The sequence below is a fragment of the Equus przewalskii genome, chromosome 7, assembly GCF_037783145.1.
Source record: "Equus przewalskii isolate Varuska chromosome 7, EquPr2, whole genome shotgun sequence".
Classification (NCBI taxonomy): Eukaryota; Metazoa; Chordata; class Mammalia; order Perissodactyla; family Equidae; genus Equus; species Equus przewalskii.
Genome location: NC_091837.1, coordinates 10,806,493 through 10,927,129, shown reverse-complemented (window position 1 = coordinate 10,927,129; position 120,637 = coordinate 10,806,493). Strand labels below are relative to the sequence as shown.

Here is a 120,637-nt window from a genome sequence, read left to right as displayed (position 1 = left end):
CAGTGACATGTAGTGTCACTGTGCCTGACACAAAGTATGTACTTAGGAAAGAAATTAGTGAGGTTTTAATACAGGAGAAGGCCAGGAAAAGAGTCTAAGAGACTAAACGGTCCACTAGGGAGCAGAGTGAGAGAAACAGATGAGATAAACCGTTTTGAGTCTGGGCCTGAAAATGTATGCGCCTCTGTTTATAGCCCAAAGCCAAAAATAGAAGTAAGCTTGGCTTCTTGGTAGCTATGTCTGTAGCTTCACAGCAGAGCTTATGGAGCTGAAGTTACTTTGATCATGAGGGACGGATGGGTTTGCTTCACCAAATGGACCCCACGATGTGGCTCCTGGAGAAGAGAAGTCGTGGACTGTTGCGGCATCATTAAGATGCAGGCTCTGAACAAGTGATCAGAGCGCACATCCTCAAGAATGGAAGGAATGGAAATCACGTACCACGTGACAGGATGCCCTGAGAAGGTCACAGCATCACTCTTGTGATAATCCTACCAAAGATGCATAGCCTGAATGGAATCAGGAGGATACGTAAGACAAAGAATGTCCCAAATAAAGGGACATTCTCCAAAAATCTGGCCTGTAATCTTCAAAAGTGCCAGCATCGTGAAAGTCAAGGAAAGACCCTAGAAATGTTCCCGGACTGAAGGAAACTAAAGAGACATGATAACTAAATGCAACACATCATTCCGAACTGGATCTTTTTGCTATAAAGGAAGTTATTGGGACAAAGGGCAAAATTTAAATGGGGTGCGAGGTTTCCGCGGTGGTGATGTGTCCATGTTAATTTTCTGATTTTGATGGTCGTCCTGTGGTTACATTGGAGAATGTCTTTGTTGGAAATACTAAAGTCTTGGGGGTGATGGAACATCCAGTAAGCAACTTAATCTCAAATGATTAAGAGAAAAACATGCCTTCTCTATGAACTTAGATGAAGGTTCTGGAGTAAAACTTCAAGGACCCAAATCTCCACTTTGCTGCTTCCTGGATGTGGGCCCTGAGGCAGGTTGCTTCACTTCTCTGCACCTCAGTTTTCCCATCTGTAAAATGGGAATAATGGCGATACTGCTCGAAAAGGGTTGTTTTCAGGACCAAAAACAAGGGGGCTAATTAATGCATGTCAAGTTCCTGGCATAGTAAGAGCTTCATAAATGGTTGTGGCTATTTTTGCTTAAAAGACCCAATCTCAGGCCTCTGCCTGGGAGGCCTCTCAGCCTCAAAGATCAGTGGTTTTTCAGGATTTCTGGGCTCTAATATCCAGCCTCAGGAAAAGCAAGGAGAGAGGTGGCTTAGATTCAGGATCTCACACCCATCCTGGTTTCCTGTCACTGCCCAGAAAAACCCTTGCTTTGGGACTTGGGGACAGCCAGGTCCGTGTCTCGATTCCCAATGAGGTGCTCAGACATGGAGCCTTCCCAGAAAGGGTTGCCAGGCAACAAGGCTCCTCCGCAGGAGCCTGGCAGAGCCCTCAGACACGCATCAGTCCATCCTTCTCTTTTCACAGAGGAGATGACGTGCCCACAGCCACACACTGAGTTTAAAGACAGAGCCAGGCCTGGAACCCAGGAGTCAGACTTCCAGATCAGAGCTTTCTCTGCTATACCACGCGTGGGGCACCCACACCATTTCTGTCTACTTATTTGAGCTAATACTTACAGAGTGATTTCCATCTGTTCAGGGTCTCAAAGACAAACCATGCATCATCTCAGATTCCTCAACCTTCCAAGGTTGTTTCTATGACCCCCCGAGTCCACACTCCTCACCACTCGTTTATCGGCCTATGCCATACAGCACTGTTTCCACATTGCCTTCAAAAGATCTGGAGGAAAAATCCTTGCTCAGTTATAACTTTAAATAGGTTGGTACCATAGAAACAACCCATAAGTGGCATTTCAGAGCTGAGATATTTAAAGTCTAGCACAAGTACCTTTTCTAGGACAGTGACATTATCGAGTTGCACAGGGCTTATTCTTATTTTGAATTCTGTCACAAAAATATATCCTGAACTTGGCAGAATTGAAAATCCAGATCAGCTGAGATTAGCAAATCTGGTTTCCCTTTAAATGTTTCTTACAGATGGCTTCTACCCTACTTATCTTTTAAGAATTTGCGAACACTGAGGTCCTGCAGGCCTGGGGCATTATCTGTAAAGCATGCATCCTCAGAAACACGCATGTGAGATAAGTCACCACAGCCTTCATCATTCATTCATTCGATCACCCATTAACAAATATTTAATGAGTTCCTATGTATTATGTCTATTGCAGTGTAACTCAGCAGCTTGAAATGACAGCGCACACAATCTCACGCCATTTCTTTGGGTAGGAATTCAAGAGTGGCTTAGCTGGCTGCTTCTGACTTGGGGTCTCTCTTGGGGTTGCAGCCAAGATGCTGGCTGGCACTATCTTCATCTGCAGGCTTGACCGGGGCCGGATGATCCATTTCCAGGGTGTTTCGCTCACACGGCTGGTAGCCTGGTGCTGGTTGTTCATTGACAGGAGGCCTCAGTTCCTTGCCAGGTGAACCTCAGCATAGGGGTGCTGAGTGTCGTCACAAGAGTGTCTGGCCTCCGAGAGTGAGTGACTCAAGAGAGAGCAAGGCTGAAACCACAAGGTCTATGATCTAATCTCAGAAGTCACACACAGTCATTTTCCGAACATCTTGCTGGTTGCCTGGTCAGCTCTATTTAAGGTGGTCAGATTTAGCAAGTAAAAATACAGGATGCCCAGTTAAATTTGAATTTCAGATAAACAAGTGAGTTTGTGGTATAATTATGTCCCATGAAATATTGTCAAATACTAAAAACTTATTCCTTGTTTTATCTGAAATTCAAGTTTAACCATCCAGCCTGTATTAACCTGGCAGCCTGTCCCTATTCAGTGTGGAAAGGGACAACATACAAAAGGGGCATGAATACCAGGAGGCGAGCATCACTGTGGGCCATCTTGGAACCTGGGTCCCACAACCACTGATATGCTAGATGTGAGATGGGGATAAATGGTGAGCAATTAAAAATAATAGTTCCCGCAATCATGCTGTTTACAGCCTCATAAGACCAACTTGAATCAAATCACCAGGCAAATAAGTGCAAAACCTTAACTCCGATAAAGTGCTTCAAAGAGAAGTAGGTGGAGCTTGGGACAGGGATGGGTGGTCATCAGAACAGCCATTCTCGTTGGTTTTATAGATTGAACTTTTATATGTGATTGTGTGTGTGTGTGAGGGGGTGGGTGGATATATGGGAGGTTCTGCCACGAAAAAAAAGGAAACAAAACCCTGAATATACACACGCAAATAAACACATGCAAAAATTGGTGAAAACTGAATAAGGTCTGTGGTGTGCGGTCCAGTTAATGCGTTGTACTAACGTCAGTTCCCGGTTCTGATGTCGTACTACAGCTGTGTGACATGGCAGCGTTGGGGGCAACTGCATGAAGGGGACATGGGCGTCTTTGGGACGGCTTTTGCAACTTCATGAGTGTATTATTTCAAAATATAAAGTTAACCAACAACCCATTTAAAACACGGGCTGTAACCATGGAAACAAGGTCAGATCAGAAGAATCCAGACTTGGGAAAGCACTGAAGTTGGAGTAGGGCCCTGTGGTCAAGAGCACGCCCTGGAGGGTGGAGCTAGGTCTTTCACCTGAAGGAATGGAATTCTCAAAGTTAAACATCCTGAAATGTGTTCCTTTAGGACAGAGAAGGAGGATGAGGGGACGAGGGGGGGCGGGGCGGCTGAGAGATGCCCTCCTGGTTCTAGGCCCAGATTTAGGGCTTCGGGGGACCTGGAGTAGCTCCATCAGTGGGAAGAACCTCCCCGGTCCCGAGGCAGAGGCTGGGGAAACCCCCCAAGAAGCCTGGGATTTTGATTACCCAGCCTTTTGCGGGGCCTGGAATCACGGAAATTTAAATAGCAAAGGAAAGGAACGTCTTTATTTTGTACCCTAATTGAAGGAAGGGAACATTTGCTGAATTCACACGTTATTCGATGATCTACAGGTGAGGCTGATAAATCAGTTTTAAGACAACTGTGGCGGATTGTATTTTCCAAAGACGGCCGCACGTGCCGTTCTGCTTTGTGACCTTGCCGCTCCACTATCCAGAGGAGGAGCCTATTTCTCCGCTTGCTTGAATGTGGGAGGGCCCTGTGACTACTCGGACAATCTGAGCAGAAGTGCCGCCGCCCCCACTGCAGGTATGTCCCTTAGCTGACTGGCAGTCCTGCTGCTCCCTGCCTCTTGCAACACTCGCCCTGGGAAGCTAGCCGTCACCTAAGAAGTCAAGTCACAGTCAATCCTGTGACTGCCAAGCCTCTAGATGTTCCAACCAGCCCAGCCCAGGCACCAGACATGAGGATGAAGAAGCCGTCACATGACCAGAGTCCCAGCCACCAGCCGTTGGAATCACTCCGTTCACTCCAGTTAACAATAAACTGTTTTAAGCCACTAAGTGTTGGGCTGGTTGGTTACACAACAGCGGGTGAGTGGACCAATGAACGAGGCCGGCTGTCCTCTGCTACCCAATGAGTGGTGACCACGAGCTTCCTGTGCTCACACTCCACCCACTGTCCAGCCCACTGCGGTCTCGAGACGAGGGACAAGAACCACCTCGAGCTGCAGGCTCATCACACACCAGGCACCACTGCCCACGCACGCATCAGCTCCTCCCAATAAACCTGTGAAGTTTTAACTTCCCCATTCTATGGAGAAAGAAACGAGGGCTCAAGACACACAGCTGGCAAGTTGGCCTGATTCCAAAAGTCTGTGCCCCAAACACTGAGTCACTGCCTTCCCGAAGCCTCACTAGCATCTTGAGGCGTAAGGCCAGGGAGTGTGGGTGGAACACCTGAACCCTTGAAGACGCAAAATTGTTCTGGGCCCAGTGGATCCCTCAGCATTCGGGGGCTGGGCCGTAAAGGGTTAGCTTGGCAGGTGGGAGAGTTCCAACGTACACCTGCCAGACAGGACTGGCCCTTGACCAGCTCCTGGGGGATGACCTCTAAATGACCTTTAAGGCTTGGAATATCCTAATAGGAGGGTCTTTGTCTACCTGGGACCCTGGGCCCCACCAGGCCAGACATTCTATGCCAACACTGTGACTTATGAGGGCCTTGGACCACGCTCTATCATTTGACCTCTAAGAAGGTCAATCATGTGGGTGCCTCATGCCTATGTGACTGATGCCCCCAAAAAATGCTGGACGCCAAGGCTCCAGTGCACTTTCCCAGCTGGCAATACTTTACACATGTTGTCACACATCGTTGCTGGGAGAATTAAGCGTGTCCCTAAGACTCCCCTGGGAGAGGACCACTGGGAGCTCACTCCTGGTCTCTCCTGGCCTCTGCCCTGTGGGCCTTCTTCCTTTGCTGATTTTAATCTGCATCCTTTTGCTGTAATAAACCGTAACCATGGGTATCACAGGTTTTCTAAGTTCTGTGACTCCTTCTAGCAAAGCACCCAACCTGAGGGTGGCCTTGGGGACCCAAGACACAGGAGTTCAGCTGTGCCTTGCATGGACCTATTCCCCGGACTTTGCTTGTCATCAGCCCACCTGACAAAATTCAATACAGGGGGGCCAGCCCGTGGCCTAGTCGTTAAGTTCAGTGCACTCCGCTTCAGTGGCCTGGGTTCGGTTCCCAGGCACAGACCAATACCACTCGTCAGCGGATGCTGTGGTGGTGTCCCACATACAAAATAGAGGAAGACTGGCACAATGTTAGCTCAGGGACAATCTTCCTCAAACAAAAAGAGGAAGATTGGTATGGGTGTTAGCCATGAGGGTGAAACTTCCTCAAGCAAAAAAAGAAGATGATTGACACAGATGTTAGCTCAGGGTGAATCTTCCTCAGCAAAAAAAAAAAAATTTCAATGTGGGGAAAAAACATCTATTCACTGTAAAGTAAGGCACAGACAAATGAGTCCCTGTTCACTTTATTCAAATAATAGTATTTTTTTCTCTTTGAAACTGGGTAGAACTGAGGAGGAGTCAAAGAAAGCCTCATATATTAAATTCTTAAATAGATTCTTTTGAATTCAAAGTAAGGGTCAATAGGAGAGGCACAGGTGGTGGGCCTTGTCCCCTAAACAAAGCCACCCAGGCAGTCCAGCAAATTAAGGAGGGTGGTAAATCCATTTCTTAAAAAAAAAGTTCTTGAGGGGTAAAAATATAAAATACCAAAGTTTCAAAAGCTGGACTCCTTCCACGCTCTTCGATCTCTCCCCTGGAGTGTCCAAGATAGAGTGTTTCAAGGCAAGTTTTCAACGATTCAGCTTTTGCAAAGATCTGCAAATACATTCCTCATTGGCAGTCCTGTTTTGGCGATTAAGAGCAAGCAATATGCTTGGAGTAGTGGTCCGATTTCCACTCGAATGCAAAGTTTCTTCTCCTCTTGGCAACAAAGCCGTTTGCAGAGATCTGAAAGGGGGAGAAAGTGGCGTGAGGCCCAGCGGAGCAGTTCTGAAATAGACCTTTTATATTTACACGTGTGACTGCAGAACGGATGGGCAGCATGCGTTCGCCTAAGCATGGGAGTTTGCTCTATGCCTCCCAGATGGCCCGAGAGAAGAGAGAATTTAAATTTAAAAACGTTTCCTCGGTTCTCACCCCCATCTCAACCTGTATCCACTTGACCTCAAAGATACACTTTCCTTATTTCTGAAGAGCAAACGGCAATGATCAGGCAATAAACGCCAATGAATGTTTGCAGGCAGCGGACGGAGCAGCATTTGTTCCAGGCAATTCTACACCAGGAATCAGCCAAAGCATCCTGTATAAGGGATCTCGTTTAAACAGTTAAGTGAAGAATTTCTCTGGTCTTTGTCAATGAGAAGGTTCGAGATGCTACTAAGGAATCAGCAGAAAGAGAACGAGGGGAAGAGAATTAGAAACACGGAGAAAGACTGTCTTCCAGGGGAGTGGCCCTCAAGGGTGGCTTTGGAAGCATTTAATTGTTTTTCCAAACTGTTTTCTTTCCCTTTTGCTCTGTTAAGGAGATGCCATCACCAACCAGCCTGGACCAGACCAGGCCTCACCACAGAGCGACGCCTGTGACCTTTGCCTTATTTTTAACGCTCAGATCTCTCCAGGAGCTTAGGCCTCATTACCGTAACCTGCAGTGTACGTGGACTCATGTTTTCCATCTGAGCCTGCACAAGCGAACACCCACCTCTCCCTTTTGAATATTCATTCCCCATCCGAAATAAAAGGCCCTGCTTCCCTTTGTTCTGGACACCAGGACTCTGGAAAGGGTTCCTCATGGCCTCCTATTTGCCACAAATATACTTTACTTTGTGAGGCAACTACTTCCGGCGGAGAGTCTGATTGAACTCTCCAGGAGGCGAATCCACTTTGTTTTCGGGAACAGCTCTTTGCTTTGGAATTAAACAGAACTCTGGGATCTTAGCACAAGTCAAGAGGGGAACCCCGCTAATGACAGGACTGAGTGTCTCCAGCCTTGCAGGTTGCTGCAAACTGGACTTCAAAGAGAAAAAGTGAAAAATATGCTGAGTATTTAAAAATAAGAAAAGGAGACTAAAAATAGAATCCAGGCTAGAAGCTCTTGTATGGTCTAAAACAAGAGGGAAATACCCACGCAAGGTGGCTGTGACCTCTGTGAATGCCCCAAGTTCCCTTGAGCCTGGGCTGAGAGGCTGGGGACAGAAGTGAGCTCCCACCCACCGGAGCCCTACCTCCAGTGCCCACGGCCACAGCGAGGGCCCAGCATCCCGCCGGGGCCAGCTGACTTCCTCGGGCGACCACCTTTGCAGGTGGACATCGGTGAATCCCCATTCTCCAGATGTGGAAAATGGAGGCCGGGAGAAGTCAAACCAGAAGTGAGTTCTTAGATCTTTGACTTTTCAAGTTCAGAACACAGTTCCCTACCCTTTAGCAAAATACGGATGGAAAAATATGCACTTGAAATCCTTTATGGAAAGCAAACTCTGGGGGAGATGGCTTTGGGGAGAATTCTGCCATCTGGTAGCTGTGTGGCCTTGGGCAAGTCAAAGGCCATCTCTGGGCTTTGCTTTTCTCCTCTGTAAAACAGGACAATCACGTCACCTGCCTACCAGGGATGCTGAGGGTTAAATGAGTAACACACAAGGAGTAAGCACTTGGCCCAATGCCGGGGGGTTATTCCTAGCCCAGAACTGCTTGTGGCTATTATTAGAACATTAACTGCTTTGGGCCAAACCTGATGCTGTTTATAGAAGCTGAATTGGCAGACAGCATTCTGTGCAGAAATGGTCCAAGAATTGCCCCATCACATTGGTCTTCCCTGCCCCCTCCCCAATGTCAGACAAAGCTTTTTCTGGTAGGTTCAGCGTTGATCCCCGCCCCCACCCCTGATCCAGAGCTAGGAGACTAAGCCTTCATTCTATAAATAGCTCCCCCAACCTGTCGCCATGGGAACCTCCCAATGGGGCTGGGTCAGCCCACCTTGGTGGACACTCGTCCCCAGGGAGGCTCTGGAAGGACAAGCTTTCTGGAAAAGTGGCTCCTGGGCTCAGAAGTGGTGGGGGGCCCCAGCGAGGTGCGCAGGCCTACCTGGAAATCACGAGCTTCCCAAGGGGGAGGAGGAGGTGCTGTTCTGGTTCACCTAGAGGAGGGCAACACACAGAGCAAGGCGTCACGGCCAGGCGGGGAGGCCAGGGTCTCGCCACCCTGAGGCTCGCCTCTCAGCACCACTCAGTCAGGCACACACTCACTCGTGACATATTCACCGCACACCTACTATGTGCCAGGTGCTGGGGATGCCCTGTTCTCAGGCAGCTTACATTCTAGCAGGAGGAGAGCCTGTTACACAAACACATATGCAAGATAATGTCCGGGCAATACAATGGGCTGATATGAGTAGTGGTAGTGGGGCTACCTCAGACAGGGTGGCTAGGAAAGGCCACTACCAGGGATGACATTTAAGCTGTGGTATAAAGAACAATAAACATTTGATCCTTGTCCTGGGTTCCTGGCACACAGCTCCTCAAAACCTTGGAAACTCCAGAGTGATGACAAGCATCTTTTGCATGCTAATGAGAAGACTGATGGCCGGGGGGTCCCTAGAGAGCTTCAGGATGGGGGCTGGTCCCCAGAAAGACCACGACATGATTAAAGGGTTGGAAATTTCAGCCTGACGCCCCAACCTCTGGGGAGGGGACAGGGGCTGGAGATTGAGTGAATAACCAACAGTCAGTGATTTAATTAATCATGCTTGCTTAATGAAACCTCCTTAAAAATCCTGAAATGATGGCATTCACAGAGCTTCAGGGCTAGTGAACACATGGAGGTGCTGGGAGGGTGGTGCACCCAGAGGGCGTGGAAGCTCCAGGTCCCTTCCTTCATTCCTTGTCCCGTACATCTCTTCCACCCGGCTGTTCCTGAGCTGTATCCTTTACAATAAACCAGTAATCTAGGAAGTAAAGTGTTTTCCTGAGCCGTGTGAGTTGTTCTAGCAAATTATCAAACCTGAGTGGGGATGTCATGGGAACCCCCGGACATGTAGTTGTCCAGGCAGAAATGCGAGTAGCATGGGCACCCCATTGCGCCTGGCATCTGAAGTGGGGGCTGTCCTGGGGGCCTGAGCCCTGAACCTGCGGGGTCTGACGCTCTCTCTGGGAGTCAGTGTCAGAACTGAATTAAATTATTCCACACCCAGTGGGTGTCTGGAGCATCGGAGACTTGGTTGTTGGTGTTGGAAAACACCCCATAAGCAAAGCTTGAAAAGATGAAAACGAGGCCAGTCACGCAAAGCTCAGGGTGGAAAAGCATTCCTGGCAGAGGGAACAGCAAAGAGCTGGAAGGGGGAGCGTGTTTGGAGCCTAGGGAGTGAGTAGACATTTTTGCATCTGTTGCAGTTCTAACTTGTGAGCTGCTCCATTTCGCTTCCTTAATTACAGTAATCATGATTACCATTTTGGAAAGCTACATAATATTCTGTAGAATGCATGTGCCACCATGTACTTCCCTGCTGCCCTACCAATGGATGAAGTCACATGCACAGTGAAGGACGGCAGAGGAGATGAGGACAGAAAGTAGAGGTTTGACCCAATATGCAGGCAACTCTCCCGAGGGCGGGAGTATTCACGGTGATGGAGCATAGACCACCATTTCTTCATATTTTGCTCCTACCAGCACAAAAAAACAGTCCTAGGTCAGCTGGACATCTTGCATGTGCCATACGCTGCAAGGGAGTGTAAAGTGGTCCAAGTGTTTTGTAAAACAATTTTAGCCTTGTCGTTCAAGAGTCTTAAAAAGATCTGGACCTGGGGGCCGGCCCCGTGGCCGAGTAGTTAAATTCGCGCACTCTGCTTCGGCAGCCCAGGGTTTCCCTAGTTCAGATCCTAGGCATGGACACGGCACCGCTCATCAGGCCATGCTGAGGCGGCATCTCACATAGCACAACCCAGAGGCACTCACAACTATAATATACAACTATGTACCGGGGCGGGGGGTGGGGCACTTTGGGGAGAAGAAGAAGAAGAGAAAAAAAAAAAAGATCTGGACCTTTCCACTCACCAATTCCACTCCCCAAAAATGTATTTGAAGGGAATGATTCCATCAAGCCCCAAGCTCTCACCCCACAAAGAGAGGCAAGATCAGGATGATGTGCACACGACATCACTTGGGATACAGCAAAAACTGTGAAGGATCTCGGGGTGGGAGTTAAGTAACGGATGGCACATAATGCGTTCTAGAGAACACTCTGCAGCCATCCAAAATACAACAGTGAAACCCAAAAGATGGAAAACACTCAGAAAGCAAAACCAAGCAGCTCGCACGACGAAACTGCAACGAATGCAAAAATGTACCTTCAGGTGGGCAGAAAAGGACGACATGCAAAAATGAAGAGTTTCGGCTTGTGGCTAATTCCCCTCCCCCCACTTCTGTTGGTTGTTCTTGTGACATCATCTTTTTGGTTAAAACAAATAATAAATGAGTGCTGATTAAGTCTGGCAATATTTTTTCCACAGTGGCAAGAGATGGGTCTCTGATTCCCATAAAGGGAGCGTGGACCCCTCCCCAAAGAACTGAGATGGGCACGAAAGCTGTGGTCCCCAGGAAATCAGATTTCACCAATTTGATTTTAAACTGGGGACTGGCACAGGGTGGCCCACCCGTTATTTGCCAAATTAAATAAAACACACACAAACTGAAACTACTAATTTTAGCACCACCACTTCATTTAAAAGGGGATTCTTTAACACCAAAAGAAAGACACTATAATGTTGGTCAAGGGGCGGTTCTTCTTGACACGATCCATGGACTGCCTCCCACGGACATACCCGGGATGTATATGGGGATGCAGGAGCGTATGTGCGCCTACATTCATACATAGTCCCACATCACGTGACCTTTGTGTGTCTCATTTTACGGTAAACTGATGAAAATTTTGTGCTGGGTCATGTTTGGGAATTGCCACTTGAAATAAAACTGAATTTAAGGCTAGAGACAGAAAGCCTGACAAAAGTCCCCAGCACGTCCCCTCCCACTGCTGTCAAGCCAGGAGACGAGGGGATGGAGGGGGCTCAGGCAGAGCTGCTGGGACCTGGGCCCAGCTGGATCAGACTCTGAGAGAGCCTCTGGCCCAACCCCCAGCCCCGCCCAATCTTCCGATGGGGAAACTATCGGCCATATTAGAGAAGTGAAGTGTCCAAGATATGCAGCAAGCCAGTGAGTGGGACAGCCAGATATGCAGAATTCAGAATTCCCCTGGGGGTTTCTAACCTGAAAATATCCTTTCAGATTGGCTGGTGTTTTATAGTCCCCTTTCAAGACCTAGGAAAGAGAAGAAAAATATCACTATCATGGAAATGATAAAATAAAATTTATAAATATAAATAAAATAAATATATAAATATATTTATATTATATATAGTATTATATATTATATTATGTTATATATAAATTATATTACATATGTTATATTAACTATATAATATATATTATGTTGAATATATATTAAATATAAAATATATTTATATTACATATATAAATATAAAATATAAATAAAATGTAAATAAAAATAAAATTTAGTCCATCACCTCCACATCCATCCACCCTCCCAACCGCCCATCCACCCACCCATCCACTCATCCTTTCATCCACCTAGCCATCCACCCATCCATCCAGCCATCCATCCACTCATCCATCCATCCATCCAACCATCCATCCATCCATCCATCCATCCATCCAACCATCCATCCATCCATCCAACCACCCATCCATCCATCCACTCATCCATCCACCCATCCATCCATCCATCCAACCATCCATCCATCCATCCAACCACCCATCCATCCATCCACTCATCCATCCACCCATCCATCCACCCGTCCACCCATCCATCCACCCATCTGTCCACCCACCCACCCATCCACCCATCTAGCCATCCAGCCATCCATCCGTCTACCCAGCCACCCATCCACCCATCCAGCCATCCAGCCATCCATCCATCCATCCAGCCATCAACAAACATTTCTTGAGCTCCTCTTGTTCCAGGCACTGTTCTAAGCTCCAGGGCCACAGCATTAACCAGACAATTAAAATTCCTGTTTTCCTGGGGCTTCCATTCTAGAGAGGGAGACAGACAATCCACAGGTAGTAATAAACACAAATAAACTAGAACATGTCAAACCACAGGAAGCGCTACAAAGAACGAAAACAAAGGAATGTGACTGGGACAGACCAGGGGAATTCTCTTGATGGGTGGTCAAAAAGGGCCTCTTGGAACAGGTAACTTTTGAGCTGAGACCTCACCAACAAGGAAAACCAGCCAGGCTAAGCTCTGAAGGAGAAGCATTCTAGGCAGAAGACACAGTTAGGGCAAAGGCCCTGAGGTGGGAACCAGAAAATTCCAGGCCTTTCCACACTCTCTCGACAGATAAGTCACCTATAGACCAGCACTGTCCAAGAGAAGAAAATGTGAACCGACTAAGTAATTTTGAGTTTTTTAGTAGCTACATTTTAAAAAAAGTAATCAGGTGAAATTAATTCTCGTAATATCTTTTATTTAACCTGATATATCTAAAATATTAATACTTATGGGGCCAGCCCGGTGGCACAGTGGTTAAATGTGCACGTTCCACTTCGGTGGCCCAGGGTTCCCCGGTTCAGATCCAAGGTGGGGACATGGCACCCCTTGGCATGCCATGCTGTGGCAGGCGTCCCACATATAAAGTAGAGGGAGATGGGCATGGATGTTAGCTCAGGGCCAGTCTTCCTCAGCAAAAAGAGGAGGATTGGCAGTAGTTAGCTCAGGGCTAATCGTCCTCAAAAGAAAAAAAGAGAGAAAGGAAAAAAAATAAAATATTAATACTTCAACGTGTAATCAATATAAAAGTGATTAGTGAGAAATTCTACTGATTTTTTTTTGTACTAGGACTTCAAAACGCAGTGTTATTTTACACTCCCAGCACCTCTCAATTTGCGCTAGTCACATGTCAAAAGCCACAAAGGTTAGTAGCTCGTGGTGGTAATGGACAGCACAGGTGTGGGCAATTTCATTAGCAATGGGGTCCTTCCAGTCACTGAGTCTAGCCCACCCCAGGATCCACCATAGGAACACATAATGTCACACACACAAACACACACACACACACACACACACACACACGGCTTTCGACGAGGGGACTTACCTTTGCAGTAATAACAAAACTACTGTAAAGACTAAACAAGGGTCTGGCACTTGCCAAGACTTGATTAACTCCCAGGGAGGGAACCTCTTGGGAAGAAAACTGGACACATCTTCCATTTTAAACCAACAACAGAGCTCCACGGAGCTGCTCCTGACGATCAGGGCTGGTACGAATTTGTAACTTTTTATACAATACACAAGGTCAGGCCTTCGTCTAGGAGCTTCTGACCCACAGTCTGGGGCAAGCCAGGGGCCTCGGGTTTTAAAAACATGTCAGAGAAGCCGCTGCTGGACCCCTGGCTGGGCATGTGGGGTAGGGAGAGGACAGCCTGGTGATGCTGTGGTCCCCATTCTGCCCCCGCTGTTTCTGAGAAGTGCCTGGGGGCTGGATTTCCAGATCATCACCCGCTTCTCCTTCTTTTTAATCTAGTTAATTAATTTTTTAGTGTGAAATATATTACATAAAACACATAAGGACAGTTGAAAGAATAATTATTATTGAATAATAAAAATAAATAGTAATCAATATTTATAATAAAAATCACAATAAAAATAAACCACATCCAGGTGGTGAAGACCCACACTGTCAATGCAGTCTGGGCATCTATGTCGGATCTCTAGTATTTCCATCAATAAATGTGTGCAAAATCCACTGATGGCGGGGGCAGAGAAAGAACTAATGTAATTACACGGCAATTACAAGGGCGGCGCGAGTAAATTCTCTGTTAAAAGGCAAGCTTGCGCGTGTCAGCGAGGTGTTCAAGGCGTTTCAGCCCCAGTGGAGTCTTTCTCCTTGAGTCCTTAAGAATTACAGGAAAGAGGAATGGCTTTCTCCCTTTGTGGTTCAACAGAACTGCTTACTTTCCAGAATCAGCACGCCTTCAGAAATGCCGAGCTTAGCTTAAATTCAGCCTCTGAGTCTCAATGATGGAAGGAAGGGCCAGGAGGGCTGTTCTGCAGGCCTGGGTCCCATTTCCAGATATTTTCACTAACTTCGTGCCTCTGAGGAAGTCAGAACACAGCCCCCAACGTAAACCCGCAGCTGTGACGGCAACGTGGAAAGAGGGAGCATGGACGCGTTACCTGTTCTTTGATCCAGGCTTAGACTACTTAGCACTTCACAAACATCCTGTCAAAGTCATTTCCCTTGACCTCCTTAACTAAGCAGAACTTAAAAAGTAATTTAAACTGCCCTCAGCTCACATTTGTCTCAGAAATCAACCTTACAGGCTGGCCCCGTGGCCTAGTGGTTAAGTGTACGTGCTCTGCTTTGGCGGCCTGGGGTTCATCGGTTCGGATCCTGGGCGCAGACCTAGTGCCACTTATCAAGCCGTGCTATAGTGGCATCCTACACAGACGAACTAGAAGGATCTACAACTATGATATACAACTATGTACTGGGGCTTTGGGAAGAAAAAAAAAAGAAATCAACCTTAAACCTAGGGGGGCAATAAGGGACCAACAGTTTATTTCTTTATGCCCAGTCTCAACAAAGACTTGAAGTGCTTTACAAAGAAAGGAAGAAACAGCCGGGGAAATAGGGAGGAAAGGGTAAATAAGAGTAGAGAAATAGGATGAAATTAGTGCACAAATGGGCCTGCTGTTAGATGCTATAGGGTGGGAGAGACAAGCTGCCAGTTGTTCTTGAGCTTCCTTGTGGCCCAGGCAAAAACGGAAATAAAAGCAGTCTTACAATTCACCATGTCCGTAAGATAGAAACAAACCAGTTGCTTAGGAAACAAGAGACTAAATGCTTTCTCAGGGAGCCGGAGCTTCCGGCCCGCCACGGCCCAAGAGCACATCTCCACATGTGCACGTGCACTCACCCGCTGCGTGTTGTTGATGACGATCGGGTCAGGGTTGCCGTAGTTGGGCGGGTTTGCGTAAGGGTCATAGCCAAGCCGAGCCAGCATGGGGGCGATGTGGGCCATGTCCCTCACCACGTCCCCAGGGATGTGGCCGGTCCACTTGGAAAGTGCTTCCAGGTTCACGGGCTTGATGACCTGGTCTGTGGATCGCTCGATCCTGGGGAGAAAAGACAGGCTGGATGGGGCACGGGCAGACCCAGACAGCATCTGGGCGGCCTCCCTGCTAAGTTGCCCTGGGGCAGCTGGAGGCTGGGGGTACCTGGCCCCGGGCCAGCTGTGCCCTCAACAACTGTGAGACTGCAGGCAAGTCACTGGCCTCCTTATACCTCCTCTGTGCAATGGGGATAAGAGCACGTAGTGCCAAGTCAGAGGAGAGTAACAGGCAGGGCACACCGAGGGTGCTTAAATTCCACCCTCTCGACATCTCTGACTTTTTAAAAATAACTTTTTATTTACGTGACTAAGATGGATATTTTGTTCTTGAGAAATAATGATAAAACACTGATGGTAAGGCCAAGAGGCCCTGTGGTCAGCATGCCCAGGCCATCAGCTCCCTCCAGGGACCCAGTTGTGGCATTTTGGAGCTCACCCTTGCAATGCTGTTTCTGTGTTCGAAATAGCAGACAGGCTAAGAGCAGACTCCGGAGCCAGACTGCCCGAGTGCCAATGCCAGTCGGACCACCCAGGCTGTGTGTCCTTGGGAAAGTTACTTCACCTCTCTGAGCCTCAGTTTCCTCCTCTTTAAATGGGAATAATGATAGTACCTACCTGCCTGGGCTGTTTGGGGAGTAAATGAGTTAATACAAGTCAATGAGTTAGTACTGGAAAAATAAGGTACCCTGGAAGGTCTCAGTAAGTGTTAGCTTTCTCTTCCTGTCCCACACACATACACAGAGAAAAGCTATGGTTTTGTTTGCAATTTGTAAAGCAGAAATGATACACTATATGTATTGGTTTGCAACTTTGTTTTCGCTCAACTCTCATTCTTTTTTTCAGTTGTGTAGCATGCCTCCATAACTTATTTTTTCATTCCCCTAAAGATGGACACTGAGGTTGTTTTCAAGGTTATGCTCTTACGATGGAACAACCATCATCCTCTATGTGCTTCCTTCTGCTCCCCTGTAACAGGCTCACCAAGCCATCGGAATCACAAAGATCTCACTAGTGACAGTTCAGGGGCCTTGCAGGATGGAAGGCTGGGAGCTCCCAGCACTGAGAGCCTATTTCTAGATGCTTCCATCCACCGACAGGTAACTTGGGGAAGAAGATCAGAGACAAACAGATGTAGCAAAAGGAAGACAATGCTTGATATGAGTCCATACAGCTAGAAATAACCAAAGTGTCCAAAAATAGGGGATGTTAAATAGAATATGACAGTCTGTGGAGGGGAATATCATGCAGCCACCCAACATGATGCTGCAACAGAGGGCTGGGGGCCACTGGCAAGCGGTCCCACGCATGAAGTGAAGTATGGTTTTATCAACATGCCCTGACAAAGGACAAGCTGGTCACATAGTTAAATCTGGGTGGTGGGATTATGGGCTGTTTTCCTGTCCCAAGGATACTGTCCCACTTTCCTACAATAAAGATGTATTCCCCTGGGCATCTGATGTCGTCATAATTGACAAAAGCCCGGCTCCAGCACCACCCGGCTGGGGCAACTGGCACGTGGGCATGTCCCTGCCATCGGGGGAGCCGCCAAAGTCCCCAGCTCTGCTCAGGACTCCAGAGTTCTTGGGGATGGAGCCTGGGGGAGATCAGCCATGAAGCAAAAGGGGAGGCGTTGCCCGGGAAAGGACCGCCCTTTCACTGGGCTCTTGGGGACGCTTGGGCCTCATCAGGACGGAGACAGGGACACAGCACACTGTGACCCTACAGCAGGGAGAGTGCACTTGCTCTTGGGAGAGGAACGGCCTCCCCAAAGGAGGAAGGCAGAGAGCAAGGGACAGAAAGAGGGAGGGACGAGGGGCCCTGGCTGTGGGGAGTTGAAGAGCACACATGCCCTGGAGTCCAACAGACCTGGTTCAAATCCTGACACATTTTGCTAGCTGTGTGGCCTTAGGCCAGTAACTTGCTCTCTCTGAGACTGAGTTTATTCATCTGTAAAATGGGGATAAGAGCAGTCACTATGTCCCCAGGTTGCTGTGGGGATTAAAGGAATAATGTTTGTTTAAGGGCTTGCCACACAGCAGGCACTCATTAAATCGTGATGATGGTGAGGACGATGGGTATTCCAAGACAAGTAATATCAACAATCAAATAACAATAATAACACCAACAGTAGCCCCTAATGTGTGTTACCCTATCTGATGCTCACAGGTATCCATAAGGCAGACAGATACCCATGGTGTAGCTCCACGTTATAGAGGAGGAAACAGAGGCACAGAGAGGTTGAATCACTTGCGTCAGGTCACACAGCTAGCAAGCGGTGGAGCTGGAATTTGAACCCAGACAGCCTGGTTCCAGAATCTGCGTCCTTAACCTTTACCCACTACAGCCTTACGACAAAGACACTCAAAGTTTGCTGATTCTCTCAGAAAAGAGAGGAGTGACTGCCCCACCTTTTGGATAAGGAAGCTGAGGTTCAGCGAGGCACAATGACTTGCCCAAGGCCGCACAGCCCGGAGAGGCAGAACCGATCTTCCCACCCAGTGCCTCTGAGTCCAGGACCGGGGGTTGGGGCGGAGCCTAGGGGGCTCCACTCACTTGGACAGGGAGACGCCACCGGGCTTGCCGATGAGGTCCTCGTGGTGCAGGACGGCGTCGCTCCAGGCGATGCCGAGGAAGTCGAGGATGAGCTTGAGGGAGCGCCGGGGGTGCAGCACCAGCTGTTCGTAGTACACGGGCAGACACTTGTCCTTGCCCACCTCCATGCACTGCGCGTACATCACCTCGATGGCCTTGTTCCACTTGGTGAGGCAGTCGCGGTAGCTGCTGAGGTCGAAGCCGGCGATGGTGACCTTGCGCGTGATCATGGAGTGCACGGAGGCGCGGCCGTCGCGCACCATCAGCAGGAACTTGGAGTTGGGGAACAGGCGCGACAGGTAGACGGAGGACTTGAGCGTGAAGGGGTCCTTGTTGCAGAGCACGCGGGCCGGCTCGCCGTGCTTGGCGATCACCTCCAGGATGAAGGCCTGCATGGCGGCGTCCAGCACCTCGTCCGTCACGCCCGCCTCGTCCAGCCGCAGCTTCTCCCGCCCCGACTTGGACCAGGCCTGGCGCATGGCCAGCACGCGCGGGATGATGCGCGTCTCCTCGCCGCAGCGCACCTCGGGGTGGGCGTCGAGCATGGCGCGCATCAGCGTGGTGCCGCTGCGGGGCACGCCGCCCACGAAGATGAGCGGCATGGCCTTGCCGTAGCGGTACTCCACGTGGTCCGCGCCCACCATCACCAGGTCCTCCTGCTCCGGCCGCATGGCCCGCCGGGGGCTCCGCGGCCCCTCCAGCACCGCGCGGCACTCCAGCACCTGCTGCCCCAGCTGGACGGCCAGCACCAGGGCCAGGGTGCAGCCGGCCGCCAGCAGCGCCCTCCGCATAGACAGGCGCATGCTGGGCCTCGGGGGACGCGCCTGTGTCAGCGACAGGTCAGCGGGAGGCCCGCGGGGCTCACATCTGGAGAGAGAGACAGGGACACACGTGGTCACGCACCATACAGACCCCAGTGGCAGCAGACGGGAGCGTGCCGACCTTCATGGCAGGGCACATGTCACGAGCAGCGCCAGGTGTCAGGCCTCAGCTGGGCCCTTCACCTATCCTAACTCATGACATCCTCCAGCAACCCCAGGGGGCCGTGCTGTCATGCCCCAAGGGGCCGATGGCCTGGGTTCCAATTCCTTGTCACCACTTCCTAGCTGTGGGACCTCGCCCAGTTCCTTAACCGCCAATGCCTCAGTTTCCTTATCTGCTAAAAGGAGGAGGAATAATTATCTTAAAATTGACTATGCAAATACAGAAACCAGGAACGCACCAGAAGTCAGACTTCAGCAGCACATGCTGTGCAAGGACTGAGCTTTCGCCTGTTTTGTTCTCGGCTGTCTCCCCGGCCCTGAGCACAGCGCTGGCATCTCCAGCTGCTCGATAAACATTTCTGGAATGTGCCCTGGTTGGATGAGCAGGGCCTGGCACAGAGTAGGGGCCCTGAAATGATTACTGTAGAGAGGAGGAAGCCGAGGCATGGAGAGGTGGGTCGCACTCGCCCAGCTGGGAAGCAGCCGGGCTGGGATCTGAGACTCAGGCGCAGGCCAGGGGCTCCGGTGAGTGCGCTCTGAAGGCCCGCGCTCTGCCCCTGCAGGACACACTCCCAGAAGAAGGCACAGAACGGCCTGCTCTGGGTTTCTTCCAGAATCCCTGTCGCTCATTCAGGCTTCATTCGGTAAGTGCTTAGGAAAGATTAAAAGGTGCCAGGCACATGCTCAGGGCTGGGGACAGGAGAGTGGAGGACAGCCAGGCCTCTGGCCTCAGAAGCTTACGTCCCAGAAGGGGAAGTGGAAGCGGATGGTACACAAGCTACGGCCAGACAGGAATAAGAGCTGGCAAAGGAACGAGCAGGACTCCACAAGGGGATCAAGCAGGAGACGAGGAGGGCAGTCAGAGGGCCTCTCGGAGGAGGTGACATCTAAGCTGAGACCTGGATCTGAGCGGGATTTGTGAAGAGGTATGGGAAGGGTGCTCCAGGCAGAGGGAACAGAGAGTGCAAAGACCCCAAGATGGGAGAGGGTGTGGGGTGTTCCAGAACCCGAGAGGGGGCTTCGGGGGCCGGAGGGGAGGGAGGGGGAGAGACAGGGTGAGGCGGGAGGGGGCAGGATGACTGAAGACATGAACTATGACCCTGGGCCCATGCTCCTCACCCCTCCCAAACGATCGGACTTCAGTGGCAATTCTTCAGGGAGGGCCCACCCCCACCCAGCTGAGCCACCCCCTCCTCCAGTCACCTCAAATGACAGATCCACCCCCTCCCCAGTTTACCCTCAAGCCCCCTCAATTTTGCAACCGGGGGCTAATACAGAAGATGCAGACTCAGACACTGGGCGGACACTCAGCCAGCCTCCGGCCACCCCGGCCCTTCTCTGCCTCGCCCCTGCTGTGCTTCTGACCCTTCGTGTCGCCTCCCACCTCTTTGCAGAATCGAAGTGAGGACCTGAAATCTCTGGGCACTCGAGGACTCAGGCAGGCCTGGGTTCGAATCCCAGCTCTGCCACTTCCTGTGTGGCTGTGTGAGCTCGGGCAACAGACTCCACTTCTCTGAGCCCACATCCGTAAAATGGGTCTAAGAATACCACCCTCAAAGGGCCACCAGGAACAGTAAAAGACCCCCGTAAGAACACCCCTGGCACACAGGGGGCATGAGAAAGAACATTAGTGGTTTCCACCGTGATCACTGGTCATTTATTTATATTCCAACATTTAATGAGTACCTACTATGTGCCGGGAATTGGGCTATGGAGCTAAGAGACACAGCCTCACCCCCCAAGGCCACTCCCACTGTGGACCCACACCTGGGAGGGGGTGATGGCTTCCAGCCAAGCGGGTGAGGGCAGGTGAGGGAGGCAGCCCGAGTGCTGAGTTCTGAACAGTGGCCAGGTGGAGTTTTGGACGGCCAGGTGGAGACAACAGAGAAGGCTGTTCCTAGCCGAGGGAACAGCCAGTGGAAAGTCACAGGCAAGAAAGAAGCTGGCAGAACGGGGAAGGGGACGGGGGGGCGCTGCAAGTGGCTTGGTGAATGGTGCCAGGTCTGGAGGAAGGGAGCGGGGTGACGATTCTGCTTAGATGTGAGGCTCAGCCCGAAACACCACGGGACCCAGTTTGCAGCTGGGCCGATCGGCCTCCCAGGCCTGGGGGCCCCAGGCTCCTGGCCGCAGCCAGTGGAAAATGCACATCAAAGGCGAGGGAAGAGGCTTAGGCCTGGGGTCAGAACTGCCGAGGGGCCCTGCCATTTCCTGGCCATGTGGCTTTGGGAGAGTCACTTCCTCAAGCTAAGCCACAGTTTCCTCAGCTGCAGAGAGGGTGGGTCCGATGACCTCAAAGCCTGCCGTGCGGGTTCTAGAAGCGCCTAACAAAGCAAAGATGAGTCTCGCCCTCGAGTCACGGGCCTCTCTGAGCACTGGAAAGTAGCCCAGAAACCTGCACCTATCGGATGTCGCTGACCACGTTGGGGGTTCCGAGGTGCCCTGAATTCAGGGTCTGGGATGAGAAAGTCTCATTCCAGGGCTACTTTCAATGGGGGAGGCAGGCTGGACAGGACCTAAAATCACTCAGAAATCCCTCCAAGGACCCCTCAGCTTCCTCAAGTACTCATTAAAACTCTCCCCTTAGACCTGCGACCAGAATGCTTCCAGGTATTATGATTTCAGGTCAATGCCCCTGGCAGACTGTCAATCACACTTTAGCTTAAATTAGGGCAGTCACCCTTTCTTCCTGACACAGCGGGGAGCAAGAGACTAGAGCTTTTGGGGGACAGATGGTGTTGCAGGATGTGGAGAAAGGGAGAAAAGGGGATAATTTTGGAAAGTTGTTTCCAGAAAGGATAGGCAAAATGTGCACGCGCTCTTGAGCTCATGTTTGGGGTCGGAAGTGATCTGGATACTAAATACCAGCAGAGAAGGCCTAGAAGAAGGGATCAGCAAAATAAGAAAAATGTTATCAACACACCAGTTTTGCTTATTGCTGACCATTTGGCTACAGCACTTTTCAACACAGCGCCTAAGTTTTGTGTTTTACCTTTATTGAGTGCTGGCTCCACTAAGTATTTTCCGTGCATCATCTAACAGGATCCTCCCCGTGACCTCTGGGAAGCCCGGCCCCCAGCGGCTCAGAGAGAAGAAGCAACTTGCCCAAGGTCGCACAGCCAGAGTGGCAGGTGTGGATGGGACCAGGCTGAGGCTGAGCTGTTCACTGTCCTCGGACAGAACCGAGCGAGAGGCCCAGCAGCTCAAAGGAAACAGCTCAAAGTGGGCAGGTCAGACATGTGCAGAAGACAGCAAAGAGCCAGAGGATGGCTTGAGAGGAGAAAGAACGGCGACGTGGCAGAGAGAGAGCCGCTGGCAACCGCCAGGCAGAGGCAGCTCACTGGGCACACGGAGCCAGGGAGCCCACTCCAGACCCAGCCCAGGGACCTGAGCCTGCCTTCCGTCCCCCCGCCCCGCTGGACCCTGACAGGGGAGGGGTCCTGGCATCCGGCAGTGAGGATGGTGGGGAAGACCCTCAGATCTGGAGTCCTAAGCCTCATGTTCCAATCCCGCCTCTGCCACTTGCCAGCTGGTGACCTGGACGAGGAACTTCCCCCGTCTGAGCTTCTGTTTTCTCCTCCCCCAAAATGGGACAATAATACCTTTTTCTCAGGAAGCTGTTACGAGGTTGAGGGCACTTGTGTGTGAAGGTGCCCCGCGGGCCGACCAAAAACGCGAGCACGGGAACGTGGGACGCAAGGGGGTCTGGATTCTGGCTGTGCCGGCATCTGCTCAGGGACGCTGGGTGAGACCTGCCGGCTCAGGGACTCCGCCGTCAGCGTCCTGTCACCAGGAGAATCACCCTCCTGACACAAGGACATGCAGCACCTGCCCGCTCCGCTCTGTGCTCCTGCAATCCAGCATCTTCTAGCCCCTGATTTCCAACAGAGGAGTGAGCCGGCCACGGGAGGGGTTCGGATGCACTCACCTCCCCCGGGCACTCTCACCCCAGGCTCCAGCCCGCGTGGCCCCTTGGCTCCCCGAGGCCGTCCACCGCTGACCCCTGCAGAGCAGAGGAGGTGCTGCTTTGGGACGGGTGCCAGAGTGGGGCCAGGCCACCTCAGAGAGGCACAGGGGACATTGGGCTCCCCAAGGGCCCCTGACAGTGATTTGAGGGGAAAGTCCTCTGGGGGGCGAGCTGCAGTGCAGGGGGAGGCCACCTCAGCCCCAGATGTCACCGCTGGGGTCTGAAAGTGCCTGGTCCTACAGGGAGTGAACTGCTCCCTTCGCAGACAGAGAGGTATGAGCTGAGAATCTGAGCTGAGCCACTGCTGCCTTAGGGAGCCCCTGGGTCTCTGCCCCCCAGGCTTCTCCCTTCCTCTCAGCCCAGGGACCTTGGATTTCAGGAAAAGTAAATATAACGATAAGCAAGAACCACCACCACTATTCCACTGATTACCGTCTGGGACTGCTGGGTACGGTTGGAAAGGCTGTGCACTGCCCAACTCCAAAGGGCACCAGGTACTTGGCATACAATAAACACGGTGCCCCCGGAGTTAGACAGCGCCCTGCCACCACCACCTAACACTGTCCAAAGGCCCACGATGTGAGTGCCTTGTGTCATTTAGGCCCCCTAAGAGAAAAGTATGATGACCCCAAGTTTACAGATGAGAAGACGACACCAAGAGGAAGAGCACGTGGCCAGGAGCTGCCGGAACCAGGCTCTCCATCGAGATCTACGTGACTTGGATGCCCAGCTCTCAGCCACTGTGTTAAAAGAGGGAGGCCACGAACATGACTGGGTCTGGCGTGAAGCCGGGCCCCGGTAATGTGGAACCAAGAGGATCCTGGTGGGGGCACTTCACCGCTGTGTCCTTACCTTCCAGGGTGGGGAGGATTTTTAGTCCCATTCTCACCTTCCCCCATTTTACAGATGGGACAATCAAGGCCCACAAGGGGAAATCACTTTGCAGACTCACACACTGGATCTGAGGCTCACTGCCCTCCTGTCCGTGCCATTCCAGGGGGGGCGGGTAAGAATGCAGCTCTGGGGTCGGATGCCTCCCTGACGACAGAGACTGCTGCTCCCTTGAGCCTCAGTTTTCCCATTCTGCAAAATGGGCTGTGGGGAGCTTGGAACGAGATAAGAGCAAGCACCCCAAAATCTAAGCTATGATTTTCTTTGTGCCCTGTTGGAAATCAACCGGGGGAAGGCTGCTCCTGCCTTGCTTTGCCCGCCCTCCCTTCCTCGTTATCGCTCCTCACTTCTATACAGTTTTTCTCTGACCCTGAAACACCGCCCGATGGACACACCTGAGCCGGGATGGGGAAGGGTACCCAGGTGTAACCACAGCAACCAGCCGGCTGCCCCGCCCCCGAGCGGCAGCACACAGGCCCGGCACTCCCGGGGCCCAGGTGGCCAACCTCGGAGTCCCGCCTCTTGGAACAAATACAAACGGTCAGGGACGCAGGGCCCTTGAAGCTCTTCTGGAGGCGAGATGGCTCTGGCCCAGCCGCCCTCCGGCGGCCCTTGAAATGCCAGAGAGCTGGAGAGGCCCGCCAGCTGGGCAGCTCCCACCCACGGCAGAGCCCGCCGTCACCGAGAGCCGTGCATGCAACGTGGGCACCAGCCACAGGGAGGTCAACTGAAATGAGGCACAGTTCAACTGAAAATTCAGCTCCTCGTTTGCACTGGCCACATCCCAAGTGCCCAGGAGCCACGTGATGGCCAGTGGCTACCGTCCTGGACACTGCAGACCTAGGAGGGGGGTCAGCAAACTGCGGCCCTCAGGCCCTATCTACCCTTTGGCCTTTTGTTGTATGGTCTTTGAGCTGAGAGGGGATTTTACGTTTTTAAGGGAGAAGAGGCCACAGCAAAAAGTGTACATGCTCTACAAAACCTGAAATATTTACTATCTGGACATTTATAGAAAAAGTTGTGCACCCCTGTTCTAGAACATTCCATCATTTGCACAAAGTCCTATTGGATGGACAAATGAGCTGCATGGGGAGGGGTCAATGAGCCCTCCTTTTCTCGTAGGAGGAACATCAGCATGTATTAAGCGCCACTGTATATTTAAGCCCAGACCAAGGGCTTTCCATGCCCTACCTCGGTTTATCCTCCCAACAGCCCAATGGCTGGGTGGGGCTGGGCGGGGGCACCCTGGTGCTCCAAGTTCCAAATGACAAAGGCCCATGTGGGTGCCAGGTGCGCAGGACTATGCCAAAAAGAAAACCACGAAATCCGCTAACCAACCAGCAAACACAAACCGCAGATAAGAAAAAAACAAAAAAGAAAGAAATTCAAAATGCCACCAGGGACGGTGTTCGGGGAGTAGGTGATAATACTTTTCTGCTAAAAACCTCCTCTTATGGTGTTGTTATATTGTCTTTCTATATAATAAAATAATAAAATGACTAGTACTTTTTGAATTATGTGCCAGGCCTAGTAGGGGCCAGATGGCTTGGGCTCAAATCCCGGTTCCACCAGTTCCTAGCTGTGTGACCTTGGCACGTGACTCAACCTCTCTGAGCCTCAGTCTCCTCATCTGTAAAACGGGGCTGATGATAATACCCTTCAGGAGGCTCACGTGAGATGTGGCCGGGGCAAACGAGGAAGGAGCCCCAGAGGAGTGTGGGGAGGTGTCAATAAGTCCGAACACAGTAGAACAGCGCTGGCACCCAGCGAGGGCGATTTACATGCTGGCTTTCATTTTCTAATTTCATCCTCCACGGAACCTTTCGCGGTGGGGATTTTTATCCTCAGTTGGTGGGTGAGAAGATCGAAGCTCTGAGTTGAAGTGATTCACAAAAGCCCCACACGGGTAAGAGGAAAAGCCAGTTTCCAAATGTCTCTTTCCCCGGCCCCAGGGGCTGCCCTGAATGAGCAGCGGAAGGATGGGGATGCAGTCCTCCCACAAAAGCTGATGGAGCGCCGACTAAGTGCGTGGCACGGATCAGGGTGCGGGGACACGGGGAGGGAGCGGACGGAGGCCCCTGCCCTCTTGGAGCTGGCATTCCAGTGGGGGATGAGGACATGCCCACGGGGGTGAGAGGGGGCTGGGGCAGGCACCGCCCACAAGGGGGCTGCCACTGCACCTACAGGGTGGCCTTGGAGGTGCCGCTGCCCGTGTGCCCCAGCTCCACCATCAGCCTTCGACCCTCCCTGTGGGAACAAGCCCCCAAACATTCCGTCGCCATGGGGACCACCTCCCCCCCTAGGCCTCCTGACCCCACCACCCCACGCTGCAACCCTCCCGTGCGGAGTTGGGGTGCAGACAGGGGAGACCACACTTCTCTCGGGTGGGGCCCCTGGGGATCAGAGACCTTCACCCACTCCGGAGGGAAGCCAGGCAAGAAGACGTGCCAGATTCTAACCCCGCGAGAGGAAGAAAATAATGAGAGAAATAACAATGCCGGGGCTCTGGACACTGCCTCAACTTAAAAGCATGCAGAACGGTTCCAGAGGGCAGAAGAGAAGGCAGGCTGGTGTGTATGCCAGGCACTGAGCTAAGGGGTGTCACACACAGCATCAAATTTTGTCCTCACCAACCCCCCATTACCCCATCTGACCCTCCTTTATGAAACCACCCATTCAGTGGGGCTCAGAGAGCTGGGGTCACCTGCTCCAGGCCACACAGCTGGTAAGCAGGGGCATCAGGAGAAAAACCCTGCTCCTAGATCCAGGATCTCTCTTTGCTGACTTGCTTGGCACTTTTTACCTAAAACCACCAAAGCAGGGCCAGCTACCCTGTTCCATCTGCCTCTCCGAGGCCCAGTTCCGCACTCTGTTAGGCACAAGCTGGGGTGGGAGGTGATGAGGCTGGAGGTCACATCCTGGCTACCCCGCTCAGTGGCTGGGCGTCCTGGGTCAATGGGGGGCGTCGTTCTCAGGACCTCAGTGTTCACATCTGAGAAATGGAAACAACAGCCGGAGCCAAGAGCGGTGAGGAACCACATAATGTCCATCAGGCCTGGCGCGGAGCCAACATGCTTTTGTGGCAGGAGAGCAGCACATCAATAAATGCGTGTGGCTGCGTTCCAATAAAGAGTATGCACGAAAGCAGGCGCCAGGCTACCTCTGTCCCACCGCCCGGGTTTGCCAGCCCCCTGGTCTAGACAACGGAAGACAATCTTGGCTGCACACGACCCCGGGGACCTGGACAAGCCCTGGAAACGCAAACGCAGCGAGCTGTGGGGGAAGCAGTGTGTGTTTTGGTTCTGGGCCCCATCTCAGGAAGGCCGGTGGGAGGACTCAGGCCGCCAGCCTTTGGTGGGTGAAAGAAAACATACAACTCGGGAAAACAAAGAGTTGATTTTTTGAAAAAAGAAGGACACGCACGCACACGGAATCATCTGGCAAATGGTCTGTCCCCAAGTAAAGACTTAACCAGAGAGACTTGTGTGCTGGCGCTTTATATGCATTTTGCCTCCAACAACAACCCTGGGCGGTGGGCACTATTATTGGCCCCATTTCACAGAGGGGGAAGCTGAGGCTCAGAGAGGTGAAGTGCTCAGCCCGAGGTCACACAGCCGACAGTGACCGACTGAGCCTGAACTGGAAGCAGGTCTATCTGAGGCCAGAACCAGAAGCCAAATGCCTACCCTGCGCAATACACAGACGGGGAAGCTCTCTGTCTGAGGTCACGCGGGTGCTCAGGGCAGTGACAGCTTGGACTCCTGGCTCCCGTCCCACAGCCTTGCCCCCAGCGCCTGGCACGGCCCCTGCTCTGTGCTTCCTGTTCAGGAACGCACAGGGCCCGTGCCTGGTAAACAACGCAAAGCAGAAAAGGCCAGGGTGACCTTGTGGGGGCCGGGGCTTCCTGCACCCACCACACACACACACACACACACACACACACACACCCTTGTCTGCATTTCTCTGCTGACGAGCAGCCAGAGGTGGGCGGAAGAGCACTGGAGTTGGAGCCCACACACCTGGCTTTGAGTCTGGGTTCTGGTGACTACCAGCAATGCAGCCCTGGAGCGGGGGGCGTCCCCTAATTTCTCTGTGCCTCAGTTTCCTCATCTGTGAAATGGGGATGCTAAGAGCAGCTGTGAGGATGACACGCACGCACGGACAGAGCGCCCTCAGCACAGAGCCTGTGACTCCATCACAGTGATTTCTTCCCTGGATAGCAAAATCACCGGAAATTGTTAATAGGCGGATCCCCGGGTCCCGCCCCCAAATACTCTGACCTGGCAGTTCTGGGATGGGGCCCAGGGAGCTGCATTTTACCACACACGCCCCCCTACTCTATGAAACGCTGCCGAGGGCCCTGAACCCAGCACTGGACGAGGAGCGATGGGGCCCGCCCAGGCCAGGCACGGGGACGGCAATGGCCACAGAGGCTGCAGGCCCAGAGTGCACCCCCGAAGCTGGACAGGCCCAGGTGCCCTCTGGGCTTGGCCACTTGTCTGCTGTGTGACCTTGAGCGGGTGACTTCTCCCTTCTGGGCCTCGCTCGCCTCATCTTCCGAATAAGCAAACAGCACCTACCGGCCTGGCTGTCGTGAGCTGGCTCAGAGCATGAGCTCAGTGACATCGGCCACGATTAGTACTATGACTTCTTAGGGGGCACAGGCCTGCCCGTAAGGAGTGGCTGAGCAACAGATACAGGAGAGGCAGACAAGCCACACAGAGGGGGACGGAACCCAGGACGGGGGCCATGCGGGTGGCTGCGGGAGCCTCTGCAGGGCTGTGTCTGGCCACCCAGTGCCAAGACCACGGACAGACACACAGACGCCACCGGAGAGCAGTGCCAGCACCATCGCTGACAGCCGTGAGGGAGAAGGGAACGGAGGAGGAAGGCGGCCGGGAAGCAGGTGCCCAGTGACCGCGGTCCAGCGCAGCAGGACTTGAGAATCCAGTCCACTCGGCTCTTCGAGCCTCTGTGTGCCATGGACCCCTTCACTGGCTGGTGAAGTCTACAGATCCCTTCTGAGAAGTGTTTTTAAATGGAATAAAATAGAGGATTAAAAGGACACCAATTATAGTAAAATCTGGCTGAGAACACAACTATGAAAAATGCCACAGTACAGTAATCTATGTGCTCCTTTATTAAAAGGATAAATAAGATCCAGGGCGGGTCCTGGGGCCACTGTCATTTGCATGTAGTGACGAGGAGAGTTAGCCACAGCAAGAAAGGTCATATAAAGACACAGTGGTTTGGGGCCGGCCTGATGGTGCAGTGGTTAAGTTCACACACTCTGCTTCGGCGGCCCGGGGTTCATCAGTTTGGATCCCGGGTGCAGACCTACACACTGCTCATCAGGCCATGCTGAGGCAGCGTCCCACATACAAAGTAGAGGAGGATTGGTACAGATGTCAGCTCAGGGGCCATCGTCCTCAAGCAAAAAAGAGGAAGACCGGCAACAGACGTTTGCACAGGGCCAATCTTCCTCAGCAAAAAAAAAGTAAGGGGGTGCCCCAAAACTCAGTCATCAAGATCAAGAACGTTTTAGTGCAATATTTTTAAATGAATGCCAAAAAACCATGAGATTTTTAAACAGGATAAAACAATGGGGCTGTGCCAAGTGGTACTGGAGCCTGAGGCAGAAGGAAAATATCAGGAATATGGTCTTGTCTTTATTTAAAATTTTGACCTTTAAGCTATGGCCGCCCTTTAGCTATCGCCCCCAACTCCTCCTCCCCCAGCCCCTGGCAACCACTCATCCACTCCCCGTCTCCATGGATTTGCCACTTCTGAATACTTCCTATAAAAGCAGTCACACAATACCCGGTCTTCAGTGGTCAGCTCCTTTCACTTAGCATAAAGTTGTCAAGATCCATCCACCGGTTTTGGGTTTTCTTAACTTGCATTAAAATGTGACTGATCCCGATGACTGAGTTTTTGGCACTCCCTTAATTTCTGCACCTGGGGCGAGTGCCTGAGCGCTGCCTGGGGCCCCTCCAGACCAAAGCTGGGTTTCTGTGAACTCCGAAATCGACAGCATGGTTATGTACGCACTGCACCCAGGAGCCAGGGAGCTCAGGGCCCCCAGAAGCCCCCCAGCCTGGACAGCAGGAGCCCCTAGGAGCCTCTCGAGGAAATCCACGCAGGGGTGGAGGCGGGCTCCCCACAAAGCCCCACTCCTTCCGGGATCATTCTCCCTCAACTCGCCTGAGAAAGTCTACTGCCACTTCCGCCTTGAAGCAAGCATTTATTGAGCTCCAGCTGTATACACCACTTGTCACCTCCCCATACACTGAGCTCAATTTGCAGCCACTTCATTCCCTTCCCTCAGACAGTCAGCGTGCACCCCCTGAGGCAGGCGACGAGTCTGGGAGACAGGCACGGGACAGGAGTCAGGGTTCGTCTCTGCTGCTCCCTGGCTGCGCAGCTCTGGGCAACACACTCAGCCTCTCTGAGCCTTGTTTTCCTCATCTGTTCAATTGGGTGCCCAGGGAGCCCTCCTAACAGGGCTGTAGAGAGGAGACAGCAACAGTCCTTGGTGAACTGTCACCTGACGTCAGCAAATGCACGCTCACTCCCAGCCGGACCCGAGCCAAGGGTGTAGTGAGCATGGCACCAGCGGATGCTCCCACGCGCCCAGGAAGAAAGGCGATGTCCCATTTCACAGATGAGGAGTCAGAGGCTCAGGGTAGTGAAGGAGCTTGTCCAGCGCCACACAGCTGGGAGGGGCAAGGCCAGGATTTAAACAGAGCTCTGACTCCAAAACGCGGGAGCCTAGAACTCAAGCTGAACTCATCTGCCTCGTAAAGTGCCAGGCTCCTCCATTCGAAGACCCCACGACGGGTCCCTATGGGTTTAAGGGAGCGGGACGCACATGAACAGCTCCTGGGGGATCCAGGACCCCCAGCCCTCCCCCGTGCTGTCCTGACAGGCACGGGGCACCTCAGCCCTGTCTTCATCCAAACCGTATGTCCCTTCCGCCTACAGTAGCGTCACCGAGTCTGTGGGGAAGGGAGGGGCCAGCCTGGAAGGGCAAAGCAGAGAGGAGTGTCCCCAGCCCAGGACAAGGGGGAGCGGGTCCCAATCCTGGCCGCACTGCCAAAGCGCCCTGCAACCAGGACATGCCTCTCCCCTCTCTGGGACTCAGTTTCCCCATCACTGACTTCCAGGGGGAGGCTGAACTCTACGTCTTTCTCCCCTGCCCCACCCCCAATTTCAGCAGCTAGAACCTTCTATGATTCAATGCCTGAACTGCGCTCTAAGATTTCACCTGCAAAAAGAGTTCCTGCTTAATATTCTGAAAAGCACAAGAGAAGTCAGTTTCCTCATCTGTAAAATGAGGACGCTGACAGCCCCCACCTCCCGGGGCTGCTGAGAGGGAGCAAGACAACACATCCGAAGGGTTCCGAGGGGCCCCTGACTCACGTGCAGCCCCAACACAGGTGGTCCAGGATCCCGCCACCGGGAAGGTGACCTTGTGTGAGGCTCTCAGCCTCTCCAAACCTCAGTGTCCCCACCTGAAGATGGAACCCACTTCACAGGCTGCTGAGAAGGCGCGACAGCTCAGGGTGGCCACAGCAGGTAGCCCGGCGCCTGGCACCCTGGAAACTCTTAAGGAACAGAAGCCACTGTATCCAGCATCCCCCAGAATCCACAGGGAGAGGCCTCGGCCGCCCACACTCTCAAGGTTTGGGGAAGCCATGCAGCTGAGCCAGTCTGGGTTTCACCCCAGAGAGTTCTGGGAAACTCCTGCGGGCAGATGCCTCTCCTGCCCAGGAGGAGGGGCTGTCCCCAGGAGAACACTCACCCTTTCTTTGGCCACGGCTGCATATCCTCCCACCACAGACCACCTAACTAGTCTTCCTCCTTGGCCAGCACCCACGTCACTTTCTGCCTCAAAGCACAAGGCATCATGGGATTACAGGAGGTGAGGCACACGGCAGGGTGGCCCAATGGTTAAGGGCATGGGCGGAGGGCTCAGAGGGGACGGGGCCACACCCGGCTTGGCCAAGGATAGACGGTGAGACCCTGGGCCGGTTAACTTCAAGGGCCTCACTTTCCTCATCTGTAAAATGGGGCTGAAGTGCCTGCCTCAGGGGGCTGCTGGGATGACGACTAAGGCGAGACCTCAGGGCAGGACCTGGCAGGACTTCAGGAAACGCCAGCTACTAATTGATCATCATCTCTAATTAGATGTTCTAATTAAATATTCATGGCATAACCACAACAGGCTTGGATACGACCATAAAAAGGATCCACTCCCTGGCAAGACATCGGGGCTGAGATGTTAGGTGATAAAAAGATTATCTGATCCCATGCTGATAAATATTGATGTTGGAAGAACACTCCAGAAAAATACATCCTACAATGCTAACTGGAGTTTCATTTATTTCTCCTTTTTTTCCCCTGAATTTTCTAACTATTCTACAGTGAGTATCTATCAAGGGTGTGATGCAAAATAAAAACGAATGGAAAAATGCAATTGGGGTGACTTCTAGGTATGCTGCAAAACTCTGAGACCCGGAGTGGGGAACACAGAGCCAGCCTTGGAGAAAGCTCGGTGTGAGCCCAGACTGGGGAGGTCGGCCAAGGTCACACGGCAAGGTCATGGAGCAGCCAGGCCTGGGCCCAGCTTTCCCGACACCCAGACCTGGGCTTCTCTGCTGTCATCACGCTTGTTCATTCTAACAAGATTAAGCAGACTGGCCTTCATCAAAGTCTGGCTCTGGAGTCAGGCTGCAGATCCTGGCAGGGCCATGGGCTATGTGACCTGGGGCAAGACACAACTTCTGTGGGCATCGGCTTCCTCATTTTTATAATGAGAATCAGCCCGGCAGCACTGCCCTATGGCTTTGTAAAGATTAAACAAGATAATGCAGGTAAGCACTCAGTACCAAGCTGAGCCAACAGTAGGTGTCTTAGGTCCTATTATTATTATTATTACTCTTGTTAGTATGCGGAAACTAGCTATGTGATGGAGAACCCTTTGGAGGACATGGAATGCCAATCCAGTAGGCACAGGAAGGAAATTGAGACTTGGGTACTAGGGAGCCATGGCAGGTGTTTGAGCAGGGGAGGAGCAGTATGACTCTGAAGCTACACAGAGCTGGAGGCCGTGCCCACCTACAGGGACTGTCTCTGCCAATCCTCCATCACAGGCTCCACATCCTGGGCAGTCCTCCCAGTGCTGCACAACTCCCACGCCCCCACCCCTGCACTTCCAGGCTTGCCTGCTTCCTGGGTGCCACCTGGGCTGGTGAAGGTCAACAAGGTGGGGGACTTGAAGCAGCCCACATGGCCTCAGTCCAGAGATGGGCCAACCAGGAGGCCCAGATGCCTGGCGGGGGCCACAGGGTGGCTGGGGAGAAATGGCCCTTACTTCATAGCCATGAAGACTGGTTTCCTCCTACTTTGCTGTGTGCCCTTGGGAAAGTCCCTCCCCGTCTCTGAGCTCCAGTTTGCCCACACACAAAGAGGGCCTGAACCGCTTCCGTCTGCTTCTGGGCTGCCAGAGGGATGCAACACCGTAAGACAACAACGGTTTCCTTTGGCTGCGCTCCCACTACGCGCCAGGCCTGGTGCCAAGGGCTCTCACTAAATCCTCGCAACTCTGGCAGTGGGTCCTCATACCATTCCTATTTTTACATTTCACTTAATGACTCAAGTCACAGGTATACTCTCCATGTCTTAAAAAAAAACAGAGAAGGCTTAAGTCTCTTAGGAGGAAAACCTGCAATCCTGTCTTCTTCTCTCTTAAGAGGTGGCGACAGTTTGAGGAGGAGCCACCCACACCCGCTTCCTATGAGGTGACAGCTAAACAGGACCCCTCTCCCGCCCTCCCAAACACCCAGCCTTCCATCTCTCCATTCTTCCTGAGCAGCCCGGGATGGCACCGGTCCCTCTGGAACTTGCTGGGTTCACTCCCCACTATGTCGTGGAGATCTTCCCACATCAGCCTATTTGGTCCGTTATTCATAAACCGGGCCTGAGCACCAACTGTGTGCCAGACCCTGTTCCAGCACAGGGCCACCTCAGCAGGGACACAGACAAAGCCCCAGCCCTCGGAGGGTGCTCCCACCTCATGGAAGACAAGACGCGTCAATATGCAAGACCCGATGGACCTCCCTGCCTCTTTTTCATCGCTCTGGAGCATCCCTGGCCGGGATGGCCCATCATGCACCTGGCCAAGACCTTCCTGCGGGACACTTATCGATGCAACGCATCCCGTCACAAAGGAGCAGGCCTCCTTGTGCCCGTGTGTGAAGGACGCCCTGGGCTTCCCAACTGCATCAGCAGGGTCTCCTGGAAGTTTGCTAGTTCCGTCCCACTGGTCCTGACTCAGAGTCTGCACTTTAACCAGACCCCACGCCTTCCCGTGCACGTTAAGACTCGAGAAGCACAGCTCCAAGTAGCTACCTAAAGCGGGGCGGCTGCTCAGGGGCTGTGCATCCTCTACGTTTCAGCAGAGACTGCCAAGAGGGCCCATGGAGGACCCTCCCGCCAGCGTGCCCATGCTCCCCTTCTGTGCCAACTTCGTACTGTCAGACGTTGCTGTTTCTGCCAAGCTGACAATTCCTCCCATTTTCCGGACACGGAGACTGAGGCTGAACAAGGTGTCGACAACCAGAACCCGGAGTCAATGACCTCTACGGCCTCCCCCAGCTCTGGCTTTGAGGATCCGGCCACATCCCGGGCCTGTTCGCACCAGCTTCCTGCCCAACCTCTCTGGCTGTCAGACAGCAGCTCCACGCAGGAAGCAGGAAGGGTCACGGCTCAGCAAGCAAAGGAAAGAGAGTTTCCGAGGGAGGGAACGGGCTCTGTGGGCGGGGCCTGTGCGAGCGCCACCTGGGGCACTGCCCTGTGCCTGTTCATGTCCAGTCATCCGGGACGAAGGACCAGGCTGGCACACAGGGCAAGCCTGTCCTTGTCATGCACAAGACGTCATAACACCAGGGCTCTGGGGTGAGGGTGAGGACGGGGCCGTGGGGGCAGGAAAGGGCCCTGGAACCCAGGAACTGGTTGGGGGCCCGGCTTTGCTGTCACCAGCTACCCATCTTAGCCTCAGTTTCTTCTCCTGAAAAGTGGGCTCATGCCCCTCCCACAGAGAGCTGCCGGAGGACTTACGTGCAGATTCGTCAACAACATAGCAGCCACCTGGAGCCCCTGCCAGGCCAGCACTGTACCACTCCACTCAACTTACTACATCCTCACAGCAAGCAGCTGGGGTCAGCCCTGTTATGTCGACAGATGGGGAAACAGGCTCAGAGAGGTGCAGCACCCTGCCCTGGATCTCACACTGAGAGACAACCAACCACAGGAGCAGCGGCCTTGGACCGGCAAAGTCAGCCTTCCTCATGTGAATTCTGCCTCTGTTGAGCTGTGTGACCCTGGGCAAGCCGCTTCACCTCTCTGAGCCTCAGCTTCCAAAGTAGTGAAATGGGGATACAACACAGAGATCGGAGATGGAAGGCCACCCTGCAAACTGGAGAGTACTGTATGTGCCCTCCCGCAGGGCTCCATGCTGTCACCCCTAAAAGACCCAGCCCAGGAAGACCTGCAATGAGACGTGGGCCCCTCGGCCCTCTCCTGCACTCTAGGTGTGACATGGGTGAGGCCATGCAACGCTGGCAGCCCCCAGAGAGGGAAGGCCACTTGCTTGAGGTCACACAGCTGATAAGCAGTGGAAAGCAGCAAAGGGTGGGATACCAAACCTGAGTGGGGTGCCGGCTGCAGCCAGGGTGGGGGTGAGGGCCCGGCCGGGGCTGGCAGGTGTCTGGAGCGGGGACCGCCAGGAACAGGCAGACGTGCTGTGGCCGAGGACTCTCCTGCTGGCTCTTAGCTGCGAGGCCTCTTTGAAGAACCAGACAGTCCCGGATGAGCCCGCCTCTCCCAAAGGCTCCTCCTCCCTGGGGCGGCTGGTCACCAGTCCCTGGACAGGCCGTGGGCACTACCTGTCTGGGGCCTCCGGGCTGCTCTCTGCCGCTGTGGCTCAGGCTCCCAGGCCATGCAGTCTCCCTACAGCCGAACTTTTCCACCTTCTGGAATGTTCTCTCACCACTGCGGCCAGAGTGGGTAGCACCACAGAAACCTGCCCACATTCCCCCCACCGCCTAAATCCTCCCATGAGCCCTCACCCTCAGCAGAACACACCGGCTCCTCCCCAGGGTTTAGAACAGCGACAGCAAGAGAAGTCCGAGCGGGGAGCCACACGGGAATTCAGTTTCCCAGGAGCCAATTCAAAAGCTCAAAAGAAAAAGGGGAAATTAAATTCAGTAATAGATTTCATTTGACCCAATATGTCCAAAACATTATCACTAATCAATACAAAAATTAACAGAAACATAATAAGAAATAAATATAAAAATTAAAATTAATGAGACTCTTTTGTTTTTTTTGAGAAAGATTAGCCCTGAGCTAACTGCTGCCAATCCTCCTCTTTTTGCTGAGGAAGACTAGCCCTGAGCTAACATCCGTGCCCATCTTCCTCTACTTTATATGTGGGACGCCTGCCACAGCATGGCTTGCCAAGCGGTGCCATGTCCGCACCCGGGATCCGAACCAGTGAGCCCCGGGCTGCCGAGAAGCGAAACGTGCAAACTTAACCACTGTGCCACCGGGTAGGCCCCTTAATGAGACACTTCACTTTCTTTAATTCTTTCCTTATACTGAGTCTCAGAGACCTGGGGCGTATCTTCCACTCTTAGCACACTGTAATTTGGACGATCAGTTTTCCGTGGCAATATCTGAACCGTATTTAGAGTTTATCAAATTTAAAGTTGAAAACGTACATTCACATCCCCCGCTGGTTGCACACATCTTCAAAAATGTTCCCAGAACGGAATTGAGTATCTCTTGAGAAATCTAAACTTCAATTATCTTAAAATAAAACACTCAGTCCCTCGGCCGCGTTCGCCAGTTTCAAGGGCTCAGCAGCCGCGTGTGGCGTGTGGCTCCCAGGCTGACGGCGTCCTTCACCGTCTGGTCCCCACGGCCCCCGCAGCTTCATTTCCAGGCCTGTCCCAGACAAGGAGCAAAACCTCTGCGCACACCCCGAGTTTCTACCCCATGAGTGCTGCCCTTCCTCGAGGGTCCCCGCTTCCCGCCAACTCCCACTCATTCCTTAAAACTCAGCTCCAGACTCCTCCATCTGCGAAGCTTTCGCTCACAGCCCGCGGCCCGGACAACATCCCCACCCCTCTGCCCATCCCCCTCAATGCACCGTCACACGGGATTGTCACCGTCCAGCTTGAGGTTTCAACCTCGCCCTGTCGATGTTCCGGTCAGATAATTGTAGGCTGTTCAGCAGCGTCCCTGGCCTCTACCCGCTAGATGCTAGCTGCACCCCCTCCCCCCGTCGTGACAACCAAAAATGTCTCTGGGCATTGCCAAGTGTCCCCTGGAGGCACAATCACCCCTGGCTGGGAGCCAGCGCCTGGCACACAGAAGGCGCCCAAGCTTGCACCTCAACAGAAGCAGCTCACCCAAGGATACTCTACCATGAGGCTTGCCTCCTCCAGGAAGCCTTCTGTGATGCCCCAGCCTGGTTAGCACTTCCCCTGGGCTCCCACAGCCCCCCACACTCACGCCGGTGCCTCCCCCTCCAAGGAACGGGGTCTTGTTCACTGTTGTACTTTCAACGCCTAGCCCAGAGATTAGTATACAGTAGGCACTTACTAGATATTTACAGAACTGACCTGAGAAACAGGGATGACTGAGGTTGAAAAGACCCACAGGATCAGTTTTGCATATTTTAGTTCAGGGCTCTTTCATCCCAGCAAAGGTACTAATGACAGTCACAGCTCCAGTTATACATCAAGCACTGGGCTAACTCTGCAGGGTTTAGAGAGGGAAACTGAGGCTCAGGCAGGCGAAGAGCTTGCCCTGTGTTCAAATCAATGATTCTGAGGCTCAAAACTCCCGGTTCCTCCTCTTACTGATCAACAGAAGCTACACATGGTAGAGTATTTGCAATACATATATCAAAGAAGATGTCCGGAATATATAAAGAGCTCTGCGAAATCAATAAGAACAGGACAGGCAACCCAAGATGAAAATGGGCAAATGTAAAGAGCGATTTCATCCAAGAGGTTATCTAAATAGTCAATAAGCATATGAAAAGGTACTCAATCTCATTGTCCATCAGGGAAATAAACGCAAATTAAAAGTACAACATGGACCATGTACATCTGAACGGCTTTAAAAAAAAAAAACACCAGTGTTAACAAGGATGTGATGCAACCAGAACCTTCATGCTCTGCTGGTGGGAGCATAACCTGGCAAATCCCTTTGGAAAACTGTTCAGCAAAACAGAGACAAAAGCTGAACAGGCACGTTCTCCATGACCGGCAAATCCACCACTAAGTACACGTCCATCAGAAATGCATCTAACTGTTCACCGAGGGGCACACATCCAAATGTTCCCAACGGTGCCGTTTGCAATAGACCCTGGCTGGGGGCCATCCCTGAAGGGGGCACAAGACACTCTGGGGCCAGGGGGCTGCTGGCACGTGTTTTTCTTGACCTGTGACACAAGCACACTCGTCTTCTGAAAACCCACCGAGGGGTCCACTCGGGACGTGGGCCGCTTTCTGTCCGTATGACAGACTTCACTAAAAACAGTCTTCAAGAATCACTTTGTAAAAGCTGAGGAAGGGTGGTGCTGGCCGGGCGTCCTCCCCACCACAAACCGGTCCCGTCTGCTGCAGAGGACACACACCATCCATTCATTCATTCCATCAACGCACGCTGGCAGGCGCCCTCCCAGCTCCAGGCTTGCTGCCGGGCACCGGAACCATAAAGGTGAGCTCAGCCGTGGCCTCCAATGACAGTGCCACCCACATCCCGGGTCCTGGCACACACACCGCCAAGCCCACACTCAATAAAGGAAGGAGCAGCCAGGCTGGGGCGCCTCTGATGGGAAGCCAAGGCGGTGACGGCTGCTGGACCTCCTCTGGCTCCGCGCCCCCTTGGCTTGAGAAACTTTTCAGGCTTTTTCCTTACGCTGGGCCAACCCCAGCCATTCTGGCACGGGTGGCAGAGGTTTCATACTCGGCCACTCGTCTCTGCCACCATCTCCCCTCCCGCCCGCCAGGCTTTCCTCTTCTCTCGCAGGCTCCTGACTCCCAGATTGTCACGTCCAGCCCAAGTCTGTCTCCTCAAGGTCAGACTGGGGCGTCAACTGTCTCCCTGTCACCTTCACTTGGGCATTGAGCTGGTACCTCAAAATTAGTATGTGTAAGGCGGATCTCCTGTTTTTGTCCCCAACTCGTTCTACCCGCTGTTGGTGGCAGCTCATTATGCTCAGGCCAGAAGCCTCAGGGGCAGCCCACAGCCCTGACCCCTCTCTCCGTCTCTCTTCCACCCCAACCCAAGCCGCAGCAAGTCTGCCAACTTCACCTCCAAAACAGCCATGCAGTGATCTCCTGGATATGACACCAAAGGCACAGGTAACAAAAGAAAAGACAGACAAACTGGACTTCATGGAAATCAAAACATCTGTGCCTCAAAAGACATTATCCAGGGAGTAAAAAGGCAACCCACAGAAAGGGAGAAAATATTTGCAAATCATCTACGTGACCAGGGGTTAATATCCAGCATATGGAGAGAACTCTGAAAACTCAACAACAACAAAACAAACAACCCATTTCAAAAATGGGCAAAGGTCAGGGCCCGCTGGATGGTGCAGCGGTTGGGTTTGCACTCTCCACTTCGGCGCCCTGGGGTTCGCAGGTTCGGATCCCACATGTGGACCTACACACCTCTCATCAAGCCATGCTGTGGTGGCGTCCCACATACAAAATAGAGGAAGATTGGCACAGATGTTAGCTCAGGGACAATCTTCCTCACCAAAAAAAAAAAAAATGGGGGGCGTCAAATAACTTGAATAGACATTTCTCTCCAAAGAAGATATATAAATGGTCAATAAGCACATGAAAAGGACATCACTAATCATCAAGGAAATGCAAATCAAAATAACAATAAGATATCGCCTCACACACGTTAGGATGGCTCCTATAAAAAAAAACCAGAAAATGGGGGGCTGGCCCCGTGGCCGAGTGGTTGGGTTCGCGTCCTCCACTGCAGGCAGCCCAGTGTTTTGTTGGTTCGAATCCTGAGTGCGGACATGGCACTGCTCATCAAACCACGCTGAGGTGGCGTCCCACATGGCACAACTAGAAGGACCCACAACGAAGAATACACAACTAGGTACCAGGGGGCTTTGGGGAGAAAAAGGAAAAAAATAAAATCTTAAAAAAAAAAAAAAAAAAACGAAAACGGCAGTGTCAGCAAGGATGCAGAGAAACTAGAAGCCTCCTACACTGCTGGTAGGAATGCAAACTGGTGCAGCCACCATGGAAAACAGTATGGAGCTTCCTCAAAAATTAAAAATAGAACTGCCGTAAGACCCAGCAATTCCATTTCCAGGTATATATCCCCAAAAGAATGGACAGCAGGGACTTGCAGAGATATGCGCACCCCCACGTGCAGTGCAGAATTATTCACGATCGCCAGAAGGTGGAAGCAACCCAAGTGTGTCCATCACAGGTGAAAGGAGAAACAAACATGGTCTGTCCACACAGTGGAATATTATTCAGCCCTTAAAAAGGAAGGAAATTCTGCAATAGGCTCCCACAGGGATGAACCTTGGGGACATTACGACAAATAAGCCAGTCACAAAATGACGAATACTGGAGGATTCCAGTTCTGTGAGGTCCCCGCGGCAGTCAAAATCACAGAGACAAACTATAACGGTGGGCGCCAGGAGGGTGGAGGAGGGAGAATGGGGAGTCGCTGGTTAATGGACCAGTTTCAGTTTTATAAGATGAAAAGAGTGCTGGAGACGCATGGTGGTGATGGTTGCCCAGCAGTGTGGATGTCCCTAACACCACCGAACTGTCCACTTAAAAATGTAGGACGGTAAGTTTTATGTTCTGTGTATTTTCACACACACGCATGCACGAAAAAGCTAGAATCTGCCCCCAGCTTCCCATCACTGGCACTTGTTGGGCGCCCACCTCTCCCCGCCCTGGTGCCAGGCCCCTCGTTTCTGGGCTGCGTAACCGGCTCCCCAGCTACACCCGTCTCCCCAGTCCATTTGCACGGAGCAGCCGGAGCGATCGGCCGAAGACGGCTCGGGTCACGGCCCTTTGCTACTCTGAACCCTCACGGCTGCCCCGTCACTCAGGAAAAGCCAGTCCCCACCCAGCCCGCAGGCCCCAGGCTCTACCTGGCCCTTACCTTCCTGTCCTCGCCCCCCCGGCCACACCTGGCTTCCTTCCAGCCCCACGGCCCCACTGTCGGTCACACACCGGAGCAGCTCCCTCCTCAGGGCCGCTGCCCCAGTGGCCCCGCTGCCCAGCTGCCCTTTCCCCCAACAGCCACTCGATCTTCCCAGGCTTGCTCGCGTCTCTCTCCTGATCACCCAGCTCACGCTGTCACCTGCCCCACCGACATGGCACTCCAGACCTCCTGACGCCACACGATTTTTCCCTTTCCCCAGTCCCTACCACCTTCAACACGGCACATGACTGACTGACTGTCCTCCGTGGTCGCTGTCTGGGGGCCTGGAACACTCTGCCCACTAGAGTGGAGCTTGGCGCACAGTAGGTGCTCCAGAAATAGTTACTGCATTCCCACTCTGGGCCCCCTTCTGGATGCCCCATGATCCCGACCCGCCCTCATCACAGCAACCACGAAATACTCGACTCCACAAGACCACCTGAACTCCCCATGTTATTTCCTGAGCTTCATTTCCTTCCAGGCTGACTCCATCTTAGGTCAATAAAAGTCAGCTAGAGAGTTTTGCAGCACCCTTGGGGAGCTCAGTAAGGAGGCTGTGGGGCTGGTGGTGTGGGGCCACCACCTGGGGAGCCTGGCTGAGATAGAAGCCAAGAGATGGAGACATGACACCCTGATATTAGGTAGGCTCCTGGATCCAGCCACGCCTGAAGCCATCCCAACCCCTCAACTTTTTGGTTATATGAGCCAATACATTCACTTTTGTGCTTAATTCCATGGGAGCTGGGTTTCTGTCTCTGATAATCAAAAGTCCCAACTAATAGGTGTCTACATACCCTCTCCCCAACCTTATCTTTGCCTGCTTGTTATTGCCTCAATTCAAGCATTGCCTTTTCTGGGAAACCTTCCCGGAACATCCAGACTAGATTCAGCACCTGCTATGTCTCACAGCCCCCTGTGCCTACTCCTCACCATTCTCCACGGCAACTGCTGTCTGCCCCTCATCTCCCACACTTGACTGTGGGGAGCTCACAGGCTGAGGGGCCCTCTAGTCTTAATTTTTCTCCTGTGTATTCCCATCCTTAACACAGAGCCTGGCACACCGACTGGCACTCATATTTTATTGTTTGAGCTCACTGATCGGTAAGTGTCCTCAGGTATCAGAGTGCTGAAAAAGTGAGTTTTGCAGAAAGATGGACCTGAGTCTGAATTCTCCAGCTATTAGCTTTGTGACCTTAGGCAAGTCACTTAACCTCTCTGGGCCTCATCTTCTTATCTGTGAAAGGGAGAGAGCAGCTAAATACACCCAGAGGCCTTAATACCACATGGGAGCAGAGTAAACGCTCAATCAACAGCAGTGCCAGCCCCCATCTTCTCCTCCAGGGCCAAAGTCCTGCCCTGCCCTTTCATTTCTGCTCCACCACCAGCGTGGGCATCTGTCAACCTGCCTGCCAAGAAGGCATTCTCCAGTTTTCTGGCATCAGTTCTTATGACGAGGCTGGGACTGACCCCATGCCCAGGACCAGAACTGAGGTCTGGCCAGGAAGAGAATACAGATGTGCATAGACGGGCAGGAGACTCCAGATAGGTGAACAGAGATCGATCCCAGGATTTGCAAGGATTATTAGAGAAATGGCTCTCTTACAGCCAAGATGGTTAAGTTAACAGGAGGTATGCCTGGAGGAGACAGTAATGGGGAGAGCATGAACAAAAGAGACAGTATGATGATACACTGGAGCACCTGGATACAGCTGTACCTGAAGGCAATATGCCTCTGGACTTTCGATTTACCTGAACCATTCATTCCTTTATTTTTCACCTTAAGTTATTCCAAATTAGGATTCTACTACTCATAGCCAGATACAGACACGTAATAGGCTTCTTCCAACTTGCATGCTTACCACTCCAGTGGTCTCCCAGGCCCCAATACAACTAAAAAAAAAAAAAAAATGTTTTGACAAAACTAAGCAAAATTGATTTCTAAAGTCTTATCTGAAGACTCAGGGTGATGACTAGAGCCAGCTAAGCACTCTCGCTTCTGTTCCAAGGGCAAGGCCTTGAGTCTCCCACCTGGAGAAGAGCCTTACAGAGAGGTCAGCAGGCTATTCCCATCTGCTGGCTCAGAAAGCCTCTGGCCTGCTTCCCCCTCCCCCGCCCCCAACTGTCCTTTATGGCTTTTGGATCATTATCCTCCACTGGTTTGGTGTGGAGGTGTTTCGAGGGTTGATGGCCAAAAGGGGGAAAAGCTTGACCAAGAACAAAGCTAGTAAGTCATAAACGCCTGCTGGGTGGAATGTTCCAGATAAGCCGGTCTAAATCTTTTTTTTTTTTTTGAGGAAGATTAGCCCCGAGCTAACTGCTGCCAATCCTCCTCTTTTTTGCTGAGGAAGACTGGCCCTCAGCTAACATCCGTGCCCATCTTCCTCTACTTTATATGTGGGACGCCTACCACAGCACGGTGTGCCAAGCGGTGCCATGTCCGCACCCGGGATCAGAACCGGCGAACCCCGGGCTGCTGAAGCGGAATGTGAGTACTTAACCACTGCACCATCGGGCCAGCCCCTAAAGCTTTGTTTGCAATTCATCTGAGCATTAAGCTGTCATCTGGGGATCTTTTGGGCACATGAGTGAGGGACGGGGGGTGGGATCTGGGTGGGGGGTGAAGAGCACAATTTGCAGCACACACCTGGGCATCTAGCTCCCAGGTCACCCACCTGCCCCGCTGCCTCCCTCTTGGGCAACGGCAGCAGCCCAGGCCGGGAGACGCCCTGGCTCGCACTCGCTCCTGAAGCAGGCAGACAAGGATGCAGGTCTAAGGCTTCAGGAGCTGCTCAGCACAAGAACACTCCAAACATCGAACAGGGACCGGCCTGGCAGCATAGTGGTTAAAGTTCATGTGCTCCACTTCGGCAGCCTGGGGTTCATGGGTTCAGATCCCGGGTGCAGACCCACACACCACTCATCAAGCCACGCTGTGGAGGTGTCCCACATACAAAATAGAGGAAGATGGGCACAGACGTTAACTCAGGGCTAATCTTCCTCACCAAAGAGGAAAAAAAATCAAAGGGAGAAACCCGTGAGGAAGAAGTGGCATCTCCTCATGCTTCACTGTCTCCAGGGGGCCAGAGCTGGAGTGAGTGAATGGGTTTTTCCTAAAGAAAGATGGTTCGGGCCTCTCAGGGGGCCTGCGGCCTTGCTGGAAAGCATGTCCATCTGCAGCCTTGCCTGGACACAGCCAGGAATAGGGCCAGGGAGCAAAATGCTGTGGGGAGAGTCCCTGAACTTCTCTGAGCCTCAGTTTCCTCATCTGTAAAATGGGTGAACAACAGAATCCTTGCGGCTACGAGTTACTGGGCACCTCTGTGCCTCAGGTCCCACAGAACCTTACATACAGTCTTCCTGGCAACCCAAGAGATGGTCCTGATTCTGATCCCCATTGTACAGGTGAGGAAACTGAGGCTCAGAGAGGGGAAGTGGCTGGCCTGAGGTCTCCCAGCCTGGGCACAAGCCAGCTCCCATTCCAACTCAAAAAAACCCCACCTTTCCATGCCCTCAGGGCACCCCTCCGTGCCCAGCTCACGGGTCACTATGAGGTTTCAGTGACCTCACACACAGGAAGGAAAAGATGCACCTTTTGCTCAGAAACCGGCGAGTCACAGGTATTCTCACGGCCTGAGAAACGAATCGCTAGAGGAGAATGCAGGTCTCTCCAGAGTCCTCACGACCCCCTTCGTCTGGGCTCTGTCCCCAGCCCTCAGTGGAGAAGGTCCCCAAGAGCAGAGCTGGGAATAGGCGACTGAACATAAGTAATCACACGCGTTCAGTGAAGGAGCCCATGCCAGGGCGTCCTCACCCTCCAGAACATGGGCTCCCAACCACGGGTCTGGCTGCACCCATCACTTCTTGCCACGACCCCAGCCTCCCAAGGCACCTGCCACCCACTGGCGGACCCCCCAATAAGGGGACCAGGGAGGAGCTGTCCTCTCCCACGCACTCTTGTGGGCCTTCGAGCCACACGGGTTTCTCTGGACCCAAGATGAGAAGACGTGCTGCAGGGTCCCCACCCTGTACACCTGGGGACCACCCGGGGGCTCCAGCAGGACATGCCCCGTGACCTCTGGGGTTCAAGACAAAACTCCAGCCCTCCTGGGCCGGCCCAGCCCCATGAGTCTCAGCGCCCATCACTCGCCTGTGGGAGCCCTCAGCCCCAGACGGAGGGGCGAGGACCGGGGTTCGAATCCCACTCCTCCACTTGACCAGCAGAGGGGCCCACCTCATCCACACCCCGTTTCCCTGGTCTGAAAATGAGGGTAATGGAGTGCCTCCCTGGAGGGTGAGATGATTTGTACCCAGGAGGCCTTAGCAGAGCCCTGCACACACAGGAACATCAACAAACACTGGCCACAAGTATGATGACCTCGACACCAAAGGCCTCCCCCTCCCTGTACTGTCAGTGACCCTACTCCTGCTTCCTACAACACCGCCCTTCCCTTTCAGCCTCCTCTCTCCAATAATTACAGCAATAATAGCAACGATCGTGGCTACCAACGGCTGAGGGCCTCTTACTTGCAGGACTGTGCAGGGCGCTTCACACGGCCCACCTCCTCCCCAGCACGTCCTCCTGGGACAATGACACGATCATTCGTGTGCTTCTGTGATGGTCAGTTTTATGTGTCCACCTGCCTCGGCTCAGGGATGCCCAGAAACGTTCTCTCCGGGCATGCCTGGGAGGGTGTTTCCGGAAGGGGTTAGCATTTGAACGGCAGGCTGAGTACAGACGGCCCTCCCCATCGTGGGTGGGCCTCATCCAGTCCCTTTAGGACCCAAACAGAACAAAAAGGTGGAGAAAGGGTGAATCTGCTCTTTTTTGGCTTGAGCTGGCACTCTGTCTTCTCCTGCCCTTGGACATCGGCGCCCCTGGGCCTCAGGCCTTCAGATTTGAGCTGAATTCTGCCGCCAGCTTTCCTGGGTCTCTGGCTTGCAGACAGCAGATCCTGGAACTTCTCGGCCCCCACAAGGTGGAGAGCCGATTCCTATAATCAGCCTCCTACCTGTATAAACATCTCTATCCTATTGGTTGTTTCTCTGGAGAACCCCAATATATCCCCCTCTGTGCCCAACTGTTCCTCTAAAGCATGAGCTCCCCAAGGGCCGGGATGACCTGTCTTGCTCACTGCTGGATCCTGCGTGCCTGGCACACAGAAGGTGCTCAATATTTGCTGCATAAAGGAGACCGCACTGAATCCTCACAAAAACCCACTGATGTAAGTGATATAGTGTGCTGTTAAAAGGAAGACGCACAGGGCACAAATAACTAAGAAAATTACCAAAGGCCGCACAGCGCTCAAGGGTAAAATGCATATTTCAACCTGGGGTTTTTGGATGTCATCTCAGGCGCTTACCAATTAGGGAAATCACATATTCCAAACGGGGTCCACCCCACAGCCTCGCAGGCCCTTCCCTGACCCCGGCTGCCCACGGGGTTGGCATTCCTGAAACACGTCAGGGCTGGACTTTGGGGGTAACCTTCCCAGGGGCGTCCTTTGTGGCAGCAAAGCCCAAGAAGTGGGATCTGAAGGAGCTTGTGGGTCAGGCCGGGAGACGGGCGCGGAGTAACTGGATAATGGGCAGAATGAAACGGGAGCTCTATCAGAGGAATAAAGAAGTCACATGATCAGGGAGGTGGGAGGAAGGGGCTGGATGCTGGCTGGGGTGGGCAGGGAGTGGAGAGGGTGGGGCAGGAATGGAGCGCGGTCTAGAACGCTGGGCAGCACTGGGACAGGTGCAGGGGTCGGGGGACGTGTCCCGGGGGGAGGGAAGAGCTGGAGCCGAGAGCCCTGGAGGTGTGACAGCACGCTGGACCGGAAAGGACGGACGGAAAGGACAGGCAGAGGATTCGCTGTAAGCAGCACAGTCTGGGGGCAGGCGGGGGAGGGGGCTAAATCATAACAGTAACACAAATAACAGCAACCATAATAGTGACAACAGCAAACACACATGGCGCTTCCTCCGTGCCTGGGCGCTGTGCCAGGCACCGCACACGGATCCGCTCCCTGAGCCCTCACAGGGAATCTCCGAGAACAGTGCTGCCACCACCCCATTTTGCAGACGAGGATGCTGAGGCTGGGATGCTGAGAGCCGGCGGCAGGTCCGTGCCGGAGCTCGCGCTGGGGCAGGGTCGTGAACGCGTGTGCGGTTAACCGCTACTACAGCGGTTCTCAAAGTGGGTTCCCAGGGCAGCAGCATCAGCACCACCTGGGACTCTGTTGAAGATGCAGATTCCCCAGCTCTGCCGAAGGGGGATGCTGGGCGTGGGGCGCAGCGGGCAGCGATGCACAAACCCTCCCGGGATGCCGCCGAGGGTCAGACTGGAGTCCTCCGGGGGGGGGGGGACGGGAGGCAGGAGACAAGCGCAAGGGCAGATTGTGTGGCCTCAAGGGCTACAACAAGGAGTGGCCGTGAGTGACATCTTCTACTGAAGGCTTCAGAGGCTGGGAGCCACGTCTCCTCCTTAGAGGTCTTCCCAGCTAACTCGCAGGTGGCCCCGTGACAGGACAGTCTCCTTGTGAGCAAGACAGGCCAGGCAACGGTGGGGGATCAGAACTGGCCACCCCAAACTGTGTCTCCTTGGCTTCATTATTTTTAAGAACAAAAGACTCCGAAAGAAAACTTTGACCTTCCCCCTAAATGCCTAAAAGAATTTAAGATGGAAGGCCTGTCCCAGGAAGGAGCTAATACCCTGAGATTACGGTCCTGTGAGGTCAAATGTGTGTCTCAGCCACACTGTCTACAGATGGCCCAGCAAACACTTGTTTATCAAACAATTGCATTTCCGTCTCCACATGAATGGCCTTCCTCTCCTTTGAAGTCCCAAACCACTACCCCCAACGCCCTCCTTTGTCGTGAGCTGCAGATGGTAATTAAGGTGGCGGCCTCGGTCTCTCCCCTGTACACATGTTATTAAGTTTTGCCTGATTTTCTCCTGTTATTCTGTCTCACGTCAATTTAATTCTTGGACCAGCCAGAAGGACCTCGAGCACAGAGGAATTGCTTTCTCCCCTACGCAGCACAGAAGCAGAGGACTGAGGTCCCAAGGCGGGTGCAGCCACAGCCCCTGCCTGAGAACACACCGTCCAGCCACTCCAAGGTCAGCGACCTCTGACCCCAGGGACCTGACCCGCTCCCAGAGCCCCTAGCAGCAGGGTAAGGGCGAGCTGGCCTCACATGCGAGTCTCAGCCTCCAGGAGGCTGTTTTCACAGAACACCCACGGGGGCATCAGAGCACCCACCAGCTAGAGCGCTCCGTGCACTGCCACCTTCCGGGCAGGGGCACGCAGACCCAGCCGGAGCTCCCAAACGGTCTGTGTGGTCCTGAGCAAGCCGCCTGGACTCTCTGGGCCTCAGTCTCCCCATCTTGAAAGGAAGAGGCTGGACTCAATCTCCAGTCTTGCCATTCTCCCCAAAGCTCTTAGCCAGCAAACATGTACTGCTGGCCTACTGTGTGCTGCGGGGGAGCAATGAGCACACCGAGAAATGGCAGCGGCAATGATGTGCAGGCCCACACAGCCACCTAGTAGGGCGGTAACCAACAGCCCCGCCCAGGGGACAGCAGGGAGCCAGCTGAGCGCCCCACACTGAATCAAACCCAAAGCTGCATTCTGCCCTCTCGGGGCCAACTCCCAGCTTCCTCTTCCTCCCTCACAGCCCTGGGCCGGTGCGCGGGGTGAGGGGCCGTGGGCGTGGGCGTGGGTGGATTCAGAACCCTGGACACCCACAGTGTGGCCTCCATCTCTCCCCAGGGGAGGTGGCAGGCACCTCCTCCACGCCTCCACAGGGTGCTTGGCTGAGCTCTGGGCTCCTCTGGGCTTGGGATGGTTCTGAGGCAGGATGTCACTCACAGCCAAAGGAAGTGGCACGGAGAGCTTCTAATGAGAAGGGAAGAGCTGGGCTGGCTGATGTGCTCGGAGGGGGCGTGGGGAGGAAAGGGAAGTAGTGCGGTGGGGGAGGGAGGAGACAGACAGAGACAGACGAGAGAGTCAGAGATGGGGGAGAGACAGACACGGGGAGAGACAGACACAGGGAGAGACCGAGATGGGGAGAGACCGAGATGGGGAGACAGAGATGAGGGAGACAGAGATGGGGAGAGACAGAGATGAGGAGAGACAGAGATGGGGAGAGACCGAGATGGGGAGACAGAGATGAGGGAGGCAGAAATGGGGAGAGACAGAGATGCAGGAGAGAGATAGAGATGGGAGACACAGAGATGAGGGAGACAGAGATGAGGAGAAAGAGATGGGAGAGAGCAGGCTAAGGGAGAGACAGAAACAATGAGAGAGAGAGAGGAGGGGAGAGAGACAGACAGAGGGAGACAGTGAGCGACAAAAAACAGAGACCAAGACAGACACACAGAGGAGCGAGTTGGGGAGCAGGAGCCCATCTCTGGCAGCCACCGCCTGCCCCTCCGTCAAGGCTCCTGGGGCTCCAGAAAAGGAGTAGGACATTAGGAGCAAGCTCAGTGCTGGCCTGGCCCCCTCCAAGCACCCCCCTCCTGTCCCCAAATTTCCACCTCTGAGGACCGTCTTCGGGACCCTCAGCTACCCCCAGAACGCCCTTTCCTCTCACCCCTTGAATATTCCTGTTAATGGATTCAATATTGTTAAAACATTTCCAAAGGAAACTAGAACCCACTGGCTCTGAGGAAAAACACGCCTTAATTAAAAAGTAACTGCAAAACTAGATGCAGAGAAAGCAATCCCGACGCCCCTGGCTGGAGGCTGCCAGCGAAGAGGAGCCTGGGGAGCCCGCATGGCTCTGCTCCTGGGAAACAACGGGCGTCTGCAGAGGGAGGAACATCCCGTTCTTGGTGAAAGCACCAAGTGGGGACTTTCTCCTGGAAGTCATCAGAGGCAGCCCCGGGGAGGGAAACTGTGAAATTCTCCAGGTGAAACCCAGGTTCCCTGACGAGGCACTCCGGCTGACCTCCAACCTTCCCACCCACCTCCCACCCCCAACACACACACATTCCAGAGTCTCTGCCATTAACTACACCACACCTGCGAGGCCACAGCGGCCCACACCTCCAAACTGTTGTGCCTGTGGTTCCCTCCCCCTGGAAATCCTTTCCTGCCCTCCTCTACCCAGCTAACTCCTATGGGTACAATTGGTACACACCTCCTCCAGGAGGCCCTCCTTGACTGCCTCGCTGTGCCAGTGTCCCCCAAAGTGCTCAGCACCCTGGGTGGCTCTCTAGCTCGCTGCCCCCTCCCCTGGAATGCGCAGCGCTGGGCATTCCCCGCATCCTCTTGGAATTCAATACGGGCCCCCGCTCCCAGCGCAGGCTGCGTGGATATTTGTGGACTAAATGAGAGAACAGACAAACAAAGAGAGGAAGGCACTCAAGTGCCCTCGGACAGGCTGAAATCAAAACAAACCCCTCTCTGTGCTCTGTGGAAAGGTCCCAGGCAGGAGCTCCTGTGCGACAAGAAGGAGATGACCTGGCTCTGATGGGCCTCACCCACTCCCTGGCCCACAGACTCTGGACCGGTGACTCAGCCCCTACGAGCCTCAGTTTTCTCTCCTCTAAAATGGAGACAATAGTGTCACCTAGGATAGAGTCGAGCTAAGAAAAACAAGTAAAGACCTCAGTAGGCACTCAAATACAGTGACCATTATTTTTATTACCACCTTACACTCACCAAACCACAGAATATCACAGCTCGAAGGGACCCAGGAGATGATTAGATCAGGGGTTGCCAGACTTTGCATAAAGGGCCCAAGAACAAATATGCTCCGTTTTGTGGCCACCTGGTCTCTGTTGGAACTACTCAACTCGACCCCTGTAGCACAGAAGCAGCCAGACAACGCGTAATTCAGTGAGCATGGCTGCGTTCCAATAAAACTTTATTGACAACAACAAGCGGAGGGCCGAACTTGGCCCCCGGGCTGTAGTTGGCTGACCTCTGATCCAGGCCCTCCCAGTGTGATCTTCAGAGAAGCAGCACTGGAATCCCCTGGGAGCTGGTTGGACGGCCCTGCCCTAAACCTGCTGAACCAGAATCTGCACTTGGGCAGGATCCCCAGGGGATCCGTGTAAGCGTTCAAGTTCGAGACGTGCTGCACCCAACTTGCTAGTTCGGCCCTCGAGTCTGAGATGTGGTTTACTCTCGTTTGACACCTCCCTAGATGGTAAACTCCAGGAAAACGGGGACCTGGCGCCTTCCAATCCTACACCCCAGCATCTAGCTGGAAACTTGCCACATGGCCTTATTCTGCAAGTAGGTACAGAGCACCTAGGATGACCCAGGCCCAGTGGCAGGTGCGGGGGACGCGGCAGTGACCACAGACACAGTAGAGGGCATCACTCAGGGGACTTCTGTGCAGAGATGGGACGGATGGATGACTCCCACCGGCAGCCTGTGGACTAGGCAAATCTGGGTTCGACTGCTGGTGCATCAGGCCCGTGTGACCTCAGAGAAGGGCCTCAACTGTCTCACTTTCTGGGAAATGGGGTGGTCAATAACAGATGCCCCCCCCGGTACCTTGTGAGGACAGAGAAAGGGTAGGGGATGGTGTCCCAGCAGCTGGGCCGGTGGAGATGTGTTGGGACCCAGACACACACGCGCCGGTACTCAGAGCAGAGGAACCTTGGCTGTCCCCAAATACCTCACTGTGGGTTAGGCGGGGACTCAAACCAGGTGGGGCGAGACCCTGGGGCCCAGAAACAGGGGGTCTCGACCTGCAGCGTGTGGAATGGGGATAAGCTCCCCATTAAAGCCTTGAGGGCTTATAGGGACAGAAAGAGCACCAGGAGGCCTCAGACAGCCTCCAATGTCCTAGGAAAGTGGAGCTAGAAGGACTCTCGGAGAGAATCGAAACCAGTGGTTAAAAACAATTTGCTTTGGGGGCCGGCCTGGCGGCACAGTGGTTAAGTGCCCACATTCCACTTTGGCGGCCCGGGGTTCGCCGGTTCGGATCCAGGGTGCGGATATGGCACCGCTTGGAAAGCCATGCTGTGGTAGGCGTCCCACATATAAAGTAGAGGAAGATGGGCATGGATGTTAGCTCAGGGACAGTCTTCCTCAGCAAAAAGAGGAGGACTGGCAGCAGTTAGCTCAGGGCTAACTTCCAAAAAAAAAAAAAAACCAATTTGCTTTGAAAGCAATGGAACTGCTTGTTTGAGTGACACCCAGGCAGCCCTGAAGACCTGCACAGGCCAGGGGGCCCTTGGGGCCAGGAAAGTCATGCATATGATCACGGGGAGCAGTGGCGACTTCAGGGACCAGAGGAGCCCGGGCCATCAGAGGGGCAGCTTCAGACCCCTCCAGTTCGGCCCAAGCTCCTGAGTTTCCAAAAGAAGTGAGAAATTGGAGTGATTCTCTAAAAATATTTGAATGTTAGCTCGGTTTAAAATAAAACACCCCAGGGACTAAAGAAAAACCATCCTGTGGGTCGAAGGCATCGAAAGCCAGCAACTGGCAGCTCATTTCCCAGGGCAGCTGCCTATTTCACGGGGGGGGGGGGGGGGGGGGGTACTGAGTCTCAGAGAGAGGGAGCACCTGGCCCAATGTCACAGAGCGATTTGGAGGCAGAGTTGGGACGCAGCTGCCTCCAAGCTCGTGCCCATCCCCAACTGCTCCTGAGAGTGGGGGGCGTGGGGGGCGTGGGGGGCGTGGGGGGCGTGGGGTACATAGGGTAGGAATCTAGACTTCACAAGCCAAGAGCCCTGTTTGTTCTGTCCACCTCTAGGAATGAGTGTAGGCAAAGGGGTAGAGAAAGGGATAAACGTTTATTAATAATAAATAATAATTTTATAATAATAGAACAATAATAACATTTTCCGAGTGTTTTCAATGTGCTGGGCATTAAAAGAGGGTATCGAGACGAAGTAAGACCATAATTAAGAGCGCAGACTCTGGATTCAAATCCTGTCTCTCCCACCTTCCTAGCTGGGTGACCCTGTGCAAATTACTCCACCTCTCTGTGCCCAGGCATGTTCCTCTCATAGGGCTGCTGGGAGAACTGATGAGTTACAGTACACAAAGGGCCTAGATCACTGGCTGGCACCTGGTGAGCTTTGTTGATATTAGTTATTTGCATAATTATCGCCTGTTGACAGCTGGGCAAGCTGAGGCTCACAAACAGACCTGCTCAAGATTCCCAAGAACCTGCCAGACTCCGGGGCCTCCCGTTTTGCCTTGTACCAGGGAGAACACTTGACCCCATCCCCTCCCGTCCGACAACACCAGGACGCAGGTCCGATTTGTGCCTCTTTTCTGCAGCTGAGAAACCTGACGCGTGGGGAGGCAGATTCCAACACGGGCCCGAGCCCCTTTCTGGCCACCAGCCCGCCCCTGGGCACAGCGGCCTGGGGTCAAAAGTCTGGTTGATGCAACAGTTCACTTGGCAGATGGGCGGCCTCCCCTCCTTGCTGCCCGCTGCCATCTGAGCAGCTGGATAACACGAAGCTCCTCCCTGCACGGCAGCCCCAGCAGCTCCCCAGGGCACGTGGGCTGCTCTCTGTGGTCCTTCCCTGCCATTCCTGGGGACCGGCTCAGCTCTTGGGCTGCTGCTCTGAATGAATCATTGCCACGAATCCTCCTCAGGCCGCAGCCCAGGGCCGAGGAGACCCAAGAAGGGGCGTGGGAGGGGACAGGCATCCCGGAACCTTCTCTGGAGCGGCCCCAGATGGGTGGCTGTGTGGGGGCAGAGAGCAAGGGGGCCTTGTGGGTCCAGGAATAGGCGGGCAGTGGGGAGGCCAGCAGCTGCTGCCACCCAGACCAGCTGCCAAGACGCCACACGGCAAATCAGAGCCACCCAGGCCACACCCAGGCTTTCAAATCACCAGCCACTTCTGACCCCCCTCTCATGCTACAAATCGACCCACAAAGTCCCATCAATAACACACTTTGACAGCCTTCCTGACCCCAAGGTGGTAGAGTATCTGGGCTCTGACTCTGTCCACGCCCATTCCCCAGCAGGGCACACTGAGGCCCAGAACGGGGCAGTCCCTCCTCTAACCTCAACCCTGTTTCCATTTCAGGCTGCCTTCCTCGTGCACAAGAATTCAAGATGTTAAAAGGGAAAGGAAGGGACCGTCTAAACAAATGAACAACAGCAGGAGAGGCTGGAGAGAGCCCCCAGAAGGCAGGGTCTCAACACCCCTCTCAAACAGCATCTGCCCAGGGGAGACCCCAGAACACACAGACAGGCGGCTGCTGGCTTGGGTTCCTGAGTCCACAGAACACAAGTTCAACCTCAGGAAGAACGGATGACCTTCAAGAAACTTTGGGGTTCCGGTGCGAGAATGATGCCCAGGAGGACGGAAGGGATGTCTGGTCACAGATGGGGCATTTGTAATGCAAGACTGCCGGTCTCGGGCCCGGGGGTGGCATCTCTTGAAACACGCAGTGGCTCCCTCAGGCCCCTCATGTGGCCCCCAAGGGAGCTCACCTTCAGGGCCTGGCAGTACGCCCTCAGCAAATATCTGTCACTGTTAGAGGAGGAACATGACCCCTCTACAGGCTCGATGTGTTTCCCTCCCTGATGGTCCCAGAGATGTTCCTGGTGACACGCAGGATACTCCTTATTCTGCTAACGGGGCACTTAATTTCATTTGTGTTAGAAAATAATCTATAACTTGCACATCAAAGCCAGTGATTTCAAAGATCAGAAATGCTTAAGAGGAGACTAAATTTATTTAAGATTATTGGAACTCTTATCCGCTCTGGCGGGAATGTAAAATGGTGCAGCTGCTTTGGAAAACGATTTGACAGTTCTTCAAAAGGTTAAACAGAGAATTACCATATTCTCTAGCAATTCCACTCCTGGGGATATACCTGGGAGAATGGAAAACATAAGTCCACACAAAGACTTGTACACAAATGTTCATAGCAGCATTATTCATAAGAGCCGAAAATTGGAAATAACCCAAATGTCCATCATGGATAAATGATAAATAAAATGTGGTCTATCCATAACAATGGAATATTATACAGCCATAAAAAGTAACGCCATTCTAGAAAATAAAGGAAGGACTGATACGTGCTACCACGTGGATGAACGTTGGAAACATTATTCTAAGTGAAAAGTACCAGTCACAAAAGGACGCATAGTGCGTGATTGCATTTACATGAAATGTCCAGCATAAGCCAATCCACAGAGACATAAAGTAGATTAGCGGTTGCCAGGGGGCTGGGGAAGACAGGATTCAGGAGTGACTGCTGAAGGGTCAAGGGTTTCTTTCTGGATGATGAAAATGTTTTAGAATTAGTGGGGATGGTTGCACAACTCTGAATATCCTAAAAACCACCGAACTGAATACTTTAAAAGGAGGAATTGTATGGTATATGAATTATATCTCAATAAAGCTGCTCTAAAACAGATTACATGAGGTTTTAAAAAAATAAGGTGATATAAATGTATATTAAGTAAATAACAGGACAGTGAGGGTTCAATGGGGTAAAGCGGTTCACAAATGATGCAGTGAACTCAATTTTACAGTCATGGAAACTGAGGCTGGGTGGGGGGGAATGACTCGCCCGGGGCACATCACCGCTAAACCAGAGTGAGTCACACCTTGATCTGTCCAAACCCAGGAGTGTGGCCTCACCATCAGCCTACCCGGCTGAATGAAATGACACAAGATGGGGTATGGGGAGAGGGGTCCACAGCCCACTGTGGGAGACAGACCTGCAAGGAGGCTGGTAAGTGAGGGAAAAGGCCAGCTACCTCTGCGGGGCTCAAAACAGGAAGCACACAATACCACCTCAGGAGCACCAAAAGAGGCTTCCAGAAGGGGTGCTGCTGGAGGAGGCGTCTGAAGGATGAGTAGGAGTTCGCCAGCCCCTTCCCCAACTCCCCTACAGGACACATGAAGTCAGGAGGCCTGAGGGTGAGTTTTGACTCTGCCAATCCTAGCTGTGAGAAGGGCCATGGGCATGTGGCCTCTCTGAGCCTCAGTTTCCCCATCTGTAAAAAGGGGAAAGGCACGATGTGTTCTAACGACTGGACTGAATCAGAGGGTTCCCACCCTTCCTCCAGAGGGGCCGGCCTCTGGGTGGGAAAGCTAGCCCTGGACCTCTGTTCCACATAACAAGGACCGTGCCAGGTCAGGCGTGCCCAGCCCAGCGACCATGCCCCCTATGCTTTGCTGCCACTCCCAGTCGCAGTTTATGAGGCACCTCCTGTCCAGCTCTCATTGAGAGGGGGAGGTCGCCGGGTTCACGGGATCCTCTAGCCAAATGTCGCCCCCTCCTCGCGGATGACCCCCAAGCTCACCAGGGCTCCCCTTCCTCCACGCTCTCGGCGCCCCCCTCCCCAGCCAGCGATTTCCCTCCCCCAGTGCCTCCACTTCGGATCCGCCTCGCAACTCCACGGCGGCTGCAAGTTAACTTCCACGCGCCCCCCGCGCGTCCCGGCGCCCGCCTGGGGGTCCCCGCGGGCCGGGGAGGGCTCGGGGGCTCCGATCGGGATGACAAGCCGCCTCCCCCGCCCCGCCACACACACGCACAGACGCTGGGTTCCTCCCGGCCGCAGGGTCCCGTGCGGAAAGCGCGGCCACCGGGCCGGGTCTCCGCCGCACCCGCGGAAAGCGCGCGGGTCCCCGGACCGCCCGCGCGCGCCGTCTCCCTGCCCGCTCCCAGCGCCGGAGCCCGAGCGGCCGCGCCGGGCCGGGGGGACGCCACGCGCGCCCAGACCCCCCGGAGCCGCAGGCCGCCCCGCAGGCGCCCCCCGCCGGCGCCGCAGCCCGGCCCCGCGCCCCCGGGCACCTACCGTGCGGAGGCACGGCGAGGCGGCCGCGCGCCCGGCGATCCCGCTCGCCAGCCGCCCCGGCCGGGGGAGGGGCCGCGCCGTGACGTCACGCGGGCCGGCCGGGACGCGGCCCCGCCCCCGGGCCCGCCCCCGTCTCCCGCCCACCACCCCCTGGGCCCGCTCCTGGCCACGCCCCCTGCCCCCCGGGCCCGCTCCTGGCCACGCCCTCCGTCCCCCGGGCCGGCCCCCGCCCCCAGGCCTGCTCCTGGCCACGCCCCCCACCCTCCAGGCCCGCCTCCCGGCCGCGCGGGGACGAGGGGCGGTGCCCGGAGCCGACCCCGCCCAGGAAGTCCTGCTCCGCGGGCTGGCTTACCCCCAGGACGGGCGGCTCACCCCTTTTCCTCCCTGGGCGGCTCTGTTTAAGAGAGCTTCCCTTCTGTCGATAAGCAGTGGGTGGAACGATCGCCAAGAAGCGGTGTAAGAGAAGCAAACCAGCCCCTGGGCGGGGCGTATTTATGCCAGCGTTGTGTAAAAGAACAAAGAGGGAGGGGCTGCATACATATTCATAGGCGTCCAGGGTCCTCAAGGAAGGGGCGATTTTGCCCTTGGCCTACCTCCGCCCCTCCTCCCCCAGGGATATTTGGCAATGCCTGAAGACATTTTTGGTTGTCACGATTTGGAGGTGGGGAGTGTCCTACTGGCATCTGGTTGCTAGAGACGTGGGATGCTGCTAAACATCCTACTGTGTACAGGACAGCCCCCTCCCTGCCCAGCAAAGAACCATCCAGCCTAACGTCAGTTGTGCTGAGGTTGGGAAACCCTGATATACAGGAATAAAATAAAACTCCAGGCTGGTGGATCTCAGCTCAGTCTAAGAGATTTCACCTCTCTGTGCCTCTGTTTCTCCATCTGTAAAATGGGTACAATATAATAAATCTGTCTATGTGTTATATGCATATGCACTGAAGGAAAAGGGGGAAGGAATGCAGGCTTTTCACTGTGAACTTTCCTTCTTTGTTCTATTTGAATTTTTTTTTACTGTCTGTATATATTACCTGTTTAAAATAAATTTCTGGGATAGTTACAACCATAACAGCAAACATTTCGTATATATATATTTCCCTGCTAAGTGCCAAGTGTTGCTCTAAACACTTTATATTCACACATTTAAACCTTTAATAACCTTGCAATAAGTCTTTTATCATCTTCATTTTACAGATAAGGAAATTGAGGCGCACAGATCTTAAGCACTGTCATTAGCCCATGGCCAGCCATGAGTTCTTCATAACTCATTCATTAATTCAGTCACAGGTCCACTACGTGGCGGAAAGTGCTGGAACTGACAAAATGAAACCCCCTGCCTCTGGGGAGCCAGCTGTTCCTGGTCTGGAAACAATAGAACCATGTTGTCTAGTGTTTACTGTGCCCGTATTAGAGGCTTTGTAACTGCAGGAACCCTGCTGCGTGTTTATAACGTCCCTTTATGGGTGGAGAAATGGAGATCAAAGGAAGAGAGCTGAATGGACCACATGTTTAAGAACATTCTAGCAACCGGATTTCCTGAGCGCCCTGTGCTGGGCACTGGGGGTCAGCAGGTAAGAGAGGGATGATGGCCCGGCATCCAAGTGGGGGAGGCAGGACTCCCCAACAATCACTGGGGAGCTGAGAGCACAGGGATTGACCTGGCCCAGGGAGGGAGGGCCGGGGTGGGGGGTTATACTGTATGTTTACACCGAGGCCGGAAGCATGGTTGTGGGTTCACAGAAGAGTGGGCCAGTCACAGGGCCCCACAGGTGCAAAGGTCCGGCAGGAAGGACGTTTGTCGTGGGGCCTTGCATGAAGTGTGCAGCAGCCAGGGTGCGAGGGGAGGGGTGAGAGGAGGCAGGGGGTCTGCAGGGGCTGGAGGCCCCGGGCTTCGTGGGCTGTGGGGAGGAGTCAGGACTTCGTCTCGCAGCGATGGAGGGACGTAAAGGTCTTCAGAAGGGGAAGGATATGGTTAGCTCTGCTTTCTGCAAAGAGCCTTCTGGCTGCTGCGTGGAGGAGGAGAGGCAGGAAGACTGGTTTGGAGGCTGTTAAAACACTCCCCGGGAGGTGGCCAACCCAGCGTTGGGCTGGGGGCGTGGAGGGAGTGTTCAGCTTCCAGAGACGTTGGGAAGACGGAATCGACAGATCTCAGTGGTGGCGCTAGAGAAAGGGACCAGAATGATGACGTTCTGGTTTCTAGATTGGGCCTTCTCTTCTCTCTCTGTTTTGGTTTTTTTTTTTTGGTGAGGAAGATTGGCCCTGAGCTAACACCTGTTGCGAATCTTCCTCCTTTTGCTTGAGGAAGATTGTCGCTAAGCTAACATCTTTGGCAGTCTTCCCCTGTTTTGTATGTGGGACGCTGCCACAGCATGGCTTGATGAGCAGCGTATAGGTCCATGCCTGGGATCCAAACCAGCAAACCCCAGGCCGCCAAAGTGAAGCACACAACCCTCCCCACTACACCACTGGGGCAGCCCCTGGGCTTTCTCTTCTCAACCCTTCGACTCAGTGAACCCCTTCAGGTCTCAAGCTGGCTGTTCCCTCCTTGAGGAAGCCTACCTACCCCCCAGGATTTCCTGATGGGATGGGCACCGGACCATGCAACCCAGGAATTTGATGCGACTTTGAAGGCAGATGAAAGAGCTCATCCCTGTCTGCTCCTCCAGTGTGTGAACAACCATGGCAGAAGCTTCCTCTGTCTTCTCCCCCAACCTGTCTCCCCGGCATCTGGACAAAGCCTGGCACTTAGGAGGTCCTCAGTCAATATTTGTTGAAAACAGGGAGAGTAAATATGGTGACAAAGACATTGATTCTAAAACACTTTGCAGCTCTGACATTCGAGAAGATGACACTGATGATGATTCAGGTGTTTGCGATGCTCTAAGCGCCTCATAAGAATTATATTCTAGCTGACCATTTACTCCTGCCAACAACCTTCAGAGATTTGATGATCATTATTCCCATTTTACACATGAGGAAACAGAGGCCTCGTCAGGTAATTTGACTTGACCAAAGGCAACAGCTAGTAAACGTCAGAGCTGAGGTGTAAACCCAGTCCAGTGGTGCAAGGAGGTGGTCCAGCAGTGGGCAGGGAGCTAGGAGAGAGGGTGGGTTCCCTTCTCCTGCTGGAAGGGTATGGGGTTACATTTCCTAGCTGGCCTCCCAGGCTTCACAAAGCGCTCTGATCTTGGGCATCTGATCCAGGTGACTGGCTGTCATGGCAACGTGGCTCTAAAGAGATGCTCCCCTCTCTAGAACCTCCTCCAGGCACCCTGGCATTGTGCCCTTTTCCAGAAACTCAATTGCTATGTGTCCATGAGCATCTGGTGCTGGCACAAAAGGGATCACACCTCTGGGTGGTCCTCCTGCCCCCACCCTGGCCCTCGCACACACACTTCAGATGTTGGGTCCATGCCCCGATGCCCAAAAGATTGTAGGTTACCTCCTGTTGCCATGCACGGGAGATGATGCTCCATCACTAAGGTGCTTTGTCTTCCCAAAGGTCTGCTCCTCAGATTCACGAGCTGGGATCAAGCGTTGAAACATGGTGGGGTCCCAGCTTGCCTGGGCCTTGGGTTCTGAAGCCAGGCTTTAGGGCAAAACTCAGGCAGAGTCAGCACCAGTGCCGAGAAGCCCCCACGAAGGCTGCGGGCACCATGGCCACCTGGTCAAGTCCAGCCCCACTGGTCGCCTCCAGCATAGTACCCATCAGCATTTCTTCTGTCGAACACCTGATGAGTCGAAACTCGAAGTTTCAGTTTCGAGGCAAAAAAAGTCGCTTATCTTTAAGCTCTGAAAGTCTGTTCCAGGTGGGGAGATGCTCAGATTTCGAGAGGCGTGTTGGAACGAGGACCCACCGAAGGAGCAACAGGTTTGTAACTCTTATGTCACACTCACTCCGGCCTTTTGATGTGTTCTCTTCTTTCACTTGTTTCTTTTTAGCTTTGTTATGTATTTATGCTTGTAATTTTCATTTGTTCTCTGTTTTTTGTTACAGTGTGTTTTGTTTAGCCATAAATATGTCAGTGAAAGTGAAATAACTGCATTGATAAAACAAATAAATACAAAATAACTACTTTGTTATTTTCTTCCAGTTTTTCTTGGTTAGTTTTGCCAAGTGTATATGTCATGTTTCAGCAATGCTAATATGCATGTTTTTTTCATAGAACACCTGTGAGAAAAGAAGGACATCAACAACTTTGAGTTGAAAGTGATCTGAAAGATCAAGACCCGGAATGCAAAGAAGTTTTAGATGAATAGATGAATTTAGAATAGATGAATTTCTATTATGTTTTCTTTTTGTGATACTCACAAGATTGATACACTGAAAAAAAAAAAACGATTATGTCTAAATAAGTCCAAAATGGTTCTTTCAATACATGTGAAATAAAAACTCTAAGGGACGAGAAAGCAGCTGTGTTGTATTTGAACGGATGGTATTTCTCTTTTTGTTTCTCGGATCATAAAATTGTGGTGCGTCTCGCCATCTGTGAGGTCTGAGGCTGAGGAAATAGGAAAGTTGGGTTCGTGTGGCTCGTGTGATTGGAAGGCTTGACCCCACTTCAGCAGAATTTCAGAGCTGTCCTCTGCGACCTTAGAAACTGAGGATGGGGGTCTGAGAAGCTTGACTTGGGAATCAGAGAATCACGGGGGCTTAGAGACACATTACAGAATCTCGGAGAATCATGGAACTTTGGACCCCTAGAATTCCAGCGTCAGAATCTTGAGGCTGGCTAACATTTGGGCTGCCGTTTGCCAGACGGAGAGAACGAGTCCCAGGGAATGGAAGCGATTTGCCCAACGCTTGGTAGCTTCTAAGAGTAGAGCAGGGCTGGGACCTACATCCCCTGACTGCTGCACAGGAATCCTGTCTGTAGTCCAAGACAGAACAACCTGTCTTCTAACCCAAGATGCTGGTCACACGGGAGGGTGGAGATTGGGAGAGCTGGGTGGGAGGAAAAGGGAGGGGACCTACTCCAGAGGGTAAGACCTTCTAAGTGAGGCGGTGTCTTAACTTTGAAGCTCAGCAAAACCACAGAGGGAGGTGTCATCGGGCCCCACCTTTCTTTCCAGCTTCATCTCCTGCCACACTCAGCATCTCCTTCCCATCCCCCTCTTCTGACCACACAACCACCAAGCTACTGCTCCCACCTCAACAAGCTTTGCTTGGACCCAGCGCATGCTCTTTCAACATCTGTGCCTTTACCCATGGTGCTCCAGGGCGGCCTAGTACAGCTGTGCAAGTTGGACACAGCACAAGGGTGCCACATGCACGTTGTAGACGTCGCAGATTTATACCAATAATTTCTGGCAGATGGCAGTAAAATGTCTCGAGGTAAAGGCATCATTTTATCATTGCGCAAAGGTATCATATGGGGTGGCAGGGCCCTTGCTGTTTGCTCTGCCTGGAATGTCATCTCCCCCTTTCTCCACCGAATGGGCTCCTGCTCCATCCTTCACGGCCCCCTTCAAATAGCCCCACCTCCAGGAAGATACCCATGGCAACACCTCCCCAGCCCTGCTGCGCGGATCAAAGGTTAACAACATCAGTCAATGCTAAGGGTTGATATAGGAGTCAATGTTGCCCGGTGCAGACCTCCAAAGGGTAGGGCGTGTACTGTTCATACCAGGAGACATGATTCTGGGTGGAACTTGGACCCAGGATCAAATAACACTGAATCACAGACCAGAAAATAACGCTCTTTTCCATCTTCTTTGATTCAATCAAGGAGAAAGATCCCAGTTTGGTGCAAACGTGTCTTTCATACCTCTCTCCAGAGCTTGCTCATCGCTCATCTTGACAAAGAGCAAGGCAGGCTGACAGCCTTGATCAGGCAGTGGTGTCTGCTGAACATTCAATACTTGGCCTTCTTTAAATTGTATTTATTTATACAATTGCTTTCTATCATATGGCATATGATGCTAACTTTCCGCTTCCTGTAGCGTTATAAAGTTTTATGTACAAATCAATGCATTTAAGCATGAAATAGTAAGTCTATTTACACAAAAATATTAAGTAAATAACAAAACAGGTGGTAAGCAGCGAGGGTAAAAAAATCTTGAGAGTGGTGCATGAAGGAGTAGAGTTTGAAAACACAGATCTCTTTTGAGAGTGCAGGCTCTGGAGCCAGGCTGCCTGGATTCAAATCTCCACTCACCTTGGAGTGACCTTGGGCAAGTCACTCTCGCTCTCTGAGCCTCAATTTCCTCACTCGTTAAATGGGAATAATTATAATACTGGCTTCCTAGAGTAGTCCAAAATATGTACTAAGAATGGTATCAAGAACTTGGAGGTGCTTGCTGTTTTACTCGTTCTTATAATGATCGAGACTCAGGAAGTCACATGCCTGCAATGATGTGGGACCTCAAGGCGCACATCTGTTCACAGACCCGGGAGACATTTTGGCTTTAGGAACTTTTATTTGCATGCGAAAGATGGGGAAATTGAGCCTGAGGAAGGGCTGGGACGGGGGACAGGCATGGAGTGTGGACTCATTTGGGGGACTCGGTGGTGGCTAGGACGGGGAAGCTGCCCTTGTGGTGCCACTGCCTGTCGCGCAGGCGGCGCACGGCCTGCATCTGTGGCTGGAAGGCCCCCCACTCGTTCCAGTGCCGGTAGTCGCCGGGCTCCAGGAGGTACTGGTATCCACGGTAGCCGGGATACTGATAGCCGACCCAGCTGGGAGGAAAGCCAGAAGGACAGCGTGGAGACGGCCAGCCTCGCTGCCCGGCCCCCAGATCCCCCAGCCGGACCAGCCGGTTCTCCAGCTGCCCTTGCAGTCTGCCCTCCACCCCTCACTTGTGGGGCCTCAGGCTTGGGTCACTCTGTCCTGGCTTTGCCCCTTCCTGCTGGCTTCCCGCCGGCTTCGGCCAGTGACTTCACACCTCTAACAGACCTGTTTCCTCTTCTGCAAAGTGGGGATGGTCATGGTGGCTGGCTGGTTAGCGTGCTTTAGGGGCCAGATGGGAAAATGCACAGAAAGTGCTTACTAAGGATGTTGCATGCACACGGCAGGGAGATTAACACACATCTCGCTGAAAGTGGGGACCGGGGCTCAGAGAACAGGATCAAAGGAGCGAGGATAGGGCTGGGGACTGGTTAGCAATGAGGCAGATAAGGAGGAGCCTTATTTCAAAGAAGCGTTTCCTTTGTACGTAAGTGAATGTGTGTGTGGTGGTCGGGAACACGCATTCTGGGTCGGACACACTGGGGTTCCCATCCCAGCTCTGCCATCTACCTCATCGCTTGTTATAAAGCTTAGTAACTACTCACTGTAAGGGGCTAGCATGGTGTGTGGTTCACAGTAAGCACTCAATAAAAGCCATTATCAATGATTCATTTCTAACTTCTGTCGCTGTCTCTGCTCAGAGGGTCTTTCTAGGGCTCTCTTAGACTCCCTGCCCATCTTTGAACTTCTGGTTTAAGTTCCAGCCTCCTCAGTAAACCTCTGGGCTGCCCTCCACACCGGGCCACGCACCCAGCTCCCAGAAACCTTCCTCCCTCCTCTGACCTCCTGCGCGGACCATCTCTTACCGATATCATCTCACAGGTATACTTCGCTCTCTCTGCTGGGCCGAGTAAGCCCCATGAAGGCAGGAACTGAGCCTTCTCCACCTCTGCCTCTCCCGGTGTGCCCACCACAGTCAGGCTCCCAGGCCATTCTCAGTGAATCTCAGACAGCTTGAATGCTGGGACACGGGTGTCAGGGGAGGGGAGAGGAGCAGGAAAAAGGCCAGGGCCCTGACGGTGTTATGGGAGCTCAGAAAAAGTCCAGGAGAGAGGCAGCAGCCATACCCTTGCCTCGAGGAGACCAGGGGTGTCGGGCCTGGTTGTTGGATGCAGAGGGATGGATCATGTGACCTCCGCTGGGCATCCAGCCCTTCCTGTGTTCTCATGGATATGGGGTCATGGGACTCTGTTTTGAAACCTTCAAATCCTGAGCATTCAGAGCAAAAATGGCCTTTTAGATCAGAGTCTGATGTGCCTATTGGATGGACGGCAACACTGAGATGCAGAGAGGGGCTCACCCGGCTCCCACAGCCATCACGACAGTGTCAAGGCCCTTTCATTACACAGTCTCGTCTCTCAGACCTCACTCTGCTCATTTCCCCAGAGGCTCCAGATTTCCCTGAATGTTCTCATTCTCCAGACAGTCAGACTCATCTCCTCACATCCGCTCAGCCCCGCCTACTTAATTATGTCTCCAGTCCCAAACTGGGTTTAGAAACCCCTATTCTCTCCTTCTTCCAGCTTTTTAGAACCAGTTGCCAGGTTTGTTTACAGCGACATGTAATTCATCAGAGTATGACTCCACTCCTCAGAGGAATAACGCTCCGTTGGAGGGATCCCGGGCACAAACACTGGGGGAATTTGGGAGGGGCTGTGGCCTTTCCCATGTGCCTGATGCCGTATCCTGAAAGGGGACGGCCTCAAGCTTGCCTGTGCTTGAGGCAGGAGCCAAGGGCCTGGCAGGACGGATGCTTACGTTCCGCTGGAGACCTTCACGCTGCCCACGCGGTCAGAGAAGCCGTACACCCAGAGGCTGGGCACGTCATCCTCTTGGATCTCCATGGTGTTGCCCTTGAAGTTGGCGCCTTCAAACAGGCAGATCTTGTGCTCCTGGGCATCCTGGGGAAGGAGAGACTGGATCAGGCATGTGAACATGAAAGGGGCAAAGAGAAGTCACTCAGCGGGGCCTCCTGGGTGTGGAGAGAGAAGGCTGAGTCTGCTCAGGCCACTGTGGGACTCCCCGGAATTGCCACCGTCCAGCCTGGAAGGGCCCTCCTCATCTGTGAAAAGAGGATATCAGCTTCTATTCCACGGAGTCGCCGTGGGGATTAAATGAGCTAATCCACAGAGGGCACTTAGCACGATGCCTGGATGCCTGGCACACACCAAGTGCCCCCAAAACCCAAATTTATTCACTGTTTTCTTTATTATGGTCAGGGACGCAGAGCCTCAGAGAGGTCAAGGTTCTTGATCAGTCACACAGCCAGCGAGGGGCAGAATCTTCCAGAGACACATTTCATTCCTCCTGTCCCATTTTGTACCCCTTTCCCCTCCACTCCCTCTGCCGCAGCCACACCGGCTGCTCTCAGGTTTCTGGGTCACGCCCAGCCCATCCTCACTTCAGGAATGCTGCACTCACTCTTCCCACTAAGGCTGTTCACGTGGCTGACTCCATTCCCATCCTTCGGCAGCTGTCTTCCATGACCACCCTCCGACCGCTCCCACTCCTCCCCAACATCGGAGCCCCCTCTGGCTTTCCCAGCACACTGCACGGCCCCCTGTGGCACGTACCACGATGGTTTGCGAATATAGACTGATTTCCATGATTAAGTTTTCAATAGCTGCCTCCCACGAGGGCAGGGACGTTGGCTGCCCCGTGCAGAGCTATGACCCAGAGCCTACAACAGAGCCTGATAGAAACGTGTCAGCCAAGGGTGGTCAGACGCATGACTATAAGTAGAAGATGGGCAGGATAGCGATTCCTCTAACTTCCCAGGAGGCAGGGCTGGAAAAGAGTCAGGGACCCAGTGGGGAGGGAGTTGGAGGTGCCCAGGGAACAGATGATAGTGGTCCACACCAGGATGGGGCAGAGGTAGAGACGAGGGGTTAGACAGGTGGCTCTCAGCCCTGGCTGCACTGGGACTACCTGGGGGCGTGGAAAAGACATCAGTGTCTGCGCCCCAGCCCCAGATCTAATTGGTCTGGGGAGGGTCTGGGCATTGGGATTTTTTTCCTATTAATATAGTTTATTTACGTAAATATGTCCAAAATAGTATAATTTTAATATGTAACCATTATAACAATATTGATGAGCTAGTTTACATTCTTATTTTTCTTTTTTACTGTGTATTCAGAACCTGGTGTGTGTGTGTTACACTTACAGCGCATGCCCAATCAGACTAGCCAAAATTCAAGTGTTCCACAGCCACATACGGCTACTGCCGACTGTAGGGGACAGCAAAGCTCTAGAAGCTGCTAGAAACGCCCTGGCTGATCATTCTTCCCAATCAGCTCCCTTGACATAAATTGCCATATAAAGACCATTCAACGACTGAGAGACAAACCTATGAATTCTTACAAAGGGTCCATTATAAAGGCCGATAATTCAGCCCTAAGTTCTGAGAAAAAGATAGGGAGTGATCTGGTTGGATAATCCATTAAGATAAGTTTGATGATGCCAAAACAGCTGGCTGTTGGCACCTCATAGCCTCAAAGGGACATTCACGAAAGTCCTTCATGAAAACTCCCATGATGGAAGGTGAAAGTTGGTTATGTGGGAAACTAACATTGGTGAGCGAAGACGTGGTTGGTTTGAGTCATAATCAACACCATTCTGGAAAAACTGAATTGCTTGGGGATAACACCGCCTATGTTAGCTCTGAGCCTTCTTTAAGGTATACTGTTTAACTTCGTTAAATATGGTAAAGGGGCTAATTCAGTATATTGCCTTATTGTTGGGAAGTTGAAAGTGCCTTTCCACAACATCCCTTTTTTGAGCTACCACACAAGCTTCAGTCTGCATGTTTGATGTTTTGGATGGGCACTGGGATTTTCAAACCTCGCAGGGAGAGTCTAACATATAGCCAGGAATTAGAAACCTTCCAGAAAGAATCAAGGAAAACACTGAAGTTTCTAGTTCCAACCACTGAGATGCTGATTCCACGCTTGATAGCAGCTGGGAAGGAAAAAAATGGGTTTCATGTTTCCCACTTGCCCAGGGATCCCAGCAGGGGTGGGCACGCCATGTGTGTGTTAGGGTCTCCTTATGAATCGATAAGCGCAAGAGCCCACTGCCCTGGGAAAACCCAGTGATCACTGCGCCCCCCTGTGCATTCTTCCTTCCTTCTTCCCCTTGCTCACTCCCATGGCCTTGGTTGGTGTCGGCCCCAGACTTGCCCCTGCCCTCCCCACTCACCCCCCAGGTCTGGTCCAGGAGCCACTCACCATCTTCACGGGCCGGAAGGACAGGAGTCGGTCGCTGCGGTAGCTGCTGGACCAGGTGTCCCAGCGCGGGTACTGGCCCTTCTCCAGGATGAACATCTCGCCCCGGAAGTTGGACTGCTCAAAGGCAACCCAGCTGGGTGTGAGAGGGAGGGGGAGGGGCGGGGTGCCAAGAGGGACAAAGGCAGAAAGCAGAGAAATCCTCAGCAGAAGTTTCTTCTCCCCTACTCACCTTCTTAGCTCCCCCGTGAGAGGCGGCCCTGAGGCCACTGTGTTGGATCCTAGGCTCTGCCACTTACAGCCTGTGTGATGGTAGGCAAGTGGCTTCACCTCTCTGAGCTTCAGTTTCCTCATCTAATAGGCCTCTTTTCTTGGAGTTGGTGAAGGATTAAATGAGACAAGGTGTGTAATTATGTGAGCAAAATGTCTCCCTCTCATATGCAGGATTCACACGTGATTTAAGTACGACAAGGACCTGGGGTAAAGGGACACGTAAGAAGATTTTTTCTTTGAAGCCTGCTTACAGGTGGGAGAAAGTCTCTGTTGGATGCGAACATGCCTTTAACACTTCCTAATCTCCTTTGGAAACAAAATAAGAACAGGCCACTAGCCCAGAAACCTGAGCAACAGCACAATAGCCCTGCTTTGTGCTCATTGCGTGAACTTTTTATGGCTCTCTTGTACTTACAGCAAGGAGGACTAGCTTTCCACTGTAAAGGTGATGCGAAGGTTCTTTAAAAATATATATGTTTGTGTTAAAAAAAGGTCATTTTAAGTGAAATACATTAAGCAACATAATAGGCCTGCAGATACAGAGCTAAGGGAAAAATAGATGCAGGTGCTCGAAATCACACATTTAGTGAAGCTTGGCCTGGCAGACAGAAGACACTCAGGAACCAGTGCAGGAGGCAGGGCGGGGCTGGGGGTGTGATAAGAATGGCCACCTCTCAGACACCTAGGAGAATTAGATGCCATCGTGCATGTGAAGGCGGTCAGTCCTCCACAAGGATGAATTACAAGGTTGAAGTCAATGCGGGCTTTTCCTGGCTTTCCCAGGGCAGCCTGATTAAGGATGGGAAGCAAGCTTTTGTTAGAGGGACCAGGGATTCTGGGGGAGGTCGGCTGATCCCCATTTCGTAGGTGAGAAGGCTGAGAGTCAGGGACCCCTTGACTTTGCTCTATATGCGTTCAGGAATTCTCAGGGAACAGGAAAGGGCTGAGGGGACGCTGACATTAGTATCGTCTCCCTGGGGCCTGCTGGGACCTTCCTCTACCCTGAAGGAGATGGGGTGGGGGTGGGGGAAAGGGCTGCCACTATGGACTGAAACAGACTGTGTCCCAGGGCCTCAGGTCCTTGTCTGAGGGATGAGCCAACCCACACTGGAGGGCCAGAATTGAAGATGCAGAGTTATTCTCCCAGAATAGAGTTGAATCGACTTCAACCCTACCCGGTCTGGAGCAGATAAGAAAAGGATGGATGGATGGATGGATGGATGGGTGGACGGATGGATGGATGGATGGGTGGGTGGATGGATGGATGGATAGGTGGATGGGTAGGTGGGTAGATGGATAGATGGACAGATGCCTGGCTGGATAGATGGATCTATGGATGGATGTATTGATGGATAGATGATGGAGAATGGATGGATGGAGGGAGGGGTAAGCAGATGTATGAATAAATTGGAGAATGAATGGATAGATGGATGGATGGCCTATCTATAGATGGATGGATAAATGAATGAGTAAGTAGATGGATAATGCAAGGATGGATGAGTAGATGGATGAGTGGCAAGAGAGCCTTGGAAGATGGTACATGCAGGAGTTAAGAGCATAGACTCTGGAAATGGACAGATCTGAGTTCTAATCCAGGCTTATCATTTCTTTGCTGTGTGACTTGGGGCAAGTCACTTAAGATCATTAAGCCTCAGTAAAAGACAAGAAATGAGTGCATCTACCTTGTCAGGAGGTTATGAGGGTCTCAGAGAGGAATGCACGGAACAAGTCCAGCACAGAGAAAGCAGAACAAATAATATCATTTGTGATTAAAGAGAGAGGGAAGCCGCTGGAGGTCTGAGCTTATGGAAAGACGGACACTGCTGCAGTCTTACCACTTTGCCCACCCTCCCAAAAACTCCCTGTCTTCCTCAGGAATCATGATGCCCATTGAGGACCCATTAGGTGAGTGAGGAAATTTAAATATTTATTTCAGTGCCTTTTCTCTTCTCCTATGGCTCATTTGAGCCTTATGAGCAAGGAGAGAGGCAGGACAGAAATCATATGGAAAATGAGGCTCAGAGAGGTTAAGTCACCCATCTAAGGTCACACGATGGTGTCTTGTGTCAGGTTGAAGTCTCCTAGGGTTCAAGGCATGCCTCCCCTCCCCGCCCCTGTGCTGGGGACACCCCTCTCCTCCCCTTCCCTGCCTACTTCAGCCTTGCCATCTTTTTCTCCACCGCTGTTTTTCCCACAGCCCTGCTGGTCCTGACACAGACCCAAGGCCTGGACCACAGGCTCTTTGCTCTCCTCATTGGGCGCAGCCCCAAAGCATACACCAAACATCAGCTGCATCTTTGTTTGGGGAGAAATATTCTGGGTTTGAGTCACTGGAAACCAAAAAAAGCCTGAAAACCCAAACTGGCCACATCCGGCAGCTTGTGTTCCCAGCTGGGCTCTGGGGCTGAGGGCGGGGCCGAGGCTGTGTTGACCACACTGGGGGTGGGGGTAGGTGCAGGAGGCAGAAGCACGCCCCCCAATCCCACCGCCCACCTACCCTGGACCAGGGTGACTTGGCTAAACTCACAGGGCACTGGGGAGGGAAATAATCATATCACTGTCACCTGCCATGTTTGGGCACCCAAAAGTGCCAGGCCTCAGGATAATCCAGTGGAGGGTAGTGGGGACTATTACTCTCCCATTTCAGAGACGAGGAAACTGAGGCTCAGAGACTGAGCAAAGCAAACAGGAGATTGGGACCCGAACCCAGGCCTGTCTGACCTCAAAACCCACCCCTGCTCTTTGTATTGCAAAGAGCCCCAGGATGCTGGGCATCCAGGCTGACCGCACTCCTGGGGGCATTTCGGGCTAGAGGGACTAGAGGCAAGGTGGCCACGTGGGTCTTGACCTCAGCGCCCTGACCTCAGCCCACAGGGGCTGGCGCTGGTGCAGCCACTATGAACAAGGGACATTGATTCCTGCTTATATGGCGGTCACTAAGCCCAGAGAAGCCCAGAGAGTCAGGGGCAGGCCATGGCGCATGGTGACAAAAGCATGTGGATGAAATTGATCAATCTGAGCTGGATCCAGGCTCTGTCACTTACCACTAGGTGACTTTGGCCAAGGGATCAAACCCCGCTGAGCCTCAGTTTCCCCATCTGCCAAATGGGGGTAAGAATAGCCCCTCCCTCACACGGCGATCAGGCAGGTAAAGCCCTCAGTGAGTGCCTGGCACTACTGGGTGCTCAGCGATGCTTACTATTACTCTTGGACTGCTTGCCGCCCGGGAGAGGGGACCAGTGGTGGACACTTGGCTCTCTGGTCTCCCTGCCCTCGTGATGGGTCAGGGCTCCTTCTATAGTAGAAGCAGCATTTCTCTGGAGCCCAGAGTCTTACTGTCAGTGGGACCTTGTGCAAATCAAATCAGCTCTCTGAGCCTCAGTTTCCTCGTCTGTATAATGGGAAAGAGAATAACACCTCCCTCTAGGGTTTGAAATGAGGACTGGAGATAATATACTTGGCTCTGCCAGCACAGGGGCAGGCACTGGGTAAGCGGCAGCTGCTACCGTTTTATTATTACTATTTTGCTACGGCGACAGGAGGGCTCCCTCTTCCCTGGCCGGATACTCACGGCCCCGAGGTGACGATGAGGCTGCGCACTCGGTCGAAGCCGCGGTCCACCAGGTTCAGGCACTCCCCGGAGAACTCCACACAGCGGCCCTGGAAGTTCTCCTGCTCGTAGACCGCCAGCTGCAGAAGAGAAGCCCCCACGCGGAGGGGACAGAGTGAGCCGGGGAGGCCCTCCATCCTGGGGAGGCTCCAGGTCAGATATTCCTGAAGCACCTAGAGAAACACGAGCAGGGCTGCACACGTCACGTGAGAACGTGCCGTGAGCCGAGGGCTGTGGGACCATCCTGTCCTCCCTTCCTTCCGCTTCTGAACTTCCATCTGTATCCTCCTTAGGAACTGATGGATCTCCCTTCCAGGCCTGTATCTGTGCTCTTCTGGTGCCCGGGATACCCTCTCCACCACATACCTCCACCCTGGAGCTCCCGTTCCCTGTCCTGTTCTAGGGACAGACGTCACTTCCTCCAAGAAGCCTTCCCTGATGCCTTCTCCCCGTGTGGGCTTGGTGGAGTTCCCCCTCCCCTCCCCCACTGTGCTCACCCCATTAGCAGCACAAGGAACACAGACACTGCCGCTTTGCTTCTGGGTCTCTCTCTGTGCAACCCTCCTCCCTTTACTCACCCCCTCCTCCAAAGACCAAGGGCTCCTCCAAGGCAGGGCGTTGGGTTGATCCCTTTCTGCATCTCCAGCCCCAGCACCCGCCACAGAGCTGATGCTCAAGAAACACTTGCCGGTCTACCACTTGCCGGTCTACCCGCCACAACGTAGGGGAGCCCAGCCTGGCCATTCACTTGAATCGAGGCAAGTGCCTTTCTTCTCTGAGCCTCAGTTTCCCCAGCTGTAAGAGGAAGGGGTTCACATATCCTTGATCCAGCCCTTCCACTCCTATACTTGTCTGCCCTAGAGGAACTCCTGCGCGTGTGTCCCGGGGTGAGAGCATCTGGCCACGCTGTTCGTGACAGCAAAGCTAGCAACCACCCACATGCCCTCAGGAGTGACGGTCACACCCCGAAACATACAGCGGCCAAAACGAACGGTCCCCAGCAATGCACAACAATGTGGATGACTATTGGGAATCTCATAGTAAGTGAAAAGAGAAAAACCCAGCACGATTACACACAGCACAGGTTAAAACCGCATAAAGCACAAATATCAACTTTTAAAGGAATAATGCATAAAGATGCATCAAAAAGCAAGCATCAGCTGACAGACAGGGTGAGGATGGCAGTTGCCTCGAGTTGGGAGGAGGGTGTGGGCTTGCGGGGGACACTTTAGACTTAGGTGGAGGGTTTTTACCAAATCCTGGCTTTTAGCATGGGTGGTGGGTTCACAGGTGTCTGTTGCATTATTAAAAATGGGATACAAATTAATGACGAAATAAGTGACTCCACAATAAAAGCCGGCCACGCGTGGACCACATGGGAGCCTGTGCAACAGAGGGTGAAAGGACCAGTTCTGCGCACCTGAGGTTGGAGCCACACCCAACTCGACCCCAGGGGCCCTGACACCTTGCTCTCCAGGGCACATTCAGTCTGACTGAGAGGCTGACCGACGGTGGGACAATTGTCAGCAGGGTCTGCAGCCAGCCTGCTGCCCCAGAGAGGCTCCTGGGCCAGGTGGCTCCTGTTGCTAAGCCAGCCCTCTTTCTTCCCTCCTGCTTGTTGCTTTCCACAAACTCTAAGCATATGCTTGTGCAGGTCAGAGAGGGGCAGGGGAGAGGGAGGAAGGGGAGGGAGGAGGGAGGAGGGGAGGATGGAGAGGAGGAGGAGGGGGAGGGGGGAGGGGAGGGAGAGAAAGGAGAGGAAGAGAGAGGGCAGAGGAAGCTAGGGGTGGAACCCAACCTCACAGGCCCTCCTTACCCGGTAGCTCACAGGAGGCAGCTCCCCCACCTTGGCAGTGGGCAGGGGCAGCGACGCTGGGGCCAGGGCAGGGCTGGTGCCTGAGGTGGGTCCTGCAGGCGGGGTCCCCTTCCCCTTCCCGTCAGGCCCTGGGTTCGCTGTCCCCGCAGGCTTCGCAGCCTGAGACATGGCTCGCACCTGCAAAAGTCTGTAAAGAAACCTGTGGCCTGGGTTAATTCAGCGATGGGGCCCGCTTTCACACCCTTCACCCTGTGTTTTCAGCCTCATTTGAACTCATCTCCTCTCTTTCTCCTTCTGGAACATAAGCCTTGAAGTTGTCTGTCCCCACCTGCGTCCGCTGTCAATAGTCCCCTGTCCTGGGATGGCGCGTCCCTCTGTGCCTGTCTCCCAGCCTTTGACCATGCAGGTCCCTCCTCCAGCCATGCCTCCCTCTGCCTCGCTTCCCTGCCATGTCCTTCCTTAGCCCCCTGGAGTTTGTCTGGTTACCTATCACTCTTCTTTGCTTGTGCAACTTCAATTTGCCTCTCCAGATTCATAAGATGGAGTCCCTCCGGGAGTATTTAAGGTCTACCAGGCTCTGTTACGCGCATTCATGAACCCGTCTGCCCCTCACCCAACCCGGTGCAGTGGATGCTGTCTTATTCTCTCTGAGCAATCAGAGGCTCAGAGAGGGGATGTGAGCAGCCCAAGACCACACAGCTACTAAGTGGTAGGACTCCAGTCTCAACTGAGTTGTTCAGTGCTTAACACCTGGCACATAGGAGATCCTCAGTTAATATCTGTTCAGAGAACGAATGAAGGCCTGTTCCCTTCTCCCTCCGCAGTCTAACTGCTGCCTCTCGCCCTCTCTGGGAACGGGTGCACGGTGCAGACACAGGCCTGGGCCTGAGCCCTGCAGGAGCACCCAAGAAGATGGATTGCGTGCGTGTTGGGGGTTCTGCGATGAGGGCTGTGGCCATGTAGGCGTTGGGTGGGAGGGCTTTGCTCCAGCCGAGTGGTTCCTCACGACTTCAGGGTCAGGGACGCCTTTGAGTGTTTGAAGAATGCCTTGTCCTTGTCCCCAGGGGAAAAAAACACCCCCTTTAATTTGGGAGACAATTTCCAGGGTTTTGAGGATGCCCCCCCCACACACACAGCTAACAGTATGGATTGAGACCCTCGGATCTAGCAGGTTCTGGAACACTTTCCGTAAGAAGGAGCCAGCTGAGGCGAGCAGAGCCCTCTGCTTGCCTCCCCGGAGGAAGACTCTTATTTCTGTGGGTGCTCTGCCCCTCGAGAGCGGGCCAACATCTGGGCCACATCTGTGGCTCCTAGGGTCTTGCTCCCCCCTCATGTCCGTCTGTGAACCAACACTCCCACGGGCTGTAGTTGGACTCATTTCCTCTTGGAGATGCTCGCGCTCTCTCTTTCTCTCTCTCTCTCTGCATCCTCCTGTCTCTCTCTCTCCTCTTCCCTCTCTGCCTGTCTCTATGTCTGTTTATTTCTATCTTCTCTCTCCCTCCTTCCCTCCCTCTCTCTTCACTTTTCTCTCTCTCTCTCTCTCTCTCCCCAGCAGTCTCTTGCTCTCTTGGTATCTCAGCCTATCTCTTCTATCTGTTCTTTACTGCTGTCTTTTCTTCTTTCTCTCTCTCTTCCCCTGTCTCTGTTTATTTTAATCTTTTCTTCTCTCTCTCTCTGCCTTTCTCTCCATGGCCCTGTCTCTCTCCCGTATCTGCTCTCTCTCTGCCTCCCACTCTCTCTGCCTTCCCTCTCGTCTCCCCTCCCCTCCAGCTCTCAGCAGCCTCGTGGGTTCTCTCTTACCTGCTACTTCCTGCTGGAGGACAGGCAGGCGGGCAGACGGGTGCAGTGGGTGACTAGGGGCCGACCCCCCATTTTATAGTCTGGCAGACACCAGGCCCTATGGTCTGTGGCACAATGGGGGAGCTGGCTCAGCAGACCCCGGGTGGGGTGTGGGGGCCCGGAGGCCCCGACCTTGCCTGGTTACTGCGGACTGCAGCACTTTCCATTGTGGGCCCAGCACGCACAGCAGAAACCCGGCCAGCAGGGTCTTCGTCCCACCCTCTGCCTGTCTCTAAAACCCCAACGGGGTCCCCGCTGGCTTCCAATCCCGGAGCAGGGAAAAGGGGAGGCCCCCAGAAGGCAGGAGGCCTGGGTTTGAATCCTGGCTCAGCCAGCATGCACTGCATGGCTTTTGGCGGGTCTCAACCCCTTGGGACCTCTGACATTGCAGGTACACGTGGGCCCAAGTGTCCCCGTTGGATGCTACACAGGAATGAAGGTGACAATGAGCATAGGAGATGGAAAAATGCTTGGTAAAGGCCGACGTGGAAACGCTATCAACAGGGCCACTTACTGAGTGCTTACTGAGGGCTAAGCGCAGCACCCGCGTGGTCTCGGTCAGTCCCTGGGACGGCCCATCTTGTTTGGTAGTTTCGTTATACTCATTTCACAGATGAGTAGAGCTAGGGCACAGAGAGGTCAAAGGCAGGAACCAGCCTGGGCAGGTCAGCTCTGGGCCTGCGTGCTTGACCCTTCCCCTGTCCACCTTTGCCCTGGCCCGACCTCCCACTTCCAGGTATGGGGGTGGGAATAGGGGAGCCCCTTGTGCCCAGGTAGGTAAATATTCAGGACCTGGGTCCTGTTCCTCTGCCCACGTTAGGCCCAAATCCGTCCCCCACTCTTTCCTGACCTGCCTGGACACTGCCCTCCCCTGCCCTGCCCGCCATTATCTGACCCCAGGGACAGAGCTGGTGGCCAGGAATGTGACTGCCTGTCCCAGGACTTCCTCTGGAAAGCCTCAAACTCCACCGCCTCTTGTTCAGCCCTGGGCCCAGCGCCTAGCACAGGGCCTGGCACATAGTGGGCCCTCAATCAATTTTGGGGGCCTGAATGGTGGTGCTAATGGATCATAACGGAAGGTGGGGTATGGGGGAGATAGGGAAACCGAGATGGGGAGAAGGAAAGAAAACAGGGGAACTGACGAGGAGAAGTGGAGAGTGACAGAGAAAGAGAGATGATGGAGCCAGAAATACAGCGGGGCGGAGGGTTAAAGGAGAGAGAGACAGAGAGGGAGACAGAAGTCAAAGGAGAGCAATAGAGACTCAGAACAATGGCACAGGTGCCAGATGTCATACAGTCCAATTCCCTCCTTTCACAAATGGAGAAACTGAGGCCCAGGTGGAACACGTGACTTCAACAAGGACACACAGTGTGGACTCACCGTAGAGCCAGGGTTGGAGGGCCGCGGGGACCCTCTGAGACAGATGCGCCTGCAGTCTGACTCCCCAGCCCTGGGCATGGAGAGGTGGGGGGTCTGCACAGGTTCCTGTCCCTTCTGCGGGCAGGGGTCCAGACTCCCCACGGAGCCTGGCTCCCCCTTGAGATCATGGTGGCCCGGAGCCAGCTCTGCCTTCCATCCCTCCACCCCCATGTGGCACCCGCTCACTTCCCAGCCGCCCCCTCAGGCTTTCATCCCGGGCCAGGGCCTGGGAGGTGGGCGGGAACCGCAGGATCGGGCGGCCACTGGAATTATGGCCAAGATGCCTGTGGTGGGGGGCCACCCACGTGTCTGGGCTTCAAAGCCAGGCTGTCTGGGACAGTTCCACGTCCCCCGTGGCAGTGGGCTGCCTGCCAAAAGGTGGGGACAGAGGTGGGGGCTGGCACCCTGTCCTGGGTGGCTCCACTCTGGGCACTTGACTGACTTGGCTCCTGTGACCCTCACAATGTGGGGTCTCTGGGATGAACTTCATTCACAGACGAAGAAACTGAGGCAGCTCCCAGGTACCTCTCTCCGCCTGTTTTCTCCTGCATGAAAGGGAATTGGGAAGTTCCATCCTGTTAACTCCTGAATCCAAGCTCTTAAAAACTACGCACTTCTGCTTTTATATGAACAATTACTTAATAGTAATCTTTTTCTTCCTGGCTTTATTGAGATATAATTGACACTGAACATTGCGTAGGTTTAAGGTGTACAATGCGTTGATCTGATACCTTTATAAGTTGCAAAATGACCACCATAACCTTAATTGCCTCCTCCATCTTGTCACATAGTTCGCGTTTCCTTTTTGTAGTTAGAACATTTAAGATCTACTCTCCTAGCGACATTCAAGTACACGATGCAGTGTTATTAGCTATAATCCCCTCCTGGACATTAGGTGCCCACACCTGTTGATCTGATCACTGGGACTTCTCACCCTTTGACCAACCTCTCCCTATTCCCTCTACCCCGAGCCCGTGGCAACCACCACTCCACCCTCTGTCTCTCTGAGTTTGTCTTTGTCTGATTCCACAGATAGGTGAGATCATACAGTATTCGTCTTTCTCTGTCTGACTTATTTCACTTAGCACAATGCATTCGAGGTCCGTCCACATTGTCACAGATGGCAGGATTTCCTTCGTTCTCCTGGATGAATAACATTCCGTGGTGTGTATACACCACATCTTCTTTATCCACTCATCCGCTGACGGACGCGCCATATCTTGGTTGTTGTGAATAATGCTGCAGTGAACATGGGGTGTGGGTATCTTAATAGCAGTCCTTTTTATTATTTAGCACTGATGATGGAGGCACTTAACACTTTTTGTTTCCCAGGAGAAGTTCCAGAACGGCAAGTGCTGTTCATGCGTAATTCACATTTACCCTCCAATACGCCTATCTCTTAGGCTAAACTCTATTTATCTTGTTAGACCCATTTTACACATGAGGAAACTGAGGCTCGGAGAGATTAGGTGACACGCTCAAGGTTAGTCAGCCAGCAAGAGTGGGATGAAACCCAGGCTGTGTGGCTGCAGAGGCTGCCTTCTTAGCCTTGATCTTCGTGGCAACCCTTTGTCAAAGTCATAGACGTGACAGGGCTGCATTTGGCCCTCCCAGGAGGGAGACGGTGTTGCCATTTCCAGGCCACGAGCTGAGATCAGACATCTTCTAGGTCACGCAGAGGGTCAGAGGCTGGGCTCTTTCCACAGTGGTCTGATTTCCGGCTGTGAGAGGCCCCTCTCAGACCCACTCAGCAGGTGGGCGTGGGGCGAGAGGGCGCACAAAGCGAATGCTACAAACCCGGGATATCTGGCAGGTGCACCACAGTTTGCAAAGCACGTGGGCACCCACCTGCTCTTTTCTTCTCCTCACAGAGCCATCCGGATTCCTCTTTGGGCTGTGGGGAGCCTATAGGCCCTGGACCAGCCCCGCCTTTCCCACCTGGCTCCCTCTGCTCTCTTTCAGGCTCCCTGAGCTCCAGCCCCGAGGCGACCAGCTTTTTCTCATATCTGTGTCTCAAGTTCCCACTTCCACACTTCTGCTTAGCAAAAGCGTTTCCTTCTATCTCACTTTGCACAAATCCTCCTCACTCTTCAGGGGCTAGTTTAAATGCCACCTCCAACACGAAGCCTACCCTGATTGCCCCTGCTTGGAAGAGGGAGGAGGCATGGAAGTGGGGAGGTAGAGGCGTTCCTTCAATGTTTTCTCTGTGCCAGGCACGTTACAGAACCTCACAACAACCCTGTGGTGGCGTTTATTCCTGCCCCGTTCTGTAGGCAGAAACTAAGGGGACACGACCTGCCCCAGGGAGGAAGTTAGGACGGACAAGATTTTTGGACTCCTTGTCCAGTGCTCATTCTCCTGCTCCAGTTGGGAGTCCCGTGGAGCTGACTAAGGCAGACCTTCCTCCTTTTGCCTTCTTTCTGGCTGATGCCTGAGGGAGGCGACCTGACCCTGTCCCTCCCAGCTGAGGCCGATGCTGCTGACGCCTCTCCCCGGGCGCTCCAGCCAGCGCTGGCTTTTGTTTCTGCCCCTCACTTGCTGAGTCGGAGCTTTGCCTCCCAGGGGCCCTCTCCCCTCTCTGCCTATAAGAGCCTGACCTCGGCTGGTCCCAGGTCTGGCCTGTTCTCTGGGTCCGTCTCGGTAAGTCCCGGGCTCGGAGAAGGGGTGGGATCCCAGCTCTGAGTGGGCATCCTGGGAGGCGGGGAGCCCAGGTCCCCAGTGCTGGGAGTGTCACTGTGTCATCCTGAGTGTCATCCTCACGCTAACCCAGGGCAGGTCCCAGATACCAAGAGCAGTATCTACCTTCATTGAAAGCCAAATTTATGCCTAGTCTTGCTGCCTCCATTGCCACCATGAGAGTCCCCTCTTTGGGTCCAGGGCTGCCTCTGGGAGGCTCTCTTAAGCTGAGCACCTCGGCACTTGTCACCCACCAGCAGCCACAGAAATTTCCCACAGCGAGCGGGTAAAATCACACAGAGTGGAACTCAGAGGCAGGGGGACCCAGAAGGGGTAAGTTTTGAGATGATGACAGGACAGAAGACGAGGAGATGGCATGGGTGGCAGATGGAAAGGGAGGGAGAGGCATGGGCCAGAGCCGCACTCTGCCCCCAGCCCAGGAACATCTGGACCCCGTCTGGATCCTTCCCTCGCCCAAACCGGAAGTCAGCACCCAGGACGAGAGGCATCAGGCCATCACCTTCTTCTCTGTGTAGGAAGCCGGCAGCATGGCTCTGCAGTGCACCAAGACAGCGGGACACTGGAAGGTAGAGAGAGGCACTGGGGGCTCTGGGGATTGGGGACCACAGGTCCATCCCAGGCCCAGGGGATCCCCCACGTCCCCACCTCCACTGAATCGCCCCCTCACCCCTGGCCCTGGGGGGGTCAGGAGGGCACATTTCACACAGGACACAACTGAGGCTGAGAAAGGAGAAGGGACTTGTCTAAGGTCACACACGGGGGCCTCGACTTGGCCCCTGGGGGTCTTCTGGTCCCCAAATTGAGCTGCCATGCTCTCTTGGCAGAGATGACAACAGGTGATGACATGCAGTCTTCAGGCACGATTTCTTTGATCTGTTCTGTGTTTAAAAATTTTTTTCGAATTTGTCATTAACCTTGAAAAACCTGGAGGGTCCACAGTCAAGTCCGGATATAATGTTTTGAGAAATTGGAACGTTTGCCCGCGTTCCCACGTGGCAACAGCAGGTGGCGCCGAGCAGAGGCTGCCCTGTGCTCTAGTCCTGAGTTGGACTCCCGGGCCCTCCCGTCCTTACCTGGCTGGCCCCCAGGCATCTGAGTTTGCAATCCCCACCTGCCCTGCCGCGCCCCACCCCACCCTACCCTGAGTCCCGGGGTGAGACCCTCCCCTCCGCCCCGGGCTCTGAAGCGGGCCCCACCCTTTCTCTGCGGTAGATTGCGGTGTGGGACGAGGAGGGTTTCCAGGGCCGGCGCCACGAGTTCACGGCTGAGTGCCCCAGCGTCCTGGAGCTCGGCTTTGAGACCGTGCGATCCTTGAAAGTGCTGAGTGGAGCGTGAGTCCGGGGATGTGTGTCGGGGTGGGGGAGACAGAAGGGGGTCTTGAGAGGGGTGCTGGGACTTTCAGATGCTCTGGGCCCTATCTTTCCAGGCTCTAATTTCGCCCTGTGCCTTCCCTGGGTCTGAAGCGCTGGGGAGGGTGCAGGACGGCAGTGTAAGGTTATGCAGGTTGTGCACTGCCCAAATGTAGGGGGCGTCATTCACACAGATCTTGCCCATCGGGTGAGGTAGCCTTGCTGGGCCTGAAATGACCCTTTTAGGCATAAACCGAAAGCCAACATCACTCTCTGAAAGTAGAAGGTAACTATAAAAATAAAGTAAAAAATAATGCCATTGATCTTTAGCTGAACACTTGCCTGACTGAAGACCAGAGTATGAGGTATGTTTTGTCAAGAAAGAGAGAGAGGGGGCAGGCCATGGTGGAGTGGTTAAAGTTCCTTGCCCTCTGCTTCAGAGGCCCAGGTTCGTGGGTTTAGACCTGCTCCACTCATCAGCCATGCTGTGGAGGCATCCCACATACAAAATGGAGGAAGACTGGTACAGATGTTAGCTGAGGGCCAATCTTCTTCACCAAAAAAAAAAAAAAGAGAGAGAGAGAGAAAGAGAGAGAGATTAATGAGACATAGAGCCGTGTTAAGGACACACTAATACCGTACTGAGACTTCTGGATCAGCACCTTCCAGGAGAACTTTCTGCAGTGACGGAATGTTCTCCATCGTCACTGTCTGTTTTGGAACCACTGGCCACTTATGACCATTGAGGACTTGAAATGCAGCTCGTGTGACTAAATTTTTAATTTTATTGAATTTAAATTTATTTAAGATTGAATTTAATTGGGTCCCTGTGGTCAGTGGCTACCATATTGTATAGAAGTTTCTAGAAGGTTGGGAAGCAGATTGAAAGGAGACGATGTTGTCTCTGTGTGATTCGGGGCCCTTCGTGCTGTGCCTGCGAGTGCCACCTAAGGTCATGTTGGCTGGGATTTATGCATGTCACACTGGAGCAAATGCTCTCCCTCCAGGTGGGGAACTGGGGTTCGGACAGGAGCAGTGGCCCGTGTGGGGATCTGTGCAGCCGACCGATAGATTTTGCTGGGGAGGAGACAAGTTCAGGTTTACTACTTACATAGACAGCAAATGCAAGCTCAGCAGGGTGTAGCCTCCAGTGTCCCTGATCCCACAGGACCACAGCGAAAGGGGCCAGGTGATGGCAGGAGAGGCGGGTGCCCGATGGCCCAGGAACCACCCCGGTGGGAGGTGGAAGGTCCCCGAGCTCGTGGGAACCAGAGAGGCAGATGGGTTGCTGTCTACTGGAAGCTTCCCTCAAGAGAGGGAGGTGGGAGAGAAATGGCCTCCTGGCGGCTCCTCGCAGACGGCCTGTCTCCCCACGTCCTGGAGCATCCCCAGGGATCCCACCAAGGCCCAGGTGGGCTGGTGATCAACCCTCGTGTACGTGGCCTGGAGGGCCCCGTGCCAGGTTGGAGCAGTCCCCCTACCTACGGGACACACAGCGAGGGGCTGGGGCTCTAGCCTGGATGGCCCCACCTGGGCAGGGCAGCTGCGAGGGGCCGGGCGATTCTGCTGTGGGGGCTGTGCTGTGCCTCGGAGGATGTTGAGCAGCGTCTCTGACCTCTACCCACTACACGCCAGTTGCAAACACTCTCTCCTCCCACCTCCCGGTATGACAGCTAAAAACGCCTCCAGACAGTGTTCAGCGCCTCCCCGGGGGACAAGTCGCCCCTGGATGATGGCCATGGGCCTAGAACTCACGGTGAGGGGTCTCTTTAGTCTTGTGCTTTCTACCCTCCGTCTGCAGGTGGGTGGGCTTCGAGCACGCCGGCTTCCGGGGGCAGCAGTACGTGCTGGAGCGGGGCGAGTACCCGAGCTGGGACGCCTGGAGCGGCAACACGGCCTACCCCGCGGAGCGCCTCACCTCCTTCCGGCCCGTGCCCTGCGCCGTGAGTCCCAGGGAGGCCTGAGCCCCGCCGGGGGGCTGGGGAACGGGATGTCCCGGGCCTCAGATTCTCACATCACTTCTTCAAGCCATGCGACACGGCCGTCCCTCCCCTCCCTGAGCCTCAGTTTCTTCATCTTGGAATGGGGCCACAGTGCCTGTGTGATGGGGAAGAAGAATGCATAGCTTCTGGACGGAGCCCGCCACTTTGATGGTGACACGCGCCCCAGCGTGTCCTCTTTTCTTGACTCAGGGATACTTGGAGAAGCTGGGTACCAGATACGGCGGGGTGAGGCTGGCAGGAAGGGACCGATTTCTTGTTCCCAATTTATTATCAGTGTTCCGGGTTTTCTATTTTAGCTGCTGTTTATGGAGCAGCGGTGGAGGTGGGCGTAACTGTCCCCATCTTTCAGATGAGAAAACTGAGACTCAGAAAGGCGTATTTTTCTTTTCTTTAAGAACAACTTTTACTGGTTTAAAATCATATAAGGCACACATATTTATCATCTAAAATTCAGAAGAAAACCTGATAGGGCAGAATAAGAGAATAAAAGTCACTCGTACCCACACCTCTGAGACGGAAGCCCACTGTTAACAGTGCTGGAGAGTCTGGGTCTTGCTTGCTGTCCAGATTATATCTGGAGTGACTGATATCTGTGCCTATACATCTATAAGATCCATCTATGTCTATATCTATACACGCATATCATTTTTTTTAATGAAAATCGAATCATAAGGAACCCAAGGCTTGGAAACTAGCTTTTCTCACTGGGCAAAAATATCACAATCACCCTGCCAGGCAAGGAAACCTCGTTTACAGCATCCTTCCTGTACCTCCCTGGGATTCCGTTTTGTGCATAAGTTCATTTGTTCGTTTGTTCCACCGATGGCCCAGGCATTGTGCCAACAGGGGGCCCACGGTGGACTCTGACAGATGCCGTCTCTGCCCTCACGCAGTCTGCTGCTCCTGATTTCGTTTAGTCCTCAGAACAATCTTGAAACGTAGATGTGGTTAGTTTCATTTGATAGTTACAGAATCAGGCTCAGAAATGCTGTGTGACATCTCCAAGCTCAGTCCGCTGGGAAGAGGAGAGGCAGGATTTGAACCCACATCTCCACATCCTTCTCCTAACCATAGTGCAACACACCAGTCTATCACCTGATCCCCTATTGCTGGATATTCAGGTTGATTCCTTCCCCTATTGCTGGATATTCAGGTTGATTTCTTCTTGTCCTTTCCTTTTCTTTTTTTTTATTGTTATCACTGAGGCTTACTTGTTCCATGATTATTTTCGTTGTGTAAATTTCCAGAAGGGGCATTTCTGGAAGGGCAAACGGTATGCCTCTTGTAAGTTTTCTGGTACCTGCTCCCTTATCGCTCTTCCAAAAGGTTTGCGAGGAAGGCTGATTTGGGAGTCAAGGGTTGGGGCATGGGGGCCAGCAGAAGCTCCTGGGTTTCCAACCGGGCACCTGCTGGTTTGACCCTGTCCCCTGTGCCTGCAGAACCACCGCGACTCGAGGCTGACCATCTATGAGCAAGAGAACTTCCTGGGCAGGAAGGGAGAGCTGAACGACGACTACCCCTCCCTCCAGGCCATGGGCTGGGAAGGCAATGAAGTGGGCTCCTTCCACGTCCACTCGGGGGCGTAAGTGGACCCAAGGCTCTGCCTGGAAGGGAAGGGGAGGGGGAGGGAAACGTCCTGTGAAAACTGTGGGCTGAGGACTTTGGGGCTCCAATGCCCACATTCCAGAGGAGGACCCTGAGGCACTGGGAGGAACCAGGCAGAATTTCTGGGCTCGCAAGCCGTGGACAGCCTGATCAAACTGATATTAAGCCCAAAGGATATTTATTGGCCCCTGTCACTAGCTTCAGGCACAGCTGGATCCAGGTGTTACAACAGATGTCTATCTCACCCCCTCCTGCTCTGCCTGCCTCAGTGACCCTACATTCTTAGGCTACCTCTTCCCCTTTGAAGGTGAGGAAGGCAGCTTCATCCTTAGGGAAAGTGTCTCTTTCTCAATGATTTCTCAGGAAAGGCTCTCATTGGTCCAACTTGGGTCATGTGCTCAACTCTGAACCAACTCACCACGCCCATAGGAATGGGGTGCTCTGATTGGCTGGAGGAGCATTTTCCCACATTACTGGTCGGGGAGGGGTGAGAGGATCTCAGAGGAGCAGAGAAGGATGTCCAGCCCTGCGGAAAGCAATGTGGTTACGCACCTCCCTCCGAGGCCAACAGCAGGCTGCTGACTGAGTCAGCTTCATGCCAGGACCCACTGACCCTTCCTGCCCTTTCCCCCAGGAGGGCAGGTGAAGGCCCAGGTGTGAGGTCCTCATTTAGGAAGGACTTTCCAGCTGCCTCCTGAGGGCCCATCAGCTCCTGGTAGACAGGGCGCAGGAAGGAGGTGGGATTTTTCGTTATTTTTATAGTTTTCTCAGGAACCACCAGAGAATCTTTTCTTGGAAGTGCCCCTGGGTGAGGGAAGAGGGGGAAAGACTCAGACTCCCCACTCCTTCCTTTCTTTATTCATTCATCAAACATGGATTGAGCCCCTCCTCTGTGCCCGGCATTGTGCCAGGCGCTGGGGATAACAATGACGCAGGCACACACACGCCTCGACCCCCAGGAGCTTACCTGCTGCTGGAGGAGGCTGGCATCTCACCGGTAATCTGGTAACTCTCGAATTACATGACAGCTACAAAGGTACAGTAAGGGACCGCGGCCTGATTTGGGGAATAGGTCAAACTACGCTGATGAAGTGATGATTGAGCTGAGAGCTGAAGGATAAATGCAACTTGGCTAGACAAAGAATGGCTGGAATGGTGTTCCTGGCAGAGGGGACAGCATGGCAAAAGGCACAGCAGTGGGAAGAGCAGGGTACATTCTGGGCACGGACGGAAGGCCAGGGTGGCTGCAACGTGACTGCAGCGTGGGACCCTCTGTCCCTCTCTCCATCATTGTGCCGGCGCCTCTCTAGGGTAACAGTCTGACCCTTCTCTTCCCCAGGTGGGTTTGTTCCCAGTTTCCTGGCTACCGCGGTTTTCAGTATGTGCTGGAGTGTGACCACCACTCGGGTGACTACAAGCATTTCCGGGAGTGGGGCTCTCACGCCCAGACCTTCCAGGTGCAGAGTATCCGCAGAATCCAGCAGTGAGCGGGGGGCCAGCTGAGGAGCAGAGGTGTGCTTGTCTGGAACAGACGAGCTGAGGAGGCTGTCGTGTGCTCTCTCCTCCGCCGCCCCCCGTGAACACTGTGAACCCAGCCCCGTGCGAGCCAGTCCAGGCACAGTGGGCACGAAAAACTAAAAGTAATAAAAATGGTCTAGTGTTAGCTCGGGCTTTTCGATTTTATTAATCCTCTCAAAGAACTGATGTTTAGCCTTGTTACTTTCCTCTGTCACTTGTCTGGGTTTTATTTCACGGAGCTTTGCTATCTTTAGTATTTATTTCCTTCTATTTATTGTAGGTTTACTTTATTCTTCCTCTTTCCAGCTTTTAAAGGCAGGCTCTTGGGTCATTACTTTTGGGTCCCTCTTTTTTCCCCCCAATAGTCATTGAGAGCTATGAATGCCCCTATAAGTACAGCATTAGCTGCTTCCCACAACTTTTAGTTTGATGTGTTTTCGTTATCATTCCGCTTGGTGTTTTCTAGTTTCCCTTGTAATTTCTTCTTTGACCCATGGATTATTGAAAGGCGTGTCATCTAAATACTTGGGACTTTCTAGATATTTTACTGTTATTGACTTGTTATTTAAGCCTGTTGTGGGCAGAGAACATACTCAAGATTTCAGTAATCTGAGACTTATTTTTATGGCCCAGCATATGGTCTATTTTTGATAGACTCAAAAAGTATTTAAATTCTGCAGTTTTGGGTATAGTGTTCTGTCAATTAGGGTATAGTGTAAATGTCAATTAGGTCAAGTTGGTTGACAGTGTGGGTTAGATTTTCCTATATCTTTGCTGATTTCTTAAAAATCCATTTTTTGTCAATTATGGAGAGAGGGTTGTTCATATCTCCTACTATGATTTAGATTCATCAGTTTCTGCCTTTAGTTTTATCCATTTTTGCTTCCTAATTTTTTTCTTCAAGACTTCTGATGCTCTCTTATTAGATGCACATATATTTATGATCGTTGTCTTTCTGCTGAATTGTTTTCAGCTTGTGTCTTTTGAAGCCATGCTTGGAGGGACCCAGCTCTCTCCCCTAGCAAAACCTCTCATTTTCCTTTTCTCTCTCCCCAGTTCTCTCTCACACACACTCCCCTGGAGCCTCTCATTGAACATCCTCCATCCTCCAAAGGAAATCTGTAAAACAAAGGAATACACTCCCATTCCACTTGCAGCCTGGGTGGCGAGACTGTCTCTCTCTCTCTCCCCTCCCCTCCCTACTCCCTCCCGGTTCTTTATTACATGGATGTCTTAGCCTCTCTCACAGGCTGTCTGGCTCTTTTATGGGACTATCTTCCTCTGCCGTAAATAAGTCTGATAGAGGCGGGAAGGGGTGGGGTTCTGAACAGGCTGCTGGAAAAGATAACATTATCTGGCTCAGGAAGGGGAGGGAAGCGTTGAGGAACATTTGCACTTCAGTAATTTTTAACCCTCGTTGTATCATCCCATTCATTCAAACAATCATGTGCCTGGGACCTACTGTGTGCTGGGACCTGGGAAATGGGAAAGAAGACACACAAAGTGCTTTCTCTCACCAGCTCGGGTGGGGAAGACAGACGAGCCTAGAGGAGACTGCAGTGTCCTGGGGTAGGAGCCGTGATGGGGAAGCACAGGGGCCGGAGGGCTGAGACAGTGCTGGGGTTGGGGTGGGGGAGGCAGACCCCCCCTCGGTGCTTATCTGTATGCAGACCTCTCCTCTGAAGCCCATCGCTGAATATCGTTGGCTCGACTCCTGCACGTGGGCGTCTAATGCACACCTCAAACAGAGCCCACTCCACACCGAAGCTGCACTTTGCCAGCTGCTCAGGCCAAACCTTAGGAATAATCTACAACTTCTTCACTTTCTCCCACACCCCACAATCCAAGCCACTAGCAACTTCTGCTGGCCGTGCCTTCCAAATGGACCAGATCCCAATCACTCAACACCACCCTCGCTGCTCACACACTGGTCCCAGCCACCCCGCCTCTCTCCTCACCATCTCCCTGCTCCCACCTCTGCCCCTCAACAATGTGTTGTCCACCCAGCAGCCGGAGTGGTCCTGGGTCGTGTCACAGCCCTGCTCAAAACCCTCCCACGCCTCCCATTCCACTCCAAGACAAACAGACGAAAACAATAATCTTATTAGTCCTGCGAGCCCTGCCATCATCTGCCTGCCCCGTGGCCTCTCTGACCTCACGTCCCCACAGTGACTCTTCCTCAAACATGCCAGGCACGTTCACTTGCTGTTTGCCAAACAAAGCACCACACCCCGGGGGCTTCCACAACAGAAACAGGTCCCAGCCTCTGTACCTCAGGATATCATGGTATTTGGAGAAAAGGTCTTTAAAGGGTTCATGGACTGTCAGGCCTGGAAGGTAGATCAAGTCTAGTGTTTCTCAATGTTTTTTCATTATTGTCTCCCCTCCCTCCCACAGAGCCTTTTTAAACATCTTTTCCTAATTGCCACCTCTCCACAAAATTTTAATACCACAGATAGAATATATATCTGTATGTCCAATATGTGTATCTGTTTTTTTTTTTTTTTTTGCTGAGGAAGATTAGCCCTGAGCCAACATCCGTGCCCATCATCCTCCACTTTATATGTGGGTCGCCACCACAGCCTGGCTGATGAGTGGCGTAGGTCCATGCTCGGGATCCAAACCCATGAACTCAGGCCACTGAAGCAGAGCGTGAGCCAAAGTTAACCACTACGCCACAGGTCCAGCCCCCATATCTGTGCTTTATGCATAAAAAAAGAGTACAAGTTTTTCTAGGACCCCAAGTACCAATTTTCACCTTTTGGGGGTGCTGTTGCCCCCAGTGAGAATGTATGATACAATCTCATCCTGGGGCTGGATGGGGTTCTGCCCAAGGCCACACAGTGAGTTAGACCCAAAGCAGGATCAGAACACAGACCTGCTGACATTCTCCAAATCACCCCATTCATTCATTCACTCAACAAACATTTATGAAATGTCTGCTATGGGGGCTGACCCAGTGGCTCAGTGGTTCAGCACGCATGCTCCGCTTCAGCAGTCCAGCATTTGCCGGTTTGGATCCTGGGTGCGGACATGGCACCGCTTGACAAGCCATGCTGTGGTAGGCGTCCCACATATAAAGTAGAGGAAGATAGGCACAGATGTGAGCTCAGGGGCAGTCTTCCTCAGCAAAAAGTGGAGGATTCGCAGCAGATGTTAGCTCAGGGCTAATCTTCCTCAAAGAAAAAAAAGTCTGCTATGTACCAAACACTATTACTGGCACTGACGATCTAACAGGCAACCAAACTGACAAAAATCCCTCCCCTTGAGGGATTTACATTCTAGTTGGGGGACACATGTTACCCCCATTCCTTCATGGTTCCTCAGTTAGGATTCATCAAAGACTGTTTTGGGGATATTGTTACATTGTTCCTTGAAAAAAAAGATGGTGTCCAGCAGGTTTGGGTATCGTTGGTGTCTACACTGCAGGACTTCTCAGAGCCTGCAACAGTTTATTGTGTCTTGTGAATCTCCGGAAGGGAGAAGAGAGTATTCAGAGTTTCCAAAGCTTATTGGCCATATAATTATTATCATCTTGGTTTTTTGGTGCAGCAGGTGCAGGATGAGTGACCTGAGGAACATAAGGTGGAAAATGTTGGAGTTAGCTGTGTTAGTCATTCACAGCCTAGTATGAACTAGTTTTGTGTGTTTAGGTCCGACATTCAGGACGGCTTTAGGAAATGGACTGTGGGAGGGGCAAGTGTTGCTGTGGGAGTAGGGGTCCTGTCCAGGAAGTGGTCTCATGGTCAGTCCTAGGGAGTGGGCATTAAGACATTGCAGTGAGAATAATTTAGAGAGAGGGCCCTAATGTCAATCTCTGTGGATTGTGAGGTTTGGCTGCGGCCTAGGAGGGGGGCTGGGCTTGGCCGTCATCTTCCAACCAGACATGTCTTCACTCTGAGCCCCTGAGCCCCTGGAGGGCACTGGTTTTAGGGGCCTTGTGCCCCTATAGCTGTACCTAACGCAGAGGGCGGGTGTCTGAGCCTGATAGCTCTCGGTTGGGACCGCTCTGTGGGGAAAAAGCCATCACAGCCCCGGGCTTACCAGCTGGTAACCTCAGTTTCCTCGTCTGTTTACTGGGAAACACAATATCCACCTCCTTGCTCACGAAAAGTTAAATGCCACATTATACACGCCCGCGCAGAACACACGCAAGTTGCTGGGTGAGCTCTCAGGAAAGGCTGGAGGAAGTTGTTGGTGTCATTCTCAGTATCATTATTAGTATTATTCTCCCTTTCTCTGTGCCTTTGCTTTGACACCACCCGTCTCCACCCCATCCCCTTACCTGGGACATGCCTTCCTCATATTAATGAGGATGATGATAATATTGATGACACATGCTGTGTCGATCCCTTTCACATGGGACATAATTCGTACCACATAGTAACTCCTTGACATTGTTATTATTCCTTTAAAACCCATCAGAATCTTGAGGTTCAGAGGCTCAGAGAGGTCAAGCAACTTGCCTGACGCCACCCGGCCTGCAAGAGTATTGAGCCCATTATGGGCTGTGTAAGGTTTTGTGGAAGATTAAAGAGATAATGGGCACGTATGGGATTTATAAATGGCAAGTTGCTAGGCTTATGTCCTCCTTTAAGAGATTTTAAAAAGTAGCCCCTCACACTTTAGTATAAACAACTGGAAAGCATCTCCTTTATCATAGGAAAGTTTTGGATCCCTGGGGACAAAGCAGGCAATATTTGCTAAATGAATGAATGAATGAATGGAGGAGCCTCACTAGAATTTGATGGTGGTTCTATTAAGGGCCAGCCTCAGTCAGAGCCAAAGTGAGGCCAGTAATCATAAAAAATGGGACCCCAGATGTGAGTTGACGTCTGGAGTGACAGGCAATCAAAAGACCGGTTTGTCAGGGGCGATCTTGGGAGGGGAGGCAAGAGAGCGTGAAATTATTTTTCATATCTTGCCAGGACACCCATTTTTCTCAGTTGTAAAGGAAAAGGAACTCGAATTATTGATGCTATTTGGGCAGAAGCAAGTGGTAGGCGCCTAACACCCACCATCCAGGACACCTCCCTCAGCCAACAGGACTGACCACAGGCCCCAGGAGCGTGGACCCCAAACCAGCATCCTCTTGGCCCAGAGAGGGAAGGGGACTTGTGCAAGACCACACAGCAAGCGCCATCCACATTGCTGCTCCTTTCAGTCTCATCACCCAGCTCCTGCCGCCCGGCAGTGGGCGGTGTGGCACAGAGATGACAGCACATTTGGAGTTGCATGCACCTGGGTCTGAATCCTGGATCCCGAGTTTTCCAGACAGGGTGACCCTGGGGCGGGCCGCTTTGCTTCACCGAGCCTCAGTTTCCTCCCCTCTCGGAGGGGCGGGCTGCTTCGAGGGTCAGGGAAGTCCATCTCTGAAAAGGAGTCCTGGACAATAAGATGCTGTGTAACACGAGGCTTCTCTTTCTGCTTCCCTCCTTGCTCCCTCTCTGTTCCCCTCCCCCGGATCCATCCCCTTCTTTCTCTTGCTCACATTGCCTCCTGGAGTCACCTCCCTGGAGCGGTGTGACAGAGTCATCGGTGGAAAGGGTCAGAGAAAAAGGAAAGAAAGCCCCTAGCATGTAAGGGGGCGAAAAAGTTGAACCGCTTACACATCTTGGGCGTGTTTATGAGAGGGAGGGAGGGCGGGAGGGAAGAAGGAAGAGAGAGAGGGAGGAGAGAGACAGACAGACAGACAGCGCGCGCACCCTGCAGAAGCGGCCGCGTGGAGCATCTGCTCATTTCTCACAAGGACCAGAGCAGCGACGGTTACAGGAACGAAGCGCATCCCCTTCGTGGAAAGGAGAAAGGAACAGTATCTCCTGGGCGTCTACTCTGAGCTGGGCGCAGGCCCGGCCCTCACACACCCTCCAGGGCAGGCCGGTACGCCCACCTGGCCAAGGAGGGAAATGAGCCAGAGGCCCCCCTGGCCCCGGGGTGGAGTCTTGCGCAAGCCTCCGCTGCGGGAGGGGAGCCCCTGGCCATCCCCACTTCCTGGGCTGTGCTGTTGCCCAGTTGCAAGATTAATGGAGGGGAAACCTCAGCGGGGTGGGCGGCCCTTCCTTCCCCTGGCGGGTGCTCCTGAATCTGCTCTGGACACAGAAAGCTGGGAGAGGCGGGCCTGCGGGTGGGGACGGTTTCCCCCCGGGGCGGCAGTCTGCCCGTTTTACCCTCCAGGGACCTTCAGCAGCTTCTGGAAGGAGCCCCCGTTTTGGCGCAGAGAACCACCCCACCTCCTCCCTGAGTCAGCGCGGGAATGGGGTCGACACGCCCTGAGGCCAGAGGCAGGACACGACCCAAGTCTGGCCAACAACAGTGATGGTGATTGGCCCAGAGATGCGCGCAGGACCCGGTTTGAACCAGTGAGCGTCAGCTCTGGAACTGTGGTTGGAACCGGTGGGAAAGAGCCGCTGGCTGCGTGCTGCGTGCGCGAATCGATGGGATGGAAGCTTGGAACCTGCCCCCCGAGGCAGCCTGAAAACAGACCCCGTGTAAGGGAAAGCAGAGGCCAGAAACAGAGAGAAGGAGGCTAACCACGCTGTTATGCGGACCCCCATGAGCTTTTTATCACGAGCCAAAAAACACCCTCTCCCGCTTTTTTGCGGCCTAAGACATTTTAAGATGCATTTCCATCAATTAGACTTGAAAAAGTCCTGACTCTTTCATGCCCCCAAACCCAGACGAGGAAACTACGAGGAGCTCATCACTTCCCCTCTGCGTCCCTAACCAGGGGTCCTGGTGGTCTTCCTTTCCAGGAAGGGGGGGGTCCCCTTTTCCCTCCCCTGTGGCTCAGAAGCCCTCGGCCCTGCACCCTCTGGCTGTTCTCGGCGTGAGGGACCACGATCACCCTCCATCTCTGTCTCGTCTCCTCTTCCCCCAACAACCACATCCACGCCCTTGCTCCCATGAGAAGACAGGGGCTGGGAGAGGCAAGCCAATGTACTCAGGTCTGCAGGGAGGACGGGAGGCAGAGCTGGGATTCGAACCCGGGGCTCCTGACCCTCTGTCCCGCGCTCTTCCTTCTGGCCCCTGCGGAGAAGCAGTGCAGCTTGATTCAGCCGAATGTGAGGCTGGTTTCTTCGTTGAGGTCCAACCAGAAGCTTGGCACCAGCCCGCTGGGGTTCCTGGGGCCTCTCTCGACCCCTCCGGCCCCCGAGGCTGCTCAGGGCCGCAGGTTGTCGCCATTCTAAGAAATGCCCACCTGAGCCCTGTGCCGCGCTGCCACCTGGTGGTGACATGTGAAAACACACCCTCCAAGGCACTGTCAGAAGATGGTTCTGCCCTGGGGTGGTGGGATAGGGAAAGGGGTCCATGGGGAGTTTCTGGGAAATTAGGGATCTGAGACTAGATTAGGGGGCCTGAGATTCCCTCTCTGTTGTCATTACCAGCCACAGCTGTGTCTCTGTGCCTCTAGTTTCTAGTCTCCTCGTAGACCTTGGACACTTGTGAGACGGCTTTCCCTCTTTGCCTTGGCTGCCAGGATGCTCAGAAACCAGTATACGGTCCACTGTTAGCAACTGAACACAACTGTGTGGCAGGCATTTGGAAGAAAACCTTGATCCCTGACTTCATATTCCTTTTCCGGGCCAATTTTTCTATCTTATTTTATATTTAGTTTTCTGGCTATGCTGAGGGCATCTTTATAAACCACCTTAACTCCCTTCTTTCATGGCGGGGGAAGGTGGGGTGGGGGGGACAGAGCAGAGTTATACATTCAGAAAGAGCATGCCTATCTCCTGCAAGCCTCAGTTTCCTCCCCTGTAACGTGGGCGCAAGAATCCCTGCCTTATGGGGTTTTGTGTGGGTTTGAGGGCGTGCTCTGTTAACATCAGGCCCACCCTTTTTCCCATCTCCCCATCCCCAGAGCTCTCTGCTGCTTGCCTATGGCAGACCAGGATGCAAAGGGGATCCAAAGCACAGAAGGCTTTTTCCCCAGCCCCACTCTGTGCTCTGCAGACCCACTGGCTGCCCCTGCTGGAGCCTGGTGCCCTGAGCCCAGCCATGGCCCGCCTCCTGGAGGACTTTGGCTTCCAGGGCCCTCTGCCTCCTGCCTGCAGTGCAGCGGTGTTCCCGGCTGTTCCCAGATGATCCGCGGAGAGCTCAGTTGCATCTCATAAATACAGAGTGCACTGTTCTGCAGAATGGCTGTGGCGAGGCTGTGCAGGGGAGGGAGGGCTGGTTGGGGGAGGCATGGAGGATGTGGGGGCTGCTGGTCGGGGGGGGGACGATGAGAGCCTGGGAAGGCGTCATGAGACTGGGGTGGGGAGGGGTCTCTGTGAGGCCAGGATCTGGGTGCAGATGGTTGGGGCTTAATCATGGTTCAGACCCTTCTAGCCGTGTGTCTTTAGCCTCAGTTTCCTTGTCTGTAAAATGGGGAAGCTATCCAAACTGGGGGCCATCGGGCTGGTACAGCTATTGCATTGATAGCATTTAGCCCAGAACCTGGAACCCAGTAAGTGCTCAATAAGTGCTGTTATTTGCCCCAGATTTCCCCAGTCCCTTCCCCGAGAGCTTTGAGTCACTTCTGCTGTGGGAGCAGGGAGGCTGGCGTTTGGACCGCACCTGTGTCTGGGGGAGCACGGCAGGTGACAGGAAGGGGGAGGAAGCAGGTAGAGGAGCTCAAGGCAACAGAAGCGGGTGTTGGGAGCAAAAGATGAAGACTCCAGCTCGCCCAGCAGAGCCAGACAAACCCCTGCGAGGGCACGCTCTCTGATTGGCTTTGGAAGGGGAGGGTGACGTTTGGAAGGCAGAGGGCGCTGGGGACACTGTGATTACACCGTCAGCAGGGCCACACGGGAAGAGAGACCTCGGGTGAGTCACTTTCCTTCCCTGGGTCTCTGTCCATCGGTAAAACGATTTCTGAGAGAGCGTCCAGAATGGCAGCCTTTGAAGCTTCAAGGCTGAGTCATCATTGGACAAACGTACATTGAGGGCCTCCTGGGTCAGAGCCGGCGCCGAGCCCCAGGGACGCCGTGGTGGAAGAATCGAGCAGATTTCTCCCAGGAGGAGCCTCACAGGATGATTGTGGAGTGTGTGTGTGTGTGTACAACAGACGGGCAAGCGAATACAGAATCCCCAGCTGAAACCAGCCCTGAGGGAGAGGCCCCAGGAGTCCATCAAGGACTGTAGGCAACCGAAGGGCTCGAGGTTGGAGAAGGTTTCCCGGAGACGATGAGGCTCTGCCAGGCCGGGCTGGGCTGGGCAGCTGGTTGGGGAGCAGGAGCTTGGTGATGGGTGGATGTGGCCCCATTAGCGGGGGTGCCAGCCAGGGCGGAAGGCCTCAGTCAAAGGGAAACACTTTGCTTTTCATCCTGAGACCAGTGGGACGGCCCTGAAGGGCTATGGGCAGCGGAGTGATGAGGTCAGCTTTGTATTTGGAGAATCTTCTGGCTGGTTGAGGGGAACAGATTGGGGGCCTGGAGTGGAAGCTGGAGGTCCCAATAGGGGATGCTGGAGGCAGAGAGCATGGTGGCGGTTGGTGGGGTGACAGTGACTTGGTGGAATTGTTGAGGATCCCTCGATGGGGCTGGGGGCGCATCAGATCTGGGAGTGAGGCTCTGCAGGGCTCGTCTCCCCCTTTCCAATCCCTTCTGGCCCCATCTCTGGCTCTGCCAGCATCTGCCCATAGAGGAACGGAGCTGAGGTGGGAGGCTGGGGAGGGTGGGGGAGGCTGCGGCCGAGCTGGCGGCTGGGGCCTGCGCCTTTCTCTCGGCAGCGGGAGTGAGAGGCTGGCCGGCTGCGGCACCTGCTGGAGCGGCTGGGAGGGCGGGGGAGCAGGTGCGGGGCATCTGGAGGGGTCTGCATGCAGATGGATAACGAGAGGGATGGATGAGAGCAACACACGCTCGGCCCCCCTTCCCTGTTGTCTGCACACAAAAGCCAAGACAAAGAAGCAGCGGGGACACGGGATACTGCCGCGCAGGCATGGCCGCACGGCACACACATGCCAGAGACAAAGGAGAGGCGGGCAGAGGCACACAGCACAGGGCAAGGGGCGCGGGAGGGGAGGCGCGCGTGACCTCGGCCAGGCCTGCTTGTCTACAAGCCTTGCTCTGGGCATGGCAAACGGAGAGGGTGGGGACACCAGTGAGAGCTGAACCTTGCCAGTCTGATCATCTTTCCCAAAGGAAACTAGATCACGGGCTCCATAAAGTCGAGGGCACACTCTCAGGTCCTGCAGATGGAGAAAGGCTTGATGATAAAGACAGTGACCGTGAGTGCGGTTTGCGGCTGACATTGACCTGTGTTTGATCAAACCAACAGCCTGGACGCCCGTAAAAACCAGCAAGTGGACAGCATTTGTTATTTACGTGCTCTGCAGACGGGATGGCGTCCGTTCAGCCTCTAAGAGCCCTTGTAGCATCTTCCCAGGAATAAGATCTTCAGGTCTTGGAGAGTCTCTTCAGGCCCTTCCAACAGTGAGAGAGAGAAAGAATATACTGTGCCCGTAAGGACCAGGCTGTGTGTCTTCCAGACTCAGCTCACTTAATTCTCCCAAAAGCCCTGCAAGAGAGGTTAAGTTATCCCCACTTGACACAAGAGGAAACTGAAGCCCAGAGGGGTGAAGTTCCTTGCCCAAAGTCACTCGGTGAGTAAGGGGCAGAGGTGGAATTCAAACTCAGGTTTGCTTGACTCCCGCATCATGTCTCGGCCGCCGGCCTGGTTGAGAGGGAGGCAGAGAAAGGAAACAAGACAAAGAGTCAGGTGGCAGAGGGTCTGCATCCCTGGTGGACTCCTCTCTGCTACTCCTGCAGACAGCTGGAGAAAGACAGATGCCTAGTAATGTTGTTTGGACACCTGGATACAGCTGTGCCTGAAACCATTCTAGCCTTGGACTTGTCTCTGCCACTTGAAACTGAAAAGATCTTGAAAAAATGGTGATCGATAGAGTTGTACTTATTCTTGTAATTCTCAATTCTCGGTACCTGGGACCGTGTCTGGCACTCGGTAGCCCTTTCCTTGACCTCAAAGACTAGTTGGGTCCCTCATGTATATTCCCATAAGCCCCCTGAACGTCCTTCATTATGACATTGATCACAGTGACTTCTCTCCCCTACAGGGCTGTGGGCTCGTGGAGCGCAGGGCTCTGTGTGTGTTGCTCACCATCATGTGTCAGGTTGGCACATGGTGGGTGGAAACTCCTCAAACTGGGGAGACTCTGGACTTGAGCTCAGGGTGGGTTCTGCTGGGGCGGATTGGACAGTGGGTGGGTGATGGGGGAATGGATGAGCCACTGTCCGCTATGGTGGGTGTCCCCTTGATACTCGCCATGCCAAGGCACACGAGTGACCTCATACTCCAGGCCCCTGGACTCCCTGCTGACTGCTTTCTCTGGCCAAGAGCACGGGCTTGGTCTGTGCCCGGGGCAGCCTGCAGGTGGCTGATGTGCAAGGAGCACCCTTTGACCGTGATGGATAAGAGCTGGTGGGTAGGTACCCCGCTTCCTTGACCTCAGGTGGGACGGCTCAGGTGTGTCTCACATGATTCCACAGAGGACATCAGTGGGCCTGAATCCCAGTTACCAATAACAACTTGCTCGTTGTTATGGGCTGAATTGTGTCCTCCCAAATTCGTATGTTGAAACCCTAACACCCCCCCCCCCCGCCCCAAGTAATTGTATTTGGAAATAAGGTCTTTATAGAGGTCATTAAGATTAAATGAGGTCATAAGGGTGGGGCCCAATCCAATAGGACCCGGGTCCTTATAAGAAGAGGAAGAGACCTCAGGGGTGTGTACACAGAGGACACACCATCTTCCAACCAAGGAGAGAGGAGGCCTCAGGAGAAACCAACCCTGCTGGCCCCTTGATCTTGGACTTTCAGCCTCCAGAAGTGTGAGAAAACGAATTCCTGTTGTTTAAGGCCCCTAATCTGTATAGCAGACAAATATGCTCATTAATGCAGCTGTTCTGGCTTTCTTTTCTTTCCTGTCTCAGTGCTCGGCTCCCTTATCAGTGCCTCCTGGGCTCACCTCCCACAGGAATGACTTGCACTTGAATCCTTGTCTCAGGCTCTGCGTCTGGGATAATGCAGGCCATTGCTCCTGTCCGTGTCTTATCTAGCGGGATGCTGGCCTTCACACATCAAGGCTGCCCCGGGGGGCAGGACAGAGATAAGACTCTGGAGAACACTGAACTCTCCTCATTCATGGCAACGATCCTGAATCAGTGATGCCCCTCCTGGACTGAGATGCAGATTAACCACCGCTGTGCATGCCCAGGGCCAGGCAATGAACAGGTCCCCAGGGGACCCCAGCAAGGGGGCAGGGTCACTGGCCAGCTGGCTGCGGGGCGGCCCATCCTTCCCCGGGGAAGGACCGGGTGAGCGTGGGTGCAGCTAGGTTTCTGCACAGAGATTCTGAGCGCAGTCTTGGGAGGCAGACGGTGCTGGGTTTGAATGTCAGCTTCATCACTTTCTAGCTCGCTGACCTGGGGTAAGTCACTTCCCCTCTCTGAGCCTCACTGGCCTCATCAGGTGGAGAGGATGTGGACAGATCCTCAGAGGGGGCTGGAGGGAGCATGGATACAGCACTCTGAGCAGTTCAGGTAAGTGGGCAAGGGGTCAAGTTCATGGCCTCGGAAGGTGATTCCAGGGGGCTGGGGGAATCCTGTAAGTGCAGGGGATGGTTGAATGGCACCTTCTTTCTGGGCCACACAAACCCTGCTCTCCTTGCCAGACAAACACACCCCCCTGAATTCAGGGAGCCCTACCCTCATTCTGGGCGAGGATGGCCACTTTGATGCGTCAAAATGAGATTTTCTATCTGGGCGAGACTGGGAGATGCTTGCTCGGAGAACAGCAGTCAGAGAGGAGCTCCCCTGAGAGGCAGACATCCAAAAGAATTGCAAAGAGGACTCAAATGCTGGCACACACACGTTTCACAGCAGCAGTCGCCAAAAGGTGGAAACAATGCAAATGCCCACCAATGGACGAATGGATAAACAAATTGTGCTGTAGCCATACGATGGAATATTATTCAGTCACAAAAAGGAACGAAGTTCTGGGACACGCTACAACATGGATAAACCTCAAATACATTATGCTGAGTGAAATAAGCCGGAATCGAAAGGACAAATATTGTATGATTCCATTTATGTGAAATAACCAGAATAGGTCAATCCACAGAGACAGAAAGTGGATTCATGGTTGCCAGGGCCTGGGGCGAGGAGGGAATGGGGAGAAACTGCTTAAAGGGTGTGGGGTATTATTTTGGGGTGATGAGGATGTTCTGGAACTTGATAGATGAGGCGGTTGCACAACATTGTGAATATGCTAAATGCCACTGAATTGTTTGCTTTAAAGCGGTTAGTTTTATATTATGTGAAGTTCACCTCAAAAAAAAAAAAAATGAAGGAGGAGGAAGAGGCACAGTGGGGTCCTTGAGTGGCTCAGTGGCACCCAGTGGGCCGATGACAGAGTTGCAACTGGAACCCTGGCCTCTGGGCCACCTGTGTTTCTCCAGAGCCTCTTCTGGCGATAAAGAGAAACCTGAGTTCTGTCTTCTGGACACATCACCAGTGTCAGAATTCGCCTGGAAGTCTTGGGCTGCGGGGCAGTGTCATGGGCCAAAAATATCCAACTTGCGGATTCTCGTGGGAATAGTGAGGTCCCCACCGGTCCAGCTTAGAGGAGCTAACTTCATTCTGAAGTGGATCTTCAGCATGATGGCACCTCCTCTCGTTGCCATGGCAGCTGAGGCTCCATAATAACCAGCTCAGGCCATTTTCGAGAGAGGCGGAAGAGAGAACATTGAGCTTCCCTTTGGGGTTCCCTCTGGTGCTCTTGTCTGCTCGTGGGCTCTCGGTGCCCCAGTTAGCCCCGTAAATTTCACCTGGAAGATGAGAGCTCCTGGTGAGTTGTGGCGAGGATGGCATTTACCATCTCGGGGTGTGCTGGACAACGTCCGGGGTCTACATTCAGGATAATGTGAGGGTCAGAGTGAGAGTGATGGGGAGACAAGAAGGATGCCAGCTCTAGCTATCAAACTGGAGTTGAATCCCAAAGGGGGCGGTGGTAGTATCTTGAGTCTTAAAGAGATGGAGGAGGCGCTGTGGGTCTCTAACTCTCCCCAGGAAAATGGAGGATGCTGGGAAGGCACTTGACAGATGGACGGAAGGTGGGCAAAGGGCCACCCGAGTCCCCCAAGAGAGCCAGTTTGGGCTACCTGTGATAAAGACGTGCCCCATGTTAGAGAATTGGGGACAGAGGACAGCAGGCAGGACCACGCTGGTTTTGGTATCTGCCAGACACGGGGTCTGCCCCTCCTTGCGTGACTCAATTTATGGCTCACCCTGAATCCACCAGAGTTAGATGCGGTCTCTTCGCAGTGAGCTCACAGGAGCCTCTGATCATGACTTCTTCCCCGCCCCCTTCCTCCCACTGCTCCCCTTGGAAAGATGTCCCTAAAACCAAAGACACTTGGGAATAGGATCATGGGCTCATTATTGTTCATCTTTGAGAAGCCCAGGGAATAGGGGAAGTGTTGAAAATCTGGGAGTGGGCAAGTACCTCCATTTTTTCCTAATGGATATTGGAAATGATGGGCTGATATTCAGGAGAATTGGGGAACAGATTATGAAACAGCTGGCTTGGGGTTATTTAAAAATAAGGTGGTGATCCCTATGCGTCCCTTGTGTTCATTTATGTCATGTGAAACCCCATTTCCTTTATTGCTTGAGGTCTGGTCATGCGGGGGGAAATCATAGACCTGGAAATGCCAATGTCTGGCCAGTGTGGTGACTGAGTCCCATTTTGCCCTTTCTCTAACTGTTCCATGTGAGCCTTACTTCTCTGGCAGGACTGCTAGCTCTGCTGGGGGTGGGGGTGGGGGTGGCCCCTGGGGCCTCCCTGAGACCTTCAGGGTTCCTGCAATGGCCTTGTGCTGGGCACACTGGAAATGTGCTATAGGTTTGTGGAACTGGGTTTTCTGGGGGTCCCTGCAAGAGATGCGCAGTATAGAGGACAGCTAGGAAACTTGAAACCAGAAGTGGTGGCTTCAGATGCCACCTGGGTCCCTTACAGTGGCTGTGGGCACTCTGTTTGCCTTTCTGAGACTTAATGTCCTTATCTGAGCAGTGAAGACGATAAACAATATACACAGAAGTGTGAAAATTAAAGGAGACGTCACAGTATTAGAATAAGAAAAATATGTTTTGAGCCCTTACTACCTGCCAGGCACTATTCAAAGTGTTGCTCCCTCCCACGCATTCCAGAATTTAACCTACACAACCCTGTGATGTGGGTTCCATCATTATCTCTACTTTATGGGCCAGGAAACTGAGTCTCAGGAAGGGTGTGAAGCTTGCCTAAGGTCGGGCTAACGGGCATGGACAGAGTTGAAACGTACACCCAGGACAATTTGGTTATAGAGGCCACTGGAATCATCTAGCACCGCGGTTCTCAAGCGTGAACGTGCATCAGAATCCCCTGGAGGGCTTGTTAAAACATAGATTTCTGGGCCCCACCCTGGAGTTTTTCATCCAGCAGCTCTGGGGTGAGGCCTGAGAATTTGCATTTCTGACAAGCTCCCAACCAGCTCTAGAACCTCTGCTCTAGGACCACTTTCTAGCATTACTGCTCTAGAAAATAGGAGGTGCTAACGAGAAGGCAGGTGAAAAAAATCAAAGACCAAACCTATACAGGTTGTTAGGCCAAGTGGTGTAGTGCCAGCGTATGCGGGCATGAAGTCGCAGACATGGCCTCAAATTCTGACTCCTCCATAACCGTGTTCCCACCAGCAGGGTTAATTGAGGGGCATACTCGGAGGCCCTGCGGGTTAAGCACCTGGTACTCGGGGACACGTCTTTCCAGTCCTCTTACGCCGGGGGTCCAGGCTTTTGGTGCCGGGTCCGTGGTCGCGCTCCGCCAGCTCGCCCGTCTCCATCCCCTCGGCGCCAAGTCCAGCTGGGCAAGCGTTGCCATGGCAGCGCCGCGGGCGGGGATGCGGGAGGCTGAGCGCGCCGCCGGGCTCGCCCCTTTGTGCAGCGGGGGCGGCCGTGCGCTCCCCCTACTCCCGGCGGCCTCCAGCCTCCCGGTCCCGACCCCTGGGAGCGGGCAGAGGGTAGGGTGTGGGGTTGCAGGGGCGCGGGGAGGCGGGAGGAGGGCCGAGGCGAGGACCAGGGGTGGGGCGCCTCCGCCCGCCAGCCGCTCCCGCATTAAAATTTCATGGGCGCTGCAGCAGCTACAAAGACGACGCCGGCTGCGCTCGAGGGACCAGAGGGAGGGAGGCTGCGGACGAGCGCGGGGAGGAGTTTGCGATGGGAGGCGCTCGCAAGGGCTTCCCCAGTTCTGCGCTGATAGCCCGGGCACAAAGAGCCCTCTGCACTCGCGCCGCAGGACCGCCGACCCGAGGTAAGCCGCCGCCCCGTGCTAACAGCCCTGCCTCCCCAAGGGTCCTTGTCCCCGGCCGGGAACAGCCTAATTCCCGGAGGTTGGGGTCGACAGCAGGCCCCAGGGTCTTAGGCAGGGTTCAGGGGATGGCAAACGCTGCCTGAGTGCCCCTCGTTTGACGGATTAAGAACGTCTCCAGCCTGCAGCTGTCAAATGCAGCCAAGACTCGAGGCTGGGTGGGGCAGGAGACAGGGAGAGGCGACGATGCGCTGGGAGCCTGGTGCGGATGGGGGTCCTGCAGTTAAGATCTGAGGGGGAACAAAGACCAGCCCCCGTACCAGACAGACGTGAGGGGACCTTCTCTGACCACCAGGTTAGCAGTTAACTGGCCAAGCCCTGGACACAGCCCAGATGGTCTGGAAACTGGGGGGGGGTGGGGGGGACACGGTGCTTGAGCCCCCTGCCCCTCATAGGGAGCCCATCTCTCCCAGCGCCTGCCAGTGCTCCACTTCTGGGACTCCAATTCCAGATGTCCGGCGCCCCGCGTGGTACCAAAGGGATGGCGAGGGCCGGAAAACCACCTTCTTCGAGAAGCATATTGACATTGATAATGATAATAATAATACATCCGTTTGTGGAGGGCTTACTCTATGCCAGCAACACGCTTAGTGCTTTGCACGCATTATCACAACAGTCCCACAAGGTGGTGAGCGCTCCATTTTAAAGATGAGGAGATTGAGATCCAGAAAGGGTTAGGTCCATGTCCAAGGTCATACAGCCAGTGATTTTGAATCCAGATATGTCGGACTCTCAAGCCCATGCTACATCCCCAAACTGGTCTGGGGAGACCCCAGAACTCACCAGCTCCGTTCCCACCTCTCCTCTTCAATGCACTCCCTGGAGAGGCTGGGAATTCGGCAGAGAGGGGGCTAGATCTCTCCTCTCCCCCAGCGGAGGGCCCTGAACTAGAGAAATCGCTTCTCAGACTGTGCAGGGGGAGGAGACCCGGGGGTCCTGGATTCCCCACCCTTATCCCAGGCTCCAGGCCAGTGGCTGCGGTGCGCCCCGGATTGCTGGCGCGCACACCCCACTGCAGTGGCGGCAGGGAGAACGCCCCCACCTGCTGCAGGGGGGAGCGGGGGAGGGAGGCAGGCGTGCGGGGAGGGGTGAGGAGAGCAAGGCGAGATTCCGTGCGGAGGCCGCTTTGTTTTTCCCGGTGCCAGCATCAAACGGAGCGCGGTCCCGGAGCGGAACCTCATTCTGGGCACCGTGCTTTACTTTCCGAAGCGCGTTCCCATTTGGGAGCTTCGCGTCGCCTGGGCTCCGGGGGAGGGTAGGGGTGAGTAATTCTACTTGACAGACAGGGAAACCTGAGGACAGGGGCTCTCCGACTTTAGGGGCGGGGCTTCGGGTACACAGATGTCCGGGCCACGTGGCCGGGGATGAGTCAGCGGCGCTGGGGTGGGGCCGGGCATCTGGATGTGGCTTCAGCCCCCTCCTCATGCAGGTGGCTGAGACCAGAGTGCCCTGACCTCTCATCTCACCCAGAGCCCGGAACCACATAGCAGTCTCGGCAAAATGGTTTCCTCAGGGACACTTTACCAGCGCCTAGCTTTGGGCGGCATTGAACACATCCCACACTGAGTTTGGGTCATTTGATGTAGAAAGAATTTTGCAGTAACATCCCCCTTGCCCCTATGCCCACCTATTTTACTATTTAACGACTCTCACAGGCCAGAACGGTTCTGAAATCTACGCCATATCCTTCTTGCTGGGTTTTTGGGCTCCGTGTCCCTCCTTAAGCGAGGAGAGAGCTTAGCTTTCGGAGTTCCCAAAGGAGCCACAACTCCTTACCAAGAGTTTTGGAAGAACCACTCTCTACGCCTGCGTCAAAAATGAGAATTTTATAATTTTTGCTATTTTTTTACGAATTTAGTAAGTTTAATAAAATACATGATAATTGTAGAAGATCTGGAAAACACACACACAAAAGAAAAGAAGAAAACTCTCTAGTTTCATCGCCCAAGAATAACTACCATATTTACTATTTTCTATTACTGAGAATGCTAATTGAAACTGTAAACTGTGCGTATACTGCTTGTGAGGTTCCATCGGATGTGTTTCTCTGAGTCTTTATGCCCTTTGCGGAAATCCTTGCAAGAGCGTGAATGTTTCATGGAACAGATGGACATGCTGTAGTCAGCCTCTGTTGTTGGACCTACCCGTTTTTTCCATTTTTCATTTTGCATCTTCGTTTTTAAGGTCCGTTCTCTGGATCCCATCCCTGCTTCCGCCCAGGGCGGGGGTTGCTCTTTGAACGGATCACTCATGGAGGCAGTGCCACGTGGTGGAGAGAGGAGGGATGGACAGTGACACAGATCTGTGTTCCAGTCTTTCTATCCACCTTCCTTCTGTGTCAGTAAGGAAGCTCCCTTCTCGGAGCCTCAGTCTGCTCATCTGTAAAGTGGGGCTCATAATCCCGGCTTTAAAAGGCTGTTGCGAAGCTATGAGCCAGTGTGTGGAACGTGCCCGACGTCTAGGAGGCGCTGGATAAGGACAGCGCACCCTCTGTGTACCGCCTGAGTCCGCTTACATGGCCCCTGAATCTTGTCTGGATACTTAGCTATTTGTTTTCTTTGTGTCACAGTTTATTTGTGTTGGCTCCTCTCCTGGGAGATCCCTGGGCTGTGGGAGCAGCAGTGTTTCTGGGGCACTGGGGCCATTGTGCAGGTTCCCTGGGCTGGTGAATAACCTACAGTCTGGTCCTTTGTTCTGAGGGGGTCCTTCCTCTTGTCTCTGTGGCTCGGCTCATCTGTCAGCTGGAGCTCCATGGAACAATAGCCAGAGACACTCGGGGACAGAGGCGGAGGCTCGCCGAGGGTGACATCTGTCTCCTCGTCCTCTCCAGGCTGATAGGATCAGACGAGGCAGGTGTCAACTTCTCCCTTGTGGTGCCAGGTGGGCCCCTCTGGAAGCTACTGGATGTTATGGGAGGGGGGAGGGGCTGAATTGTGTCCTCCAGGGTGTGGAGCAGGTGACTAATGATAACCAACTCCAGCCAGCAGTTAGTAACCATGTACCAAGGTTCTTACTGAATGCTGCCTCATGGAGACCCCAGGATGAGGCTCGGAACTGGGCATTACAGATGAGAATCTGAAGCTCAGAGAGGTGAAGTGACTAGCTCCGGGTCACACAGCACATGAGTTGCAGAGTCTGGATTTGAACTCGGATCCACAATAACTCTGAAACCTGTGTTTCTAACGACTGCTCTCTTCCTCCTCTCCCAAAAAGGAATTTAATCAGTTGCCTCGAGACCATGGAAGCAACTAGAATAAACGGATCTGAGATGGTTTAGCCATCATGGGCCAGTTTCTTCTCAGCGATAGTAATGCTGACGACCCCAGTGTTTGCGGTTTACACACACCCTCCTCAAGTCTTTTCTCATGGTATCCCCACCCCCGCATTTGAACATAAGTCTTCTGCCCCTTTGGGGGTCAACAGGCCTGTGCAGAATCAAAATGCACCACTCTCCATCAACGTGATCTTGGAGCAAGTCACTTAAACCCGAAGCTCAGTTTCCCCATCTGTAAAATGGACACAAAAAACCCCAACTCATCGTTTCATCAGGTAGGTAGAGGTGCCGCCATTAGTATCTGTTCTCTGTAAATGTGAGTTTCCCTTCCGTTCCCTCCTCCTTGCTCTTTCTTCTCCCCCCCGCAGCTCAGAGATTCCCTTGTTTGAGGGAGATCTGAATTTTGAAGCTCCCCTCTGCTGTACGTGTTCGAATTCATCCAGAAACAGCACTCTCTGCTTCCCCGCGGGAGCCTCTCTCCCTGGCACGTCTCCTGCACGCGCCCCGCATGCTCCTCGTTCCCAGGAGCTTCCGTCGTCTCTCAGCACTCACTCATCCAAAGCAATTTAGGCCAGCGGCGCCTGCACGCTGCAGCTCTCAGAGCAGCTATTTTATTCCAGAGTTAGGAAAAAAACCCCAAAACCCAGAGGGATCCTAAAATGCCACCAAATGCGTATTTCCCTGGTAGCAGCTCTTCTGTTACCAGGAGCAGTGCACAGAGTTTAGGGGAGAAATGAGCACCCTGTGGGTGGTGTTAGGAGCAGGGTGGGCAATGGTAGTAATGATCGTGGAAGAAAAGAATAGAATGCAAGCCCGTGGATGATATTCACCACCCCATGTAACCTTCACAGTGGCCCTGTGCGGTGGGCGTCGCTCTCATCCCCGTTTCCTGGGTAAGAAGACAGTCCCAGCACAGCGGTGCACGTGCTCACGGTGACAGAGCAGGGATGGGACTCCATCCCGGAAAGCCTGCGTCCTTTCCAGCGTCTCGGGATGCTTGGGTCGGCATGGGCCCGACCAGGAGACCTCCCGGTTTCCTGTTTTGCTTCCGATCTGCATCCGAGGAGGTCAGTTCTGGCAAAAGCTGTGATTTCAGAACAGGAGCCCGGAATCCGTTCCCCAACGTGCCCGTGGGTACATCTTTCTTCCCTCACCCTTTCTCTCTCTCTCTCTCTCTCTCTCTCTCGCTCTCTCTCTCGATGACAGCTGAGGCATCACCCTGCCCACCCATGTCGTTCCAGACGCCTTCCCGTGGCCGCCAGGACCCTGACAGCATCAGAGGGATAGCTGAGGGGACCCTTTCTCTCCTCTGCGCCCCCAGGGACGGCAGACACCAGCTTCATGCCGTGTGGTCAGATCCACCACGAAATCCATACGTGCAGAGGCCTCCTGAATCTCAGAGGTAGGTGGGATCTCTGAGGACCCTATGGGGGCCAGGCCCTCAACTGAACTTCCCTGATGGGGCCCTGACCTTGACTTGAAGTCCGGGGAGGGTGGGGAGGTCCATCTGGGCAAGTGGGAGCTGAGAGGCCAGAGCCCGCGGGCCACCACCTGGTCTCTGTATGACCTTTGATCTGACCCTTCTTGGTTCTTGTCCTCTGTCATTATATCTAAATGAGTTTTGAAAGAATAACTTTATTGAGGTATAATTTACATACAGAAAATGCACCCATTTAAAGCACACATTTCAATTTTTTTTTTTTTTTTTGAGGAAGATTAACTCTGAGCTAACTGCCGCCAAGCCTCCTCTTTTCGCTGAGGAAGACTGGCCCTGAGCTAACATCCGTGCCCATCTTCCTCTACTTTCTATGTGGGATGCCTACCACAGCATGGCGTGCCAAGCGGTGCCATGTCCGCACCCGGGATCCGAACCAGCGAACCTCGGGCCACCGAAGCGGAATGTGCGCACTTAAACGCTGCGCCACTGGGCTGGCCCCCCATGTTTCAATTTTTGATAGATGTTTTGATAATACATAGGTCTTTGTAGCCACTACAATAATAAAGGTATAGAACATCTCATCACACCAAAATGTATCCCTGTCCCTTCCTGTCCCTCCCAGCCTCAGCCCCAGCCCACCACTGACCTGCTCTATGCCTCTAGAATAGACTTACTTTTTTCCTAAAGTTCCATTAACATGAACTCTTTTGTGTTGGCTTCTGCTATGCACAGTGTTTTTGAGGTTCATACTTTTTATTGCACATCTCAGTAATTCAACCCTTTTTTGCCTAACTTCACTGAGGCATAGTTTAAATATCACATAACTCACCCATTTCAAGTGCACCATTCCATGATTTTTCAGTAAATTGAGCAAGTTACACGCCCAGCACCATAAATCAGTTTTAGAACATTTCCACTGCCCCCTGTAGGATTCCTCACGCCCATTTACTGTTCAACTCCATCCCGCGGTTAATCCCGGACAACTGCTGATCTCCTTTCTGTCTCTGTAGGTCTTTGCTTTTCTGGACATTTCCTAAAAATGGAATCGTGCAGCCTGTGGTCTCTTGTGCCTGGCGTCTTTCGCCCCGTATGATATTTCTGAGGTTCGGCCGTATCGTAGTAAGTATCCATCGTTTGTTGCTTTTTATCGCCGAGTAGGTTTCGTTATACGAGGGTGTCACAGTTTGTTAATCTCTTCCCCAGGACGGGAGATTTTAATTTGATCTGTGCTTCCTAACTGGGCTATAGATACCCCCCGCCCTGGGGAGGCATCTAATGCCCCAGGATAAATATGGCCCATATTTCTGAGACATCAGTGTTACACAAATATTTACTCAAAGTTTAAATCATTCGCTGGTGAAAATAATCTTTTGGAATACTTACTGTGTGCCAGGCGCTGGCTAAGCCTTTGAGGATAATTCACTTTGAGCCCCACGTTGTGCACATGGGGTTGGGAAGCCGTAGTCTTCCTCGTGTTCCTCTGACCTCAAAGCCCAGCCTTCCTTTCTACCCTCAAAGCTGACAGCTTGACCCAGGAGCTAAAGTTTCCCTTGAAACCCCCATTGGCTTATTAACCTCAGGGATGCGGGTCCACGGGGCCAGAGGAAAGGGTCATTGCGGTCCAACAGCGCTCCTCTGAGCAGCCAGGGTCTATTTTCAGAGTGCGACGAGTTCCTGGGATGCAGGAGAGAGAAGGGAATGTCAGGGTTCTTCAGGATGCCCACAACCACACCGGGGAAACAGCCTTGCAGATAAGTATTCAAACTTACCAGCCCCCGGCCAGCCAGCCTGCCCCCCTCCTGGTCTATGCAGGAGAGTGTGGCAGCCAAGAATCCCCACGGGAGGGGAGAAACTGGTGACGCAGCTCCTTGGCTTTTCACCTCTTTGCCACAAAGAAAGAGCTTGTCCCCATTTGATGGGGCCCCCGAAAGGGTAATTTTCATGCCCCGCTTTTGGCCTCAAGGCTTGTATTTTATAAATGCCCCCATCAGGAACTTCTGAGAGCTGAGTTGAAAGACTTGTCTTGAGGACCTGTAGACGGGTGTCAGAAGGAGGCCCGGGACTCCTGGAGAGTTGGGCTGGCGCTTCTCTTCTCTTCTCAGCTCTAGCCCTTTGCCATTATATTTATCAAACGTGGCCAGGGCTCCTTTGCCAGGCAGTCAAGAGGGGACCTCAGTGCTGTGCCCTCAGGGCGCATTCTCATCAGTGCAGGGGTCTGAGTACATCTCCGGCTCTGGGCCCGCGCCCCAAGTCCTGGGTGCTGACAGCAAACTCTGAAAATTCGAGCAGAGAGCCCCAGACTCTCCTGCGGTAGGTCTGCCACTCAACAAGGATAGCTTTGCTGTCCCCAAAAGCAATACCTGGGGGATGGTTCTGGGTCAGGATTAGTGGGCAATTGGAGGAGGGTGGGAGGGGGCAGAAAAATAACCGGCTGAGCACAGGGCTCCTCCTGTTTTGCATCCACTGCCTCCAAGTATGGGTTACTATTGCGCACTTTGAGTGCACGGGTCCCACGGCTCAGAGAGAGGCACAGACTTCCAAGGGCTGCACAGTACGGCAGAGCTGGAACCAGGACTCTGGATTCCTGACTCTGTTCAGCTGAGTCTGTCTTTACTTTCTCCTGGGTCACATTCTGCTGATGTTGGGAGCAGGCAAGTGGGTGCAGGGTGCCCCTTCCTCACTCCAGGACCGTCTGGGTTGGGAGGAAGGGAGGTGAAGGGTGTGTGCCTAGGCCCAGCCCCCCTGGCTCCCGGGCCGCCTTCTTGCTGCCAGAGAAATCTGGCCAGGCCCGGGCTGGGGAGGGGGCCTGGGCGCGGTTTTCTCCTGCGGCGTGGCTGGCTCTTGTATTCCAGGATGGGCCTTGGGGGCTGCGTGGGGAAGGAGCTGGGAGCGGGGCCTGGGCTGCCAACGCCATGGCCGGGCACTGCCAGGTAAGCCTGAGTGGATGCAGGCTCCACTGAGCTTAGCTTTACGGGGCATGATTGTCCCCCTCCCAAGACCCCTCCCAGGCCTGGCCAGAACATGTCTGCTCCTGAAAAGAAGGGCTGGGAGCCAGGTGGCTGGCAGGCTTGTTCTGTGTGGTCTCGGTGGGGGTGGGTGGGACAAAATCAAGACCACGGTGGTGGGTTCCTGGCAGAGAGTTCACCACATTCCTTTATTCCGCAGAAACACAGCCCAAGCACCTTCTCCCAGCTCGATGCTGAGGATCCAGAGGTGAACACCAGAGATGTGGTTCCGCCCTCTCTGATCTTCAGGTAAGAACGTGCTTTAGCGCTGTCTCGGCGAGGGAATGAGCTCCCCGTCCTGGGAGGTGTGCATGTGTGTGCATGTGTGTTGGGGGAGGGAGGTGCAGAGGTTCCCTCAGCGGGAATGTTCTAAAGGGATCCTGGCCTCCCGAGGACTCGGAAGGCCCTGTGCATCCGCCTGACCCCCATCCCTCTCCGCCCACGATGCTCTTGGGGTCGGCTCTGGGCTCCCTTTATAGCTTTTCCATCCCCTGAATAAGCCCTGCTGAGATGGGGTATCCGTGGCTTCCATTGCTTCCTCTCTATTCCTGAGTTTCCTCTAAAAGGTTTTAGTGTCCAAGGCCGTCAACCCCACCCTGTCTAGGTGTTGGGGGCACAGGAGGGAGACTGGGGTCTCTGAAGGTGCCCCCCTCGGAGGTGGGGTTAGACTGGGGGTATGGAGAGCTGGGCACGGAGGCTGTGCCCTCCTCCGAGCTCGCTGTGTCTCCTCCAGGCCACTCTGCCCCAGCTGTGTCTCCAAGACTCTTGGCCTGGTGTTCTCTTTGGAGCCCGGGCGACTCTGGACTCCAGCCACGAGGACACACGGAGGAACCTTCGGTGCTTTTCTGGAGCCCTCAACAATTCCCCGAAGACCTTATCCTTTCCAGCTCCCGGGATGAAGCCTCCTGTGGATAGAGGCCCCCTCCTGGCTGGAGCTCAGCCAAGCACAGGGCCTGGCTGTGGGGGACGGCTCGAGGGGTGTGACGGAGGCTGGCCACCCACCGTCCCCTCTGCACCCACCATGACCCACCTGCTGGGCCTGCCTGTCCGGGCCCGGAGACCCTTCCTGACCCCGTGTGGACTTCATTCCTCCCGGCATCCCTGCTCACGACCAGACAGAGCTCGGCCCGAACCCCACTGACCACCCCGTCCCCAAGGCCGGGTCTCAAAGGACCCTCCAGGACGGACGCAGGAAAGCAGGCTGGGAATCCGGAGGAGCTGCCAGGGGTTGGGGGTGGGGGGGCGTCGCAGCTCGGGGGTGCTGTGGGCTGGAGTCTCATGTGCTGTTTGTCGTGTGAGCGATTCTTATTTTGGGGGGTGCCTTTTGGATGGGGCTTCTCTGTGCTTCTCCTCTTCCTGATGGTCACAGGGAGGAGGCAGGCAGGGTCGGGGGAGCGGGGGCCTTCCTCCGTGTCGCCGAGCTCTGGGAGGGGCAGCTGGAGGGGAGAGGGTGTGCCGCCTTGAAGGGGGAGAGTTTCCTAGAGATGAGGGGACCTAGGCCAGGGGAGGTCGCCAGAAGGAGACAGACACTGGGCTTTGTTCCCACCGTCCAAAGAGAATGGGCTAGAACCCCCCTGGCCCCAAGGCTTGAGGGGTCCCCCCAGCCCGATGTCAGCCCCCTGCTCCTTGTTGCACCAATCTCCAATTGTGTCCTTGGGCAGCAAAGGCAGGCAGGCGGGCCCAGCCACATGCAGCCTCCCCATCACACGGCTGCAGACTCACTTCCGGCCCCTTCCGGGTCTCCCCTTAGGCCAATCCCTCCAGGGGGCCGGTCCCAGTGCTTGTCCTGGAGCAGCCTCAGCCTTTCTTCAAAGCCCCTCATCATTTTCCTGGCAGGGGAGGGGGCCTGCATGAGTCGGCTTGGCTGCCATCACAGAATACCCCAGACCGGGGGGCTTCAAAAGCAGAAAGGCATTTTCTTGCAGTTCTGGAGGCTGGAGGTCCATGATCAAGATGCCAGGGGTGGTTTCCGCTGAGGCCTCTCTCCTTGGCTGCAGGTGGCACCTTCCTACCGTGTCCTCACATGGCCCCTTCTCTGTGCACATGCGCGGAGGGAGAGAGAGAGCACTGATGTCTGTTCTTATAAGGGCGCCAGTCCCATCAGATCAAGGCCCCGCCCTTCTAACCTCATTTAGCCTTACTACCTCCTTAAAAGCCCTGTGTCCAAATACAGCCACATGGGGGTTACAGCTTCAACCTATGAATTTAGCCGGGATGGGGTGCGTGGGGGGGGGATGACACAATGCAGTTCACAACCCGTGCTCCCCACAAACCTGGAGCCATCTCCCCTTCAGAGTCCCCACCCCACAGGGAGGGGAAGGAGGAGCAGAGTGAGGGAGGTACTGTGCTCAGGTGGCCCCGGGAGCCTTGGGAACACAGGGAACTGGCTGGACCCAGTGCAGCGAGGGGGCGTCCGCAGGAGAGGGATGCCCTGGGAAGGGCCCGGGCACAGGGTCCCGAGGGCACGCTCTCTGCTGTTCAATCTTGGGCAAGTCGCCTCACCTCTCTGAGTCCGATTGATTTCCATTCTTGAAACAGGGGCCCTCTGCTCACCGGGGGGGGGGGGGGGTGCGCAGGGAGGTTCCCTCGAAATCCCCTGCACGTCCAGTGCCTCGCTCTTAGTCGGTCCTCGGGAGGCACCCCCATCCGTCCGGGAGTCCAGACTTAGAGCATATCTGGTCCAGGTGCTCTGACTGTGGACTCAGCATCCCTGACCCAGAGGTGCTTCTGACGGCTCTTCCCCGGCCCGTTTTCTCAGCATCCCTCTCTAACCAGCTTGGTGAAGTGGCTGCATTTCATGGCCTCCATAGTAGCTCAAAGTGCTTCCTGGGGTATTTCAATTCTACCCTTCTCATCAGAATGGAGCACTTACCGTGGGTCCTTCCCTGTGTTAGGCCTTTTGAGGGAACACAGGGGATGATCTGGCCATCCCACGCGGGAGACAACCAGCTCACATGGAGAATTGGACAATGGGGCATAAAACGGTCCACTGAGGCACAGGTTCGGAGTGTTTAGGGGCTGGGAGTAAGATCCCAGTGCGGGCTGCAGCAGGCTGGACAGGCTTCCCAGCGAGGCAGAACCAAGCAGGGCCACGAAGGATGAGAAAGATGTGGCTTAGCTGAGAGCTTCTAGGGGGAAATTAGAGCAGAGAGTCCCATAACACATTCTAGGAGATGTCACTGCTCTTTAAAAAAAAAAACGTGACTTGAAATTCAGCAAATTTCTGTAGTGCAGGACTTATCAGAGCCTTTAAAATACTAATGGAGATCTTGAATACTCAAGGACAGACAGAGGATGAAGTGTTCCCCCCAGACTTTACTGGCAACAGAACACTCTTCTTATAGAGCATCATTTAGAAGTGTGGGAGATGCCAGGCTGGGGTTTCCGTGGGAACACCACAGCAGTGATAGGAGATGACATATCTAGGGCATGCTCAGGTGCTTGGCGGCATCAGCTGGGAAGGCTGAAGACCAGGAGGGACCGGGGAGTCCTGGTGTCAGGAGTCAGGAGAGCTCTCTGCAGTTTCATATGCGGGAAGGGCAGGCCCATGGTCGGAGTAGCCAGAGGCTGGCAGTTGTCGATGGAAGACATGCCCACCAGACACGGTGGTTCTGGGGCGTCAGACCTTTCGTGGGAAGATGCTGGTGCGTGCACGTGTGCGTGTGGGAGTGTGTGCTGAGCGTGACAGGATCCAGCCTTCTGGGAAGGGGCTGACCAGACCCAGGCAGGGGGTTTCCAGCCAGGACAAGGAGGACCTATTTTTAGGGGAACTGAAGTGTCTGGGGGGAGGCCCTTGAGGCCTACCGCCAAGAAATGGGGAAGGAAACGCTTTCGGGCAGGATCCATGTGGGTAGGCTTGATTCTGGTAGGGGTGAGGGGTTTGGAGGCAGACCCCTGCCTGGGCAGGCCCGGTTCCCTGGCTGGTCGGGGTGGGGGGGCCTCGGGGCTGCAGCTGGAGGGGCCGGGCAGTGTTGCATGGTGGGGTTAACCTACTAACCCAGGGCTCGGCCGGGACGCTGTGGCGAGTGATGAGGTGCCTGGCCTTCTGCCAACCAACTAACCCACTAACCAGGCCGGAGCATGCCCTACTAACCCCCCGCAGCCAGACCCTACTAACCTTGGAGCTCATGGGCCTTTCAGGGGGCTGGGACGTGGGGGCAGACGAGGCTCCGGAAGGCCCTGCCTGTGGCCTGGGATCTCTGTGCAGACCCGCATTCCAGGACAGGGCATGCAAACAGGACTCGCCACCAACCCTGCCACTTTGTGCTGGGCGACTTTGGGCAAGTGCCCTCACCTCTCTGAACCCCAGTTTCCTCAGATGGGAGGACTGATCCTTCCTTCACAGATTGCAGTGGGATTCCCGTGAATATAAAGGTCTTGGCACATGGCAGGTAATTAAAAAAAAATATAAGGGTGGGCATGGGAGGCCCAGAAAACCTGGTTGATCACGTCCCCTGCCTAGGCCCTGGTCCCTCTGGGTGTTCTGCACACAGACCCTTCTGCCTGGGGCCAGACTCTCGCTTGGAACCCCTAACCGTCTCTTCCCCCCATTCTTCCTCCTCCTCAGCTTTCTTCTCCGTAGGCAGCTCTTTTGTTCGGTTACTAACCCGTCTAACCCGGGGGTGCCCAGCGGCGCCCCGATCATCCTTTAACAAACTAACAGACCTGCGTGTGCTCTTCCTTCTCTCCTAGTGACTCCCGCGTGTGTCTGCTGAGGTGCCCTGTCCGCTGGTGTGTGCTCTGACTTACTAACCCAGCCTCTACTAATCCTGTTTTCTCTTCCTACTAACCCCAGCCCTGCCGAGCTCTGGGCCCTCCCGGGGGCTGGTCCGGCTCCTTTTGGCAAGCAGATGTCCGGGGGCGGGCCCTGCAGACAGACACCCCAATTGGCTGCTTGGGAATCCACTGGGCCAGGTCTGGGGCAGGGGACTGCCCTAGGAACCCCGCCGGTGGCCCAGAGGAGGAGGCGGTCATGCGGAGGTGGGGGCCGCCTGCCGGCATGAGCATCTCTCCTCTGTGCACAAGTCTGGTTGCCACTGGGAGCGGGAGGGACCAGGGAAACCTCTGGGGCGTGAGTGTGGAGGCCTGCGGGGCTGGAGGTGGAGCACTGGGCTTTTCCGCCCTGGGGCAGAGAGGGGGCCTGGGTGTCCTTCTTGGGAGGGAAGTGTGGGCAGAATTTTCTCTGCTGCAAAGTGATGGGCAGACCCAAGGTCCTGCACAGGAAGCCAGTGGGGGGCGTGTCCTAGACAGGAAGCCAGGAGAGGGGCGTGTCCTTCAAGGAAGTCAGGAAGGGGCGTGGCCCACACCGGAAGACAGGGGAAGGGGCGTGTCCTGCACAGGAAATCAGCAAAGGGGCGTGTCCCACACCGGAAGTCAGTGAGGTGAGACTTCCATACATTGGAGGTCAATGAAAGGGTCTTTCTCACGCTGGAAATTACCAACTGGAGCATTTAGCCCAGGAAATCAGAAAGAGGGGGCAGTTCCCATATTTGAAGGGTGGAAAGAGGGGCATTTCTTACCGACGTCAGTGAGAGGGGAGTTTCTGGCCCCACCCCAGGGCGTGAGAAGGCGTGGCCGAGAGATCAGTGAGAGGGGCCTTTCCGACCACCGGAAGTTGGCTAGAGGGGCCCTTCCCCCCCCCCCCCCCCACGCCTGAAGCGGATGTGGACCATTTTTTCACACCGGAAGTCACTGACAAGGACTGTCACATACCAGGAAGCTTGGGCAGGCAGTGGGGACAGATGATCCGCCCTGGGTCTGGGGTTGCGGGAGGAGCCGATGGGACGCAGGAAGTGAACCCCCGTGGGCCCGCAGGAATCGCAGCCAGGACCTCAGCCCGGCTCCCTGTCTGTCCCACCCACACCCCTGCTCCAGCCGCCTCCCCCAGAGCCCGCCAGCCGCTGAGCCGGGGCCACACCTGGGGGTGATGTGCTGCCTCACCTCCAGTAGGCACCTTGGTCTCTGAGCTACTCGCTCCCTGGCGCCCTCGCACTAACTCTTGCTCTCCCCCAGCTAACCCCTGCCTCGCCCTGGCTGCCCCGGGGGCTGCCCACTAACAGCTGACCCCGCCCGCCTGGGAGTCCCAGGCTCCCGGCCTGACTCCCTCCGAGCGGCTCGTAATTAACCTGTCCTTCACCTCCACTAACGCCTGCCCTCCTGGTCTGTTCCTTCCAGCAGAAACTAATGGCTTGTGGATTTCTTTCTGACTAACAACAGGTCTAACACTCCTCGTCACTATTACTATTAACAGCTTGGATGTCGGCATGGCTGGGACGGGGCTAACACAGGGAGAGGTGTAGCTGGTCGCGACGGATGTGGTCCTCTAAAGGTGGTGCGGGGGTGGGGCGTGGCCGGGGCTGAGGGAGGAGTGGTACCCACCCATGTGGGGTTAGAAGCATAGTCACTTTCCAAGGTTTTTGCCACTGGATATATCCTGTCAACCCCTCATAATCCGCATTTGGGTTTTGGTTCTTGTAAACAATAGCCTTATAGCTGCAGTGGTCCAAACGAGTGGATGCAGCCCTTGAGCCCTCAAACGCCTGTCTGGTGTGTACAGAGAACAGGCCATTATGTATGGAAGAATCAGTCACCAGCCCAGGGCATAGAGTCATTGATCTGGGGACTTTGGAGTTTTGAAAGCCCTAGGACATAAAGTTTTAGATCAGAATATTCAGAAGGGTTATAAATCCATCGCCCATTTACACCTTAGTGTAAATTAGCTCAGCTTCCTCTTTTATCTTCCATGCAATTTTAGCTGCCCTGACAGATGAGAGTTTGGCTGGAAGGGAGTTTGGCTCTCTTCGGGCATGGGGGAGGTCCTTTGGGAGCAGAGATGGGGAGCCACGGGGCCAGGGTTCCTGGGTGGCGATGAAAGGTGGCATCAGGTTGGGGGTGGGGTGGGAAGAGGGACCCGTTTTTCTGGCTCAGTCAGGATCTGTGGGAGAGGACAGCTCGTGGCAGGGCCTGGAGGATTGGAACAGCTCAGGGACAGGGTCAGAGGCCAGCCTGGGGGTCCTGCAGGCAGTTTGCTACGGTTCTTGAATGCTGATCTGGGGCGGAGAGGCTCTCTGATTGCCATGGGCTCAGAGCTGACCGGGTGGAGCTGGCAGCGAGGCCTGAAAGGTGAGGCAGGGAGGCTGAGCTGCAAAGGGAACCAGAGAGGAGAACGCTGCAGGCAGAGCTGCGGGAGGTGCGCTGGCTGCTGGCAGGGACCCGGATGCGGCAGCGCCTGCCCTGGGGAAGCCCCTCTTCCCGCCCTCTAGTGGCCACTGGTCCCATTTCACGCAAAGCAGGAAGCTCAGACGCTGCCCTCTCCGGGAGCTCCTCTTTATTCGACGACAAAGATTCGATGCTGCTGAGGACCTACTGTGTGCCCAGCACTGCTCTGGGTGCAAGGACCCACACTTGGGTTTTTCCATCATGGTGCTTATACAGCTCCGTGGGGGAGATGGAGAAGTAAACAGATAATGCAGCGCGATGGGTGCCGTGATGGGGGGTCGGGCTGTGGGAGCACCTGGGAGACAGCGAACGGTGACACGCACCTGCTCTGAGCCAGGCGCAGTGCTGAGTGGTGATGAAACAGCGTCTGGACTTCAGGAGCCTCAATGGTAGCGTGTCGGGTGGGCGTGGGGTATAAAGTGTGGTGCAGGCAGGCAGCGTAGACATTCTGAGGAGGGAGACATCGAAGCCGAGCCCTGGCTGGGGCGTCCGTGCTGGGGATGAGTTCCAGGCAGCGGGAATGGTGGACACAGAGTTCTGGGGATCAGAGAGGATCGGAGAGATTCTGGAAGGTTCATGCAGAATGCAGCAGGAGACAGACGGGAAGTGGACAAGTCCCAGGCTGGGGGCCGGGGATGTGATCTTAGAAGGGGAGATGTTGGATTTGAGTTTTAGCTGACAGTTTGGCTCTTTCAGCCCAGGTGAAAGTCTGAGGTGCTTACAACGAGTTCTGGTTAAATTTTGGTTAACCGGCTAGAACTTCTTGAAACAAGCAGGGCCCTTAGGTTCATCTTGAGATGAACAGGAGCCACAGATGCTCGCCCAGGTGGAAGTAGGTCTGCAGTGACAGGGACACAAAGAGGGCTGTGTTCCTGCGGGGCAGGGGCTTGGCGGAGGTGCCAGTGACGTCTTGGAAGAGGAGCCGTCTCGAAAGCATGTCACCCCGGGCCCTGGTGGGACGCGGCTCCCGGAGGCGATCCGAGGGGCTGTGGCCCAGGGCTGGAAGTCTGCAGGAGAATCCCATTGGAGAGGGAGCCCAGTTGTCTTGTGTGGCCGCGAGGGGGACACACAGGTGTGGAGTAAGCTTCCGCTGGGCTGATCCTGGTCGCAGGGCGGGGCTATGTCTTGGTGGGGAACGAGTCTGAGTCCCTGTGGGCAGAAGGATTGGGGTGGGGCCACCTTTGAGATGACGGTGGCGAGAGTCTAGGATCCTGTGTGTGAGTGTGCGGGTGTGTGAGTGTGGGTCCTCGAGTTAATACCTGTGGAAGCTGAGCCCGAGCAGGCCCACCCTGCCCAGCCTGGCCGCGCCTGCCGATGTTCACTCTGGCCTTCAGTCCCCTGAGCATCAAGCTCACTGGGAGCAGGGCCCATGAGCTGGCGAACTGACCTCCCAGCCTGAAGATGTATCTCCATCTTTTCTTAATAGGCTGTGTAGAGGGGGTGGCCCCTGTGGTCTTGCCTGGTTGCGGTGTGGGGCACATGGTGACACACAGCTGGGGGATGCCAGTGGGAGGGGCGGTCCCATCCCAACACAGGACCCCCATGGCCCTCTTGAGAGTCTGTTCGGGGACCCGTTGTTTTATTCTAACAGACCAGAGAATATATTTTCCATGTCATTGCCTCCCGGGGAGGCCGAATGTGGGGACAGAAATTCTGCTGTAGATTAAAAATCAGATTTTTCCATGGATCCAGCAATGGCGTGTGGACTTGGCTTTTCATTTTCACCCAAAGTGTAGCTCCTTTAGTTTAAGATGCCGTTTTGAGGTTAAAAAGCAATTCATACCCAAGGGATGGCTGTGGACTGGGAGACAGATGGGATGTGTGGTTTGTGGGATGAAGGGAGCCAGTGGCATTTTCAAGGAGCAGGAGCGGGCTCTGTCAGCCTTTTCTTAGGACCGTGACTTTAGAGGTCAATATAAGAGGGTATTTATTTATTTTTTATTTTATTTATTTATTTATTCTTTTGTGAGGAAGATTGTCACTGAGCTAACATCTGTGCCAATCCTTCTCTATTTTGTATGTGGGACGCCGCCACAGCATGGCTTAATGAGCAGTGTGTAGGTCCACACGCGGGATCTGAACTGGCGAACCCCAGGCCGCTGAAGCAGAGTGTGTGAACTTAACCACTACACCCCCGGGCTGGCCCCTATTTTTATTTTTAATTGTGGGAAAATACACATAATAAAATGTACCATCTTAACCATTTTTACGTGTACAGTTCAGTGGTATTAAGTACATTCACATTGTTGTGTAATCATTACCACTATTGGTATATTTTTTAATAGCACTACTTTGTGCCTAGGACAGCACTTCAGAGAAAACCCAGGTTCTCACTGTCAGGAAGCTTACACTTCACTGAGAAAGCAAAGAGTTCCTTGGTGACAAAGAAAAAGGTGGAAAGAATTTAGTGTATCGGGGTGAAGGGCTGGCAAATACATGACACGCGTATTGCCACTCTCCCTTCCAGCACCCAGGACAGACATTGCTAGCTGATCACCGATCTCTCTTTGGGAACCTGGCTGCAGCTTCAGGATCTTTCTCCAAACGGTGCTCCAGGGGTTTTTGGCAATTCAGAGTCAGTCCTAGGATTGAGATTCCTGACAGACCTCGGTTTGAACGCCAGCTTTGCCACCTGCCTGCTGTGAGGTCTTGGGGATAATTCTCCTTCTAGTCTCCATCTGCTCTGTAAAATGGGGACAGTACTCTCACCTGATAGGACTGTTGTGAGGGCTCACAAGGGAGTGTTCCCACAAGCTGAGACAGAGCCTGATGCCTTACAACTGTTTCCCCTGAAATCTCGTTCTAAGTTAGCACCAGGTCAGGGGGAGGGGAGATGAGGGTGGGGCAGTCAGGGAAGGCTCCCTGGAAGAGGTGACACATGTGGGAAGCCTTGAAGGATGGGTAGAATCAATCAGTTGAGATAAAATAAACATGGCGGTGCAGGGTACTGGCAATGATTCCTTAAGATTCATCAGGCCAGTTCTGTAGGAGATGGGGATACAGACGGTGGGGCAGGGCAGGCTGGGCACTCCAGAGGACGTTAGAGCTTGAGCTAAGAGGTGGAGGCTGGCTGCACAGCGACACTCAAGGTGCGAGAAGAAGAGCTGGGGATCTCCTAAGGTTGGCAGA

The 120,637-nt window shown here is 53.8% G+C and overlaps 3 protein-coding genes and 3 long non-coding RNA genes across 17 annotated transcripts; 4 read left to right on the top strand and 2 right to left on the bottom strand.

Annotated features, from left to right (window-relative positions):
• Positions 1-5,916: 5,916 nt before the first annotated feature.
• On the bottom strand, positions 5,917-60,923 carry TPST2 (tyrosylprotein sulfotransferase 2). Of its 5 annotated transcripts, none has more exons than XM_070626938.1 (6): positions 60,532-60,923; positions 18,204-19,109; positions 15,456-15,654; positions 11,721-11,771; positions 8,547-8,598; positions 5,917-6,416 (listed from the first exon to the last, which is right to left on the bottom strand). In XM_070626938.1, the coding sequence occupies exons 1-5, from the start codon at positions 60,633-60,635 to the stop codon at positions 8,554-8,556; spliced, it is 1,305 nt and encodes a 434-aa protein (XP_070483039.1). In that variant the 5' UTR covers positions 60,636-60,923; the 3' UTR covers positions 5,917-6,416; positions 8,547-8,553. The 5 variants fall into 5 exon arrangements, with proteins under 5 accessions (XP_070483039.1, XP_070483043.1, XP_070483044.1 ...); XM_070626942.1 differs by lacking the exon at positions 60,532-60,923 and adding an exon at positions 57,439-57,547; XM_070626943.1 differs by lacking the exon at positions 60,532-60,923 and adding an exon at positions 57,459-57,520.
• On the top strand, positions 19,884-23,599 carry LOC139084430 (uncharacterized). The gene is made up of 2 exons (XR_011541780.1): positions 19,884-20,151; positions 22,265-23,599. It is a non-coding gene; the product is annotated as an uncharacterized lncRNA (long non-coding RNA).
• On the top strand, positions 59,868-61,393 carry LOC139084429 (uncharacterized). The gene is made up of 3 exons (XR_011541779.1): positions 59,868-60,084; positions 60,592-60,960; positions 61,256-61,393. It is a non-coding gene; the product is annotated as an uncharacterized lncRNA (long non-coding RNA).
• A 2,096-nt stretch (positions 61,394-63,489) lies between these two features.
• Positions 63,490-77,384, bottom strand: CRYBB1 (crystallin beta B1). Of its 2 annotated transcripts, none has more exons than XM_070626932.1 (6): positions 75,540-77,384; positions 73,740-73,938; positions 71,885-72,003; positions 68,044-68,176; positions 65,576-65,718; positions 63,490-63,768 (listed from the first exon to the last, which is right to left on the bottom strand). In XM_070626932.1, the coding sequence occupies exons 2-6, from the start codon at positions 73,905-73,907 to the stop codon at positions 63,582-63,584; spliced, it is 750 nt and encodes a 249-aa protein (XP_070483033.1). In that variant the 5' UTR covers positions 73,908-73,938; positions 75,540-77,384; the 3' UTR covers positions 63,490-63,581. The 2 variants fall into 2 exon arrangements, with proteins under 2 accessions (XP_070483033.1, XP_070483032.1); XM_070626931.1 differs by having other exon boundaries at positions 73,740-76,201; positions 76,960-77,383.
• Positions 77,358-86,315, top strand: CRYBA4 (crystallin beta A4). 5 transcript variants are annotated; one of them, XM_070626933.1, is made up of 6 exons: positions 77,358-77,519; positions 80,110-80,261; positions 80,908-81,026; positions 82,846-82,987; positions 84,487-84,629; positions 85,992-86,315. In XM_070626933.1, exons 2-6 carry the CDS (start codon positions 80,223-80,225, stop codon positions 86,137-86,139), a joined length of 591 nt encoding a protein of 196 aa, XP_070483034.1. In that variant the 5' UTR covers positions 77,358-77,519; positions 80,110-80,222; the 3' UTR covers positions 86,140-86,315. The 5 variants fall into 5 exon arrangements, with proteins under 5 accessions (XP_070483034.1, XP_070483038.1, XP_070483036.1 ...); XM_070626937.1 differs by having other exon boundaries at positions 77,360-77,519; positions 80,211-80,261; XM_070626935.1 differs by lacking the exon at positions 77,358-77,519 and adding an exon at positions 78,580-79,391.
• Positions 86,316-102,130: 15,815 nt separating this feature from the next.
• Positions 102,131-113,784, top strand: LOC103553846 (uncharacterized). Of its 3 annotated transcripts, XR_545561.2 has the most exons (9): positions 102,131-102,226; positions 102,344-102,516; positions 105,787-106,122; positions 106,699-106,914; positions 107,054-107,249; positions 108,296-108,404; positions 108,946-110,215; positions 110,451-110,539; positions 111,024-113,784. It is a non-coding gene; the product is annotated as an uncharacterized lncRNA (long non-coding RNA). The 3 variants fall into 3 exon arrangements; XR_011541778.1 differs by lacking the exon at positions 102,131-102,226 and having other exon boundaries at positions 102,376-102,516; positions 106,699-106,977; positions 107,089-107,249; positions 111,024-112,486; XR_545560.2 differs by lacking the exon at positions 102,131-102,226 and having other exon boundaries at positions 102,379-102,516; positions 107,089-107,249.
• Positions 113,785-120,637: the final 6,853 nt, after the last annotated feature.

Excerpts from the sequence above, each read along its gene's own strand:
- TPST2 (XM_070626938.1), bottom strand. The coding sequence starts at position 60,635 with ATGTTTCAACGCTTGATCCCAGCTCGTGAATCTGAGGAGCAGACCTTT. Across the intron at positions 19,110-60,531 it reads CCCGTGCATGGCAACAGGAG|ATGTGAGCCCCGCGGGCCTC; the intron begins GTAACCTACAAT and ends CTCTCTCTCCAG. Across the intron at positions 8,599-11,720 it reads ATCTGAAAGGATATTTTCAG|GTGAACCAGAACAGCACCTC; the intron begins GTTAGAAACCCC and ends GCCCTCCTCTAG.
- CRYBB1 (XM_070626932.1), bottom strand. The coding sequence starts at position 73,907 with ATGTCTCAGGCTGCGAAGCCTGCGGGGACAGCGAACCCAGGGCCTGAC. Across the intron at positions 68,177-71,884 it reads CTCATCGTCACCTCGGGGCC|CTGGGTTGCCTTTGAGCAGT; the intron begins GTGAGTATCCGG and ends TCTCACACCCAG. Across the intron at positions 63,769-65,575 it reads GTGAAGGTCTCCAGCGGAAC|CTGGGTCGGCTATCAGTATC; the intron begins GTAAGCATCCGT and ends CTTTCCTCCCAG.
- CRYBA4 (XM_070626933.1), top strand. The coding sequence starts at position 80,223 with ATGGCTCTGCAGTGCACCAAGACAGCGGGACACTGGAAG. Across the intron at positions 81,027-82,845 it reads TTGAAAGTGCTGAGTGGAGC|GTGGGTGGGCTTCGAGCACG; the intron begins GTGAGTCCGGGG and ends CTCCGTCTGCAG. Across the intron at positions 82,988-84,486 it reads TCCGGCCCGTGCCCTGCGCC|AACCACCGCGACTCGAGGCT; the intron begins GTGAGTCCCAGG and ends CTGTGCCTGCAG.